Here is a 144,179-nt window from a genome sequence, read left to right as displayed (position 1 = left end):
ATTAACTGATGTTATTCACCCAAAGAAAAATGCCAAAGAGGAAAGTAACTCAAACTTCCACCCTCACCAGGAACCAGCTACTTATATTTTGAGACTCCACACAAAATGAACACTTTAAAAATCTGGCACAAAAAAAAATAATGTTAGGAAGGCCAGCAACAACATAAAACGTTTCTTTCTTCTGTGATCTGTCTTGCTCTCAACTGACCACAATTTTTAAATTTGCTACGTAATATTGTCCTAACAACAACAAAAACAATAAAAATGTAAATTACTGGCGTGCATTTTACTATTTACCATTATATTGTGGAATGCCATCTTTGAATGCAACTATCAGAGCATTGACTTCATATATGGAATCACCTAAATTACACAGTTTATATTTTGTGGTTCATTTAGTAATGGCATCTCAATCTGGCTAGATGAGACCAACATAAACTCGATTTAGAAGGTTTAAAGTGGAAAAGACTCTCTGTGGGAACAAGACAGGCTGAAGGCGTGCTCCCTCGAGCACGGGAACACTTGTGGGGTGAGTGCAGACTCACACAGGAGCCTCAGGGCACTCTCTCACAGACACTCTCATCGGACAAACTTGGACCTGATGGGTGACCCATTGTGTTCCAGCTGGGAGCACAGAATCCAAGCAACTTTTTTTCTTACCGACCCTCTCTGTTCTCACTCTACTGTGGTTGGGAAACCTCATGGATACGGCAACCACCTGACCCAGATTGGCCCCACACCAATGAGGGTAGAAGAAGACAGAGGTTTCTTGGTGGGTGCAGGGGCAGGGATGTGGAGGATAGGCAGGGACATTTAGCCAAATACAGAGGGAAGGGGTGGACAACCCATCCAGGTAGAAGCGGTATGACCATGGTTGAGTTGAAGCTTTAAGACAGTGGAACATGCCCCGTTGTCTCAATGGACATCATCCAGAAAACGCAACGTCAAGATAAAATTAATAATTGTAAGCCAGTGACTGCAGAGCATTAAACCCCAACTATGTAATCCTTCCGGGCCTGTATGACGATACTATTCACATATGTACAAAACCAGACCTGACCTTGGCATGGTGAAATTAGGAGCATGTCAGAAGAAACCAACCATCACTGCAGTTTGTTAAAGAGATGAATATTGAAAGAGGCAACAACCATGCGTAGAGGTGGATTTTGAAAGTGTTATCATTTCTACATTTTTAGAATTGGACACTTTGACATTACATTGGAAGCAATGCTAAATTCAATGAATGTACTTTTTTGTGTGTGCATAGTGCCTGGTTGTTGTACAAGAAATATGAAAACCAAATCAAAGGAAACAAGGTCCAAGATACCCTGTGCAAAGTTTTCTGTAAGATAACATTAGAAATCAAGATATTTATATACAAAACTAGCAAATTTCTAAAAACTCAGATAGTTTTTCATGAGAAAAATTAAAAACAAATATTTTAATAGATTTGCCGACTATAAGTTTGCTATCATTATTGGCCCAGATAATCTCACAAATTCATTTTCATTAAGTTTGAAAATATTTATATTATATATTTAGAAAAAACATATGTACATACACCATTTTCACATAATTTATATTTTTACATAATATTAAATGAAGATCACCTGTGTCATGTAATATTCAGGTAAAGAATGGATAAAACAGGCTTATAATCCTTAGAACACACACACAAACACGTGTATGTGTGTTGATGTGTATGCACTTCAAAAGTCATGTACATATTCTCATCTGTTCCGCCTTCCTATGTAAATTAGCAATGTGCAGAAAAATTCCATCCCCTACTCAGAGCTTTTAATAAATAAGTTACTCGTTCCACTCTTAAGACAGACTTTACTATTTCTTCTTCAGATAAGAAAAATTAAGTCCTAGGAGCTTAATTGAAAAGCCAGAATTGAATCTTAGAAATTCTGACTTTTAATCCAAGGACATTTATTATGTGCCAATAACTATTCATTGTAGAAAATTAAATTCAAATTCTAAAAACACTGGTGTTTTCATAAAAGATTACTTTATAGAAAGAAATATCGTTGGGAGAAAGTATTGTCCAATATTCACCTACCTAAAAGTGAGTCCTCCTTGTTGTATGTAATGGTCTTGAGATTCTGGAGTCATTTTATGAAGATATTTTCATTCCGTGAATATTTGAGCGTCTTCATAAAATAGATATTTCTGAAAAGAAACAAACACGTTAGTGGACTATAACATTTACATCTCATTTAATGTCTTTGAGTGGCAATGAAAGCAGAAGATAAAGAGATTTTATAAACTAAAGGATCGGTTTTGGTGTGTGTAAATTATAAGATAATGCCTACTTTTGGGAACATATCAAATATATACAGAATGCTATCACCATCTGTCCCAGATGACCTCCATCTGCCTGGTTAAATCATTAGTATGTTCTGTAACTGCCAAATGTTAGTGTTTCCCAATACATGGCTGACATATTGGAACGAATTCTAACCTCAAAGAGTACTGCTTTGAAATCCGGGTTTGTCAAGAAAACCAAACCAACAACAACAAAAAAGCCACTTTTCAAGCATTTATTATCAAAATCACATTAATTTAGCTACATGGAAATTTTGTTCCATGAAGTAAATTATTAGTATAGTATATAACTTGATGGAGTGTAGTTATTGGCCTTTGTAAATTATTAGTATAGTATATAAATGGATGGAGTGTAGGTATTTGCCATAGAAAGACCCAATATCATTTACAAAATACTGAGAATGTCCTAGTTCCTTTTTTCTATTAAAACATAATTGTAATGCAGATGAATTAAAAGGCTTAGAAAAATATAATAAAGGAAAATTAAGGGCACATAATATATTGTCAGTTGAATGAAACTTTGCAAACATGATGACATATTCCTTTACATACTGTTTTTCTATGTATATTCAGAAATATTTTCAGATAACTAGGATCATATTAAATAAAATCAATTATTAAAACATCAGGTCTCAGTAGAGGATATTAAAAACTATGGAGAATAAAATGAGATCAATGTACCTATGTGATTAAATGTGTCCTTATTTGGGATAAATTTAGAAGTAGTTCTGTAAGCTTGTGTGTTATCCTAAATTGCACAGAGAAAATACAAGGGGTACATGTGAGTATTCAGAACTATTGATGATTAACCAGGTGTGAATTTTCCAATTTATAGTATAATTTGTGTTATTATTTTTTATTTTTCTTTTTTAATGTTTATAAATAGGACTTCACTGATGTATTTTGTTTTCTAATTTTACGTAAAAATTATGTAATTTGCATGTTATCTAACAAAAATGATGTACATGCATGCTCCTCGTATCCATAGAACATGCAAATTATCACACACCTTTATTAATTCATAGGTATTGTGATTCACATTTACTTTAGTTTCTTTACGTGAATTTCCACTCTCCAGCTCAGGAATCAATAACTCTCAGTGGTCTCGGGTCTCGCCTTGGTGTTGTTTTCCATAGTATGCGAATTTAACTTCCAGTTTGGTTGTGGTTAATCCCATCCCCAATCCTCTTGGAAGCAAGAGCCAAAAAGTATAGTGGATTGTGGCCAGAATCTGCTACAGTCAAATAGGAATTGAGATAAAGACTTTGCTAAATGTTCCAGCCAAACGAGAATTTAGATGAAGACACGCACCGATGTAATTTAGAACAAATATGGATTTGCTTCAAATTGATGGAACAAAGCCAAACCACAGAGAAAACCAATACCATGATCTTTGGTGTTAAAGAGGCGTTAAGTGGAAATAACACGTATTTGTATGTACGGCAGGTGGTAACAATGCACAGTGCTGAACATAACTCAGGCACAGAAACTATTATGTTTTGACATTCCGTGAAATGGTATCTGAGCTCTACCTTCTCATGCAGGCCATTACTTAGGTGGGAATGAAGGTACCATTACAAAAGTCATACCTCCAAGCAATCTGTATACAGCTATGTGACAAGGAATTCATTGCTAATACAGCAGATATGAATAACAGCAGGGCCCGTGTGTGGAGAAAGGAACGCTGAACCCATGGACTCTGCTATCAACAGATTCTGTCTCACCAAACCTCTACCCCGTGTCTGTTATATATGGAGTATAACAGAATCCAAATAGTCTCTAGCATGTCAGAAATATCAAGACTCCCTGAGGGTAGAAAAAGTGCTATTGCTGTATGTATGTATGTATGTATGTATGTATGTATGTATGTATGTATTTATTTATGAAAAAGTCCCGATTTGGATCCAAGTTCTTCCAGGATTTCAGTTATATTAGGTTAAAAGAACCACACAAGTAACCTCGATGATTGGAGTGAACTGGGAGGGTTTTGTGGCTGAGGAAATCCTGTCCCTGCCTGGAAGGGAGGCTGAAGAGTGAAATCTGGACTCTTTTTGTTTTTGTTTTCCCCAATGTTTATTTATTTTGAGAGAGAGAGAGAGAGAGAGAGAGAGGCAGAGAGAGAGGGGCAGAGAAGGAAAGAGAGAATCCCAAGCTGGCTCCATGCTGTCAGCATAGAGTCTGACGCAGGGCTCGATCACGCAAACCGGGAGGTCATGACCTGAGCCGAAATCATGAGTCAGATGCTTAACCAAATGAGCCACCTAGGCGCCCCTGGACTCTTCATTGAAACCTTCCAAAGTTTAAATGTCAAATGTTGGTAGCTTACTGAAATTCTTAAAACACGGCACATGTCTAACAGCAGCTGCCTCTTAACTCCAACTTGATGACTTTCGTTAGAAGTTGACAGAGTTAAAGTATGTATTTGATTACCACAGTCAGAATAGCAACTAAGTTTAGATACAGAGTTTGTATCACTTTTCCATAATTCGAGATCTTGCTTTTCTTGCTTTATTACTTCCGAAGCTTCCTATATTGTGTCATAACCACAGTCTCTGTTTTCCAGCCTTCTTCTACCTACCATGTTCTTATCATTGCCCTGTAACAGAGAGAAGTGGTCTTCGTGGAAGCAATCTTGAGCGAGATTGGATTTAATTCCTGGTTGTGTGCCCCTGATCCTGCCGAAGGGTGATTTCTCTGACTCTCTTGGAGATTCTGTAAGCTACTCCAATATGCTCGCTTGCTCTATCTATGTATCATCTATTTAAATGTTTAATTACTTTTGAGAGAGAGTGCATGAGCGGGGCGAGGTGCAGAGAGAGGAGGTCAGACTCCAAAGCAGGTCCCCTGGTGACAGCGGAGAGACTGACTCCAGGCTCAAATCCATGAACCGTGAGATCATGACCTGAGCTGATGTGAGAGGCTTTACCGATTGAGCCGCCCAGGTGCCCCCTGCCAATAGACTTTGAAATATTCCTTCTCCCCCCCTCTTGAAATAATGGCTTAATAAGCATTATTCCATAACTAAGACTCTTAAACTTTTCCACAGTGTGTGTGTGTTTGTATGCATGCATATATATGCAGTTGCCTTTGTCTTCTTTGCTTATTTTCATACCAAACAATAAGAAGTTAATCTTCTAAGCAATGTTTTTGTATGCCATACATTAAAAATGCTCATGGAATAGTGGAAATTGTGGGCACGGCACACTGCCATAATACAAAAATATAATCTTTGTAAGTTGTGTCCATATATACTTATGAAATATTATAATAAAGCAATATGCAAGCAACGTTTTTCAAATCCTTTCCTAGTGAACTGTCAAAGTCATAGGATGAAAAGTCAATGTCCCTCTAGAAAAGGAAGAATTCTGAAACTTGATGCTATCCAGCTTGTAAATTCTGATTTTTAGATGTTTTTCTTATGCATTATTAGAAAAGCTTCATTCAGTAACTATATTGTATAGACCTCAGCTTATAATGCAATAATAAAATCTCCAGATATAAATTCACTGAAAATTGTACAAAAAGAGAGTCTAATTTTTTCCCCAAATTTAAGGAATTCCTCTACATTTATCTGGTTATTAAGTTACTCTAAAGTATAGGAACCCAAACATTTGGCATATATTTATTGAATATATATTGAACATATAAACTTTGCAGGCACTATGGCAGGGCTGAGCACACAAAATTATACAAAATCTACTGCGTTCTGTGTTTTTTCAAGGAATGAGGAATTAACTGAGGCAACCCTCCAACAATGTTGGCAAGAATGTAAATTGGTGTACCTACTGTGGAAAATAGTATAGAAGTTCCTAAAAATATTAAAAATAGAAATTCCATAGGATTCAATAATTCCACTACTGAGTATTTACCCGAGGAAAACTAAAAACCTAATTCAAAAAGATACATGTACCCCTATGTGTATCGCGGCATGGTTTATAATAGCCAATATATGGAAGCAGCCCAAGTAAACATTGGTAGATGAATAAAGAAGATATATATCTTATTATATATGTGTCAACAATACTCAAAGAGAGAGAGAGAGAGAGAGAGGGAGGTGAAGAAATAGGAATTGAGTGAGAGCAAGAAAGAGAGAAAAAGGGAGAGAGAGAGAGAGTTTGTGTGTGTATCTGTGTGTTTGTCTGATGTCTACCCTTAGGTAAATGTTTGAGGAGCAAATTGGAGTGTGTTAGGAAAAGGGGATTAGAAAATGGAATAGGTGAAATTTATAAAAATTTATTTTTCGAAGTTTTTAATTACAGGAAAACCTTGGATTGCGAATAACTTGTTCTGCCAGACAAGCAAACATTTATAATAAATTTTAAACTGATAAAGGACTGATGTCTTACAATATGGAGTAGTATGTGATGCTGAGTGTCACATGATCACAACCTAGCCAATGGTTCTTCTCTCTCTCTCTCTCTCTCTCTCTACGGGATTATGGGTGATTGTCTCCCATGCTCAGATGCTTTGTCTCAGGCCGCGGTGTTTGACACAAATCAGTGATTTTTCAGAACGCTGGAAGGTACCCACAACTGGAACTAGTGTATTTTTTGTCACTTCCAAGCACCTATGGGCAGTCCTTTGCTTTTCCATTCAAGAGTAAGCTGAGGAATGCTTTGCTTCATGCTAGGTCAGGCTGCCTGCAGATATAGACCCTTTCCTCTGCTGCCTTATTGCCAGTTATATTAATCACATGCAGTATATGACAAGAGTTTATCAATACTGTACTGTAGTCAACATCCGTGTGAGCGTATACAATGGCCCCCCATGCAGGAAAGATTTCACTGAGCCGATAGATAGCAGTGATTCTATCAGTGAGAGTGAAAATTGTCCTACACAATAACTGTCCTTTCTCTGGTCTCCCTCACACCAGCCACGAAGGTTTTCAAAGGGAAGCACAAGTTCATTTGTTTATTTTTCTTTATATTCTGTACTTTATTATTTTGTATTATATTACTGTATTATAATCACTTTTAGATGAATATTTTTGGGTTGTGGAATGAATCATCTGAGTTTCCATTATTTCTTATGGGGAAATTCTCTTTGATATACAAGTTCTTTGGATTAGAAGCGTGTTTCCAGAATGAATTATGCTCGCAGACCAAGCTTTTACTGTATTTTGAGAGAGAGAGAGAGAAAGAGTGTGTTTGTGCGCCAGCAGGAGAGGTGCGGAGGGAGAAAGAGAGAGGGAGAATCCCAAACAGATTCTATGCTGTCAGCCCAGAGCCTGACAGAGGACTTGAACTCATGAAACTGTGAGGTCATGACCTGAGTCAAAATCAAGAGTTGGCCACTTCACCGACTGAGCCACCCAGGTACCCCAATTTATAAAATTTATTACGTTGATCCTGCATGTTCTATGCTAGACTCAGTAATAATTCTTTTAAAGGGCCAGATAGTAAGTCTGAGTTTTTGTTTTAGCGGGCTGCAACTCTTCCTCTGCAACCCCAAAGCAGCTTGAAATAATATGTAGATGACCTCGGCTGTGTCTCCTGTGTAGGCAGCCACTTCCCTCCCCAACTTAGAGCAAGCACTGATATATGTTTTCCATCCTTACAGGTTTATCTTCTGCAGCATGCCAGGTAAGTATGGAGTTTGGGGGTCCAACGATTCATTTCACTAAGACCTGTAAGATTCACATATTGTTATGTGAATAGATCATTTTTTCCTTTAAATTTAGGGTAGCATTCCATTGGCTGAGTGCATCACCTTTTATCCATTCTATGTAGAAATTAATCCTGAGTTTTCAGTTTTTGGTGATAATGATTAAACCACTGCACGCATACACAAGGTTTTGTGTGAATCAGTTTTCCTTTGACTTTAGTAAATACTTGGAAATGAATTTGCTTAGTCAGATGGGAAATAACATGTTTAACTTCAAAATGACGCCTCAAAGTGTTTTACAAAGTAGCTGCATCATTTTGCATTTCCACAAGCAAAAAATGAGAATTTCTGTTGCCCTATTCCTTGTCATTTGCTGTGGTCAGTTTTTCTTTCTTTCTTTCTTTCTTTCTTTCTTTCTTTCTTTCTTTCTTTCTTTCTTTCTTCTTTCTTTCTCTCTTTCTTTTGTGGTCAGTTTCTTTCTTTCTTTCTTTCTTTCTTTCTTTCTTTCTTTCTTTCTTTCTCTTTCCTTCTCTTTCTTTTTCTTTCTCTTTCTTCTTTCTTTCCTTCTTTCTTTCTTCTTTCTTTCCTTCTTTCTCCTCTTTCTTTCTTTCTTTCCTTCTTTCTTCAGCTATTTGAATAAATATGTAGCAGGAGCATGTTGTGGTTTTGATTTGCATTTTCCTCAAGACTAATGATGTTGAGCAACTTTATACATGCTTAATGGCTAACCACTAACCGTTTCCCTTATTTGCCAAAGCGTTTGCTCATGTTTTTTTTGGCCATTTTTAAAACTGAGTCTGTTTTCTAATTGTTGTGCTTTAAAGTTTTAAATTATTAGAAGCTTAAAGATTTGGTGCTTTGATTTATAAAATTACAAGTAGAAGACACAAATAAATCAAGAGATAATTGAGTTTCTGTAAAGTGCTTTACACATATGTTCACTGTATGTTATCTATTGTTATTGATGTTCCATTTAGGGAAACATGATGTGCCCCTTTAGTATGTATCTATCTATCGTTATGCAAAAAAATCTCTTTTTAATAGATGCATGGTAGGAAGAACTATGAAATTTAAGTTTTAAAGAGCCAATCATAAATCATGAGTTTTTCTTAAGGCAAGTAAACTCAATGCATGATAAGTACATGTAGTTTGACCATTCGCTTTTGAACAAAGAGGAAACGATGCTAAAAACATGTTGTTGGAGATTAAATTTCCTAAAATGTGATGTTGATTTTGGAGGACTAGGATTATAATTTTAACTATCAGAAAAGATATATTGAAAATATCCACTTTTGTGGTAGTCAGATATGCATTTTTCTTTTTCATGATCCACCTGGTAGAAGTACAGAATTGCAAGATGGATTTAATTATAAAGGCAACTGTACTTTTACCCTTGAAGAGCTGTTCCCTTAATATATTATTCTCTTTGGCTCAAAACTAAAACTTTTTATAATAAGAGATTTCCATCTGTCCATTTGACTGTATCCTATCAATGGGGAAATGGGCAATTTGTTTTTCATGTGAGTATGATGATCTATCTTTAGTGCCCTGTTTTCTGCCCTGTGGAGATGAAGAAATTTTGTGGCTGAAGAATGATGGAGACTCTTTAAGCAGTGACCGACATTAACACTTGTTTCTCCTGTCTCCCCAACAATGCAGGAATAATAGAGTGGAATTGAATGGCCATACTTAACTCCAGGGTATAAGCTATGGGATTGCCACACAAAGATCTGGGTCATTTATCTTCCTATGGTATTCTCTATCAATCTGTAGTATTTTACGATGAGGATTTTATTCCAGTCTTCAAAAAAAAATGTTTTAGAGATAAAATTGTATGAAATGTTTTGAGTCATTTACATATGGATAGAGGCTATAAAACTTTACTTCCAAATACTTTTAAAAAGGACATAAGAATTCCCAGTAAGAGGGCAATTTAATACAAAGTCTACAAAATTCACTGAAGTTTTAAGTCCTCATTTAAACTGGTAAAATAATGTAGATAAAAACTATTTTGAGAATGCACAGGTGTTCATTTATACTTTACTTCAGTTATGCCTTTTGTATTTTCCTCATTCATTCATGAATCCATGTATTTATTCCAAAATGTTTTTATTCCTTCATCTTAAAGTGCCCATAATGGATGTTTTAAGAGCAATTAATTTTGTAGAAAAGTGAGCAGATTCAATGATCACATAAATGTATTATTTAATTCAGTTAAAAAAAAGGTCCATGGTAACCTGCTTTGCAGTCTATAAAAACTATGTTTTTTGCAGTCTATAATACCTGAAATAAGTTGGGATTTTGCAAAATTACAAATTGTTTTTAGAGTGGAAATAAATTTGATGTATTTGTCTACCCAAATTTTTTTTTCTAAATATGTTTAGGTTTTAAATCAGGTGGTTTCTCAAAGAAAATGTTAGCAACAAAAATACTTTAAACATTCAATACTCACATTTGTGAGAACAAAGAAAAAAACCTAAAGATATTAAATTATATGCCCCAAAAACTATATTAATATATGAAAATCCATGTTCGAACCTGTGTCAACTGGTCTCCAATTAAGTTACTCAGTGAATTCTCATTATTATTAACATGCATTTTAAAAATTTTTCTCATAAACTTAAATTATTTCCTCTTATTTTAGATTATGGATATTCAAATTGTTGTTCATTTAATAACATAAAATATGTGTATTTAAGTTAGAGGTGGGTTTTCATAAGCTTAGTTGACCCTGATATTAAAAATCAATTACCAAATTATTTGAAGGAAAATTTACTCAAAGTAAGAATTTATAAAAGCCTAAAGTACTTAAAATATTACAAAAGATCTGTAACTTGCCTTCATACATTCATTTCCCCCAAGAATTTTCCAAGCTATAAACAATTAAGAAGCAGTTTTTATAGAAAGTTAATTTACCTCATAGGAATTAATATTAATGATTAGCATTTATTTCATCTAAAATTATGTCTAATTAAAAAATTATCTGACTTACTAATGACATGTTAAATATTTTGCTTGAGGTACATCATTAGGTCTTTGAGGCTGCAGAGTCATACAAATAAAATTATCTTTGTAATATTTTGTAAGGAGGGATGTTTCACAAGTTTTATTATCTTTGCTCCATTTTTGACATCAACATCTTAACTGTGATAATTAGACTATAAACATTAACCCCAGGTATGTTTATATGATCATACTCTCAAGGGTCTCAAATGTGATTTATCTGGTCATATTATGAAAACTTTAAAAAGGAACTGTTAAGTATACATCCTGCATAATAGCTCTTGGAAAACATATAGGATCTATGTAGATATACAGAACATATATTTTTATTTACATATTCATATTACATATAAACATACATATATGTACAAATACACATTACATATATACATATAGCAGAATATATATTTGTATACATTTATATGTGTGTTTATACGCACACAAGGGGGAAGAGACAGAGAGAGAGGTTCAGCGACTCTAATGTACTATAGGTTTTTGGTTATGCTTGGCTAAATATGGAACTGATGAGGACCTTAACAGAATTTGCTGCAAGCAAGAGTCGTCATAATCTACACCCCTGCTTTTTCCTATTTGAATTCTGAAGCATTCAAGATAAACATAGAAGTAGGCATAGTGAAATAAGAATGTGAGCTTTTATAGCTCATGGATTTGTTAGCCTTGGTGCTTAGCAACAAGAACTTTTTCCACTGTTTCCCAGCATGCAGCAGCCATACTAAGTCAGTCACATATGGAGCAGGAACTTTATTGCTAAATTTACAACATGGCAGAAGGCAGATCAGGACTCAGGCTCACCTCAGGCTGAGCCATCTTAAAGAGAAAAATGAAAAGGGAGAGGGGGAATGGAAGGACATGAGCTACCCTAATCCATTTCCGTCTTCCAATGTCACCAGTCATGTGAGTCATCCATACCTCCCCTTTAAGGTAAAAGTGAACAGGCGACAGGAGTAATATGCTAATAGATATTTTGATGTTTTTCTATATGGAGTGGGATGCATTCTTGTCAATCTAAATCCAAAGGAAACGCAAGGCAGGATGACTCTCAAAGAAAACTAGACATGTGGAGGTTCCAGAATGTTCAGTTATTATTTTGTGAAGAAATTCCTTGTTCTCAGACACAGGGACTATGAACTAATTAAAAATTATTAAGGAAAAGGATATGAAAAACATGAGTATCGAGCAAGGAAACTGCTCTCATATGACACAGGTGTGAATCTATTATGATAATTGTAAGAATATTTTTATAGATTATGTCTTCCAGATGTTTAGCATCTGAAGCTCCTCTTATGGGCCTCAATTTTGACAAATGACCTCAAGTCATTTTATTTACATTTTCTTCCTCATGGGACACAACTATTTTTTCTTTTGAAAGGAGGAAAACTGATACAATGGCAAGAATAAATTCTCAAAGTTACTAACTAGCAGTAACCAATGAATATTGATTTGAATACTTTGATATAGATAATAATTTAATATGCAAACTAATTATATTAAAGTTAATGTCTTTATGCCCTCATAAATTAACATTCTAAATTTTCTTCTAAGAATCTATTTTATTTCATATATTCTCCAACTTCCGATTTTCCTTAACTTTTCAGAAGACATTAAATTCATCACATTAATAAAGAGAAGCAGGGGCATCTGGGTGGCTCAGTCAATTGAGCATCCAACTTTGGCTCAGGTCACGGTCTTGCAGTTCTTGAGTTCGGGCCCTGCCTCCGGCTCTGTGCTAATAAATAGCTCAGAGCCTGGAGCCTCCTTCAGATTCTGTGTGTGTGTGTCTCTCTCCCACTCCCCTGCTCATGCTCTGCCTCTCTCTGTCTCTCAAAAATAAATAAATGTTAATTTTTTTTTAAATAAAGAGAAGCAAAAATATGTTTTAGCTAATTAAATTAAACATACGTTGGATGAGTAGAGTTTTGTTGAACATCTTTTGATAATGGAACACATTTTAAGGCATAAATGTTCTTATGTAATGTCTTCTGGATAGGGATTTTTTTAAGACAAAATGGAATATTTGGGGTAAATCGTCCCAAGGATACCAATTATTAAAAAGTACACAAGTATGAAATAGTTTTGGTGAGTCACATAATCTGATAACTGTTTTAGGAGGCTTGTGAAAGCAGTTATCAGGATGAGAGGCATTTTGACTGCTGAAGAGACTACAGAAACATTAAAGTACATATCCCACCATCAAAGATTTATGAGTAAGAGATTCATATTAATTTTGTTTTAATTAGAGCAAACAATTTGCCTGTGGGGTATCTACACTTAGAATCAGTTTGACATCACAGCACAGTTTATATTCTCTTAGGAAAAATTAAAGAACACAAAAGGATTTTTTTGTTTTTCTGAGGCTCTGAATCACAAACAAAACAGCCCAATTTACTTTGGATTCTCAGTGGTATATTCATGTTGTCAGGGCCTCCCATACCTCACCATTTCTGCATTCTAAGAAGAAAAGATTAGGGTTCAAAAGTTCACATTTGTACTACTTTTGCAATTTTTCTTTACATCTGTAGGTCTGAAACTCATTGAAAAGAAAAATTTACTAAAAAACAAGTTTACAGTTGCTGCCTGCTGAAATGAACTGCTAAAGGGAACGCACTAAGATGTGGAGCATAATTGCACAAAGTAAAGACTCATCAAACACATCAGATCTTTGCTAAATTTACTTATTAACTGGCTGTCTTGGACAGTGATTTTTGTTTTTAGTTCTTTAAAAACCACAACAGCTTTTGGATATAAGAACATTTACTCCTTCCTACATAAACCAAAAGGAAATTATATACATTATATATTTTTGTGTATAAATATATATAATGTATTTTGTCCATGAATATCATAAATGAACCTATTTGTATTTTTCATATAGTCAATATTGAATTATTTTAGGATAAATAAATCTTTTCTTGAATTTTTAATCTCAGTCATTTATAAGAATGATAAAAGTTGGATGACAGTAATTTCAAAATGAAAGTATTACAGAATAAGATGCATTATAACTTTTGCTCAAACATTGAAAAAAAAAATACCATTGATTATAATCAAAACCATTACCTGTCACTGGCATGTTCTTCTCCAAGGTCATTACCAGATACAAAATGTAGGCATAAGGAACCTAAATGTATCCTGTTTTGTGCCATTGATATGTTCCCTAATTTCACTTAAACAGTTTTTACGGTGAAATTATGTTAGTGTCCCACCAGAGGTAGGATGTCCACTAACATATTTTCCCACGTTTTTGTTTTGGGGTTTTTTTTTGCTTTGTTTTTACTTTTAAACTTACTCTTGAAAACTTTGTGTTTACTCTCAAACTCTTATCTGGTTTTACCTAAGCCTTCTCCAGAGGCCAAGTTAGAGCATGTGGCTTACAGCAGTGTTCACCTAAATTAATTTATCAGAAGATTTATCAGAAAATATCCAAAAATAAATAGTTATATTTACATCTATATGTTTATATATGAGAGAGAGAGTAAAGAATCGACTTGAAAAAAATAAACTTTCACTTAAGAACATGGCAAGGTCTGCAACCTTGCCATTTTTAAATATGTAACCTTGGGCATTCCAGTTATGAAGCTTAGTTTCCTGGTTGACTTATCTGCAAAATGAAGGTGACAATAGTAACTGTCTCATAAATTATTTTTCTGAAGATGTAAAACACTGGAAACATCGCCTGCCATGAGTAAATATGATGTGCATTAGTTTTCATCTATTATTATTTATTCTCATTTTTCTTGCTTTAAATTATTTAATGGTGTCTCATTTTCTTTGTTACGTTATAAAGGTACACATTCGGATATGATCCACAACATATGTTGATGCAAATATCTATACATTCAACCTCTCATTTTATCACTTGGGTTTCTCCATTGTTTTCTCTACTTGAGAGCTTAAGTTAGGTCGCATCTTATTTTATTTGGCTATGGAATAGTCTCCTGCCTTATTTCCTAGATACTATCATTTATTCACTCTCATCTCACCTTCATGATAGTGCCTGCATATTTTGCAAAAGAATAAATTTAACTCGGCAACTTTCTTGCTCAAAATAATTCATTGAATTATCAGGTTAAATTTAAAATTTAGTAATGACATACAGGCTTTCAAAATCTTATCTATAGAATGTTCTTAGATATATCCCCTAGAGCAACGCTGGATTTTTCATCAGAGTGTATTCTACCCCTCAGTCTTTGTTTCTACAGCTCTGTAAATATTTCTTAATTTTTTTTAATGTTTATGTATTTTTGAGATGGAGAGAGAATGTGACAGTTATTTGAGAAGATCAAGAAAATAAACTTCTGGCCAGATTGTTCAGAAAATAGACTTGTGTCACCAATGTGTAGACTTACAGAAATATCCTTGCCACATATTATTCTGAAAGTCAAATGATAATATGGAAATATAAACAATTTTATATCAATAAATTTTAAATTAGAACATGAAAAAAAATCCCTTGAAATACATAACCTATCAAATCCCAGGAAAAAAAAAGGTATAACATGAATAGTCCTATAATTATTAAAAAAAAATAGAATTTTTAAATTAAAAATATCCTACAAGAAATTATAGGCCCATAGAATCTACTAAACCCTTAAGGAAGAAATATTACCAGTTTAAAAAAAAAATCTTTCAAAAAATTTAAGTGGCATTGCTTCCCAACTCAGTATAGGAGGTTACCATTCTTCTGATACTAAAACCAGAAAAAGATGCCTCAAGGAATAAAAAAAAAATATCCCTTATTAATATAGACACACAAAAAAAATCTAAACAAATCTTTAGCAAATAGAATTGAATCACATGAAAAGAATAACATCATAATCAAATGGGGTTTATCCCAGGAATACAAGATTGGAAGATCAATGTAATTCACCAGATTAAAACACTAAAGGAAAAATCACATAATCATCTCTCAAGAAAATAATTGACAAAATTAAATTTTCTGATTCTTAAAAATCTCAGCGAATGAGAAATAGATAGTCTTCAATATACTTAAAGTCTTTGAAAAATCAATAGCCAACATCATGGTTAATGGGGAAAAACTGAATTATTTCCATCTAGGATGAAAAATACGACAAGGACATCTGTTCTCATCACTTCTGTTGAGTATTGTATTAGAAGTTCTAGCCAGCACAATCAGCCAAGAAAAAAAAATAAATTATTTCCCTAGGAAACATTCACATCTCTCATCTGCCCTTCTATTTGAATGTTGAACTTGATCATTTATTCAGTTCTCTTTCATACAACCATGTTCCTGGGAATGACTTGAATTCACTTTCATTTCCAGAGAAGGACTTTTATCTGAAGTAATCCCATGATTCTTGCCTTATTCTTAATTGGTTTATAAGTAGATATGTAACCCACCTTTGGTAAATAGGACACGGTGTGACACTAGCCCAGAAGTTGCTAGAAGGAAAAGGAGACTGTCTTTAGAAAATCTACAGTAAGAGAAACTCTTTTCTTGTTGTGTCTGAACACCTGAAGGTGCCAGAGTCACCCTCTAACAGCTTGAGGACAGAGCCACCACTGACACAGAGATTTACATTGCAATTTTCAGTTGGCAAATCATCCAATTCTGAAGTTTTCTCTTCCTAGGTTACCTATTCTCTCCAATAATATACGTTTTTATATTATAAAGCCAGTTTGAATGCATGCAATGGCTTCTTGCTACTCAATAGTATTCTCATACAGATTTTGGCACCAGAAAATGGGCAACGGTAAGAGATGTTGAAATGTGAAATTCAGAAAGTGGAGACTTAGGCCATGGAAAGTTAAGATGCTATGTTTTCTGTCCAATAACTTGGTGGCACTTGTTTTGCACATACTAGAGTTGGTCCCTAGACACAGAGCAATGGGTGGGTCACTAAAGTTGTGCAGCTCGTCTTTCATATGGCCACAGAAGATAATGACAGTGAAGGAAGACCTTTCCCAGCAGGCTGAACCAATGAGCATGTTGGACAATTTGATACACCAGGTGTTTTGCCCCATTTGTCTTTCTAATATGTTTTTATTGTAATTATTCTCTCTTTATAACTTAAAATATTGTTGGTAGATAAGTGTTTCTAACATGGTCTATCATGTCTTTTGCCCTCTCAACGTCATACTTAGATGATGCCTAGAAATTTAGGTTTCTGTCAATTCCCAGGGTTCTAGCAACATATGAATAAATTCAATACTGATATTAATAGAACAGAGGAAAAATTAAACTGGGTCCAAAGATATAGCTACCCCAAAGGATCAATTGCTCATAATTCCTGCCCCGCCATAAAACTGCTTATGAAAAAACTCACATAATCACGTTTATATTAGATATTGTCTGCAAATTTTCCTGACAATGTTTGATAAACACACATACTAATGGTGATAAAACAAATCACTCTAAACTTTTCTGAAGGCATCTGGCAAAATGTAATAAAAGTCTAAGAATGTCAGAATGTTAAGAAGTCTAAGAATAAATTTTTAGTCTAGAAATCTTTCCTGAGGAAATCATTTCAACTAAAAACAAGTATTTCTGCCAAAATATTCATCACATAATTACTTGTAATAGTGCAAACTTACAAAAATCATAATCACTTACAATAGACTGTTGCTGAAAAGACAGATCCATAAAAATAATGTTTTCTAACTTTAAAAAATGTGTTTAAAAGTTAATTTATTTAGCTTGGGGATATACTTAGAGTGTAGAGTTTAGTAAGAAACATAAGACAAGTAGTTTACACAGATTTATCTGTTATTCTTAATATATAGAAAGATGTGTATAATGCTGATAATTGTTTTTGGATAATGGAATTATAGATATTTTCCATTTTTTTTCAAAATTCTATACTCCTTTTTCACAATGAGAAAATTTTTCATTATGGAAATACAATACACATAGTATTATTATAATGAACTTGACCATGAGTCATAGACAACAAAATTATGGAAATCAGATTTCTCACCATTGTATGTTGAATTACGTTAAGCACGGCATCTTAAGATTCATAAGGTAAATAAATAATGCATTAAAATGTTTTAATTCTATCCCTCACCTCTAATATTTGAATTCTCATTTTATATGAAATATAATTTTACCTGTTGCATGTTATATTAGTTATTCTAATGGATCCCAAGTGAATTTCTGGTTGTGACGAAAAATTGATTGTTATTCATTTGACATATTATCAGAAGTATATGAAAGGTTAAAGGTGAGAAAATGTCTGTGTTTTTTAATATTAGTTATCTTTAGATCTTCAAATAACAGAAAATGCAAAATACGGCTAGTGTATTTATGGTTAAATTACATTCACAGGCACTTTAACAGACCAACATTAAACTTAGGCTATTCAAAATCCCAAGCAGAGTTTGTTTGATTATATTTAAAATTTTATTTTAACTTATAAATTGTATAGCCTAGTCTTCAGTTCCTATGTGGGTCACTCTCCTCGGGCACCCGCCTCACTAACCAAGGTTGGCATCAATTTTTTCACCCAGCCAAGATTTTAGTTTCAAAAGTTGTTTTGATAAACACTTTCCACAGCTCCATTGAATTAAATCACATTAGGGAAACATGGTCCGAGTTAGATTTGGCTTGTCTACGTAGCACTTAAAACCAATCCAAAGGGAATCCAAAGCCCCTGCATATGGCTCAAGTACAATCAAGAACCAAGGCCGCATGTAAATGAGAACGCATAGGTAGCTGGGCCATCTGTCTGCAAAGTCCTTCCTGATTTGCTTGTCGAGAATGTTACAGGTTTAGTTAAAGCAGGCAGTCACCAGGGGGAAAACCGAAGAAGACAGCTGCCTTCTCTCTGTAACAGAACAAGGCAACACTCACTAATAGGAGTTGGGACCTGTCTAACCTAATCACAGAAATCTCAAATGGTTTCTCAGCAGTCTATCCATCTATCACTGACATGGCTGAATCCTTAAAAATTTTGTCTATGCATGAGTAATAACTATTCCTTTTACTCTATTCAAATGAGAGTTTTTGCCTTTTATAGATCACAGACAACTTCCACAATAAATAAATAAATAAATAAATAAATAAATAAATAAATAAATAAATAAAAGAAATCTCAAGTGCGTTTGGCTTTGGATTACAACAGTAAAATATTACACAGCACATGTGGTATAGTTTTTTTTTTAATATAAATATATTAGGGATGTCCTATTTCTATGAGAGATTGAAGTCACTTTAAATTTACTGTAAATAATTAGACTATATATCATGATAAGGTAAATCAGTTTACATCCCGAGATGGTTGAGGAAGTTAATCCATCGCCTCAGCCATGACGACAGGTTATATATGTTATTAATTATGTTAAAAGACTTCCATCATGTTAATGTAAAAAGTCACGCTACCTTTATTTCTTACTCAGGCTATTGAGTATGCTGCCTGTGTGTGAGCTAATTGAGAGATGTTTCTCTCACTGTTGAGCAAGACTTCTGTTAAATGGCAAGCATCCACTCTTTTCTTATTTTTTTTTTACATTTATTTATTTTTGAGACAGAGAGAGACAGAGTATGAACAGGGGAGGGTCAGAGAGAGGGAGACACAGAATCTGAAACAGGCTCCAGGCTGTCAGCACAGAGCCCGATGCAGGGCTCGAACTCACAGACCACAAGATCATGACCTGAGCCGAAGTCGGCCGCTTAACCGACTGAGCCACCCAGGTGCCCTGCATCCACTCTTTTCAATAATCTTTTCATTGGTTATGTCACTTATAAAAGTATAGGTACTTAAACTGGTTCTCTTAATACCAGTTGTCAACCCAAATAAAAGCATTGCACAAATAAAAAGGGCCATCAGCGGGGCGCCTGGGTGGCTTGGTCGGTTAAGCGTCCGACTTCGGCTCAGGTCATGATCTCACGGTCCGTGAGTTCGAGCCCCGCGTCAGGCTCTGTGCTGACAGCTCAGAGCCTGGAGCCTGTTTCAGATTCTGTGTCTCCCTCTCTCTCTGCTCCTCCCCTGTTCATGTTCTGTCTCTCTCTGTCTCAAAAATGAATAAACGTTAAAAAAAATTAAAAAAAAAAAGGGTCATCAACTAATATTGTCTTTAAGGAAAATTACTTAACATAGTATCTCGTCTGTACCATGGGGGAAACAGTACCAATATAGCAGTGTCATTAGTATTAAATAAATGACAGTAAAGTTTCTGGCATATAGGAAGTTGTTGGTAAATGGCATAATCATAAATAAATTTTCATATTCATAAAATAATTCACATATTCATAAAATAAATTTTTGAGTTCCTTCTATGGTATATGTACAGTTACATTCTGAGTGGTTAATATTACTAACAAATAAACATATCCATATATATGAGCTGTTTTCCTAGTATATCAAACAATCAGTTTGCTGAAGAGAAGTCCAAAATATGCCATAGGTAGAACAACGCATTATCATGGATTGTTCAGAGGGCAATGTGTCTAGTATATAAAATGTAGTTGATTGATGTGATCTATGTTAATCCCTGTTAAATTCTATTTTAAGCATAGTAATTTTAAAAATATTATTAAAAACAACTTTATTCTGGGGCGCCTGGGTGGCTCAGTCGGATAAGTTTCCAACTTCGGCTCAGGTCATGATCTCGCGGTCTGTGAGTTTGAGCCCCGCGTCGGGCTCTGTACTGACAGCTCAGAGCCTGGAGCCTGTTTCTGATTCTGTGTCTCCCTCTCTCGACCCTTCCCCGTTCATGCTCTGTCTCTCTCTGTCTCAAAAATAAATAGATGTTAAAAAAATTAAAAAAAAAATTTACTGAAATATGCTTCTGTGTATATGTTTAAATGAAGTAACAATTTATACTTAACTTGAAAACATATGTATTTTACTCAGAGATAAAATACTGGGTTTCCCTCATAGCGTGATGTGAAGGATTCCAGAAAATCTATCCCAAATCAACTCCTATCTGTATTATTATTAGAAAAATTCCTATCTTGATTAATTTGTACACCCATTATACTGTCTTTTTTTAAAGTTTATTTAAGTGAGACAGAGAGAGCGTGAGCAGCAGAGGGGCAAAGGGAGAGGCAGAGAAAGATTCTCAAGCAGACTCTGGACTAACAGTGCTCAATCTCACCGTGAGATTGAGATCTCACCACCGTGAGATCATGACCCAAACTGAAACCAAGAGGCTGATGCTTAACTGAGTGAGCCACTGAGGCACTCCTATTTTACTTTCTTTTTAAAAGAATAAACAACTCTCCTCTGTTAAGTTATTTAGCTGTCCCAGTTTACTCCCTACTTAGTATTTATTTACTGCTTTATTAGTTCCCAGTAAGTTTCTGATTTTGTTCTTTTGTCCACCTTCCAACACAGAAGGTGATCCCCTCTCAGGCTCCAGGAACATACACTGACTGGTCTATGACCATCATGGCACTCTCATATCTATTACCATTTGTAGAATTTGGGGGGGTGGGAAGCATGACTGATTCTGATTAATGAGATATGAGACACAGGTTTCTGTATGCTTTTTCTGAGAAATGTGTCCTTTATCTTATCCTCTGAAACAAATCCAAGAATAAAGAACCCTTCTTCTTTACGTAGATATTGTTTACCCTGAATATAAAATCTGGAAAGACTTCAAGAAATGTATTTTGCTCTAGGTTGAAGATACAATATAAAAGACAACAGAAACAAGCAAGAGGTTGAACCTGAGGATATTTGGAGCTTACCTGATATCTGGGGATCCTATTACTTGAAATAATATAGATCCTTATATTATAAGCAACTTTGAGCACAGTCTTCTTTTATTTACTGCCAAGATCATCCCAACTGCTAATTGTCACCCAAGAGAAAATCAGGTTTATCATTTCCTTTCAAGAATAGGACAGTATTGGCATTGAGGAAATTGAAAACTGAGAAGTGGTAGATTAAAAAGGATATATGGCAGCAGCAAAGAAATATCAAACCACATCCTTCACAATTTCCTGTAACACATGCCTAGGAACCAACACTGAATTTCAAACAGGTTGTTCTCAGAGCTAACATCAAAGCACAGGTATTCCTCTGAACCTTTATCTTAATAGGATTTATAAAGTTAAATCAAAATTTAAAATTTTTCTAACACTAATCTAATAATCTCATTTGCATAGGTCTAAATTTGCATGTGTTAGAATTTAAATGTAGATTTTAAACTTTTACATCTTCTTAAAGACTATCACAGTGTCTTATGGAACATATTGCAGAACAAAATTGCTTATATAAAGTCCTTAAAATCAAGTTATCTACCCTGTTAATGATCAGATTTCTACCCTAAATGTTGGAAGCATTCAGCCCCTGATTTTACATTTATATATGTTTCTTTCATTCCTACAATATCAGGTTTAATATCTGCAATTTCCAGGGGAAAAATATGATTAAAATTAGGTTAGAAACAAAAGTAGAACTCTGTGAAATCATTCTATTTTAAGATTTCAGAGGGTCTACATTAATGTCACTTTTTCACTTAAATTTACAGATTTCCTAAGAACCTTGTAGCAAGCACTGTAGATTGGTTACCCCAAATTGACTCATAACCCCTGCCTCTACTGAAAAGATGGTAATCCTTCCTGTACTCCATGGAGCTTCTTGTTCAATTGCATTAATGCCTAACAATAAAGTATTTAAGGAGTTTATGTTTGGATCTTCTTGAGTATTAAAGACCTAGGGTTTTGACATTTGCCCTTCTCTTTTTTTCTCTCCCTTCTATCTGCTTGGAACATAGACTGAGAGCCTTTGCTAAGGACTAAAGATTTTAAAATTGATTTTTTCCAGCTGCTATAACATATACTTTATACTTCAAAGTAATTTTTTTTTGCATTTTATTATTTTTAAGAGAGAAAGAGAGAGACAGAGTGCAAGTGGGGTAGGGGCAGAGAGTGAAGGAGACACAGAATCCGAAGCAGGCTCCAGGCTCTGAGCTGTCAGCACAGAGCCCAACACAGGGCTGGAACCTATAAGCCATGAGATCATGACCTGAGCCGAAGTCACATGCTCAACCGACTGAGACACCCACGCACCCCTATACTTCAAATTTAATGCATATGTTTTTTTTTTTAATTACACAAGAGTTTCTGACTATAATGTAATTAATTGGCAAACATTTGTTTACAGAAATATAAAAAGATATCCATCCTTAATTAGGATACAGAATGTTTCCTCCCTAATTGTTCCTACCCCATTGCTCACACACACACACACACACACACACACACACACTGATAGCAGGAAAAATGTCAATTTTATTATGATAGGATTGAGATGGGATGATGTATCTCAGTACGGTGTCCACACGGAATTTCTATGTCCAAATGGGATCTCAGAATAAGACTTACTATTTCACTCACACATTCTGCTACTCACAAACAAGATTCCCCTTATGAATGAAGCGTCCAGCCAGGGAAGACAGAAGCCATGATGAAGACAATAAAACTGTTCTCCCTGGGAATGGGTTTGCTCCTAAAAGGGAAGAGGCATGGCGAATCTCCCATGCCCTGTCAGTCTTTCTGGCGGGATTAAATATACCAAGGTCACGAGGCCTTCACTCTCAGACTGGCAGATTGAGCAGGGGGACAGTAAAGTCAGAGGCTACTTAGAGAAAATCTTTTGTATTAGAAACCAGGAAGGTGTTTTATCTTTCATCTATAAAGATAGTATTAATCGTATGTATTTAAATGTTATATATTCTATTTTAAAACGGATTTTAGGGGCGCCTGGGTGGCTCAGTTGGTTAAGTGTCCGACTCTGGCTCAGGTCATGATCTCATTGTCTGTGAGTTCGAGCCCCACATCGGGCTCTGTGCTGACAGCTCGGAGCCTGGAGCCTGCTTAGGATTCTGTGTCTCCCTCTCTCTCTCTGCCCCTGTCCTGCTCAGTCTGTCTCTGTCTCTCAAAAAGTGAATAAACATTTTAAAAAAATTTAAAAAAAACTAATTTTAAACATGAATTTGATGCTCTTTCTTTAAACCATATTTAATTTACAAAAAAAAAAATATTTATTTTGTTCCCTGCTTATACTTAACAAATACATTTCCTCTCTCATTACAAAATGTACACTGGTGAGTAGTAGCTGTGATTACTGATGTTAACTGCCTAACATTCAAATTACAAGAATACTTAAAATATATGACTGCAAGTAAAAAGGCATGCATATGACCCAAACTGAGAAGAATGTGCCCTTTGACAGCAGGACATAGCAATAGAAATGGGACAAATCCCTAAATTCAACATAATTATATAATAATATATAGTGTATATTTTCTTTTTAATTCAAGTTAATTAACATGCAGTGTAGTCTTGGCTTCAGAAATAGAACCCAGTGATGCATCTCTTACATACGGCACCCAGTGCTCATCCCCAAAAGTGCCCTCTCCAATGTCCAACACCCACTTAACCCATCCCCCCACCACTTCCCCTCCAGCACCCCTCAGTTTGTTCTCTATATTTGAGAGTCTCTTAGTGGTTTGCCTCCCTGTTTTTCTATCATTTTTCATTCCCTTCCCCCATGTCACCTGTTGTGTTTCTTAAATTCCACATGAGTGAAATCTTAGATCTTTCTCTGACTGTTTTCACTTAGCATAATACCCTCTAGTTCCACCCATGTCATTGAAAACGGCCATTCTTTTTCATCGCCAAGTAGTATTCCGTTGTGTGTGTGTATGCGTGTGTGTGTGTTTCCATGTCTGTGTGTGTATATATACCACATCCTCTTTATTCATTCATCAGCCAAAGGACAATTGGGAAATTTTCAAAATCTGGCTATTGAATCAGCATCTTTGTATCCTTTGGATAAATACCTAGTAGTGCACATGTGGGGTCATAGGGTAGTTCTATTTTTAATTTTTTGAGGAACTTTTGTACTGTTTTCCAGAATGGCCACACCAGTTTGAATTCCCACCAACAGTGAAAAGTGTTCTGCTTTCTCTGCATCCTCACCAATGTCTGCTGTTCCCTGAGTCTTTATTTCAGCCATTATGAAAAGTGTGAGGTGCTATCTCATTGTGGTTTTGATTTGGATTTCCCTGCTGACGAGTGATGCTGAACATATTTTCAAGTGCCTGTTTGCCACCTGGATGTCTTCTTTGGAAAAACGGCTATTCATGTCTTCTGTCCGTTTTTCAATGGACTGTTTTTTGGATGTTGAGTTTGGCAATTTACTTACAGATTTCGGATACTAACCTTTTATCCTATATGTCATTGGCAATATTTTCTCCTATTCTGTCTCTGGAACCCTCGACTTTTCATGAAACTTGAAAAAATATTTTTGAAGGTCTCATGTAAAGGATATATGCCAAATAACTGAAGTGGTATTTGTTATGATCCACAGAAGACACTTGGCCTCCTAGCCACCTCAATACCTCCTAGTAAGAGTCCGTACATGTCTTATAGGTGTCCTCAGTGGGGGCTGTAACACAGCTCCTTATACGAGTTCCCTGTATGCTCCATCATGGGCTGGGAGCAGCCAGTGAACATCCTGGCTTCCACAAAACCATGTTGATTTCAGAACACAGACCTGACTCAGAACTCTGTGAGGCACATTCTCGTCTCTCACATGTATCAATAAAGAAAAGATATAGCACTGATATATAACTGAAAACATATTAAGAGATAATTTAAGAAATATTTTTTTTTCAAATTAGAATAGGAAGTGTATCTTTAAAGCAGACATGAAAACAAAGGCAAAAAAGTCAATTGATATGTGGACCACACAAAAATGTAAACTTTCATAAAGTCAGAAACAACATTAACCTTCAAGAAAAAGTACATACCAGGGTAAAATAGTTGGGATTTATGTACTATAAAAATATCAATATTTACAATTCATGCAGAATTCCCCAAGTCAATAAGAAATCACAGTATTTCATAAAAATGGGTGAAGTATTAGAATATGAAAATCTAAAGATATTTTTCAGTCATCAGATAGTCTTTTGTGGTAAACCACAGCTTGCCTTGGAACATCTAGAGAAGCCTAAAGTAATTTATTAAAGGCACCAAAAAGCTCTGGATGCAGTCCAGATACACAAACAGGAAGATTTTCCCTCTCAAGATATTTGGAAAATTCTGAAACTGTTGGATGGTTGGTCAGTCACAGAGCTAAGCTAAAACCTCTGAATGGCAGACTAGACGGGCCTCCAGTTTCTCTCCAGCGAGGAGATAAAAACCTGCCAGACTCACTGGCAAGAACAAAGCTGGTTCACTGACACTGGGATCCAGTCCCCTTTCAAAGGGAGAGAGTGAGGACGGAGAGCCTTCATGTTTATTCACATGTTCAGCAATGGCACATGAACCCTTGCTCATGGACATTTGCTTCCAATTTCTGTGGACGAGAATAGTTTATATTGGATAAGTAACAGTCCCCCCCCTCCTTGCTCTCTTCTATCATATTCTTTTGCAGTCTGACAATATCCAACATTTTCCTTGTTGAAAAATGAATTTTCCATTTTATGGTTCATAGACATAATGTAGTATTCTCAAGTGAAAATAAAAAATCAAACAAATCCGTTTGACCCTTTTAAGACTCGTAAGGGTCCTTATTATGAAATATTTAGATAGCGGGAGACAAAATGCCCTTTTATCATTATAAATGGCACTGTGTATTTTTGCATACATCCTTTACGATAGTTCCATAGTTTTCCATGAATTAAAGATAACAACAGTTTGAAATCGTTTTCTTTTTCAGCACTCACGAAAATAAGGTTTTCTAAAAAGTAGAAATGATAAAGTAAAAGAACAATACTAATCCTCTATATATTTTACGACTTTTGCCATATTTGCATGTTTGTTTTTGAGCAATTTTTTGTTTTAGCAATTTTGCAGCCTCTCTACTTTGATCCATAAGGACCGAGCAAACTCTTTTGAGAACTTTATCCCTATTGCTGTTAAGTCATGGAAGAAATAATTTTCACTTTTTTTTTTTTTTCCTCCACCTCTGCTCAGATCCAAACATCAGGGATCAAGAGCAAAATAAGCTCAAGTGAAAGGCATGTGTGCACACACAAATACACACAATGAGAGGTGTTTTATTACCTGGGGACATAAAAGTTTAGAGCCAAGAAGATGGAATGAATGTAAGTCAGTAACTTGAATATCCAGCTTACTGACAAACTCTCAAGGAAGCTGTCGATCCATGATTGATGAGGAAGGATATTTTGGATTCACTAGCTCTCTAAGAAAAATGTCCTTGAGGTATTTTAGTTGAAAGATCCATGATGTCAAATTCCCCACCAAGTAATGACTACATTACTTGAAGGAATTTGCAGCATACTTCAATTTCAAATTCATGCAATGAATGTAGAGAACTTATGATAGTTTGGCTTTTCAGAAAATAATTTTTTATACAGTTTCCTAATTTATGTTATATTAATTGCTACGAGTATTCATTTTCCCTTCCGGAATTTTTCCTGTGTTTTATTTATCTATGACTTCCAATTCACACATGAACTTACCTAAAAACCAGAGATGTTCTTTTTAATAGAATACTGATCAATATTTGCATTCTCATTTGATGGATGGTTATCCTAGAAAACAGGTTAGTCTGATTTACTGAATAAAATGATCATTATGATCATGATGATAAAAGCGACCAACAGCTGTGAAAAACTTGCTCTGTAACTTGGCTTCTCCTAATGTGATTACCCGCTATTGGTTATATAAATTATCTCATAACTTTCATTTTACCAATATGGAAAATAAATCAGTACAAGAATTTAAACAACATAATTGAGATGACATGGCTAATAACAAGCAGCGATGACATTTGACCCAGAAGTCCCATTAGAAAGGCTATGCTTCTGCTATTCTAATACTGTTTCCTAAATTTAAGCTAGCCAAACAACAAATTGAATTATGTAAATATGTATATTACTGTAAGACATCATAAAGGTAAAAATTAGACAAATGAATCCTTCACCCATGTTTTGTAATATTTTCACTGGCATTTGAAGCAGGATCAAGTTCTACAAAAAACACTTATTAAAGAAACTTTTATAATTTTGGAAGAAAACTAATATTTTTTTGGAAAACATTCTATTTTATACAAGGAGTTCATTTAATATTATTTTTCAATTAAATTCTATTTCCTTTCATCTATGTTCTTTTATTTCCAAGTCTAAAAGAAAATTAATAGTTTCAATGCCCATTTGATATCTGCTTCCTGATCCTGGGTCAGTATCTCTACTTGGCTTTATGATTTTCCATATGAGACCCAAATCCCTGGTAGACTAATTTAAGCAGATACATGCAAAATATTAATTAAGTTTACTAGTGAAGGCAAACATGGCAAAGATCCTCTGTTGCAAAAGACCAGCTTTTCTGCTTTGGACAAGTCTTTGCTTTCTTGTAATATGGTCTCTTCATCATAGTTTTCTTAACCCCCAAAGAGAAATTAATTATTCCTAGGCTTCCTCAACATATTTCCTCTTTACCTGATTAAGACTAATTATTACCTAGACACTGATCTGCTTACAGAAAATTATTCTTTAGAGAACTGGAAATTCAGGTAGGAAGCTTTATAAAGAGTGCTGCCATATAAAATACTACACTTGAATAAATAAAGAATACTAAAGGGTCTATCCATACCCATAAAAAGCAAACAAAAAATATGCTGTTTTTGTACAGGCACCTTTTTCATAGTCAACTGATGATATAGAAGCAACAATTACTTGAATTTTAATATAATAATAAATTATAACTTTTGTAATGAAAGATGAGTGACACATTTTAAACTTAAAGTGTCTTATATGTTCTTTTATATTTTATGGTTAGGACTTGACTTGCTATATCAAATTCTTATAGCATTCTTGGTTTTAACTGTAGTTTTTTAAATGTATATTTTGTGACCTATGGATTATTACCAGATGATTCTCTTTCTTAGCGGAATAGGGTTTCTTTCTTGCTTTCTTTCCTTCTGCCATTTAAAAAATCTTCATCCATCATTTCTCCTTTCTTTTTCTTACTTTCTTCCCTCCTCCCTCCCTTTCATTTTTTTCTTACTTTACTTTTTTTTTCTTTTGCATTCTTTTTTTATTAATTTAGCTTGATAATGAATAAATCTTAAAATTCTATACTAAATATAATTTAATATGACAAATCAGATGAAAGAATGTGATTTGTCATATTAGAATATGAAAGAAGAATATGAAAGAAGAAGTTAATGTATGTTACAATCTTAAGACATGAAAATATTACTCTGTCCACATAAGAAAAACAATATGAAATCATTCTATCCTTAGAAATGCTCATATGTGTATTACATTTTAAAAATACCTTAAAAATGCTACAAAATTCTGAAATTATAATAAAATAATCATATTATTTATTCTTACAAATAACCTTAAACTTTAATTTGGTTTAGAACTTTATGTATTTTATTTTCCTTGAGAAAGTGTTTTTCCTTTGTGCCATTTTGAGCTTATATTTTTATTAATACTATTTTTAAAAAGCTTAGTATGATTTCACTTGAAAATACCTCTAGAACCATGGCTGAATTGTTTTACAGAATTTTTTTCTTCATTGTATTAGATGTACTAGCCAAAGTTGGAACTACAATGACTTACTTTTAATGAGAAAAATATTATTAACCACTCCAAAATAAATAGCATGAAGAAAAAAGAATGAGTCATATCTATAAATGCAAGTCAATCAGAATCAATGTTTATATTGGGGCACCCCAGTGGCTCAATCTGTTAAGCATCCAACTTCGACTCAGGTCATGATCTCACATTTCATGAGTTTGAGTCTCCCATCGGCTCTGTGCTGACAGCTCAGAGACTGGAGGTTACTTCAGATTCTTGTCCTCTCTCTCTGCCCTTCCCCCACTCACACCCTGTCTCTCAAAAATAAATAAACATTAAAAAAAATAAACAATGCTTATAGTGAAAGGAAAAAAATGAAGATATAAGGAGTTTAAATGAGTTCTATTCTTTAAAATATGAATTTTTCCACATCAGTGATATTTCTTGAATCATTCCAATAATGGCTAATTTTTAACTTGTTAAACTTACTATTATTTTCTATAAGAATGAAACACAAAACAAGAATTCACATAAACACTTGCCTTAAACATTGCCATAATAATGCCATATTACCACACAGTTCCAAGGTCAAATTTTCTTCTTTTAAATTCATATGTTCTTTAAATTTTAATTGAAGTTTGGTTGGCCTACAATATTATAATAGTTTCAGGTGTACACCATCATGATTTGCTAATCTATGCATTATGCAATTTTCATCATAAGTATGGAGTTGCCATCTGTAACTCTACATTATTATAATATTATTCACTATATTCCTTATGTTGTACTTAATTCATACTTTCTTATATATGAGAATCAAGTTGTGCTTAATGTTTTTGTCCTCCATAAATTCATATGTTGAAATTCTAATGCCTAATGAGCTGTTATCGATAGGTGGATTTTTGGGAAAGAAATACGGTCATGAGAGGGGAGTCATCATGAGCAAGATTAATGCCCTTATAAAGGAGACCCACACAATTTCCTAACCTCTTCCACCATGTGAGGATAGAGGGAGAAGGTGCTGGGTATGAAAAAAAAAAAAAAAAAAAAGCCCTCTGCAGAATGGGACTGTGCTGGCATAGTCTTCGACTTTCCAGCTTCCAAAACCTTAAGAAATCAGTTTCTGTTGTTTATAAGTTACCCAGTTGTGATCTGAATGGCCTAATACAACAGGAAAGAACAGTGTCTGTTTTGCACCACCAGAGTGAAAAACATCTCATCTTTCATGAAGCATTGGGTAGAAAACTAAGAGGAGCCATGTTTGTTTGTTTTTTAATCGGGGGGAAAAGCAACCCTAGAGCAAATGTGGCTCTAGCCTTGCCTAAAAAGCAAACAAACAAACAAAATCAAAACAAACAAGCAAAAAACCCTTAAAAATATGACTCAAAAAGATCAGTTTCCAAATAGCTCAGTTGTGTCCCAGAACTAAGCTCAAAACAATTCACTTGCAAAAATAACCAAGATCCAACAGGAAGGGTTTAAAATACGTGCTATCTAATAAAACTTACCATTCATTAAAAGAAGAGAACACAATCCACCTGCCCTTCCCCCCCTCACACTCTGCCCTTAGTCCAGGCTTAATCCAGGAGGGTGGCTCATCCAGACTTGTGGTGTGAAAGCTTGCCTAGAGATCCACCGGCAGCAGAGGAAGGAAAGAGTAGCCACTGAAAAATCCACCCAGACCTTTCTTTTATAGTCTGGAGGAGCAAATGCTTCAAGACCCCAGCCCGAGGGCCCTGAAGCCTTCAGATGAAATGCAGCTCTGGGGTCACCTTGGTTTTAGCCAATGAAATGCATGTCAGCTTTCTGACCTCTAGAATGACACACGATAAACTGTATTGTTCTATGCCACTGGATTTGCGGTAACTTATTATAGCAACAATAGCAAACAAATACAGCTGCCATCCTAATATTTTATACAAACCTCTTGAAAACATTCACTATCAACCCTTGTAGGAAAGTTTGATCATGTCTCAATGTTTTCAATTTCTTACTGACAAGATTCACCACTAATACTAATATTCATCTCTGTAAAACCTTTCTCAGTCTCTTTGTAATTCTCTTCCTTACCCTGTCTCGCTATTTTTCTTTCTCTTACACAATAGCAAAATGTACTTTTTTGATCCCAAGATTAAGCTCAGTTTCCACCTTCTATTTCTTGTTAACTGAGTAGCTCTGTTTAATCTTCTATAGCATATATCACTTGTACTTTAAAATTCATTGTGTCATATGTTAATCAAACTGCCATTTTTTCGTTCATCTCTGTTTATCTTACATTTTTAGGGACATTAGAATTCGTCTGTGATATAACTGCAATTCTCAGTGTGTTATTTGTCTTTTGAATTTATTTTTCTGGATAAATTTTGTTTTGGTAGTTCCATTTTGACCTGAGTTATTTCTTTTTATTTAATTTTAACAACAGCTATTAAAAAAAAAAAAAGCATGGAGCTGCATCTTTAATAATTATACACAAAGTTGTCTCAGTCAAATCTCACAAGAGAATCTCTAAGTTCAGTTGTATAAAGAGAATAGATTGACTGTATCATGATGGTTAGTTCTTTACCTTACTGCTATGATTAAGGGGTACTAATAAATTGTTGATAAAATATAGAATTAGAAAGGCTAGGGTTAGTAAAATCACATATGGCAATAATAACGGTATGATCAATGCCCAGAGAAAAGATTGGGTCAGGGAGGTGGGTTAAGATCAAAAAAAAAAAAAAAACAAAAAAAAAAAACAAAAAACAAACAGGCCAGAAGTTAATCTAATCAACACATTCAACAAAATCAGAAGAGAGGAAAATAGAGTTTTATGGCAATAAAAATGGGCAGTTTGGGGGGCAACTCGGTTGCTCAGTCAGTAGACTGTACGACTTTCGCTCAGGTCATGATGTCACGGTTCATGAGTTCAAAGCCCCACATTGGGGGTGTCAGCCGATCAGGGAGAGCCACTTGGGATCCTTTGTCCTCCTCTCTCTGCCCCTCCCCTGCTTGCACTCTCCCAAAAATTAAGTTAAAAAAATAAATAAAAGAAATGGGCAGTTTTGTATTAACAGACAGGAAGAGTGAAAGGGTGACCAAGCTGTAAATACAGTTTAAGGCACCCTGTTGTGTTAGGTCTCATAACCACAAACTACTATTACCTGAACTTACCAGAGTCACAAAGCAAAGGTCACTTCTTTTTCAGGTACCTAGTGTCCCAAAAGACCTCATCTTAGGTCTTGTGGGTGATAGCAAGAAATAAAAATATTCAAGCTTAATTTTATAGGTACAGCTTAGAAGATTGAAGAACAGAACTTTGATAACTTTTAGAATATCTTCAAAATTGTCAAACTGCTAGTTGTTTAATGAAAAAATAAAAGCATTTCCTTATGGTTGGTAAGTCTATCTATGTATCTATGTATCTATCACCTATTTATTATCTATATATCTACCTATCACTTATCCATCTAAATATAAAAGTTAATTGAGTTTACCTTGAGAACATTTATCATTGTGTGTCAATATCAATTGCATTTGTGAAAAGAGGAGTATTAAAATGAAATGAGTCTGTGAGATTATGGGGAGAGGACCCCCAATAATGGAAAACTGTGAAGGAGACAGCAGTTTAGTCAGGTTTCCATCAGGCTAAACACTAATTTCATGGAAGGTGAGTCTTTCTGTGTTTTTGGTTGTTTGTTACATTAAATAGGTATTGTTCAGAGATCCGGTCTCTTGGTTCATTTATCATCATCATCTCAAGTAGATTATGGCTAATGATGGGTAAATATGCACTGGTGATTTGGATTTGTGAGGATGTTTATTTGTCTGTTGAACATGAAGTTTTGTTAATACAGTCATTTTTCAATCTCCCCCAAGTTGCAGTGATTTATATCCATGTAGATTTAAAAAAGTGGAAATTAATTTCATGCCATCAATTTACTTTTCCACTGAGTAATTTGGGATACAAGATGTTAGTTTAAAATGGAAGAAGAAAATTAACTCCTAGCAAAGTAATTTAGCCATGCAGTTGGACTTTATTTTTCCATTAAAGAAAGAACTTTTGAGTGTACATAAATTTTTAATTTTTCACTGAAAACAATATCAACACCCAGCTATAACAATTACTTCCAATCTATATGTATCTGTAATTATTAAATATATATCATGTCTTATTTTGTTACTCATACCAGTGGATTTTCTTTTAGAGATGATTTTGTCACCAAGTACATTTGTATAGCCACATACTATATATCAGGGTAGATTTTTAAAAAGCCCTTTTAAAAATTACTGGTTCAAAATAACAGAATTCTGGTTTTAGTGTAACACTAATTTTTCATTACCCAAAGATATACAAAGGAGTTTTGATATCCATCTATTCTTCAATTAGCTATACAAGGTCATCAGAAAACAGAACATTGATGTTCATTTAGCCTTGTTCTATTAGTAATGGGAATTTTCTCTAAAAAAGTTATTTAAATTAATGTTTTTCATTTATATATGCTCTATTTTATCTGTATTACCCAAATATAGAAGAAACTTAACAAAATATGCCTGTTAAAGGAAAAACGAGACATCAGACCCATGGAAAAGGAGAAGAAACATGATTATATAACCTCTTCTGTAAGGATATTGTATATTATTATTTCCATTTTACCAGTGAAGTGTTTCAGGTTCCTGGAAAATGAGAAAATTATCAAAGATTGACTAAATAGTTGTCTAAGCAAATATGGTGCTCTTTTAGATCACGTCTGGAGTCTCTATATGTGCTTACTGCCATAACTGTTTATTGCAAACATACATAAAATACATCAGTTTTAAGGTCTTCACTGATATATTGGAGGCTTAAAATTTATCTTAGGACAACTACGTATATAGTGTATATGGAGGTTTTCCAAGAAGGGAATGGTTACATTTACAAACTGCTCTCCTCTTACAGAGCACTAACTCTAGACTTTAAAGAAAGTGGTGAGGTTATATTGCATAATCTAACTTTCAGTGAAACAAGTCACAGTACCTTCCTCTTTCAGCTACTTGATAAGGATTTTCAATAACGGAGAAGCCCATTATCACAGTTTCAGTACCACTAGGCTACGCATTATATCCCGTTTCCAATAACTTCATACTCATTACTATTCTGGTTACCTTTTTCAGGTTGAATTCTAAGTGATTCAAAGGTATTGCTTAGCACTTACATGGATAAACAACACTATCATTTTTTTTTTAAGTTGTAGACACTAAGCCTTTATGAATATAACCAGAAATCTCATCACCTTCTTCTACAGTCGTGATCCTGTCAATTACTGGATCTATCTCTTTGAATCATAAATCTGGCACCGAATATATCCACTACTCCTATCATATAATTTCACATTTCATTTCCCTAAGTACTCTGTATAGGACATTCCCCTTTGCTGCGTGCCTGCCGTGTCTATAAAAGAGTAAATCACATTCTGTGCTCTTATCACTTTTAGAAGAGTCCCAAACCCTCTGTATGGAGCTTCTTAAAGTAATTTTGAGACCTGGTGAATAAAAGAACTGGCTATTGCCATATGGAAAGGAAGAAACATAGGAAGCCATAGGATCAAATATGAATCTCAGGAAATACTCATTTTTGGAATTGCACAAATTAACTTGGGAAAAGAAAGTATCATTTGGGAACTCAGTGGAGCTAGGAAAAAAATATTAAAAAGTATCTCCAGGTAGAAACTCAAAAGCAAGTGGATATCAATAATAAGAAGACTTACACTCCCTCCCCAAATATAAGGTGTCATTTGCTATGAAAATTGTTTTAATGTGGCAACTGATGAAAACAATCTTGAACTAAGAAACCAAATAAGCATCTCTTATTCCTTCGCCCCCTATGATGGCCTCATAATCCTGTGAAAACAAATAATCATGAATAGAACAAAGTAAATAAAACAGAAAAACATCAAAACAAAACCTCATGTTCATTCAAAGTTACTGAAATAACATAGAAAGATCAAAAACCTTCAGCAAATCAAAGTACTCTAACACAATCTAAATAGAAGAAAAATCTAACACAGCATTGCAATATGAATTAGCTATAACTGAACTACTGCATAAGTTGGGGAGGGAACCTGAAATTCAAAAACTAAAACCAAAAATAAATCTACAGGAAAACTGTAAGAAAGATATGGGCAATTATATTATTATATGCAGAGCCCTTGAGGGGAGGTAGAGACAGGGGTTTGAGGTTATCCTTCCCAACTTCACAGACATCTGGTTTGAACTTCTGGCTTGGTGTGGAAAATTAATTGTGAGCACAACTTATATTGCCATCTTCAAGAAGAAATGTTAAGAGCTAAAATATACGCTTCCACGTTCCATTTTGTCCCACGCTTTAGTGACTAGTCATGCGTCAACCAGAGATTGTCCTGATACTCTTGGCTCTGGACTGGAAGCAGATTTTGCAGAGTTGACCCTGAATAGGTTTGAAGGCACAAAAGGACAACTTAGCACCTGTTTCCATAACTCTGCTACCTCTCCATACACACTGGTGACCTCTTGAGGTGTTTCTCAAGGAGGTGATGGAAAGGAAAATGCAAACCAGGTTTGAAGGTGAATCTGTACCATATGCTACAAGTGAAAAGTTGCTTCACTAAAGCCCACTTAGATAAGGCCATGAAGGACTGGTGGTGAAAACTTGTCTCAGTGAGAAGAAATTCAGATGATAAAATTAAACACACGCACACACACACGTGAGCACACGCAATTTCCTCTTTCCAGAGGTACATGATGAGAGCCAGATGAGACATTACCCACCAACGCCAGTTTGGAGGAACTGGTCTGAGGTGGGAACTCCAAAATTATTAATCTGAATGGTTCTCTAAGAAAGGAACAGATGTTTCCCTCCCTTTCTGAGAAATGGATAGAAAAATCTTAACACCTTCTACTTGGGAAGGATTCTGGGTTCTTACATTGGGAACATAAAAAAAATGACTCCAGCAAAGACAAAACTAGGGACTTCAAGCTCTACATCCCAGACAAGCGTCCACGGTCCTGGTTCACATACCTCCTTAAAGTGTAGACATATAGCTTTGGAGAGGAAACTGTCTCAAGATTTCTTTCACTATAGTCAGTCATAATTTAGCTTCTGAGAGGTGTTCTTTTGTAAATATTTTCTCTTCCGTCACACATTCCCTTCCTGAGGACATTAACAGGCAGAGAGTATATCAATGAGCTGTCCTGCGTCTGATGTTTGTTTGGATGCTATAAACACACAGCTCCCACAGAAGCTGGAGAGGGACTAGACTGAGCTCAGAATGTTTACAAATCCTGTTCCATCTTTCTAAGATCAGTTTGGCCTGTTAATATCCCTTAGCTGAAAGTCAAAGTTTCTCTAAATGCAGATCTTTCTGCATAAACGAACTGTCCCTTCCAGTTTCCAGTAACCTCTCCTTCACCTTATGTATTTGGAATGAGAGGTGATAAATTTCCCTTCTATTAACCCCACCTTAGTGCTTTCTCTATACCTTGTAGTTTTCCTATGTACATGGATACACCTTTTTAAAAAAATCTTTAAAAAAAACAACCCTCATAATATCTTTGAATGTGCCATTTCCTTCCTTATGTGACTCATCTCATTCTGTCTTATTTTTAAAATCATCTTTATTTATATATTTTCCAACTGACCAAAGGGTACCTAAGATATCCACATCGGGTTTTTCATCATTTATAAAAGTTTTTTAAAAATATTTATTTATTTTTGAGACAGAGAGCATGAGAGAGGAGGGGCAGAGAGAGAGGAAGACACAGAATCCAAAGTAGCCTTCAGGCTCTGAGCTGTCAGCACAGAGCCCAAGTGGGGCTCGAACCCACGAACCATGAGATCATGACCTGAGCCGAAGTCCGATGCTTAACTGACTGAGCCCCCCAGGCACTCCAGGTTTACATCATTTTTTAAAATGTTTATTTTTGAGAGTGAGAGAGAGAATGTGCCTGTGTAAGTGAGCAGAGGAGGGGCAGAGAGAGAGGGACACAGAGGATCTGAAGCTGGTTCAGTGCTGACAGCAGAGAACAGGATGCAACTCACGAACTGCAAGATCATGACCTGAGCTGAAGGTGAACGCTTGAGCCACTCAGGTGCTCCTCATCGTTTTTTGTTTTTTTTTTTTTCTCTTCACACTAACATTCCTTTTTTTCTTTAGTGCTGTATCATAATAACTTCACGTAAACTTTCCCACATTTGCAAGTGATCATATCTGCCTTGATTTCCTATCTGTTTTGAAGAAATGTAGCTGAATATTCCTTAACACTCCCTACCTCACCTGGCTTCAGTTTCCTCCCTTGTCTTAAATTTTACTTGGAACACACGTTGGTCTGCTCTTGCTGCCACACACAATGCCACAGACCGTGGATCTTAGCCAAGAGAAATGTATTTTCTCACAGTCCTGGAGGCTGGAAGGTCCAGCTCAAGATGAGGACCGATTCAATTCCTGATAAGCGCTCTCTCCCTGGCTGCCACATGGCTACCCCTTCACTGCATTCTCACCTGAACTTTGCTCAGTGCCTATGCCCACAGAAGGGCTTTCCGATGCCTCCGATAAGGACGCTAATCCCATGCGCGCCTGGGTGGTTCAGTCGGTTAAGCATCTGACCCTCGATTTCAGCTCAGGTTATGATCTCACAGTATATGAGATGGAGCCCTGTGTCAGGTCCTGTGTTGCTTGGGATTCTCTCTCTCTCTCTCTCTCTCTCCCTCCCCTGCATGCATGCTCTTTCTCTCAAATAAATAAATACAACTTAAAAAAGACACTAATCCTATCAGATCTGGACCCCACTCTTATGACCTTATTTAACCTTAATTACTTCCTTAGAGGTCCCACCTCCAAACACAGCCGCAACAGGGGTAGTGGTTTTGACGTACGACATATGATTTTGAGAATACACCAACATGCAGGTCATAGAAAACAACTTGGTAGTGCTTCAGACTACTAGTCTCTGAATGTTGGATCATTTAGGACATTGGGGGACAAAAGCATAGTATCTTGGGCTTTTCTCTCTGTTCTGAGACCCCAAGTCAGGGTCTACTCCACTAATCCAGGAAGTTATTTCACTCTTACGCATTTCAACTTGTATGTTCCTCTTATCTTCATATGATTAAGAACATATGTTATGCAATCCAGAGTGTATTTTTCAGAAATATTTGTAAACATCCTCAATTAATAGTACTAGAAGAGGAGAACTTTCTGGGGCCCGTGGGTGGCTCAGTCAGTCAAGTGTCTGACTTCGGTCCAGGTCATGATCTCACAGTTCGTGGGTTCAAGCCCCTCATCGGACTCTGTGCTGACAGTTCAGAGCCTGGAGCCTGGAGCCTGCTTCCGATTCTGTGTCTCCCTCTCTCTGCCCCTCCCCTGCTCATGCTCTGTCTCTGTCTCTCATAAACAAACAAACATACATTTAAAAAAATGAAAAAAAGTAAAAGAGACCTTCCTAATGTATCTAAATTACAGGATGGTTTATTTTTTTAATTTTTTTTAATATTTATTTATTTTTGAGAGGCAGAGTGAGACAAATTGAGAGTGGGGGAGGGGCAGAGAGAGAGGGAGACACAGGATTGGAAACAGGCTCCAGGCTCTGAGCTGTCAGCCCAGAGCCTGATGCGGGGCTCGAACCCACAGACTGTGAGATCATGACCTGAGCTGAAATCGGACGCTCAGCCGGCTGAGCCACCCAGGCGCCCCGTGGATTGTTTATTTTTTAAATTACTACTAGTGTAGCAGAAGATCTTGTGCCAAATATTTGATTAAGATGTACCATTTGGAGAATCTTCTTCACAGTCTTAAAAGGTAATATATTTTTTAATGGTGGTAACTGTTGAATTTAACAATCAAAATCTTTCATAAGCAACTAAAATTTAAAAACAAAATAACAAGAAAATTAACATCACTGCATTTTACCATCTGCTTACATTTATGTTTAATGTGCCAAATCATAATTTGCAGACAAAAATTGTTTCTCAAGCTACATAATTAAACTTTAAAACAAAAATTCCTCACTTATAAAATACTAATGTTGACTTAGATATTAGAAGTGCAATTTTGGATGTTGAGAGGAGGGTTAGAAGAGTATGGAAGCGAACAGATCACAAATAGGCATCTAAGCAAGGGCTATACAATTTTTTAAACCTGAAAATAAGGCACCATTTTTTCATCCCAATGCCAATTTCTCAACTGTTCTTAATATTTTTTATGAGCATCAAGTAATATTTTATGGAAATTATTAGATGAAATATAATAAGATAGTTTACTTGTAATTGAAAGGATTAATCCAAATTTTCTGTGTATTTTCAAAGAGTAGATGTGTATTAATGGAAAACACATATAAAAAATCATTGAGTCAAAGATAAATGGAAGACGCATGACCACAGCCCTCACCCATTCTGTGTTACTTTTGAATATCTTAAGAATAGTTATTTTGTGCTTGCTTTTAAATTTTATCCCAGGAACTCCTCTCCTAGGATGCATTTATCTGTTTGTTTATTTTTTAGTTTGGATAGCCTATTCTGGATTACACTCAGAGAAAATGTGTGATGTGGGAGGAAGAAATCTTTAAGCATAGAGGTCAATGGCTATGTTGAAGTCAGCTAGAACATCCTGGCTCACAGTAATATAGCTCTATTTCATGGAACATTTATTATTACAACAACTAAGTATGGCACAGCTTCAGCTTGGCAAAAGTGATAGAATGCCTCCTGTAAATATTAATAACTTCACTGTCTTCATTTTGCACATACGTTCCCTTGACACCTTTGAATATATCAAAACTATTTTTAGAATTAGTCCCTCACAGTGGAAAGCATATATTTAATGTGGATTCTGAGTCAAATTACTACAAAAGCATTTTCAGATCCCTAAACGTTTCATAAGAGATATCCCAAGACACCACATATCATTCGGAGTGTCTACAAAGTAGAAACTGTAAATATCTGAACTTGAGGATGCTTTCCTACATGTGCATTTGCATTGATGAGTGCATGACAAAGACTTTATTTATGTTTATTTTATTTTATCACTCTCTACTGGAGAAAAGAAAAAGCAGGGTACTGATTTCTACAAATCCATGCAAATTTACACACAGCACATATGCTGTTTCTGTAGATAAAAATAATGAAACTGAAGTCTCTTTGGATTATTTTCCAATACATTTTGCACGTCTCTTCTTATGCAGAGAATTATCAATTTCTTCAAGTCTGTGTGTGTGTGTGTGTGTGTGTGTGTGTGTGTGTGTGTGTGTGTTTTAAATCTGGATGCATTTACTGCCTATTTGCAGATACATGCAGATACACACACACACACACACACACACACACACACACACACACACCCTACCTGGCATACATCTAAATATAGATGACAGATCTAGGTATAGATTACAGGAATAAAAGTATTTGTGTTATTTCATACTCTGAAACCAAGAAGTAGGACAGGAAGAACATATGTTTAAAACTATTATTGTTTAAACATTGTTATTATTTAACACATGACTTATTTACAAATTATGTGATATTATAAGCAGAAAATATCTCATGTACTTTTTATTTTTAAAGTGAATTGAGATGATTTTAATACATTTATCTAAAACATGTCATAAGTGTTTGAAATGACTGTATTTTATTTAATATATCAAATATGTTTGCTAATTCATATATTCTATTTAATATTATTTTAATTTTGTTTTTTGACTACTTTGTTATTTTCTTTAATATATGTAGTAGTAGTTTTATATTATTATGCAACTTTATAAATTTCATGATATCTTTCTAAAAATATTTACTTTCTAATTATTGCTTGTGTTATTAAGTATCAACTAATCCATAGCTATTGTAGTTTCCAGAGTATAATTTCATTAAAATATTTTTTCCTGATTTGTTTGTATGTCTGAAAATTTTCTATTCTCTCATTATTGGCCATGGCTTTGACTGAATATCTGTTTAAAATTACTACTTGGTAACTTTCCGTTATAAATGTATATATTGGGACATATTGAAAAATTTGTGCTGGAGAAAGTCAATAAAGAATATATTAAATTTGAAAATCAATTCATCAATCAATCTACAATATTGGCAGAGAAGGACCTAGGAAAAAACTCTTTCATAAAAGCAAGTAGGACACTGACAAGAACTGTCAGAATCAACACTGTTCTTACTCTGGAAATTAAGCAAACATTGTAGCCATCTAGGGAATGTTTATTCAAGAAAAGGATGAATCTTGTGGAAAAAAAAAAAAGTCAGTCTTTTCCTGTCTCATAGTTCTCTGGTAGCCCTTACTTCCAAAGTTGTCTTTATTCATTCTGATGTAGAGCTAACTCAGTGTGAAAAGCTTTTTATTCAGGCGCACTAAAAAAGAAAAAAAAAAAAAAAAAACCAGTTATATGCCATGTTGTTTTCCTGAAGCAGTAGACAAGAGTTGGGGCAAACAATGGATGAACCAAAAAGCTTAAAAAATTGAGGAATGAAATGACTATAGAGAAGTATGAAAATATCTAATATTTTTGGAGAATCTAGGTCTTGTGAATGCACAGTGTTGTTCTCATGCCTAGGGTTGCAAGGATATTCAAAAAAGATCTGGGAAGTCCCTGTACTCTCACCTCCATCTAATCTTGAGAGTCTATACAAGCGGGAGGTAAAGGCCAAGGCAGAGCTGTAATCTGCCAAGCTGAGTGTTAAAGACATCCTACAACATGCACACTTTGACCCTTAGCACACACTGTGAGACTTATTGGTCCCAGGTATTGAAAGAATTTCTGTCCTATCAGTAGCTGACCACTAAGCTAACTCCAGAGAGATTTCAGTGGTCACAAATGGCAAAGAAAACAGAATTTACAGAATTGTTTCAGAAAAGCACTACACAAACAAGCAAAACCATCAGCAGCAAATAGCACCAGAATAAAACAGCACCAAAAGAAAACAAAATAAAATTCCATCTGGGGATGGAGTAGAATCTGATTTCCAGAATCATCACGTATTATTATTTAAAATATCATTTTTCAATAAAAATAACATATATGGAACCTGCAAAGAGCAATAAAGTATGGTCCTGGGGGAAATGTCTAAACAAGCCATCCCTGGAAAGACCAGAGATTAGGATTCATACTGATATATGATACAATATGGATAAACCTTGAGAACATTATGAAAAGTGAAAAATGAGATGAAAAAAGGCCACAAATTGTATGATTCAATTAAAATAAGAAAATCTATAGAAACAGGAAGTAGATTATTGGTGGCAAAAGGCTGGGGGTGGAAATGGGAACAGCTGGCAATAGATACAAGGATTTTCAAGAGTGAAAAAACATGTCAATACGGCAACAACTTCTAAACTTCACCAGGGTCAAAGACCTAAAGTATTTAAAGAGCTAGCATCCTTTACACTGTTGGTGGGAATGTAAACTGGAAAACAGTATGGAGATTTCTCAAACAGTTAAAAATAGAATTACCCTCCCATGTAGCAATTGCACTACTAGGTATTTACACAAAGGGTACAAAAATACTGATTCAAAAGGATACATGCACCCCGATGTTTATAGCAGCATTATCATCCATAGCCAAATTATGGGAAGAACCCAAATGTCCATTGACTGATGAATGGATAAAGAAGATGTGTTTTATACACACACATGGAATATTACTAAGCCATCAAAAATAATTAAATCTCGCCACTTGCGACAACATGGATAGAGCTAGAGACTATTACACTAAGCAAAATAAGTCAGAGAAAGACAAATACCATATGATTTCACTCATACGTGGAATTTGAGAAACAAAACAAATGAACTGGGGCCAGGGGAAGAGAGGCAAACCAAGAGACAGACTCTTGACAGTGAAAAACAATCTAGTGGTTTCTGGAGGGGAGGTGAGGGGGTTGGTTGGATGGGTGATGGGTATTAGGAGGACACTTGTGACTGGCAGGAAGCGTTGTATGTAAAGGATGAGTCACTGAATTCTACCCCTGAAGCCATTATTGCACTGTATGTTGACTAGCTAAAATATAAATAAAAACTTGGAGGAAAAAAAAAAGAATAAAACAATGTATAAAATCTTAATACCCCCTATGTGGTTGTTACAACTATTACATCTTTCTTTTTTTGTTCCTTTATTTTGTTTCCATGCCATTAATTTCTAGAAATAACTGGGTTAGATTTGATGAATTATCACTATCTTTCTATCTATCTATCTAGTCTATGTATATGTGGGTGATCCCTACTGATGTTACTTAACATTTGCCTCTATTCCATGTGTGTCCTGTAAATTGGAAGCCATAGCTACATAGTGATTATACCCAGGTCCAAATCATTTTGGTCAGACTGCCATAAAAGATGCACAATACATTTCATGCTGTATTGTGTGAACATAAACACAATATCTTTATGAATTTGATCCCTTTTAGTCAGGTTGAGACCGATCAGTGGTGACAACATAGTCTTCCAATTACAAATTCCCCACTCACATTTTTCTATATATATTTAGCATTCACCTACGCTTGATTTACCCCATACTACAATCCAAACAGGACAAGTGAAATAATTGCTTACCTTTTTCCCATTAGATCAATTTTTTTTTATGAAAAAGAAACTTTTTTCTTTTAATCTTTCTTTTACATGAAAATAGATTGGATAAATAGATGTCACTGTTAAGTAAAAAAAAAAAAAAAAAAAAAACTTAAATGAAACAGAATCGGTATTTATGACCTTGAGAAAATATCCATCATTTGGTTGTTATTTTAAGACCAAGAAGGGTCCAAAAATGAGATCCCCTTTTCCTTTTATTTCTATGGCAGGAAGCAAGAGCCAATGACATTCTGAGGTGAAGCAGCTAATAACCAATTTTAATTACCAAATACTGTAATATAAAGAATTTGTCCCCAGTAAGCCAGCTGTCAACCTCTTTAGAGGGGATAAAAACATTGAAAGTTGCAGGATCACATGACTGCTCCTGATAGTTGTACACAATCCAGAGTGACAAAAATGTCAATTCACACCTTTACATTCTAATCTTAAACATAGAATAAAACTTAGGGCCGTTATCTAAATAAAATACTTTCTAAGCTATTATCCCTCGACTTTTAAAAGCCCAGTTCGGAAGACAACTTTACAAATCACTGAATTAAAACACTATTTGAATTAACAATAATTATAAAAAGTTGTTAAATTTAGGAAGAAAATATAAAATCATGAAAACTGGAATACAAATTTGTCAGAGTTGTTGGATGTTCTAGAGAACACTGAAGCACAAATCCTGTCTGATCTGCTCCCCACTAAAATTTTCTTCCTAGAAGAAATTAGTATTCGCCCTTCCTCTCCCTAATTGTGAACTCACAAAGCCTAGCATTTCAACTTAGAATTGCTCTAAGGATATTCAGGATGAATATTAGTTATAAAACCAATATGGCCACAAGAAATACCAGAAATTTGTGAGTTTAAAACATTTGTAATGTTTATTTGTTTTTGAGAGAGAGAGAAACAGAGCAGAGCAGGGGAGGGGCAGAGAGAGAGGGAGACACAGAAGCAGCTCGAGGCTCCAGGCTCCCAGCTGTCAGCACAGAGCCTGATGTGGGGCTCGAACTCACCAACCATGAGATCATGACCTGAGCCGAAATTAGACACTCAACCAACTGAGCCACCCAGGCGCCCCAGAAATCTGTGCGTTCATACTAAAAAGTGTAAATTTCATGAATAAAAATTTTTGGAGTGTTGACTAAGGCAAACTAGACAAAATTTTGGTTGCCAGCAACCATTAGAAACATAGCATTGGTTACATCTAGAGTAGCTGATAGATTCTGACAGTTCAGATAATGTGAATGTGGGCTAAATAATTACCATCTCTGAAATGACATTTATAGAAAAGAGAACTTTTGGTAAAATTTCAAGGCAAAAAACAAATTGATACGGTAAATAAGTAAGAGTGCATATATGGGGCAAATTTAAATCTTCTTAACAAGTTTTACTGATTATGATAAAAAGCTTAAAAAACATTTTATTGGAAAGTAAATGCAAACATATCAAGGAAAAATCATCAAAATAGAAAAAAAAGAAAACATTATTTGTGATTAAAGAAAAACTCAGGATGAAGAATAAACCTTACAACAACAACAAAAAATTCTGCTGAATGCACTAATACAGATTTAGAAGATAAAGTTATTGAAAATGACTTTTAAGACAAAGGAGTAATTAAATATAAGCTTTTTGAAATTGTAAAATCCAATAAATATAAACAAAATATAAAACAAGAAAATATAATGCAAAAAACAAGGACATGGGAATTGTCTGTGTGATTATATTGTTATCAAATTAAAATATTTTAAAGCTAAAATATTAGAAAATATTAGAAACAATAAGGAGAGTTTAACAAGGTGGTTGAATATGAAACCAATATAAACAAGTTCCGGTTTGACATATACAGAGTTTGGAAATGCGCTTCCTCACAGCAATTGAAAACCTGAACACACTACAAATGAAACAATACTTCTTGGATCTATAGGAAGAGGGGGGACACAGAAAAAAATCACTGCCCCCAAGATCAGAGAGACAGGCCAATACTGGGGGACACAGCTTACCTGAGCAGAGACTCCTGAGCAGAAGTCACCTGGGGACCAATGTTGTGGTAGGAGAACCTGCCCTCTAATTTAGAAATTCCCGAAGGCTCAGTGTGGACAACTCTCAGAGTTATAATACTGTGAAATTTAAGTCCAGGCGCTTGTCCAGCTTCCCATAGTAAATATCAGAGAAACATCTTCGGGCTTCTGGCAAGGCATGGGGAATAGAGAACATTTTGAAACATCCCAGAGTACTCTGTTCGTAACAAAGCCTGAAACGAATTAATCAGAGCCTTACCTCCTGGGGTATTATCAGCGTCTATCTTGCTTGGGGAAGGGAAATGCCCAACTCCTATCTGTTCTCATTTTCCAATGGGAGAGGGGAAGTAGTCCACTCCAGCCCACTCTAGCTATCCTATCCCACATGAGCAAAAAGAAAAAAGAATAGCGATACTTGTGAAGTTTAGAGTTCAGAGATATAGACTCACTAAAGACTGAGGATGAATCATGGGCATATAGAATGCTCTCCCAACGACCCATACATCACTACATTACTAAGGCCTATTTACTTCTTTACTATTTACTATTTACTTTATTTATTTCTCTTTACCCAGTACATTCTATTTGGCTATCAAGAAAGACGTACCACAAGACAATTAATTAATTAATTAGCCCAGTTTGAAGAGACAGAGCAAACATCAGAACCAAATAAAACAATGATATTGGAATTATCAGTCTGGGGATTTAAAATAACTAAGACAATATCCTAAGGGCTCTAATGGATTAAGGAAAAGAGCATGCAAAAACAGATGGACAATGTCAACAGAGACGTGGGAATCCTAAGAAAGAATCAAAGAGAAATACTAGAGATCAAAACCACTGCAACAGAAATGAATAATGTATTTGATGAGTTAATTAGTTGACTGGATGCAAAAAACATGACCTAATTATATGTTGTCTACAAGAAGCCCACTTTAAATATAGACACATACAGATTAAAAATTAGATAATGGAGGAAAATATATCACACCAACATTAATCAAAAGAAAGCAGAAGTTATGATTAATTTCAGACAACAGATATCAAAGTAAAGGAAATTATAAGGGACAAAAGGAGCATCCTAAATGATAAGGATATCAATTATTAGGGTGCCGACTGAGTAGCTCAGTCGGTTAAGCGTCAGACTTTGGCTCAGGTCATAATCTCAGTATTTGTGGGTTTGAGCTCTGTGTCAGGGCTCTGTCCTGACAGCTCGGAGCCTGAAGCCCACTTTGGATTCTGTGTCTCCCTCTCTTCCTGCTCCTCAACCCCCTCAAAGATAAATAAACATTGAAAACATTTTTAAAAAGATGTCAATTACCCAAGAAGACATAACAATTCTTATTGTATATGCACCTAACAACAGAGCATCTAACTATGTGTGGCCCAAACTGATAGAAATGCAAGAGAAAGAGACAACTCCACTGTCAGAGCTGGAGATCTCAGTACCCCACTTTCAGAAATGGACAGATACAGAAGGCAAAAAGTTAATGATATGATTGAATTCAACGACACCATCAACCAACTGTATAGAATTGATATCTATAGATGATTTCATCCAACAACACCAAAGTACACACTCTTCCAAAATTCACATGGAGCATTCACCCAAGATAGACCACATTCTGGGCCATAAAACAAATGTCAACAAATTTGAAAAATTAAAAATCACACAATATCTGTCCTCAAACCATAGTGGAATTAAACTACAAATTGAAAATGAATATATAATTGGAAAACCCCAAAATACATGGAGATTAAAAAATCAGACTTCTAATTGTACATAGTTTAAAGAAGAAATTTCAAGAGAAATTTTAAAAATATTTTTAATTAAATGAAAAGGAGAACACAACATCAAACTATGTAGGATGCAACGAAAGAAAGTAGGCTTAGAGGGAAATTTATAGGATTGAATGCATGTATTAGAAAAGAAAAAAAGATCTAAACTCAATAATCTATATTTCCACCTTAGGAAACAAAACAAAACAAAAAAGATAAAAAGGAAGAAAAAGAAAAAGGGCAAATTAAAACCGAACTAAGTGGAAGAAAAAAAAAATAGGAGTTAGAGAAGAAATCAATGATATCAAAACAGGAAATCAATAGGGAAAATTAACAAAATGAAGAGCTGCCTCGTTCAAAAGATTAATAATATTGAAAAACTGGTGATACTTTATTTAAAATACGAGCAAAAAAACCCCACATCAAATATTTGATACATTAATCATCAGGAAAATGCAAATCAAAGCAACTTTTTCTTTTTTATTGTTGTATAATCAACATCGAGCTTCTTCTGCCTTCTACCATTCTTTTCCAGAAACATAACACTTGTCCTTCCATTTTATTTTATTTTTTTTCTATCTAAATCAATATTTTTATTTTTATTTTTTTATTTTTTATTTTTTAATAGATGAAATTTACTGTCAAATTGGTTTCCATACAACACCCAGTGCTCATCCCAAAAGGTGCCCTCCTCAATACTCATCACCCACCCTGCCCTCCCTCCCACCCCCCATCAACCCTCAGTTTGTTCTCAGTTTTTAACAGTCTCTAATGCTTTGGCTCTCTCCCACTCTAACCTCTTTTTTTTTTTTTCCTTCCCCTCCCCCGTGGGTTTCTGTTACGTTTCTCAGGATCCACATAAGGGTGAAACCATATGGTATCTGTCTTTCTCTGTATGGCTTATTTCACTTAGCATCACACTCTCCAGTTCCATCCACGTTGCTACAAAAGGCCATATTTCATTTTTTCTCATTGCCACGTAGTATTCCATTGTGTATATAAACCACAATTTCTTTATCCATTCATCAGTTGATGGACATTTAGGCTCTTTCCATAATTTGGCTATTGTTGAGAGTGCTGCTATAAACATTGGGGTACAAGTGCCCCTATGCATCAGTACTCCTGTATCCCTTGGATAAATTCCTAGCAGTGCTATTGCTGGGTCATAGGGTAGGTCTATTTTTAATTTTCTGAGGAACCTCCACACTGCTTTCCAGAGCGGCTGCACCAATTTGCATTCCCACCAACAGTGCAAGAGGGTTCCCGTTTCTCCACATCCTCTCCAGCATCTATAGTCTCCTGATTTCTTCATTTTGGCCACTCTGACTGGCGTGAGGTGGTATCTGAGTGTGGTTTTGATTTGTATTTCCCTGATAAGGAGCGACGTTGAACATCTTTTCATGTGCCTGTTGGCCATCCGGATGTCTTCTTTAGAGAAGTGTCTATTCATGTTTTCTGCCCATTTCTTCACTGGGTTATTTGTTTTTCGGGCGTGGAGTTTGGTGAGCTCTTTATAGATTTTGGATACTAGCCCTTTGTCCGATATGTCATTTGCAAATATCTTTTCCCATTCCGTTGGTTGCCTTTTAGTTTTGTTGGTTGTTTCCTTTGCTGTGCAGAAGCTTTTTATCTTCATAAGGTCCCAGTAATTCATTTTTGCTTTTAATTCCCTTGCCTTTGGGGATGTGTCGAGTAAGAGATTGCTACGGCTGAGGTCAGAGAGGTCTTTTCCTGCTTTCTCCTCTAAGGTTTTGATGGTTTCCTGTCTCACATTCAGGTCCTTTATCCATTTTGAGTTTATTTTTGTGAATGGTGTGAGAAAGTGGTCTAGTTTCAACCTTCTGCATGTTGCTGTCCAGTTCTCCCAGCACCATTTGTTAAAGAGACTGTCTTTTTTCCATTGGATGTTCTTTCCTGCTTTGTCAAAGATGAGTTGGCCATACGTTTGTGGGTCTAGTTCTGGGGTTTCTATTCTATTCCATTGGTCTATGTGTCTGTTTTTATGCCAATACCATGCTGTCTTGATGATGACAGCTTTGTAGTAGAGGCTAAAGTCTGGGATTGTGATGCCTCCTGCTTTGGTCTTCTTCTTCAAAATTACTTTGGCTATTTGGGGCCTTTTGTGGTTCCATATGAATTTTAGGATTGCTTGTTCTAGTTTCGAGAAGAATGCTGGTGCAATTTTGATTGGGATTGCATTGAATGTGTAGATAGCTTTGGGTAGTATTGACATTTTGACAATATTTATTCTTCCAATCCATGAGCAGGGAATGTCTTTCCATTTCTTTATATCTTCTTCAATTACCTGCATAAGCTTTCTATAGTTTTCAGCATACAGATCTTTTACATCTTTGGTTAGATTTATTCCTAGGTATTTTATGCTTCTTGGTGCAATTGTGAATGGGATCAGTTTCTTTGTCTTTCTGTTGCTTCATTGTTAGTGTATAAGAATGCAACTGATTTCTGTACATTGATTTTGTATCCTGCAACTTTGCTGAATTCACGTATCAGTTCTAGCAGACTTTTGGTGGAGTCTATCGGATTTTCCATGTATAATATCATGTCATCTGCAAAAAGCGAAAGCTTGACTTCATCTTTGCCAATTTTGATGCCTTTGATGTCCTTTTGTTGTCTGATTGCTGATGCCAGAACTTCCAGCACTATGTTAAACAACAGCGGTGAGAGTGGGCATCCCTGTCGTGTTCCTGATCTCAGGGAAAAAGCTCTCAGTTTTTCCCTGTTGAGGATGATGTTAGCTGTGGGCTTTTCATAAATGGCTTTTATGATCTTTAAGTATGTTCCTTCTATCCCGACTTTCTCAAGGGTTTTTATTAAGAAAGGGTGCTGGATTTTGTCAAAGGCCTTTTCTGCATCGATTGACAGGATCATATGGTTCTTCTCTTTTTTTTTGTTAATGTGATGTATCACGTTGATCGATTTGCGAATGTTGAACCAGCCCTGCATCCCAGGAATGAATCCCACTTGATCATGGTGAATAATTCTTTTTATATGCTGTTGAATTCGATTTGCTAGTATCTTATTGAGAATTTTTGCATCCATATTCATCAGAGATATTGGCCTGTAGTTCTTTTTTTTTAACTGGGTCTCTATCTGGTTTAGGAATCAAAGTAATAGTGGATTCATAGAATGAGTCTGGAAGTTTTCCTTCCCTTTCTATTTCTTGGAATAGCTTGAGAAGATAGGTATTATCTCTGCTTTAAACGTCTGGTAGAACTCCCCTGGGAAGCCATCTGGTCCTGGACTCTTATTTGTTGGGAGATTTTTGATAACCGATTCAATTTCTTCGCTGGTTATGGGTCTGTTCAAGCTTTCTATTTCCTCCTGATTGAGTTTTGGAAGAGTGTGGGTGTTTAGGAACTTGTCCATTTCTTCCAGGTTGTCCAGTTTGTGGGCATATAATTTTTCATAGTATTCCCTGATAATTGTTTGTATCTCTGAGGGATTGGTTGTAATCATTCCATTTTCATTCATGATTTTATCTATTTGGGTCATCTCCCTTTTCTTTTTGAGAAGCCTGGCTAGAGGTTTGTCCTTCCATTTTAAAAGACAAGAACACTAGCAAGCTATTGAAGTAATTTTCAAGTATCTTGAATGTTTCAACACAATCAACTTTCTCTGGATTGCTCTTTGTTATAACAACATCAGTTTTCACCTCAGATCCATCTGAATATTACATTGATTTAAAAATTCCCTCTACAAAGTTCTGCTTGGCTTACATCTTTGTCTCTCCACACTTTCTGATTGCCTGAAGTAGGAGAGAGCTGAGCTGTTCCTAAATTTGTTACTCCTTAACACCTTTTCATCTAGGTCTCAACCAGCTCCATCTGGACTGGCACTGACTACTCAGAGGTATGTTTTGGAAAAATTGATCTAATCTTTAGCCCAGACTTTAACATACTATTAATTCTCAAAATACAACTGTTGTTTACTAGTATAACTGTAACTATTTCAGACATGTTCCCCAGCCTCTAGAGCATATGCAACCCTGCATTTCTAGAACAACCTTTGCATGGCTCTAACTTCATGATTTCATTCCCCTCTTGAGTATGTCTGATGTCTGATAGTTGTAAGCAATCTGAAAGCACAGATCATATTTTATTCATTTGAACTAAAGAGATAAATATTGTAGGAAAATGTCTTCTAGACAGATGGAATATTACAAAGGCCCTGAGATATAAAAATATTTCGCAATCTAAAAAGTGAAAATGTCTGGTTGCATTGATGCAAATTAAGTAAGAAGATGTATTTGGAAAGCTGAAGTTAGACAAGCATTCTTGCAGGGTACGCTCGACAGAATGGGTTTTTTATTCTAACTCTAATTAGGAACGATTGAAAATATTTAACCAAGAGTGTCCCCACTTGAAGTTTTACACTTTAATTAATTTATTTTTAATTTTTTAACATTTTTCATTTATTTTTGAGAGGTACAGAGAGAGCACAAACAGGGGCAGAGAGAGAGGGAGACAGAATCTGACACAGGCTCCAGATTCCAGCTGTCAGCACAGAGACTGACCTGGGGCTTGAACCTATGAACTGCCAGATCATGACCTCAGCCGAAGTGAGACTCTTAACTGACTGAGCCACCCAGGTGCCCCTGAAGTTTTATACTTTTGTTTTTCAATGTTTATTTTTGAGAGATAGAGCGAGCCAGTGCATGAGCAGGGAAGGGGCAGAGAGAGAGGGAGACAGAGAATCCAAAGCAGTCTCCATGCTGTCAGCTCAGGGCCCAATGTGGGGCTCGAACTCACGAATTGTGAGATCATGACCTGACTGGAAATCAAGAGTTGGATGCTTAACCGACTGAGCCACCCAGGTGCCCCTGAAGTTTTATACTTTTAAAAGAGAAATTTTGAACAAAATAAGGAATGAACATGGGTATGTGCAAAGACAGACATTACAGTCTTCAGTGGAATGATGCTTATGACCTGAATTAACACATGGCAATATAGATGACCATAAATGGACAAATCAACACTAAATTATTAAGTTATAACTGGCAAAACCAATAAATTGGGTATAGTCTAAATGAAAGAAATAAACCAAGTTAACCATTATTTCTATTTTAAGGATCAAAGGAACATGGTGGCAAATTTCCTGAAACAGTGACTGAGGGCTGGGGGAGGTGCAGGTTTAGAGAATAAAACAAAAGTTCACTTTTTTTTTTTTTTTCAAATGTGACTTCAAGGAAATGGATGTCCTCAGAAGACAGCCAATTTTTCCCTTTGCTAAGAGTGGAATTAAATCATTCAATTACATTTAAATGTTTCTTAAATTTAGGGAGTCAAAACATAACAATATTCCAATTCCCAAGATTGAATACCTTGATGATAATACCTTGCATAAATTCTGTTCAAGATAGATGGCTTGTGTGCCAGAAAGTTAATTAGGGGAGTTGTGATAAGAAATTTAACTGCCAGTAGGACTGAATATACACTTGCTGGGGTCAGCATGTGTTCTCCCTAAAGAAAACACCAAATGATATGCCAAATTATAATCCACAGATTTCATGGTAAACTGGGAATCCAGGGGTAATTAAAATGTAATCCAACCAAAATAGGAATATAACTGCCGCTTGTCTTTGAAAGACCTAGTCCTTAAGTAAATTGAAAAGTAGCTGAATAGAAGAAAAAGCAGGAAGTAAGGATGGCAGTTATTATATTTTCTTTATTACTTTAAATATCAACTTAAATACTGTTATATTTTAGCCCTGTTATTTCCAAATGAATGTTATGTTACCTATTGGCCATTCGTCATTTCATGAAGCAAAAATTAAAAGAAAAACTATTGCCTGGAGCTTTGATTCATCATAATAAGCATCCAAGCCTGCTGTACATTTTTTCTAATCTGAAAGATAAGCGTGGGTTCTTTTTCAGAGTCACATTATAATTCTACTTGGTCTAATAGTATGTGAATAATGAGGGCTTCTCTCTTTGAGTGGAAACTGATTAATTGGTAGAAAATACAGGAACAAAGTTGAACAGTCTTTGAGAACTTAATGATTACATGGTTTCTTTTCAGTAATGAAACCTTTATTTTCTCAGAGAGAATAAAATGTTATATAAACAGAAGCCTGAAGATCCATATGAACAATCAGAACAAGATGGTACATAGAAGTAAAATATTAATTACTGTGATTCCAGTTCTAATGGAAGAGACTCAGATTCTTTTTTTTATCATTATTTTATTTTATTTTATTTTATTTTATTTTATTTTATTTTTAAATATATGACATTTATTGTCAAATTGGTTTCCATACAACACCCAGTGCTCATCCCAAAAGGTGCCCTCCTCAATACCCATCACCCACCCTCCCCTCCCTCCCACCCCCCATCAACCCTCAGTTTGTTCTCAGTTTTTAAGTCTCTTATGCTTTGGCTCTCTCCCACTCTAACCTCTTTTTTTTTTTTTCTCCTCCCCTCCCCCCTGGGTTTCTGTTAAGTTTCTCAGGATCAAGACTCAGATTCTTGAAAACAGTAGGAAGAAGCTACTATAAAGACCTATTTTACTAAACATCATAATATAGAGAGAAGGTGATCTGACTTATGGGCTTTCAAGTTTACAGTGGAGCAAGAGTAATTTGAATTTGGTAGAAACCATACTTTGAATTTTCAGTTTTGATCTTTTACCAGTGGGTCCAATGCTATCTCATGATGCAGCAGTCCGCCATGATATCATGCAGATCAAAATCCGATACACTGACAACCATTCTGTTCCCATACAGCCATTTTTTCACTGTTTTCACTTTCAGTACTGTATTCAATAAATTACAAGATGGTCAACATTTTATTATAAAATGGGCTTCGTGTTAGATGATTTTGCCCAACCATAGGCTAATGGAAGTGTTCTGAGCATGTTTAAGCTAGGCAAGACTGAGCTATGATGGTACATAGGTTAGGTATGTTAAATGCATTTTCGACTTACGATGTGTTTGTTGTGATGTAACCCCAGTGTAAGTTCAAGAAGATCTGTAATTACATGTGTACCCTTTTTGTTCACTTGCTATTTTTTGTTTTGTTTTGTCCACACAGGGTTTATATTAGTGCATGAGATAAACAAAAAGTAAAGCTGCATCCTAGACCTAAAAATTGGGTCCACATTTATCACATAAATTCATACTGTTTTTCATTATTTGTTAATTATCTCCTGTGCATTAGTCATCCCTCTTTAATTAAATTGTAACATTATTGAGAATAGGAACTAAATCTAATGCTTCTTTTTTAATCTCTTCAGTAGCCAGCTTGTGTAGAAATCCAAGTAACAACTTGTTTCTCTGCTAGTCAAAGTAGATTTATGTGTAAATCTTCCAAGGTGCTAAAATATTACTTAATAGAAATATCTGATATTCCTCTTTTATGGTCGGCTGTCTCTAATCCACTTCATGAATTTATTTTTACAAAAAAAATTGGTTTATACTTTAGTGTGCAATCTTTCCTCGGTTATATTTCCATTTTAACAACCCTAATTGTAATATAAAAGTTCTGTTCCCCACCAAGCAATTGCAGGTGTAAAGTAGGTGATAAATACATGAGGAATACAAGATCTTGTCTTTTAAAAATTTGAAATCAGTATGTGTCTTTCCATAAACAAAAGCTTTTGCACTGCAAAGGAAACAATCAACAAAACTAAAAGTCAACCAATAGAATGGGAAAAGATATTTGCAAATGACATATTGGATAAAGGGTTAGTATCCAAAATCCATAAAGGACTTACCAAACTCAACACCCAAAAAAGAAATAATCCAGTGAAGAAATGGGCAGAAGACATGAATAGACACTTTTCCAAAGAAGACATCCAGATGGCCAAGAGACACATGAAAAGATGCTCAATGTCACTCATCGTCGGGGAAACTCAAATCAAAGCCACACGGAGATACCACCTCACACTGGTCAGAGTGGCTAAAATGAACAACTCAGGAAACAACAGATGCTGGAGAGGATATGGAGAAACAGGAACCCTCTTGCACTGTTGGTGAGTATGCAAACTGGTGCAGACACTCTGGAAAACAGTGTGGAGGTTCCTCAAAAAATTAAAAATAGAACTACCCTGTGACCCAGCAATAGCACTACTAGGACTTTATCCAAAGCATACAGGAGTGCTGAGTCATAGGGGCACATGTACCCTGATGTTTATAGCAGTGCTTTCCCCAGTAGCAAAATTATGGAAACAGCCCAAATGTCCACCAACTGATGAATGGATAAAGAAGATGTGGTTTATATATACAATGGAATACTACTTGACAATGAGAAAAAATGAAATCATGCCATTTGCAGCAACATGGATGGAACTGGAAGGTATTGCGCTAAGTGAAATAAGTCAGTCAGGGAGGGAGGCTAAACTTAAGAGACTCTTAAATACAGAGAACAAGCTGAGGGTTGATGGGGGGGGTGGGATTTAGAGGAAAATGGGTGATGGGCATTGGAGGGCACTTGTTGGGATGAGCACTGGGTATCGTATGTAAGTGATGAACCATGGGAATCTATCCCCAAAACCAAGAGCATACTGTATACACTATATGTTAGCCAATTTGACAATAAATTATATTAAAAAATAAATAAAATAAAATGAAATTTATCTGCATCCAAACACATACTTGAACTAATAATTTAAAAATGAACTAAACATACATTTAAAAACATCAGATGAAAATAAATACACCTTCCCCACCCCACATTTTAAGACAATTGTCCCCAAGTTTCCTGATTGTCCACATAGCTGTATTTGTTGTTTTCCTTTACTTATTTAGCTGTAGTCTATGCACAGGGGACTCAACACAAAACTTAACAGCCATTCCTTAAATAAGTCAGGTCGAAAGTTAAGTTTAATTTGCAAAGGAAGATTGCAATCGGAGTTTAAAGATTTTTTTTTTCTAAAACATAAAATGAGTTGGTGAAGATTTGCATCTGCTAAGTTGGCAAAAGCAAAAGATTTGTTTTTATAAGGGCCAGAACATTTGTCTTTGCCCTTATGTGTAAATGACTCGTGACGGCTACCACGTAGGAGAAAAGGAACTATGGTTTTATGTGCTGCATTTGGAGCCATGGACCGCCAGCCTCCACAAACCTCATCTGGATGGCAAGTTTCTTTCTCATGCTTGAAACCACTTTCAGAGGTATCGTACCAAAACGTTTCTCTCCATACTCGTTGTTTTAGTTTTCTATTCTTGCTGCAACTGATTACCCTATATGCAGCAGTTTAAAATAACATCTATTTATTTTCCCACAGTTGTGTGGGTCAGAAATCTGGTGTCAGCCATGCTGGGCACTTATTTGGGGTCTCTGGAGGGGAGGGCAATCCACTTCTAGTTTCACTGAAGCAGCTGGCAGAAATTCAGTTTGAGGGATTGTTGGATGCAGGTCCCCATTTCTTTGTTAGCCTTTGGAAAGGAATCATTCTTAACTTCTAGATGCCACGTGCATTCTTAGCCATGGCTGGTTGACATTCAACAGCATCAGTGACCTATCCGTTCCATCTTATGCTTTCTATGGCTCTGGCTGACTTTTCTGTTTTTCCTTAAACAGAAAATTAGTTTATTTTTGAGAGAGAGTTTATTTTGAGAGAGGGCTTTTATGGGCCCCTGGGTCGTCTTTGGGCCCATCCAGATAATCCAGGAAAGTCTTCCTTTTCTAATGTCATCTAATTAGGAAAGTTAATCCCATCTTTTCATCTTCAAAGTCCCTTCACAGTGGCTGTATGTAGAGTTGTGTGTGATTGAATACCTAAGAGTTAAGAATCTTGGGGCATCTTTAGAATTAAGCCTCCTCACCACACACAAAAACCTCACATTTAAAGACAAAGTGTTCTCGGGGCATCATGGTGGCTCAGTTGGTTAAGTGTCCAACTTTGGCTCAGGTCATGATCTCAGGGTCAAGCCCCACATCAGGCTCTGTGCTGACAGACTGGAACCAGGAGCCTGCTTTGCATTCTGTGTCTTCCTCGCTCTATGTCCCTCCCCCACCTGCGTGCATTCTCCCTCCCTCTCTCTCTCTCTCAAAAATAAACATTAAAAATAATAATAAAGGCAAAGTGTTCTCACATGCCTTACTATTTGTTCTTGCTTGAAATCTGAGAAACAGATATCAACATTTACCCGCTTCATACTTTCACCCAAGTAAGACATAACTACTTTGGACTAAATAAAGAACTAATCCATTGGAGAATAAGGATATACCACTCTATTGGTGATAATTAAGAAGCCCCCATTGACGTGCAGAGTCAGCCATTTCCAGCAGAAGTGAACCAATCATGTTCATTTCTTCTGAAATCCGTATCCCCTGACATCACTTTTGAAGCTGCAAATCAGCCTTCGTAGGAGTATTTACAACTTTGCAGACATGTGCTGCCAGCATATCAATGTAAATTGTAATATATAATCGTTATGTAGTCCCAGGTATGCCCTTTACTAGTTTAGAGATGTTAAATACTCCCACCTGGAGATGCTATCAGACAGACTAGAGGTGCGTCTCTCAACACACACATGCTGGCTAAGTGACCTTGAGCAATTGAGTTAACCTCTTTGTGCTTCAACCTTCAAATCTGTAAAATCATCTCATGGGTTTTTGTTTATTCATGGAAATACTTAATAAGTATTTCCATGTCTTATGTGAAACTACACAACCATGTAACATAAGAAAGTGGGGATCTGGGAATTATATGGTGAAGACTGCATATTTGTATCCATCCAAAAAGTGTTTCATATTCATGGTACAGAAATTGGAGCTGAAAAACAAATACAAGTTATTGATATGGATGTTGTGTTTTTGAGCCTCTTTAACAACTAAAGAAGCTTGAGAAAACTTTCTTGAGAGAAACACTTGTATTCATATACATAAAGCTTCATATATCATGGACTTACCTTTATCCATGTAACCCACATTAAAATTTTGAAATCTTACTGGGAAAAGGTGGAAACAAGATAACTCTTCATTTTCAAAGGCATAGTGGGGAGAACTAATAAGGACTATACTAAGAAGAAAATGCGTTTGGTATGACTGAGTCACAGATATGAACACGTAGACACGGACAAAAGCACAATATAAGAAATAATCAGTAAATCAAAGTAATGTCATCTATGGCTTTGTGTATTAAAGTGGAGACTTCAGTGTACTAAGTTCACTTTCAGATTCAAAATGTTTAAATTGTTTTGTCCTGTGTGTAGTATTATAAGAAAGACCTGGAACTTTCTTTCATTTCAGAAGGAATTTGCCATATGAAGGCCTAGGGAACGAATAGTATATATTTCTCTAAACCTTAGGGAGGAAGATTTCTTTCTTCCATTAAAGTTATTTCCCTTGTGTTGATTTTTTGCTACTCATATATTCCAACAACTGCTAAGTTCTAAAGAGAAATTCATGTGGTATTAGAGCTATGTTAACTGAGAGTCTTCAAAATATTTAAATGATGCATTTTTAGTGGCCTGCAGCTTCCAAACTCTTAAATCTTTCCTTAAAAAACAGCAGAGTTTTTCATTGCTTTTTACCAGCCTGGAGCATAAAAACTTAAACTTAATTTTAAAATTGGTTTTGGAACTCTAAAGATAAATAGACAACAGATTTTTTTATAATAAAGGAAAATCAAGAATTTATCCTTAGGCAAATTAATAGTCAAATAAATTCCTCATTTTCAGTTTCTTTAGCATGAATATTTGAAAACCCAATATTGTTCCATTAATATAAACAAGATCAATTTTCTCAATATCAATTTAATTTTGCAAAGAAAAAATTCTAATATCAAAGGCATATTTTAATTTGCATTTTTTTGAGAATAAGTTTAATTATTTTGAAATAAAAATCAGTCATCCTAATATATTAAATATGCCTTTGTGATTCATTTACATATTTGCTCTCCAGTTTAATAAATGTATTATGAAACTATACTATGTTTCTCTTAAGTATTCTTTTCATTTATTCATTAATAGTTTTATTTATTATTTAATTGTAATATATATTTTTAAAATTATTATATTCTGTGAAATTAAAGATAAATAGACAAAAACTATAAGTGTGACTATCAGGGAATAACAACATCTACTGTTATGAGGCTCTTTGTTCTAGTCTCTTAGCATTTACACAAAAAATGGTTTTGATGGGGCACCTGGGTGGCCCAGTCAGTTAAGTGGCCAACTAAGGCTCAAGTCATGATCTCTTGTTTCATGAGTTTGAGCCCCACATCGACTCAGTGCTGACAGCTCAGAGCCTGGAGCCTGCTTCAGAGTCTGTGTCTCCCTCTCTCTTTGCCCCTCCCCTGCTTGTGCTCTGTCTCTCTCACTCTCAAAAATAAATAATAAAACATTTTAAAAAGTTGTTTTAATGGCATTTATTTAAGCTATATAATTCCATTCCTAAGCTCTATTCATATTAGCAAGAAAATGCAATTACAAAATTTGAATGACATAATAGAGAATAGCATAATCTTCATAAAAATTGGTCAAAATGTAGGTATCATAAAATAGCAAAACATCCATAGAGTATACTCATTTTACTAATTTATTTTATAAATGTTTATTTATTTATTTTGAGAGAGAGAAAGAGTGCGTGTATGAGTAGGGGAGGGGCAAAGAGAGAGGGAAAGGGAGAATCCCAAGTAGGCTCCGTGCTGACAGCATGGATCCAGACACAGGGCTCTATCTCATGGACCATGAGATCATGACTTGAGCCAAAATCAAGAGTGGGATGCTTAACTGACTGTGTCACCCAGGTGGCCTGAAAATACTCATTTTAAAAAGCAAATTATAAGTAAGTTTTTCAATATTCATCTTCAAATTAGAGAGGGGGGGCAGCTATATCATTGATTGCTCAAGAGATTGATTTAAATAGGATAAAACCAAGCTCTTCTTTGGTCCTGTAGTCTACACATACTTTCTGTAGAGTTACAGCTTTTGAGTCAATAATGTTTTTATGAGGCAGTAAACCGTAATTTCAAAATTTAACTATAATCAAAGAGGGAGGGAATGAATATATTTTTCAGATTGGGGAGGCATGAATTATTGGGTGTCAGATTGGATGAGGATACTCTGGCTAACTTCCTTAAATACATTCTCCAATATTAGATCTGTGAGATTAAAAAGACAAATTATCTGCCCCATTCACACCCAACCTACAATGATAGGAAATGCATACTTAACTGCTATAGAAATTCTAGTTCAAAAATGGACAAGATATTTTTATAGACTTTCCATGGAAATTCTGAAATATACCTAGGCAAATGTTAAACATTCCTTAAGTTTTAACCTGGAAATATTTCTTTTCCTTTAAATTCCCCAACTTGACCTAAAGACTTAGTACAATTTCAATCATAATCTCAGAAGGCTTTTTCTTGTATAAATTGACAAGCTGATTCTAAGATGTATGTGGAATACACAAGAGCAGTAACAGCATAACAATCTTTTAAAGGAAGTGCACATATAGAAGGCTTACAGTATGTTTTAAGACATTACAAAGACTGTGTGAAATTTAAGTGAAGTTTGATAACATATCAATGGAACACATCAGAGAGTCCAGGAATAGAACTATATTACAAGGTTAACACACACACACACACACACACACACACACACACACACACACGTCCTCTCTGTTGAGGTAGCATCAAGAATAAAGATGCTGGCGGGGCGCCTGGGTGGTTTGGTCGGTTAAGCGTCCGACTTCGGCTCAGGTCATGATCTCACGGTCCGTGAGTTCGAGCTCCGCATCGGGCTCAGTGCTGACAGCTCAGAGCCTGGAGCCTGTTTCAGATTCTGTGTCTCCCTCTCTGTCTGCTCCTCCCCTGTTCATGCTCTGTCTCTCTCTGTCTCAAAAATAAATAACGTTAAAAAAAATTAAAAAAAATAAAAATAAAAATAAAGATGCTGGAGAGGATGTGGAGAAACAGGAACCCTCTTGCATTGTTGGCGGGAATGCAAACTGGTGCAGCCACTCTGGAAAACAGTGTGGAGGTTCCTCAAAAATTAAAAATATACTACCCTATGACCCAGCAATAGCACTGCTAGGAATTTGCCCAAGGGATACATGAGTGCTGATGCATAGGGGCACTTGTACCCCAATGTTTATAGCAGCACTTTCAACAATAGCCAAATTATGGAAAGAGCCGAAATGTCCATCAAATGATGAATGGATAAAGAAATTGTGGTTTATATACACAATGGAGTACTACTTGGCAATGAGAAAGAATGAAATATGGCCTTTTGTAGCAACGTGGATGGAACTGGAGAGTGTTATGCTAAGTGAAATAAGTCATCCAGAGAAAGACAGATACCATATGTTTTCACTCTTATGTGGATCCTGAGAAACTTAACAGAAGACCATGGGGGAAGGGAAGGAAAAAAAATTAGAGAGGGAGGGAGCCAAACCATAAGAGACTCTTAAAAACTGAGAATAAACTGAGGGTTGATGGGGGGTGGGAGGGAGGCGAAAGTGGGTGATGGGCATTGAGGAGGGCACCTGTTGGGATGAGCACTGGGTGTTGTATGGAAACCAATTTGACAATAAATTTCATATTAAAAAAAAAAAAGAATAAAGCTCCTGAATCAACTGAATATTCTGCTGATTGTTTTAGTAGCTTCAGTATGGCAGATCTAAATTGTTTTTCCTATAAACATCTTTTCTGATGAAGTTACTCATACCCCAACATGATACATAATTCATATATAATTAACTAGTGAATACTTCAACAAAATAAGGGAGTAAGAAAAAGAAAAAGAAAGAAAGAAAGAGAAGAAAGAAAAGCATTGAATCCACAAAGTAGGGATCCAGCCAAAAAGAAAGTTAGTAGATCATGAAATGTATCAAAAGTCACTGCATGCAAAGTTATGATTAGATTAAGTTGGAGGAAGGCTCTGAGAAGGTTGCCTCATTGAAACAGATAAAAATTATGGTTGGCCATTTAGAAAGCAGAATTAAGGAAAGATGTAGAGACGTAGTGGAGGAATGGAAAAAGTAACTATAGGTTTCAATACACCAAAGCAAATGGAAATACAGAGCAAATATCAATTAAAAAAAATAAAAATATAAAAAAATAAAAAAACTAAAAGAACATTTTTAATTAAAAGAAATATAATTATAGTCGCATTATTTGACTCAACAATAGATGCTATTACATGTTCATGTTAATTAAAACTCAATTTAGATATAGATATGTATTTTTAAATATCAAACTTTTATAATAAAAGATAAGTTCTAAATTCTAAACAACTATGATCCTGAAAAAAATCTCATCTTTGTCTTTCACTACTCTCTATATCTTTTATATTACTTTATTACTTCACAGTGCTTCTGACTTTGTGATATCATATTGTATGTTGCATTGATTGCCACATTTGATGATAAATCTAAAAGAGATCATTCAGAGGGGCGCCTAGGTGGCTCAATCAGTTAAGCATCCAATTCTTGATTTCAGCTCAGGTCATGGTCTCTGGTGGTGAGATCAAGCCCCATGTCCTCATGTGGGTTCCACGCTGAGAATGGAGATTGCTTTAGATATTCTCTCCTCCCTTCTCTCTCCACCTCTCCCTCCCTCCCCCTTTTTTTCAAAATAAATAAATAAACATTAGAAAAAAGAGAGAAAATCAATCAGGGACTCCCCAAGAATCCCAAAGTGTTTCTTTGATCTATTCTTTCTTCCACGCCTTACCATGACAATATTAATTCTTCTCCACTCTCCTCAAATATTATTAGAATCCCCCCTTTCTAACACCACCATGAAACACATATTCACTCAACAAATATTTCAGAAAAATTCAGCAATTTAATATTTTGATAGCTACATATTTCAATTACTAAGCTTAAAGCCAAACATTTTTAACTACCCTTACCTTTGTTACAACAGGGCACCTGTCTCTCATATGCCTTAAATACAGATTATTTCATCTGTATTTCAATCTCAAATTTACATTCTCAAATATACCTTTTTTCCTTTGGGTCAACTTAACTTTTCCTATTTCCATCAAATTTAAAAAACAATTTCATCCATTAAAAAGAAAGCAATTTTGGGACTCCTGGGTGGCTCAGTTCGTTGAGCGTTCTACTTAGCCTCAAGTCATGATCTCCCAGTTGGTGAATTGGAGCTCCACATCGGGCTCCCTACTGTCAGACCTTGAGCACAGAGCCCACTTCAGATCCTCTGTCTCCCTCTTTCTGCCCCTTCCCTGGTTGCACTCCCCCAAAAATAAATAACAAAAGAAGCAAAGGAATTTCTAGGACCCTATTTTCCTTTCCAAGATACTGCTTCATATATTACTTGGTTATATTTCCATCATCAAACTTATTGAAAGTGTTTTTAAGCCTATTGTGTTCATTTTCTCCCTTCTCATTTGCTACTCTCCAAATTAGCTTTGACTTCATTCTGCTGGAAAGATTCTCTCTACAGCTATTCCACCAAAACCATGTCATACATCATCACCATCAACAACAAACATGGGTTCCTATTTTCCTGGCCCTCTCATCAGCATTTAGCACTCGTAATTACACCTTCTTGAAACCTTTTCTCTCTTGGACTTTTGTAATTCAAACAATTTGTTTGTTTGTTTCTACTACTTCTCCATACTTTTTCTCTTTCCCCATTGAAGTTCTTCAATACTTGTCCTAGACCCTACTATCTTGTCAAGTTATTTTCTCTCCCACAGAATTTCCTCTGTACTCAAACATTCAATTATCACATATTCAGATGAATCTCCAGTAGGATTCTTAAAATCAGAAACCCAGTGAACTTCAGATCCATATATTTCTGGGCTTCACCTCATTCTTATTTATAGAATACTTTATGCAATGCTTAATCGAATCTAAACTTACAGTCTTCTACAAATGTGGTCAATTTCTGATATTTTCTTTTTCAGTGAGTGATGTTGACATCTATCTTACTTTTGAAGCCAACAACCTAGAACTAATCCTTGACTCTTGTTTTAATTTTTCCCAAATATTTACATTTAGTCAGTTACCCTCAAATGGGATTCCTAAAATCTCTCTTAAAATACTCACTTCTTTAGAGGAAACTTTAGTAAATATGACAATACAACAAATATAAATTCTCTCCCTGTTATAAATTCTCTTCCTGTATCTAGCTCTCAACACAATTATAGTTTGAAATTGGGAAAATTCTGTGTTGATGATTTCATGTGAGACTTGATGCTCCCTGTATCTCCCTTTGGTGTATGCCATTCCAAGAAAATTGCCTAAAAAAGTAGAATGATGTGAATATATGAATAAGGAACTTCGAGTAGCCACCTAACTTATAAATTAAAATATCACAATGAGTGATCATTAAGTACTTTAATATTGTCATAGGGACTATATACCTCCCAAATCCAGTAGAAATCCAATCAACTTGGTTAACAAATTTTCCATCTTTCTCTTGAGTCTTATAATTGAAATTTAAGAAAATTATTCCACACTTGACCTATGTCCTTTATAAAGCCCTCATGTTCTCAGTCATAGGCTCAATTCATATGTCTAATAAGAATTATAAATAGTGGAATGAGGTGACTTCACATATCCTTTAATCCATTTCAATTTAGAAATAATGCTAACCTATAATCTACTTAGTTATATAATCTACGTGAGCAAATTTTGAGGATTTATGTTACAATACATATGCATCTTTATTTTATGTTTTTCAATCTGAAACGTATGAACTGAAAAAATATGTACAGATACAGTCACAGCAGTAAATTAGGGAAGAAATGCAATGGAAGGTCGTATTTCTCAGTAAGTCATTGAGCAAAATACTTGAGTCATGCCGAGAACAAAATCTTTTGTTAAGGCTGATTAGGTTGCAGATTATAAAATGCCCTAATAGTGCCAATAAATTAGAGCCATTTTCTCAGAAGAAAGTGACTAACAATATTTTGTTGTTGAGTTAAATAAAATAAATGTCTCAGAACTTGGCCAGAGGCTGAGATTTTAATTAGTTATTAAGGTGTTCAGGTTAATGTAAATCAGATTTGCCTTTTCTAGCTGAAGAATCCAGATTGACAGTGGCATTAAATCTTGACTAAACACTAATCTGCCAACACTTGCAAAAGCCTGACCTGAAGTAAAAGAAAAAAAATTGTTAATAAAGATCGTATTTTTATTAATTACCAAGCTTTTTCTTTGTATAATGTTAATCAGAGATGCACCTGTTCAAAATAGATATGTAAATGTTGATCATTAAATGAAATACTTTTAAAACTGCTTGTCGAAGCTAAGTGATTACTCTTGCCTTTTCTTTTTTTTAAATTTCCCTACATAATGACCAAAAACAAGTTTCTTGATGTATTCCTCCTCACAAATTAAAATGTATAGCGATTCTTTGATTAAGGAAAACAATCTAATTTACCTTTCTAGCATTTCTAATTAAGGTGTTTAATTTTCAGTATACCTACCTACCTTCCTACCTTATAAATATATGCATGTAGAAGTTAAAATTTAAAAACATCTGCTGTTGAATGGATCTGAAAAGAAGATGTTTTCTTTTCCTTCTTTTGTTTTTCCTTAACACTTTCTTTCCCCTTACATCGTCAATCTATAAATACTAAGACATCCCATCTACTAACTCATCTATTCCCCTCATAATAGTGTAGTAGCAGTGGTGACATGTGACAGGGAAATGAAGGGACAGCGTCATTTCATAAGTTGCCCAAGGACACGAATTTATCATTGGGAATTATAGCTTTTTAAGTTGATTGCATAATGGATCATTGTTCGCAGAATCGGAAAACTGGGTCTAATCAGCTCTAATAATTTTTGTGGCAATCAAATAAGATAATACATATCAATACTTAAATCAGTGCCATTCATGTATTGACTGTTTAATATATGTAAGTGATCATATTCATCACTTGGCTCTACTATTTTGGTTGTTTAAATTACACTTCCACGTCATAATGATTTTTTGTGTTCCTATATAAAGTTATTGGAAATACATTTACATTTTAGAATGGATTAGGTGTTCTTCATATTTGAATATGAATTTTAAACATTAGGATCAAAATAATTCCTGGCTATTTAAAGGAGTAGCTGCACAAGTATTCCTTTTCTCATAAATAAATTATGAAATATATGAGTATTAAAATGTCCTTGTCTTGCTTGCTGATGTTAAAAAATAAGAAGGGGGTGGGGCCCCAGGGTGGCTCAGCCAGTTAAGTGTCCGACTTCTGCTCAGGTCTTACCTCAGGGTTCATGAGTTCCAACCCCGCTTTGGGCTCTGTGCTGACAGTTCAGAGCCTGGAGACTGCTTCAGATTCTAACTGTGCCTCTCTCTCTCTGCCCCGCCCCTGCTCATGCTCTGTCTCTCTCTCTCTCAGAAATAAATAAATATTTAAAAAAAACATTTTTTAAATAAGAAGGAGAAAGTAAAATTTCAAAGCTTTGTATATTCCACTACATATTCCCTTATCAGAACATATCCTGAAGGGAATTTTATGGAGGGTGAGGGGGGAAGATTAGGGGGAAAGTGACCACCTGAAGAGAAACTTGAGGGGGTTCAAATACTGGGAGAATAAGATTCCAAGTGAGTTTTCTGAATATGACAGAACTCATCAGAAGCCTTTCCTTATTTCAAAATATTATTTATCGTAATAATTAATTCCTTTCTGATTGTAGAAGATTGTGTAGTGGTCTGAGGTTTGTACTGACTAGTCATCAATATTTGAAGGGAAGAAATGTTGAAATGAAGAAAATACATGTATATATAAAATCAAATACAAACTTTGGTTTATAAAGACCATGCTATTGGTCTACAAGTAATGGTACATGTGTTTTCTTAGTGAGATGGGGAATTACAGAGCCTAAGAGGTACCTATTGTCATGTGTGTTTGAAAAAGTTGACCATGGCTCCTGGATTGAACATGGAATTGGCAGAATCAGAGGAAGGAAAACTGATAAGCATGCTGTTGACAGGTTAGAAACAGTGGTGGTGACAAAAACTGGTCATATTGTGGGTATGTTTTGAAGATAGAGCTCATTGGGTTTCCTGTTGCGTTGAACACATGATGTGGGAGAAACAGGAGTTGAGGAAAATTCAAGACTTTGGGTCCATACCAATAGAATGACAGAGGTTCTTTGTACATGTTTTTATGTGACTGTTCTTATAAAAGAGGGAAGACTGCAATAAAAGTAGATTTTGAAGGGGTGGTTGGAGTATGAAAAGGCCAACAGTGCAAACTGAAGCATGTTAATTTGAGATTGTGTATTCTCCATTCTAGTAGAAATGCTGAATAGCTAGTCAAATATATGAACCTGGAAATTCAGAGAGTGGTCTGGACTGGTGCTATAGTTTTAGGGTCTTTAGCATTTACATGATACTGAAAGTCATGGGACAAGCTTTAGTAACCATGGGATAGATATATAGATATATCTATCGATCTATAGATATAGTATATAGATCTATAGATATATATATATATTTATCTGTAATTCCTCTATCTATCTATATATCTATATCTATATCTATATCTATATCTATATCTAGTCATGGGACTATATCTAAGCCATGGGACAAGCTTCAGTAACCATGGGATAGATATATAGATCTATCTATAGATCTATAGATATAGTATATAGATCTATAGATCTATAGATATAGTATATAGATATATCTATAGATAGATATATCTCTCTATATATTTATCTAGTTCCTCTATATCTATCTATCTATCTATCTATCTATCTATATCTATATCTATATCTAGTCATGGGACTATATCTAAGTCATGGGACAAGCTTTAGTAACCATGGGATAGATATATCTATATATCTATATCTCTATATCTATATCTATATCTATATCTATCTATCTATATATTTATCTGTAATTCCTATATCTATATCTATCTATATATCCCATGGTTACTAAAGCTTGTCCCATGACTTAGATATAGTCCCATGACTATAGATAGATAGATAGATAGATAGATATAGATAGAGGAATTACAGATAGATATATACAGATAGATAGATCCCACGGTTACTAAAGCTTGTCCCAACACTTTCAGTATCATGTATATACATATATACATGTAGGTATGTGTATATATACATATATATGCTCCTACCAAAAATATTGTGTCCTATATAAACCCTTCGTTAACTTCTCCAGAAATGGATCCCTCAATCAATTTTCTCTGATTTGTGTTTGCATTTGCCCACCCCCACCAGAATGGTGTCTTCTCCAAAGTAAGTCCTAGATCTTATCCCACTCCTTTATTCCATTTTCTTTATGTGTTTCCGAGGCATATGTTAGTTATTCCATTTTTTTTTTTAAAGCAAAGTGATAGAATGATTACATAAATGTTTTAGGTTACATAAGAAAAGGATAATTACCAGAAAATGTATTTGAGGAAACTTCAAAATAAATGTTTCCAAAAAAAAAATAAAGTATGGTATTTTCATAACTGCCTTTGTATACAGAGTTGCATGCCAAGAAAAAGGGAAGTGGGACTTGGTAAATACGTAAGGTTTGGCTTTGAAGTTGGAGCCGTAGTTTTTAGTTAACTTTTCTTTTTTTTTTTTTTCCATAAACATACAGGTCTTGCTGATTATTCCTGTTGTTCAGAGCAGAAGGCAGATGTGAATCAATGAGAACAGAGACCATTCTTAAAATAGTTTTTGCATTACGTAACTGGGAACTGAACTTGAATCTTAGCCACAGAAGTCATAAAGCCTTTCATTTTCACCTTGCCAAAGTGATAGCGAGAGAGCTAATAGCCTTTAATAGGCTTTTGAAGAGCGGGATGTTTCATTTATGCAGCGTTGAAGGCAAAAAGTTTAAGAAAACATGGTGTTTAGACTGTCATATCCATATCTTTTTCTTCATTTGAAAAGCAGATGCAACTTGTCAAGTTGACATAACTGAAAGGTGTTTCCCTGGGGATGCCCTGATTTTCTATCTCCTGGGTCACATATTAGAAGATGAAAATGTTTTCTCTTTGAAATGCCTTTGTGGTTTAAATTCAAGTGACATCAACTGCAAATAGCCTGAAGCAAAGCTAGCTTTGATTGTTCCTTTGCCTTGAATGATCTAGTCACTTTGGAAAAGACAACTCACATCAAGGAGAAAATGTTTAAAAATGAAATACAAAAGGAAAAGTAATACTTTAAACACAGATTTAGTTGCTGGAATAATGATCAAACTACTAACTTCCCTGGAATCAGTATTTCATTATGACTTCTAAATTATGTTTTATATTGAAACCCATTACCGTGTAACTGGGACGCACGGGTGCAAGAGCACCTGGCTCCAGTGTCCCAAACATACCAGGTTCGGGCACTTGCCACTGACAAAATCCAAAGGCAGAGAGATGAGTCATGGTGAAACAAGACAGGAACTTATTTCAGCGAGGCCAAAACCAAGAAGACAATGGACCAGGTCTCAAAGACTGTCCCCAAAAAGCTGCTTTATATGAGGAAAATGAGGGCCAAAAATTGGTGGGTATTGGCCAATGAGCAGTAAAGATCAGGTCAATCATTACCTTGAAGTCAGTCATGTGTGATCTTGCTGTCATCAGGCAGTCCTATTGTTTGAGGGGGGTAGTTTCCATTCTCCTCTGGGGATGCTTTGCCCGCAGGGTCTCTTGCCCCAGTTAAGAGATGAGCTGGAAAGAATTTAATCAACTAAAAAGCACAGACTGAGGTCAAAATGGAGGCAGTTGTAGTCCTCTTTCAATTATTGTCCTTATCATTATTATTTGATGAAGTCTAAGGTTACAGAACATAAAGTCACTGTCTCTGGAATGCAACATTCTTACAGAGGGGGAAACTAACAACTGGCAGACTAATACTCCCCCCTGCCGTGTCCTTTATGAGTCATGGACTTCAGAAAACTTTTTCTTACTTCATGATGCTAGAGGTAGAATTTACATTTTGCCCGTTCTTATTGAGAAGACAACTTTTGGGGCTTCTCATTAATGTTGATGTTTTATAGCATCTCCCTACACACTTTATGGTTGCATGCAGAACACAAATTGGATCAGCTCATTTGTATGTCTTTTATTAAGTATTTGCCTGGAGAAAGGGCTCCACTTGCCTTGCTCTGTGACAAACAGATGAATCCTTTACTTGATCTTAGATAAGTCATATTCACTTTCATAATCGGCCTCACTTGCTACTGTCCAGTCATCTAAGCTACTCATCAGGAGTTCTAACTCCTCGTAAATACCAATTTTATATTACTTACACCTCTGTCATACTATAGAAATTAATATACCATTAAAATGACTTTAATTCAAATTAAATTTGTTTTGGGCTTAATGCGTATTAATGCAAATCAAAACAGGTATTATGCAATATCTTATTCAAAAACGTACACATATTACTTATATCACTTGGACGAGGAAATTGCAAACATTTGTGTACTACCCTCTTAAATTCAAATGATGTTATTAAAGCTAAGGCTAAAATGGGTTCTGAGAGATTAATGGTTTGATTACATCATTTGAATCTTACTGCCTAATGGAGGAGACAAATAAGAAAATTGCAACATACTGTGATATAAACTAAAAAAAAAAAAAACATTTAAAGAATACAATATTAGGAAAGCACAAAAGAAACACACATCAGCTGTGTAGAACAAAACGTGGGAACTTTCCTGAAGCTGTAGGAATGAGGGAAGGGAGAAGACACACTTTAACTGCTGAAAGATCAATCAGGCTTAGTCTGATAAAAGCCCTTTACTATCAAGTGGAGCTTATTCAAAGTTCAGAGATTAGAAACAATTTGCCAAGTTTGCTTAGGGAACAAGGAATTGAGTGTGAATGGATGAAAGTAGGAGGCGGTTGTTGGAGAGGTGGCTGGAGAGGTGGTGAAAAGTCGGATTATCAGTTACCCATATTGTTAGGCCAAAGAGTTTGGGTCTATTATGAAGTATTGGAAATGAATATGTTGCTAAAGCACAGTGGGACCTGTTTGGTAAGCAGTTGAGCATAAAGATCTGGGTCTCAAGAAAAAGATCTAGGCACATGATAGATTTTCAGGGACCATCAGTATATGGATGAAATGGAGCCTTTGGTACATAAAAAGATAAAAGGACTGGAAGAACATTTGCAGTCCCTAAGAAAAGTAGGCAGAAAGAGCCAAAAGATTTAAGAGAACTATGAATGGGGATTGTTGGGGAATGGAAGGAAAGAAGGTTTTTCCAAAGTACTGTGACAAATAGTCCTCACCACATCATCATGCTTCCTTATTAACCAAACCTGCCATATGTTCCAGTATCAAAATAGCAGCAGATTCTTAAATGTCTCTCCCCATTCTAAGGGATAATCTGAATTTACTGGATTTCAACCAGTATTAGTTGATCCAGTTTGTGACAAATTATATGGCGGTAAGCCACTAAAACTGATGTGAATTCTGCTGGGTTCTAGTTACTACAAAATAACTGTCTTTATGAAAGTAAAGAGCCTCTATATGTTGCTGATTCCTGTCTTCCTATTTCATTTATGATTTTATAAGGCTTCTCTTTTTTAAGTTTATTTATTTAGTTTCATAGAGAGTATGTATGAGTAGGAGAGGAGCAGAGAGGGGGAAAGGGAGAATCCCAAGCAGGATCCTTGCTATTGGCACAGAGACTGACACGAGGCTCCATCTCATGAACTGTGAGATCATGACCTGAGTGGAAATCAAGCGGTGGACACTTAACTGACTGAACCACCCAAGCAACTCCCCACCCTTCCCACCTCCTGGTCTTCCTATTTTGTTAAGAAGTGATGTGTGGAGCATTAGCGTATTATTACAACCAATAGATGCACAAAGAAGTATGCTTAGTGTCCAGACTTTGACGAATACTAAAGTGAAGTCTGGAGGAGCCTTCTTTGATATTCATTTTTATATATGACAATTAAGTACCTTTGCTGTGTAAGCCATTGTCAACATGTGTGTGTGTGTGTGTGTGTGTGCATGTGTGTGTATAAGAGAGAGGGAGAGGAAGGAGAGAGAGTGAGAAGGGAGGGGAGAGAGAGAAAAAGCAGCATGACTAGCGTACATCCAAATAACTCTATGAGATATTGATAAAATTGTCAGAGTACAAACATGGTAAAGGAGTAAAGTGATGGCTGAAATATAACCACAAAATACAATTGCATAATGAATGCTGGGAAAATACAATTAAAAAGAAATTCTTCTCCCCACCTGGAAAACCTCTCCACCAAAATAGCAGAGAAAGAAAGCAGTTTTATTACTGAATAAGCATTACACCAGAATGTGACTCATATCACAGACAATACTCTAAGAAATTGCAAAGAAAGAAATAAATGTCACCCTCTTATGTAACCACGTAGATATTACATACAAGTTTACAAGATGCACAATAGTCTTCAATTAAGATTACTTAACAGTATAATTTGTCACACATAATTCATCCCAAACTCACCTGGTAATTGATCATCTACGTTAATTAATTGCTTTTATACAATGGAAAAATAAATAACCTCATCATGGCTACCCCTTTAAAAATTCAAGATGGTAGAAAGATCTGCACTCTGGGATATTTTTAAACTATCATTTGCCCTTTTTATTTATGAGCTTGAAATCATAGAGGAAAGAGAAGCAGGTTCCACTTTTTAAAAAGATATTTAAAATTGCAGCCACTGTGCATCTTTTCTTCCTATTAGGATGATGTTTCTATTATCTTCACTATGTTATTACCTGACTTAAAGCTGACATTTAGTGTGGCTCTAAATTCACTGCCATGATAAGATACTTTATCAAATAAAAGTTGTTATACAGTTTTAAAATCTTTGGAAGTGAAAGATTTATCTTCAATATTAAGACTATTCCAAAAAATTTTGAATGTAAATTAGTGTTATAACCCAACTTCCTGGCTAAGATTGTTATGTAAAAGTCCTGGCCTTACTAATAAATTCCAGTTAACTCTGAGCCTAATTGGAGACCATTCATTAGCTTTCTTTTCCAGCTACTATATTCACTTCTTTTTTATTCAAGGGGTATTTTTATTCATGCTCTGCTCTGGAGAAAAGGTGATGTTTTTCTCCTCCAAAGATAAAGAAAGTAACTATATCATAATAAAAGGGTCTATCCCACAAGAACATCTAATAATCATAAATTCTTATTTCCCCAAATTAGAAGCACCCAAGTATGTAAATCAATTAATAAAAATATAAAGAAACTCATTAATAACAATACAATAATAGTAGGGGACTTTAACATCCCACTTAAAGCAATGGACAGATCATCTAAGCAGAAAATCAACAAGGAAACAATGACTTTGAAAGACACACTGGACCAGGTGAACTTAAGACATATTCAGGACATTTCCTCCTGAAGCAAGAGAATACATATTCTTATTGTGTGTGCACGGAACATTCTCCAGAGTAGATCATGTATTGGGTCACAAATCAGGCCTCAACAAGTACAAAAAATTGAGATCATACCAAGTATATTTCCAGATCACAATGCTATGAAACTTGAAGTCAACCACAAGAAAAAATTTGGAAAGTCCTCAAATACGTGGAGGTTAAAGAACATCCTACTAAAGAACGAATGTGTTAACCAGGACATTAAAGAATAAATTTTTAAAAAATACATAAAAGCAAATAAAAATGAAAACACAATAGTACAAAACCTCTGGGATGCAGCAAAGGCACTTCTAAGCATAAAATATATGGCAATACTGACCTATCTCAGGAAGCAAGAAAAGTCTTAATACACGCCCTAACCTTACAAAGGAGCTAGAAAAGAAATAACAGATAAAGCCTAAAGCCAGCAGAAGAAGAGAAATAATAAAAATTAGAGTATAAATAAATGATATAGAAAGTTAAAAAAAAATCCAGTAGAACAGATCAACAAAACTAAGAGCTGATTCTTTGAAAGAATTGATAAAGTTGATAAACCCCTAGCCAGACTTATCAAAAAGAAAAGAGAGAGGACCCAAATAAATAAAATCACTAATAAAAGAGGAGAGATCACAAGCAACATCACAGAAATGCAAATAATTACAAGAGAAAATTATGAAAAATTATGTGCAAACAAACTGGGCAATCTGGAAGAAATGGATAAATTCCTAGAAACATAGAAACTACCAAAACTGAAACAGGAAGAAATAGAAAATTTGAACAAATCCATAAGCAGCAAAGAAATTAAATCAGTAATCAAAAGTCTCCCAGCAAACAGAAGGCCCAGATGACTTCTCAGGGGAACTCTATTAGACATTTAAAGAAGCATTAATACCTATTCTCTTCGAACTATTCCAAAAAATAGAAATGGAAAGAAAGCTTCCAAACTCATTCTACAAGGTCAGTGTTACCTTGATTCCAAAACCAAACAAAGATCCCACTAAAAAGGAGAATTACAGGTCAGTATTTCTGAAGAACATGGGTGCAAAAATTCTCAACAATATACTAGCAAATCAAATCCAATAGTACATTAAAAGAATTATTCACCACAATCAAGTGGGCTTCAGGGATGGTTCAATATTTGCAAATCAATCAACATGATACATCATACTCATAAAAGAAAGGATAACAACCATATGTTCCTCTTAATAGATGGAACGAAAAAAACCATTTGACAAAATATTGCATCCATTCTTGATAAAAACCCTCAACAAAGTAGGGATAGAAGGAACACACCTCAACACCATAAGGCCAAGTAAGAAAGACTCAGAGATAGTATCATCCTCAGTGGGGAAAAATTGAGAGCTTTTCCTCTACACTGAGGAACAAGACAGGGATGTCCACTCTCCTCATTGTTATTTAACATAGCCAGACAACAAAAAGAAACAAAGGCATACAAATCTGCAAAAACCAAGTCAAACTTTCACTATTTGCAAAGGACAAAATACCCTACATAAAGAAACTGAAATACTCCACCAAAAATTTACTAGAACTGACACACAAATTCAGCATAGTTGCAGGATATAAACTCAATGTACAGAAATCTGTCGCATTTCTATACACCAATGATGATACCTAGGAATGAATCTAACCAAAGAGGTAAAAGATCTGTACTCTGAAAACAATAGAACACTTATGAGAGGTAATGAAGATGACACAAAGAAATGGTAAAACATTCCATGATCATGGATTAGAAAAACAAATATTGTTAAAATGTCTATACTACCCAAAGTAATCTACACATTTAATGTAACCCCTATCAAAATACCACCAGCATTTTTCACAAAGCTAGAACAATCGTACAATTAATATGGAACCACAAAGTCCCTGAATAGCCAAAGCAGTCTTGAGAGAGAAAAGCAAAGTTGGATGCAGCATAATTCTGGACCTCATGCTATATTATAAAGTTATAATCACCAAGACAGTATTGTACTGGCACAAAAACAGACACATAGATCAGTGGAACAGAATAGAAAACCCAGAAATGGACCCACAACTATATGATCAACTAATCTTAAACAAAGCAAGAAAGAATATCCGATGGAAAAAGGACAGTCTCTTCAACAAATGGTGTTGGGAAAACTGAATGGCAACATGCAGAAGAATGAAACTGGACCACTTTCTCACTCCATACACAGAAATAAAATCAAAATGAAATAAAGATCTAAATTTGACACAGGAAACCAACAAAATACTAAAGAAGATCACAAGCAACAACCTCTTTACTTGATCTGTCTCTGGAGGCAAGGGAAACAAAAGCACAAATGAAATATTGGGACTACATGAAAATAAAAAGCTTCTGCATGGTGAAGGAAACAATCAACTAAACTAAAAGACAGCCTACAGAATGGGAGAAGATATCTGCAAATGACATATCTGATAAAGGGTTAGTATCCAAAATCTATAAAGAACTTATCAAACTCAACTCCCAAAAAAATAAATAATCCAGTTAAGAAATGGGCAGAAGACATGAACAGATCTTTCCAAAGAAGACATATACATGGCCAACAGACACATGAAAAGATGCTCAACATGATTCCTCACCAGGGAAATGCAAATCAAAACCACAATGAGATACCACCTCACACCTGTCAGAACGGCTAAAATTAACAAAACAAGAAACAACAGATGTGGGCAAGGATGCAGAGAGAGGGGATCTTTCTTCCACTGTTGGTGGGAATGCAAACTTGTGCAGCCATTCCGGAAAACAGTTTGGAGGTTCCTCAAAAAGTTAAAATTAGAACTACCTTATGATTCAACAATTTTACTACTAGGTATTTATCTAAAGGATTGTGGGGGGCCGGGCCCCGGTGCCAGGCTGAGACCGGGTCGAGCAACGTTCCCTGTTGGCTCAAGCCAACCCGGTGGTTCCCCCTCCCATTCCCCCACTCTCAAGGGCATACGAAAGCCTTGTCAAGGCTGAGAAAGTTAATTCCTGAAGCCTGTGGTCTGCAGGTGTTGGCAGTAATGCTACCTCCCTTTTTCTACCCCGAGTCAGATAGAAACAAACATGGGAATTGTGTTTTGCTAGCAATCTTATCAACAAGGTCTTGTGACCTGTCTAGAAAATGCACAAGAAACACAGAACTAAATGTTTTGGTGGGCAGTGATTATGTGAAACCTGTTTATTCTTAGAATGACCTAACCCATAAGAGTCTGGTTATAAAAGATTGTGTACAGCAACAATAAAGCCATCACTTGGGCCATCAGCCCAGGGGACCTTCCTGTCCCCAAACTTTCTCTTCTCTCTTTTTTTCTTGCATTCCCCTACCCTCAGGACCCTGACCTCGGTGTTTGTCGCGCCGGCCGCGACAAAGGATACAAACATATTGATTTGAAGGGGCACATGCACCCTGATGTTTATAGCACTATTATCAACTTTAGTCAACTTATGGAAAGAGTCCAAATACCCATCAACTGATGAATGGATAAAGATGTGGTGTGCATATATACATATATATGTACATATATATATTAAGCAAAATTAATCATTCAGAGAAAGGCAATACCATGTTATTTCACTCATATATGGAATTTAGAATCAAAACAGATAAACATAGGGGAAGGAAAAAAAGAAGAGATGGAAACAAACCATAAGAAGCCCAACTATGGAAGGTCAGTGGGGGATGGTCTAAATGGGTGTTGGGTGTGAAGGAGGGCACTTGTGGTGATGAGCAGTGGGTGTTATGTGCAAGTAATGAATCACTAAATTCTACACCTGGTACTAATTTACCATATGGTTTAACTAACTAGAATTTAAATAACCTGAATTTTTTTTTTAAAAGTGAAGGACAGCTGTACTAGACCTATACTCATGAGTGGCCTTAAAGACAGTGGTGAGAGACAATCTACTCTATTAGCAGAACTGGGAGCACTTTGTATATAAAGATATGGCCTGATATTAACATATATACAGATTCATAGGTAGTGGAGAACAACCTGGCCAGTTGGTGCAGAACATGTGAGGCAGAGGGGAGGAGCCAAGATGGCGGAACAGCATGGAAGCTTTTTGTGTGTGTCGCGTCCATGAAATGCAGCCAGACCAACACTAAACCATCCTACACACCTAGAAAACCGATTGGGGGATTAACACAACAATCCACACAACCTGAACCACAGAATTCAGCAGGCACACAACACGAAGAGCCGAACTTGGGGAGCAAGAAGCCCCAAAAGGTAGGCAACCCCTTTTGTGGGCGGAGAGAGGACAGAGACTGGGGAGGGGGGGAGCGTACGGGAAAAGCACCTCTCCCCAAAAGCAGCTGGAGAGAAAGTGGAAAACTGGAAACAGCCGCAGGGACTAAACTAAAAAGGGAGAAAGGAGAGGGTTTAAATTCCATTAAGACTGTAAACAAAGGGAGCGCAAAGGCTGCAACTCCGCAGCTCCTTACCTGGCGGTGCTCTCGTGGGAAGGGCGAATCCCCAGGAGCAGAGTGGGGTCCGGGAGGGTCTCGGGCCACACGGGGAAAAGCGGTTCCCCTGCTGGAAGGACAGTTCCCCTGCTTGAAGAGACTGTTGAAGCCACCAGGTCCCGGCAGACCCCGGAAGGCGGCCACATTCTCTGGTGCTGGGGGAAGGTTGCCGAGGGTGAAGCCTGGTGCCAGATGTGTGTTGTGATTTTCCGTGGTCCCTGAAACGCTGAGGCTACACTGTCTCGTGAATTTTTGGAGGGCGGGCTGGCACCTGGCCGCAGTCTCGGGGCACCGGCAACAACAGGGTCCAGCAGGCGTTCCTGGGTGCAGCCGACATGCTGCCACTGCTCATTCGGCCATTGCTCAATGAGACCCTCCCGCAGAGTCGCGGAGCAGGTCAAGCCTCAGTCCTTCTGAAGTAAGGGGCCTGGGAAAACAGCCACGTCTGGGACAAAACTTGGATGAGAGGTACTGCCTGGTGCCTGGTCACGGAGAATGGAAAAGCAGGGAGTGGACGAGAGCTGAAGACGGAGCATGGGTGTGCGATTGCTGATCCGGGAGAACAGACTGGGTGGCTGGGTGGCGCCATTTTTCACCATTCCCGCGCATGCGCACCGAAGAGCAAGGCAAGAATCCACCCCAGTAGGCTAGCCGCGCCATCTAGTGGAGAGCGGAGCTGTTACACCGAGCCCTGCCCAGCTGGGCCAACTTCGCTCTTCAAGAACACAAACCTCACCGCTGGCTTAATTATGGACTATAAAGAGCTACATGGACTGACCTCTAGGGGAAAACGAAGCAATTTCGGCCCTACTTCAATCTGTCAGCAGGTTCATCTGTTCATTTTTTTTTTCTCTCTTTTTCCTTTTTCTCTTTTATAATTATTTTTCTTGAATACAGGAAGAGAAAAAACTCATTTTTATTTTTGATTTTTATTAAAAATATCTGTCTTTAATTTTTATTACTATATTTTTTACTTTTGTGTATTTTTTTCAATTTCTACTTTACTTCCATCATTTTATTTTAGTCTACTTCAGTGTACTCACCTTTTAAATTACCAAACAATTCCCTGTTTTTTCTTTCTTTTTCTTTTTTCTCTTTTTCCTTTCTTTTCTTTGAATGCAGAAAGAGAAAAAAAACTCATTTTTACTTTCAATTTCTTTTAAAATATTTTTATTTAATTTTTATTACTATATTTTTTGCTTTTATGTAAATCTTTTCAAAATCTAACTTACTCCCATCATTTTATTTCTGTCTACTACAGTAGACTGTTTCAAATTTTCAAACGTTTTCTTTTTTTTGCCTTTTCTTTTTTCTTTTTTTATCTTTTTTCTCGTTTTCATTTCTTTTCTTTTTTCTTAAATACAGAAAATGAAAAAATTGATTTCTTTTTAATTTTTATTAAAAATATGTTTCTATAATTTTTCTACTATATTCTCTCCTTTTGTGTATTTTAGTCTACTTTAGTGTATTCATTTTTTCAAAATCTCAAACGATTTCCTTTTTGTCATTTGCTTGTTTGTTTCTCTAATATGTCAAACCACTTTCTACACCCAGACCAAAACACACCTAGGATCTAGCATCATCTATTCGATTTGTGTGTGTGTGTGTGTGTGTGTGTGTGTGTGTGTGTTTAATTTTTATTTTAATTTTTTTTAATTTACCTCATTAATTCCTTTTCTCCCTTCAAAATGACAAAACAAAGGAATTCACCCCAAAATAAAGAGCACAAAGAAATGACAGCCAGGGATTTAACCAACACAGACACAAGCAAGATGTCTCAACCAGAATTTAGAATCAGGATAATAAGAATACAAGCTGGAGTTGAAAATAGATTAGAATCCCTTTCTACATACATAAAAGAAGTAATAATTAGCCAGAATGAAATTAAAAATGCTATAACTGAGTTGCAATCATGGACGGATGCAGCGGCGGCAAGGATGGATGAGGCAGAACAGAGAATCAGCGATATAGAGGACAAACTTAATGAAGCAGAAAAAAAAGAGGGAGATGAAGGCAAAAGAGCACGATTTAAAAATTAGAGAAATCAGTGACTTATTAAAAAGGAACAACATCAGAATCATAGGGGTCCCAGAGGAGGAAGAGAGAGAAATAGGGGTAGAAGGGTTATGTGAGCAAATCATAGTGGAAAAGTTTCCTAACCTGGGGAAAGACACAGACATCAAAATCCAGGAAGCTCAGGGGCGCCTGGGTGGCGCAGTCGGTTAAGCGTCCGACTTCAGCCAGGTCACGATCTCGCGGTTGGTGAGTTCGAGCCCCGCGTCAGGCTCTGGGCTGATGGCTCAGAGCCTGGAGTCTGTTTCCGATTCTGTGTCTCCCTCTCTCTCTGCCCCTCCCCCCTTCATGCTCTGTCTCTCTCTGTTCCAAAAATAAATACACGTTGAAAAAAAAAATAAATAAATTAAAATAAAAAAAAAAAAATCCAGGAAGCTCAGAGGACTCCCATTAGATTCAACAAAAAACGACCATCAAGAAGGCATATCATAGTCAATTCACAAAATACTCAGGCAAGGAGAGAATCATGAAAATAGCAAGGGAAAAAAAGTCCCTAACCTACAAGGGAAGACAGATCAGGTTTGCCACAGACCTATCCACAAAAACTTGGCAGGCCAGAAGAGTGGTGGGATATATTCAGTGTGCTGAATCAGAAAAACATGCAGCCAAGAATTCTTTATCAAGCAAGGCTGTCATTCAAAATAGAAGGGGAGATAAAAAGTTTCCCAGACAAACAAAAATTAAAGGAGTTTGTGACCACTAAACCAGCCCTGCAAGAAATTTTAAGGGGGACTCTCTGAGGGGAGAAAAAAAAAACATATATATATATATATATATATATATATATATATATATATATATATATATATATGATTAGAAAGGACCAGAGAACACCACGGGAACTCCAACTCTACAAGCATCATAATGGCAATAAATTCATATCTTTCAGTACTCACTCTAAACGTCAATGGACTCAATGCTCCAATCAAAAGACATAGGATGGATAAGAAGACAGAATGGATAAGAAAACAAGACCTATCTATATGCTGTTTACAAGAAACCCACTTTAGACCTAAAGACACCTACAGATTGAAAATAAGAGGATGGAGAACCATCTATCATGCTAATGGTCAACAAAAGAAAGCCGGAGTAGGCATACATATATCAGACAATCTAGACTTTAAAATAAAGACTGTATCGAGATTCAGAAGGGCATTATATCATAATCCAGGGGTCTATAGACCAAGAAGACCTAACAATTGTAAACATTTATGCACCAAATGCGAGAGCACCCAAATATATAAACCAATTAATCACAGACATAAAGAAACTCATTGATAGTAATACCATAATAGTAGGAGATTTCAACACCCCACTCACAGCAATGGACAGATCATCTAATCAAGAAATCAACAAGGAAACAATGGTTTTGAATGACATATTGGACCAGATAGACTTAACAGATACATTCAGAACATTTCATCCTAAAGCAGGAGAATATACATTCTTCTCCAGCGCACGTGGAACGTTCTCCAGAATAGACCATATACTGGGACACAAATCAGCCCTAAGTAGGTACAAAAAGATCAAGATCATACCATGCATATTTTCAGACCACAGTGCTATGAAATTCGAAATCAACCACAAGAAAAAATTTGGAAAGGTAACAAATACTTGGAGACTGAATAACATCCTACTAAAGAATGAATGGGCTAACCAAGCAGTTAAAGAAGAAATTAAAAAGTATATGTAAGTCAATGAAAATGATAGCACCACAATCCAAAACCTCTGGGATGCAGCAAAGGTGGTCATAAGAGGAAAGTACATAACAATCCAGGCCTTCCTAAAGAAGGAAGAAAGATCTCAGATACACAACCTAACCTTACGCCTTAAGGAGCTGGAAAAAGCCAGCAAATAAAACCCAAAACTAGCAGAAGACAGGAAATGAGAAAGATTAGAGCAGAAATTAATGCTATTGGAACCAAAAAAACAATGGAACAAATCAATTAAATCAGAAGCTGGTTCTTCAAAAGAATTAACAAAATTGATAAACCACTAGCCAGTTTGATCAAGAATAAAAAGGAGAGGACCCAAATAAGTAAAATCAAGAATGAAAGAGGAGAAATCACAACCAACACAACAGAAATAAAAACAATAATAAGACAATATTATGAGCAATTATATGCCATTAAGATGGGCAATCTGGAAGAAATGGACAAATTCCTAGAAACATATACACTACCAAAACTGAAACAGGAAGAAATAGAAAATTTGAACAGACCCATAACCAGTAAGGAAATCGAATTAGTAATCAAAAATCTGCCAAAAAACAAGAGTCCAGGGCCAGATGGCTTTCCAGGGGAATACTACCAAACATTTAAGGAAGAGTTAACACCTATTCTCTTGAAGCTGTTCCAAAAAATAGAAATGGAAGGAAACTTCCAAACTCTTTCTATGAAGCCAGCATTACCCTGATTCCAAAACCAGACAGAGACCCCACTAAAAAGGAGAACTGTAGACCAATTTCCCTGATGAACATGGATGCAAAAATCCTCAACAAGATATTAGCCAACCGGATCCAACCATACATTAAAAAATTATTCACCATGACCAAGTGGGATTTATACCTGGGATGCAGGGCTGGTTCAATATCCACAAAACAATTAGCGTGATTCATCACATCAATAAAAGGAAGGACAAGAACCATATGATCCACTCAATAGATGCAGAGAAAGCATTTGACAAAATACAGCATCCTTTCCTGATAAAAACCCTCAAGAAAATAGGGATAGAAGTATCATACCTCGAGATGATAAAAGCCATATATGAGCGACCCAAGGCTAATATCATCCTCAATGGGGAAAAAACTGAGAACTTTCCCCCTAAGGTCAGGAACTAGACAGGGGTGTCCACTCTCGCCACTGTGATTCAACATAGATTTGGAAGTCTTAGCCTCTGCAATCAGACAATGCAAAGAAATAAAAGGCATCCAAATCAGCCAGGAGGAGGTCAAACTTTCACTCTTTGCAGATGACATGATACTCTATATGGAAACCCAAAAAGATTCCACCAAAAAACTTCTAGAACTGATTCATGAATTCAGCAAAGTGGCAGGATATAAAATCAATGCACAGAAATCGGTTGCATTCCTATACACCAACAATGAAGTTACAGATAGAGAAATCAAGGAATCAATCCTATTTACAGTTGCACCAAAAACCATAAAATACCTAGGAATAAATCTAACCAAAGAGGTGAAAAATCTATACACTGAATACTATAGAAAGTTTATGAAAGAAATTGAAGAAGACACAAAGAAATGGAAAAAGATTCCATGCTCCTGGATAGAAAGAACAAATATTGTTAAAATGTCGATATTACCAAAGCAATCTACATATTCAATGCAATCCCTATCAAAATAACACCAGCATTCTTCACAGAGCTAGAACAAATAATCCTAACATTTGTATGGAACGAGAAAAGACCCCGAATAGCCAAAGCAATCTTGAAAAAGAAAACCAAAGCATGAGGCATCACAATCCCAGACTTCAAGCTATACTACAAAGTTGTAATCATCAAGACAGTATGGTAATGGCACAGGAGCAGACACTCAGATCAACGGAATAGAATAGAGAACCCAGAAATGGACCCACAAACATATGGGCAAATAATCTTTCACAAAGCAGGAAAGAATATCCAATGGAATAAAGACAGTCTCCTCAGCAAGTGGTGCTGGGAAAACTGGACAGCGACATGCAGAAGAATGAACCTGGACCACTTTTTTACACCATACACAAAAATAAACTCAAAGTCGATGAAAAACCTCAATGTAAGACAGGAAGCCATCAAAATCCTCAAGGAGAAAGCAGGCAAAAACCTCTTTCATCTTGCCCGCAGCAATTTCCTACTCAACACTTCTCCGGAGGCAAGGAAAACAAAAGTATAAATGAACTACTGGGACATCATCAAAATAAAAATCTTCTGCACAGCAAAGGAAACAATCAGTAAAACTAAAAGGCAACTGACAGAATGGGAGAAGATATTTGCAAATGGCATATCAGATAAAGGGTTAGTATCCAAAATCTACAAAGAACTTATCAAACTCAACACCCAAAAAACAAATAATCCAGTGAAGAAATGGGCAAAAGACATGAATAGACACTTCTCCAAAGAAGACATCCAGATGGCCAACCGACACATGAAAAAATGCTCTATATCACTCATCATCAGGGAAATACAAATCAAAACCACAATGAGATACCACCTTAAGCCTGTCAGAATGGCTAACATTGACAACTCTGGCAACAACAGATGTTGGCAAGAGGATCTCTTTTGCATTGTTGGTGGGAATGCAAGCTGGTGCAGCCACTCTGGAAAACGGTATGGAGGTTCCTCAAAAAACTAAAAATAGAACTACCCTACGACCCAGCAATTGCACTACTAGGCGTTTATCTAAGGGATACAGATGTGCTGTTTCAAAGGGACACATGCACTCCCATGTTTATAGCAGCACTATCAACAATAGTCAAAGTATGGAAAGAGCCCATATGTCCATCGATGGATGAATGGATAAAGAAAATGTATATATATACAATGGAGTATTACTCGACAATCAAAAAGAATGAAATCTTGCTATTTGCAACCACATGGATGGAACTGGAGGGTATTATGCTAAGTGAAATTAGTCAATCAGAGAAAGACAAAAATCATATGACTCCACTCATATGAGAACTTTAAGAGACAAAACAGATGAACATAAAGGAAGGGAAACAAAAAGAATATAAAAACAGGGAGGGGGACAAAACAAAAGAGACTCATAAATATGGAGAACAAACTGAGCGTTGCTGGAGGGGTTGTGGGAGGGGGGATGGGCTAAATGGGTAAGGGGCATTAAGGAATCTACTCCTGAAATCATTGCTTCACTATATACTAACTAATTTGGATGTAAATTTTAAAGAATAAAAAATAAATTTAAATTATAAAAAAAATAACATGTGAGGCATAAAACTGAAAGATAGGGAACAAAGGTAATATGAGTTAGAGGCATATGGATAAATATGAGGGAGTGGGAAAAAAAAAAGTCTGAAGATCTCTGCATCACATGTTAACATCCCCAGAGAGAACCACAAGGCAGAGGTTCCAAAAATAAATAAATCAAGTGAATAAATTGTCCCATCCAGTTATATCAGCCAGCCCAGTGCTGTCACATTGGACTGATGAACATGGTTGCAAATATGAAGGCTAGATAAGGGCTCCAAAACTCTGATGCTCAGTTATGAAGGATGATGGAAGTTCTACCATTTTTAGTGGTTCATTCTGCCAGTGATCAAGTCAGAAACAGTCCACAAGATGCAGACATTTCTCTAGTAGATAAACTGCCCATTTGATGCTGAGTTAACTAAATTGGGTTACTTCCAGTGTAGAAGGGCCAGCAGTTTATTTATAATGTTCGACATACATCCTTAGTATGATGTTACCATTCTTACCTGCAGGTAATAAAATTTAAAGATAATTTTCACCAGAACAATGAGGTTTCATGGAAGCCACGAGAGGCTAACTAATATTTACATGGTTGGGTTTAACTCTCTCATTTTGTATTTGTTTTCTACTTATCCCTCCCTTTGAGTTCTATTCTTCTGTAGAAGATAAATTCCTTCTCATAATACAATTTTCCACGGATTAAAGCAGTCTTGGTCTCTTAAATTCCATGAAAGTGTTGTCATTTTTTGAAAGTTCATTTAGATTGTATTTTAGTTTTCTGAGATTTTTTAAACTGTAATTTTTAGCCTATTCCATGCATATATTTTGGTTGTTCGAATGAGAGCAATGGTCCCTTGTGAATTTTCTATCTTTGAACCAGAAATGGAACTGACATATGCTTACTGAACTTCTAAGAATTCAAGTACCCCAACCAGATGCACTTTGTATAATAGATAATCTTCTTAAAATTTATCTTGTTGATAAGACCAATTGATATATGTCTTTATTGTATTTTTATTGATAATGGTTTATAATCTATGTTAGTAGTTCAACATTTTTTAAAGCTGAAGTCAGTTGGGGAAAGAGACAACTTAATGAATGACTCATTTCCATCTTAAGAATCATACACTGTTAGGAGCACCTGGGTGACACAGTTGGTTAAGCAACCAATTCTTGGTTTTGGCCCAGGTCATGATCTCATGGTTCATGAGTTTGAGCCCTACATCAGGTTCTGTGCTGACAGCATGGATTCTCCTTGGGATTTTCTCTCTCCCCCTCTTTCTGCCTCCCCCACCCCACTCAATTTCTACTTTTTCTCTCTGTCTCTCTCTTTCTCTCTCTCTCTCTCTCAATAAATAAATAAATACATAATTAAACTTAAAAAATATATACACTGTTAAATTCAGGGCTAGACTAGATTAGTGGTTTCCCCTTATATATGTTAGCAGTGTTAATATGTTAGTTTTTGTCACCATGACAATGCTTAAAAAACACAAGTTTAAAGCTCCCCCACAAGCTCAGATGTATTTACTAAGTATGTGGGATTTGGTCGGGTGATTTCATCTTGGCTTGTTCATTCATGTGCTGAAGGGTTGGCTGTGCTTGGACTGATATAGTGTTATCTTGGCTGGTATTTAATCCACCTCCATATTCAGATTTTGTCAACTGTTCCAAAAGTATCCTTGTAGCTATTTACTTTTCCCAAGTTACGTATTCGTTGGGGTCATGCATTGTATGTAGTTGGCATATCTCTGTAGTATTCTTTAATTTGCAAAGCTTTCTCAACTTTGCTTTTCTTCACTTTGACATTTTTAGCACCAGCGTGTGGAGGAGTACTGGACATCATTCTGCAGAATGTGTCTAAATATTTGAGTTTTTTAAAAATTTATTTTAGCCATGAGCAGATTTAGCTTCTGCAACTTTGACAGGAACACCCCAGGAATTATGTTTTCCTTTTGGTGTGTTACAACAGGGGGTACACGATATCACTTCATGCCAACAATGGAGGTGACCGTGCTGATTACTGACATACAGTGTGTGCACCAGTAAATCTCTCTCCAAGTAAATCTACTCTTCTGCCCTGTGTCATTAACTAGTGAGTTGTAGGGAAATGCTTTGAGATCATGTAAATAATTTATTCCAATGGAACTCTTTTCAAACCAAAGGTATCAAACAAATCTATCCAAAGACATAAAGACAGAAAAAAACAAATAGTGGGTCTAATATTGAAGATTTTGCTCTAGGTAATAGAAGCAGATGCTACTGCGAATTGTTAAAAGCCTAAGAAATTTTGTTGACGTTATTAGTCCAAAGGTTGGAAGATTAGAATATTTATCTTTGTTCATACACCAAACTGGTTGAGAGGTACCCTCAATAGTGTTAATTTGGGGCGGTGGCTCCTGTGGCCTGAGCAAGTACGGAGAAGACCCCGGAGCAGAAAGAAAGAAAATCGAGGCGGGTACGTAAGCATGATGCTAACAGCATATCCAGATGCAGCTGAACTCAGCCATGGGCCAAGGAGACAAGACACATGAATCAAAAGCTTCCGCCACAAAGCTGGTTTGTTTGTTGTGGAAAACAACACCACATCTCTCTCAGCATCATCCTATTTCTTAGGGACATCATAGCACTTTTTTACTGCATAGTTTTGGAAAAGTCAGAGATTAAGCTGTTTGACAAGAGTCCATGTAACTCATGGGAAAGGGAAGAAGTTCTTATCACCTATTTTGAAGATCAGTGTTAGAGGAGACTTTTCATTTTCAGTTTATATCAAGATATAAAGGTATTGTCTCTGACTACCACACACACTGTGCACATTGTGTGCACTTACTCATTCTGCGTTAGAACACGATGCTAATTTTATCTCTAGGATAATTACATATTTCCTTTGAAAGTGGGAAAGCATCCTTAACTCCAAACATATGAGAATCCACAAGTAGCATTAAGGCCCATTTGTATTAGTGATTATGATGCATGACCTGTCTCAGCTGTTTACTCCAGCCACATTGAGACTCATGGGTATGGAGGTACAGAATTTGAGTAGTTGAATTCACTACAATTTGACATTGGCCAAGAAAGGAGGTCTCTGATCAGAAACGACAAAGAGTTATAAAAAAAAAAAGTACAAAAAGAAAGTGCTAGATACTGTTAGTATGAGAATGACACTCTATAGGGTCTAATATGGAGGGCAGATAGGACGAGAGTAGAATGGTGATCCCCGGAAACTGGGGAGGGGGGTGCGGAATGGGGAGATGTTGGTGAAAACATATGATATTTCAGTTATGGAAGATGAGGAAGTTCTGGATATCTAGAGTCACAAAAATCTAACAGTAATTAACACTACTGAATTGTATATTTGAAATTTGCTAAAAGGGAAGATTTTAACTATTCTTATCCCCACCCCCACCCGAAAAAGCAAATTTTAACTATGTAAAGTGATGCATATGTTAATTATCTTGATACTGGTGATTATTTTATATTGTGTATATATATATATATATATATACATATATATATATATATATACACACACACATATATATATACTATATATATACACACAAATATATACATGTATGTATCAAACTTGTGCACATTAAATATATACTTTTTATTTTTCAATTATACCTCAATAAAACTAGATTAAAAAAAAAACTTTGTGTAACATGTCATCTGAAAGACTAAACTGGTATAGAAGAAATCACACCATTCTCATCTCAAAAGAAATTAGTTTGTTTCTTGATTCTGTCTAGAATCCGTAATGATCCGTTAGCTATCCCCTTAAACTCTTTGAGACTTAATTTGTAGTCTAAAATATAAATGACTTATCCAACAGAATCAGCGTCATTTCAAAGCAGTCATTAATAATTTCATGAAACTTTGTGTTTTCGATCAAACAGCTGGTAGCTGCTGTAATAAACTCTGGTAAAGCAAACAGTCCCTAACATTCCAGAACTTACCTGATGCTTAGAGGTGCTTAGAGGTAGGGCTTAGTATTTTTACAAACTGGTTTGATGCTCACATCTAGACCATGCTATCCTGTTGAACATAAACAATCTCATTGTTTATGAGAACAGAACATTATCAAGTCAACTTTGGGTGAATGATGAAGTCAGACAAAACAAGGTCACTGTAACTCATGAAATCTCAAGCTTCCCTTTCTGCTAAAATAAATGACAGCTGCTTCTTTACCTAGTTTGCGTTTCTTATAACTTATATTTACTGAGATATTCAAACTTAAAATGATCCTTTTACCTGACAATGTCCAATCATGAGCAAAGTCTACTTTCTTAGGACCTTCCCAAGAATTACCCAATGAAAGTTCAAATCATATGATAGGCTTCTCTAACACCCTCTTACTGAAAAGGCCCATGGTTCTCTATGCTGCTTATTTTCTTTTTTTGAAAACAGTAACAAATCCAACTGTAGAGTGTTCCTGGTGGCCTTTGGCAGGAAGTCTTTGGCAATTGATATTTGTCCAGTTTAAACAACCACAATGCTTTGCAATGAATGCTATTTGAAATCAAAATTAGTGGTTATATAAATTCTTTTCCAGCATTCTTTTTCTTTGCAAAATTAATGACATCCTGAAATATTAATAATATTCTGCATTTATAGACATAAATATTTCTCCTTAAATATTTGATTTATGGTGTTTCATGTAAAATGGATGTTTTGATAGTATATTTATGTAAGAGTTACTGTATACTTTAAATCATGTCACAATTGGGTCTTCTTCCATAGGCCACATTGATTATGTTAATAAATCATCTAGACTATATCAACTTATTTCAGAAAATAATTTGATTTAATAGTTTACCTATCTTAAAATTACAGATGTAATTGTATCGATCCTGAAATATTTAAAACATATATATTTTTTCTTTTTCTTCTTTATGAAATTATTCTAAATAGGAAATTACATCGTTTGAATTCTAAATTAACTATTGGAAAGCTACATCAGTTCCTAAACAGTGAAAAGTGTTATTTTTGTGGTTGCATTATTTCATTCTGGAAAATTAGCTGACTGTATCAGGTGGTTTCTAGCTGATATGCTTCGGTGGGTCTCAGTCTAATTATTTAGTTTGAGTTATGTAAGAGGTTTTGTGTTCATATTGACAAAATTAAATTTGACCAATTTTATCTTAGCTCATGGCTGACTGAAGATATTTCAAAGATAATTTAGTGCATCTTCAGTAGAGATCATTAAAGCATCTTTAAAATTTCATCTTTAATCCATATGAGAATATTTTGAGACTTGAATTTCCTTAAATAATTAGTTTCACAATTCTTGCATTACAGAAATCATAAGTTTTTTCTAGAAATGATTGGGTAGAGATTAGAGAACATTAGTTCTATAAACAAAGCACATGAATAAGATATATGTACCATATCTGGTCATATTAATTTTCTTTTGGCATGAAACTCATCAACTTTTCCTAGAGTGATTATTTTAAGGAAACATAAAACAAAACAAAACAGTGACAAGCAAATGGCCTTCCAAAAGCTTAAAAAGTAACACAAATGTCACTCAGCTAGTAACTGACACGTTTGAAACTAGAAATGAAATGTGTAATTATATATATACAAATTTATTATTTATATTATTATTATTAATATATATGTAAATATATATATATTTATATATATTACAGAATAATTATTTGACAGTAACAGATTGAGCGGTGGGGGAGAAAAGTCAAGGCAAAGTTCAGATGAAAGCCCACGTATGAGCACACTAGACAACTTTCATATCTTGGACATAAACCAAAGAACTTAAAACACAGGTGTGAGTCACTCTGTGTTTGATGCAGGGGAAAAAGGCCCAGTTGAATGAATGACATACATTTCCATTTAGTGCTTAAGAGCCGGAATAACATCATCTACCTTCTTTGACCATTGAATTAAATATAAATATAAAATATATACATATATATGTATATATTTTATTCAATGTTCAAAGAAGATGGATCATATCATTCTGACTTGTACATTAAATGTTTTATTCATTTAATTCATATATATGTGTATACAAATTATATACAATATTTATGATATATGGAGAATAATGTTGCAACTAAATCATCTACAAATCTAAATGACCAGTCAAGGAATGATGAAAAGTTTTTCACTCAAAATTGAAATTTTCCTGTTGCAACTTTCTATAACCAGCTTAAAGAAATATGTTCTTACATATCTTTAGTGCATTCTAGAGCTCATATGACTTTGAAAATAAAAGTAATAAAATATATACTATATTAATAGAATAATATTATGTATGGCATCTAAATATTTAGGATTTAAATGCTTACCTTTATTTTGTAAACTAAATATTTCCTGCTTTCTCAGTTATATTTTATTTCCTTCATGTCCTTTGTCTAAACCACTTATCATACCCAGGATAAATAGTAATCACATGAAACATCATGTTACACCCTCACTGGAAGTATTTCAATGTACTTAACTATCCAATTTAGTTGCATTTTAGTGTGTTTGAAGTGTTTTGATTCATCATATATTACCTAATATAGATGTTTGTCTTAAGGACTGACACCTAGAAAGAGATTTGAGTACTAAGGTAATATTATTTAAGATTAATGTGTTAAATGATGAGAATCCATCAAGTTAAAAAAAATTATTGGGACTCCTTGGTGGCTCAGTCGGTTAAGTATCTGACTCTTGATTTTGGCTCAGGTCAGGATCTCACAATTTGTGCTGTCAGCACAGAACCTGCTTTGGATTCTCTCTCTTCCTTTTCTCTGCCGCTTCCTCTCTCTTTCTCTCTCTCTCTTTCTCTCTCGCTCTCTCTCTCACTGGCCTCACAGTAAATAAACACTAAAAATTATTTTAAAAAGGGATACTTAGAAAAAAGAAACAAAAGTTAATTTATGAGAAGTACCCTGGGCCCTTGTCTAACAAATTCTAAAAGGCTAGTTTTGCTTCTAGAGTTTTCTTTCCCTCTCACATACCATGGTTGCTAGATATGATTCTTTCTCTTTGTATGTTCCTTTCTTCTTTGTTCAGAACACATACCTCTGGAGAACAATTAAAATTTCTGTGTTTTTGTTTTCATCTTTGGCTTTCTATACCAGATTTATTTTCTTCCTACTCCTGAATCCACCACTGTCCCATCTTGTGATTTCATCCTTGTGACTCTAAATTCAAATTATTGAGGAAGAAAAGTCAATTGGTTCCTTCCAGAATATAGATTGGTAAGGTCTCCATTAACCAAAAACAAAAAACAAACAACAACAACAGCAACAAAAAACTTTTTTGGACCCATTATCTTCAATAGGAACATAGTTGTACATAACTATTCTAATAAGATTCAGGGTCTGGGCAAGAATAAACCCACACTGTGGTTATTATATAATACATTCGCCAAGGCCAAAGTCATAGATGGAACTACTACTTCTCTGCATCTTTGCCCACATTGAGTTTTACCAAATAAAACTCACTTTTAAAAAAATGTTTAATACTGAATTAGTTCAATAGTATGTATTTTTTGTGATTCATATTCTACTTCTTTACAAATTATTGGCTAACATTATTTTCCATTTTCTGGAAGTAATTTTTATTTATTTTTTCACCCACAAATTTCCACATTTTTTTTCTTTATAGCTGCAGTTTAGAATCCTGTTTAACTTTTATTTTTTAAGCATTTGGTCTAGAATTATTTTTAATAGATATGGAAACAGGTCTATTTATATTATTTTATACTAAGTATATGCTATTCTAAAGATATTTTCCTAGGGTTATTTATCTCCTGATCATTTCAACACAGAAAATTTTAAGAAAGAGCATTATGTATTGTTGCATAACGGATTGGAACAAATTTAGTGGCTTAAAACAATGCATATTTATTTTCTCTCAGTCTCATGGCATAGCTGGGTTCTCTGCATTAAGATCTGTCACAAGGCTGAAATTGAGGGGCCAACCGAGACTGAGCTCTCATCTGAAGACTTTACTGGAGTCTTCTGAGTCACATCATTTTTGCCAGAATTCAACCCATCAAACATCATTGATCCAAAGTTTGCTTTTCCTTTATTTCCCTACCAAATGGTTCCCTCCAAAATGGCAGTTTATTTTATCAAAGCATACAAACTGAAAGAACAGTAGAAAGAACGTTATTGCAAGACAAAAGTTACAATCTTTTGTAACCCAATCATGGAAGCAATATCTAATTATACTGGCTATAGTCTATTAGTTAAAAGCAAGTCACTAGGCTGTCCCGAATTCAAAGAGATGGCATTACTCAAGAGTGCAGCAACAAGGGATCATTGGAGAGGCCATCTTACTCAACTCTCTGTGTTAGACACTGTTCATTAACAATGCCAATTTATACATGATATTGTATACGTTGAAAGCTGAGAGAAATATTTCTCTGTTAATTTAAGTGTCTTGATAGTAGCAAATAGTTTCAATATTCTCAAAGTATAGATATAGATATACTTTAAATATATATATATATATATATATATATATATATATATATATATATGTTTAAAACTTGTTGGTAATCAAAACCTTATATGCCCATGGAAGAAATATTTGCAAATCACATATCTGATAAGGGATTAATATCCAGAATATATAAGGAATTCCTACAATTCAACAACAACAAAAAACCAACAACCTAAATAAAAAAAAAAATGGAGAAGACTTTAAAAGACATCTCTCCAAAGAAGATATAAAAATGGCTATATTTCATTCTTTCTCATTGTCACGTAGTACTCCATTGTGTATATAAACCACAATTTCTTTATCCATTCATCAGTTGATGGACATGTAGGCTCTCTCCATAATTTGGCTATTGTTGAGAGTGCTGCTATAAACATCGGGGTCCAAGTGCCCCTATGCATCAGTACTCCTGTATCCCTTGGGTAAATTCCTAGCAGTGCTATTGCTGGGTAGTAGGGTAGGTCTATTTTTAATTTTTTGAGGAACCTCCACACTGTTTTCCAGAGTGGCTGCACCAATTTGCATTCCCACCAACAGTGCAAGAGGGCTCCCGTTTCTCCACATCCTCTCCAGCATCTATAGTCTCCTGATTTGTTCATTTTGGCCACTCTGACTGGCGTGAGGTGATATCTGTATGTGGCAATGAGAAAGAATGAATATGGCCCTTTGTAGCAACATGGATGGAACTGGAGAGTGTTATGCTAAGTGAAATAACCCATACAGAGAAAGACAGATACCATATGTTTTAACTCTTATGTGGATCCTGAGAAACGTAACAGAAACCCATGGGGGAGGGGAAGGAAAAAAAAGGAGATTAGAGTGGGAGAGAGCCAAAGCATAAGAGACTCTTAAAAACTGAGAACTGAGGGTTGATGGGGGGTGGGAGGGAGGGGAGGGTGGGTGATGGGTATTGAGGAGGGCACTTTTGGGATGAGCACTGGGTGTTGTATGGAAACCAATTTGACAATAAACTTCATATATTGAAAAAAAATGGCTGATTAAATAAGACTTAAAAAAATTTTTTAATGTTTATTTATTTTTGAGAGAGACAGAGACAGAATGAGAGTGAGTTAGGGGCAGAGACAGAGGGAGACACAGAATCCAAAGTGGGCTCCAGGCTCCAAGCTGTCAGCACAGAGCCTGACTTGGGGCTCGAACTCAGGAGCTGTGAGATCATGACCTGAGCTGAAGTCAGACGCTCAACCAAGTCACCCAGGCATTCCTGTCTAAATAATATTTTAAAGGGTATAATTTGATTTTTTTTCAGTTTACTTGAGGTAAAATTGACAAATAAAAACTATATGTATTTAAGGTGAACTATTTGATGTTTTGATATATGGATACATTGTAAAATCATCACCACAATTAAGCTAATTAGTATATCTATCAGCTCACAGAGTTAACATTTTGGCAAACTGTCTATGCAAATTTTATGACTTTAGAGAGTCCATGGATAATATAATTTTCTTTGCCACCAAAGTGTTTATTCATAAAATCATATAATTTCCCTAGAAAATTTGGCATAAAGGCTGCTACATACATTTTCAAAAGATATTTCAGATGCTTAGAGGAATGATAAAATTGAAGTTCTTAAGGTGAAAAGGAATGTTGATAGTGCCTTGTTCGAACATACTCTGCTTTTAAGAATGTTTGGCAATAGTAGCTAGAGTATTATAAATCTTTGCAAATTGTACCATAATTATTTCTTATAAATACTGGTCTTGATTATTAAATTGAAGATACTTTAGTTCATAGTCACCTTTGAAGCCTCATTCCCAAGCAAAGAGCCTGCCACGTTAGGTAACCAAAAACTACTTACTTACGTAAATCAGGTTAGTCTTACCCTGTCGAGCTATTGAATATTACCTTTTCTGTCTTTCAATTATTACAAAAAATATTTTCTTCTTTCTGGATTTATTTAGCATTCAAAACCCCTACTGAATGTCTTCCTAGACATGGAATAAGCACTGAATATACAGAAAAGACCAAGAAATATACGATCCCTGGCATGTGACCATTTTTTGTTGTTGTTAGATAAATTTGACACGTAACATTGCATAAATTTAGGGTGTACAGGGTGTTACTTTAATGCATTTATATTTTAATATGATTGGCATTGTAGTGACATGTATCACATAACATAATTAAAATACAATAATATTGTCTATGTTCATTATACTATGCATTAGATCTCTGTGGTTCATATACTGTATATTACACATGCACTGTATTGTCCTTAGGTAAGTGTATCATGAACTCTTAATTCTAAAGCACTCTTTATTGAATTTGGTTCAAATCAACTTTACGTATTTATGAAAACGACCACTTGCATGCACACTGTGTGCAAAACATCCTCTTTCTTCAAAACACTAAAGTAAAAAGAAAAGCTTGACTTTGTTAGATTTGGGGAAATGTGTTACACCGTATGTGTATACATCATTCTATAAAAGTCTTCACACGATGATTGGTATAAGAAGAAAATAACTGTGAGAAATCCGATATAATTAAATTCACATGTAAATTGAAAAAGAAATGGTTAATAAAGATAAACAATCCATGGGTCATTAAACTTTTAGTTAAATAGAAATTAGTCAAATAGAAATGAATGGTTAACATTAAATACATCAGTAACCATATATAAAAATAAAACTATACAAGAAAGTGTCCTTGTTGCTTCCACATTTGTTGACGTCTATCGGCTAACGTTAGAATGGCAAACATATAGGACAATTGGGAACCTAAACATGAAGATGTAAAATGGAAGTTGTTATTATACGAGGCTATAATTAGTATAGTAATTGTTTTTGCTAGAAGCATTTTTTCCAATCATAACATTTTTGACAAAGTACTAATAACAGTCATTCAATTAGCTACACAAAGTGTAACTCAGTGCATTTATGTTGTGGAAATGTGTTACATAAAGTGCAGAGATAGTTCAGGAAGATACTAACTGAATTTTGAGATGTAATTGGCTGGTGCTTAAACTGTTCAGTGAAGTGGTCTTCCATGCTCTGGAGCAGAGCCATCGTAGAACATTCCAACTATTACTTTCAATTTAGACCATCAGCTTCGGTCCATTTACCGGGTGGTGAAATCAGAGCGATTGATTCTTCTGAATCTCTGCCAGTTATACCCCATATAGTTCATCCAAAGCATGTGCATTCAGCTGAGTGTTATTTTTGGACTTCAACAAGAATCACTCTACCATCCACCGAATAGGCACAGATTTAGAACGAGGTTCATAATTTGAAGGACTGAAATTGCTGACCCGGGTAACAAGTGACCCTTCATTAAATTACAGATAGAATCCTAATCTAATAAAGGCCATTAGGGTATGTACCACCTCATAACAAGGTCATTTTCTAGTCTTGTGTCGCCTCTCATACAAGCATTATTTGTGGGTGTGGATGGCATGCTTTCAGTAACAAATATTTGCACAAGAACTTATCAACTTATGATCTATTTAATAACTGCTGTATTGTATATATAGGACAAGTACACACTAAGTTTATTATAATCTTTGTATCTTGTTAAGTGATAATAATAATCTGTGGGTTGGTTTACAAAGGCAACTCATATATATGATCTCTATTATAATTTAAAATATATATACCATAGTCATTATTTTTCTCTTTGAGAGCTAGATGGGTGTTACTAAAAATTTTACAGGGGCGCCTGGGTGGCTCAGTTGGTTAAGCGTCCGACTTCGGCTCAGGTCATGATCTCGCGGTCCGTGGGTTCGAGCCCCGTGTCGGGCTCTGTGCTGACAGCTCAGACCCTGGAGCCTGTTTCAGATTCTGTGTCTCCCTCTTTCTCTGACCCTCCCCTGTTCATGCTCTCTCTCTGTCTCAAAAATAAATAAACATTAAAAAAAATTAAAAATTTTACACCAGTTTTAGAGGAATTTCAGTTGTTTTAAACATTTGTATTCTAATGATCTGATAGTTTACTCGGTATAACATATATGTGCATTAGAAACACACACACAGATATATACATTTAGTATACACTTGCATATATATGTGCATTTATTAAACACATAGAAGATCAGAGGAGAGGTAAGAATGCCATACTAAAGCAAACTTATTTATGGTCTACCCACTACTGGTCACCGGTTTAATATTCTATTTATTTGTAGGATATTTTCATACCTTAATTAGTATAATTTTGCATATGTTTGAGAATGTAGAAAACATGTGTAAATATGCTAAGTGCTATCATTTCTTTAAATGCAGGTGAAGGGTACATGGAGCCAATTCTAAGGAATCCTAAGCAAAACTGATACTGCTTACTTCCAAAAACTTTTATTGGGCCCTTACAAAGCCCCAGGGCAGGTTCTCAGAACCAGGTGTATTACCATGAATTAGACAGAATGGCACTTCCCCAAGAACTGACAAGTAACAAGATAGAATTTATTTATTTATTTATTTATTTACTTACTTACTTACTTTTAACTTGTTGTAGTTGTCTTTTGGTAAGATCACTAACCATGAGATCTATGCTTTTAACAAATTTTTAAGTGGACAATACAGTACTGATAAACATAAGCAGTAAGTGGTACAACCCCTCTAGAATGTGTTCACATTGTATAACTGAAATTTTATACCCATTGAAGACAACTCATTTCCCTCTGCCCCAGCCCTTGGCATCCACCACTGCACTCTCGGTTTGACTATTTTAGATATTTCATATGAGTGGATTCATGCAGTGTTTATCCTTCTGTGACTATCTGATTTTACTTAGCGTTATATCCTCAGGTTCATCCATGGTGTCATATATGGTAGCATTTCTTTCTATTTTGAGGTGGAATAAAATTGAATAGTTTATGTATATCATGTGTTTTTTTTTTTTTTTTTAATCCATTCATCCGCTGATGGGCATTTAGGTTGCTTCCATGTATTTTAGTATGTTAATTTTATAGCCTAATGCATCTATGAAAACAATAAAACTCTTTCTTTGCGTGGATGACAACAACAACAACAACAACAACAAAAGATAGAAATCACCCGAATTCCTAAAACAATCCTCTTGTGGCTCCTTAACCTCTGCCACAAGATCCTTTGCCTCAGAAGTCCTGGAATTCTTCTTCTCTGTTAACTACATATTTCACGTGGTGCCATGGCATCCGTTTCTCCTCCTTGGTCACTTTTGTACCCTTTCCCTCCCCATTTACCATTTCAGGGGAGCGACTCTTACCAGGTTCAGGTCTGAAGGCCACTTCCTAGCAGTGCGGGCTGGACACTAACATCAGCAGCTCCAATCTGAGTCCAGGTTTCAGATTTGACTTGTGCCTTTCCTGCTTCCTGTCTTTCAGGGAAAAGCCAGGTCTCCCTTGTTCACGGAGGGCTTGGGAGGGAATTTGAAATCCCCGGACACATTGCTGACTATTATATTTCAGAAGGAGTTTACTTGTCATTGGCTCAAATACTTTTTATATCAAAGATAGGACTAATTTAATTAAGTACTCCAAATCATGTCCTCTTTTGAGATAATCCCTAAAGAAATAATAATAATAATAATAATGGTAGCAATAATAATAGTAATGATATTAGCTAATATTTATTAAACATTACTATGTGCCATGCACTGCACCACATTTAAAGATCTATTAACTCATCTCCCCAATGAAGTAATTGAGGAACAGAGGTTTTCTTTATTTCCCAATGTGACAGGGCTAGTAAATTTTGGAACTGGGGCACATTTAGAACCTCCTGACTCTAAAGCCAGATCTCCTAAGTGCACTATGTTCATCCTTCCTGCTTTAATGTATGCTGTCAGGTTAAAGAAGTATTCATTAATTCTCATGTGTCAATGGGTATCGAATTTTGACAAAGTACAGGGATGATCATATTACTGATTGCATTTTTTGTTTTTTTAATGTTTATTTTTTTATTTTGAGAGAGAAAGAGAGAGAGAGAGAGCACAAGCAGGAGAGGGGCAGAGTGAGAAGGAGAGCGAGAATCCCAAGCAAACTCTCCAGCGTCAGCACAGAGCCCAATACGAGTCTCAAGCTCGTGTACCGTGAGATCATGACCCGAGCCAAAGTCAAGAATTGTCTGCTTAACCGAGTGAGCCTCGCAAGTGTCTTTATTTATTTATTTATTTATTTATTTATTTATTTATTTATTTATATCTTTAAATATGGTGAGTAACGGTAATGGAAAAGAGGAGAGAGAGAGAAAGAAGGCGGGGGCGGGGGGGGGGGACAGAGACAGAAAGAGACAGAAACAAAGGGAGAAGGAGAGAATGAATGTAAAGAAAGATCTTTTATGCCGGATTGATTCTCAATAAATATAGGAGAAATGATAGAACAGGAAGTAGCAATTTGGAATTTTCAATGAAGTCATTTATTCTGAGAAGGATCCTTACTTCATGCTGAAATAATTGGTGGATATTTGTTGGGGAAGAGGAACTAGCAGTCTGGAGGTCCAAAGAATTCATACCAATTGGCACTTCTTATTTATGAAAGAAAACAAGTACTTTTAAAACACAAAGTCTTCGCAGAAACCACCTAAATCCAGTGACGCAGTTGAGAAAAATGACAATCTTTAGCCATTGATTCATACAATGGAAATGAAACAACAGAAACTCTACAACCACACTCACTTCTACCCAAAAAAACTGAAGCTGAGTAAAATTGAGTGGAAGCAATTAGATAAATCAATAGCGGAAGAAAGCAATAAACAAATAGTCCAGGTTATTCAAATATGTTGAAGATCTGAAACACAACACAAAGAGAGAAAATTAATATTACCATAGCAATGATAAAATCATTGGTATATAATAATGGCATCATGGTTATGAAGGGTAATGCTGAGGTGCCTGGGTGGCTCACTAAGTTAAGCATTCTTGACCTCGGCTCAGGTCACGAACTCACAAACCATGAGATGGCTCGGGTCATGATCTCACAGTTCGTGAGTTTGAGCCCTGCATTGGACTCTGCACTGACAGCACAGAGCCTGCTTGGGATTCTCTCTCTTTCCTCTCTCTCTGCCCCTTCCCCTCCCCAGCTCACTTTCTGTTTTCTCTCTCTCAAAATAAATGAGTAAGCTTTAAGTAAAAGGATAATGCCATTGTTAGTAGAAATTTCATGTTGAACTATTTGGGGGTAAGAGGTGACAATGATTGCTGCTTATTTTTAAATCATTTCGAGTATAAAACCTTCATCTTTAAATGTGTGGACAGAGAGAGAGGGCAGATGAGGAAATAGATGAATAACAGGTGAACAATATGTTGGAATGTGTTGTATAATTGTTTCAAATTTTCTGTGTGTTTAAATTTGCTCACGATACATAGAAAAAAATTATACATATATAAAAGCATTCACCATTCAACACTGAATATTCTGCAGACACTTCATGGTCAGGCTAACTTGAAAAGGACAAGTAGTGTCACTAAGGAACAACAAAGGAAAAAAAATCAATCACTGAAGGTCTCTCCCTTTTAGATGTGATAATATTTTAATAAATATTCAATAAATGTTGTGTGAAACTATACGTTTAGATCAATGTTTAAAATTATCCTAACATTTTGCTTTTCTTTTTTCTCCCCTTTATTTACCTCCAGAATGTTTTTTTTTTCTTTCTCCTTTGCTGAAATGTTTTTTTTTTTCCTTCTCTTTTTCAAATCCTCAAACAAATTCAAATTCAGGTTCTTTTTTTTTTTTTTTTCCAAAAACGTTTTAGTAACTTGATTTGTTGCTACATGCAAACATGTGTTAAATTAAAGTTCATAGAAAACATTTCCTGCTTTACAATGGTTTTAATGAAGCTCTAAAAGAGGTTTATTTTTGGTCCTCTTTACTTGAATAGAATGTTGGCTTTCTAACACACTTCAATAACTTTCAAAGTGGGCAGTATTTCATTAGAAGTCAGGCTACAGAAGAAAGCCCCATAGAATTTGAGTTCATGCAAACTCATTTTATATATTATTATGTTCAAAGAACGTGTTAATATGAAGATGCATATATATATATATATATATATATATATATATACACATATATATACACCATAAAATCTACCTTTTAAGAACATACAATGAACATTTTTAGCTCCATATCTGTTATTATGCACTTTTACATGGAAAGCAGACTGTGTCTCAGAGGGACTTTAACTTCTAAAATTAATGAGTTGGCAGACATTTTATGTTTAAATGTGTTACCTGTCATCTGGGTAATTAGAAAAATGATTTCTTATGGAAAAACTATTTTTGATCACCATATAAAGATTAAGATGGGGGAATTTAATATTTACAAAGAATAGCTCATATAAGAAGCATTGAATTGAGTAGAATACAAGCTATGTAGAGTTGTATATCAGTTTTCTATTGCTGACGAGCAAATTGCCACAAACTTAGAAGCTTAAAACAATATACATTTATTAGTAGGGTATCTAAGAGGAAAGATTCCAGGCACTGGGTAGCTGGATCCTCTCTTTAAGTCTCACCAAAATTAAATCAAGGCATCAGATGAGGGTAGGAATCCTATATGAAAAGTCTCAAGACCTTTCAAAGTTTCTGTGGCTGTTTGTAGAAGTTGTCTCCTTTCATGCAATTGTGACATGTCTAGCTGTGTCTTTAAGCCTGGAAGCAGTCTGGTAAAGTCTTATCCTGTTTAAGTGCTTACCTGATAGGTCAGGTCCACCTGGACAGCCCCCATTTTGATTAGCTTAAACTCAACTCTCCAGTAACCTAATCACAAGGAAGATATCCCATGATATTCACCAGTGGGGAGGACAAGCACATCAGGAGGAGGAGTCTTTGGGGATAGTTTTGGAATCCTGCCTAGCCATCTGATATTAGAAAACCCGAACTCAACTAGTGACTATACCACCAGTATTTGACCTTGGGAAAGAAACTCCCTAAACTGCTTGAATGAATTAGTTATAACATGAACAAGAAGATATGCTCTCAATATTTCAGTTTCCTGTGAAAACTGTATGATGCATTTGAAAGTTCAAGGACTTGAGTGTTCTTCTGGGAGATGTTTAAGTGAAACAGAGACATGGTGACCATATACAGTGTGTTGACAATTTGGAAAAGCATTTTCTTTATTATGAAGATTTTATAACATAGAACTATTCAATATCAGTCATGATACCTGCACGCACACAAACATGTTCTTCTCTATATCAACTTTAAGAGACTCCAGGCAAAATGACAGTCTAAAAATCATAAAGTGCAACAACCACTCATGGAAACAGGGATTATCTAATTTATGTTTAATTTCATATATAAGGGTTGAGGTAAATATCACAAAGCTGTTTAGTGGTAGAACAAGGGGGAAAACATCAGGCCATGTCTTAGAGAGATATGGTTGAGAATTTCTCCAAAGAGTAAATGGTTAAGAAATTAACTAGAACATGGGTAAATTGAACACATATGAAGCATAAAGGCAATGATTTGAATATCACCCAAAATCAAATACATAAAAAAAAAATTTAAGGGGCGCCTGGTTGGCTCAGTCGGTTGGGTGTCCGACTTCGGCTCAGGTCATGATCTCATGGTCCGTGAGTTCAAGCCCTGCGCCAGGCTCTGGGCTGACAGTTCAGATCCTGGAGCCTGCTGTGGATTCTGTGTCTCCCTCTGTCTCTTCCCCTTCCCTGCTCACAGTCTCACTCTCTTGAAAAATAAATATTAAAAGACATTTTTTTTTGAAATAAAAACAATTTAAATGTGCTATCTGTAATGTCATCTTTCCAAGGGCTTTGGACAAAAACATGAAATTGTCTTTGACTCCTCTTTTTCCCTATTCCATCTACTCAGAACATTTTGCCCACTTTCCCTTCAAAATGCATCCAGCCAGTATGACCTATGTCTCATTATCTCCACTTTTAGCACTCATATTAATCATCAGTATCCTTGCCTTGACTAGAAAATTAACCTCCGAACTTGTCTTGTTTTTTCTCTTCATTTTTTTTTTCTGAACCATTACATATAAGTCCAACTGTCGCACTTGTTTGCTCAAAGCCTTCCAGAGAATTTCCACCTCATTGTGAGTAAAAGCCTCCACTGTACAATAGTTTCTGTTACCATTTGAACTCATTTATCCCTCATTTCCAAACTCATTACATTTTTGCTACATCAGCTGGCTACCCTGATGTTCCTATGAAGGATGATCTCTGGCCTGGGGGAGTCCACATTTCCTATTCGTTTTCTGGAATGTCCATTCTCCAGATATCAACATGACTCGCTCTCTGAACAAGAGGAAATAGTCAAATACATTAAGATAGTTACATAAAGAAATTTATATAGCCACTAAAATTGTGTTTAAAAGACACAATGTGTCTGTAATGCCATGAGAAAGCAAAGAAAATCACAATGATAGAACATTTTAGAAAACAAAAATACCCAGGGGTGCCTGGGTGGTTCAGTTGGTTAAGCATCTGACTTCAGCTCAGGTCATGATCTCATGGTTCGTAGGTTTGTAATGTACAAACGGTTTGTAAGGTAAGGTACGGCTCTGTGCTGACAACTTAGAGTCTTGAGCCTGCTTCGGATTCTGTGTCTCCCTCTCTCTCTGCCCCTCCCCTGCTCTTGTTCTGTCTCTCTCAGTCTCTCAAAAATAAATAAACGTTAAAAAATTTTAAAGAAAAAAAGAAAAAAAAATCCAAATTCCATAATCAACATGGAAACAACATTTTTCCCCCAAATACTTGTTGAAAAGAATTGCAAATTTCTCAAGTTTAGCATTAGATGATTATTTTATTAGTGAATCTACAGTGAGTATATTTTTTCTTTAGAATGTTAAAATCATAATAGTTTTGTGGAGGAACACAGATAAAGTTAGCTCTTAATTAAAGTAAAAATAGAGATCCATGCTATCCAGGTCAAAATTAAAAAAAAAAAAAAAAAAAAGTAAAACGGCATCCAAGTGAACAACATAAAATTAGAAGGCACATTTCCAGAACACCTCAGAATATTATGAACCGGCAAAATTTTCTTGATAATCATGTTTTTGAGGGGTGCCTGGGTGGTTTACTCTGTTAAGCGCCTGACTCTTGATGTTGGCTCAGGTCATGATTCACAGTTTGTGAGTTCAAGCCCTACATCAGGCTCTGTACTGGTGGCAATGGTGTGGAGCCTGCTTGGGATTCTGTCTCTCCTTCTCTCTGCCCCTCCCCTGCTGTGCACTCTCTAAATAAATAAATAAATAAATAAATAAATAAATAAATAAAATTAATCATGTTTTTGAAAACATGGATATAGTCTCCCAGCAACATTCATCTTTTTTACATGGTCAAAGATCTTGATAGGGGCTCCTGAGTGGCTCAGTCGGTTAAGCATCTAACTTCATCTCAGGTCATGATCTCATGGTTCATGAGTTCAAGCCCCACATCGGGCTCTGCTGACATATCAGAGCCTGGAGTTTGCTTCTGGTTCTGTGTCTCCCTCTCTCTGTCTCTCTCTCTCTCTCTCTCTCTCTCTCTCTGTGCCTCTCCCCTGTTCATACTCTGTCTCTTTTTGTCTCTCAAAAATAAATAAACATTTTTTTTTAAAAAGATCTTGATACATTAAACAAGGTACAGAGTTGTGGTTTCAACTTACGTGATTATGTCTCACAAATAGAAATTCCTTACTGAAGTTGAAGGGGTGCAAACGGGATAAAAGGATACTAGTAGGTAGAAAACTGAAACAAAACAAAGCAAAACAACAACACAGCAAAATAACAAAATAGTAAGTAGGCAAACAAGCTACAAGTAAATAAGACGTGTAGCTCAGATACAGGAATCGAAACCTGAATGGCAGAAGGAAAATGTCTCTGTTACATGAAGAACCCCAAGCCAGCTCTATCCTTGGTTTCGCCAGTGGGTATATTGTCTAGAAGGCAGGGAATAGAACAGCTTAAAAAAATAATAATAATTATGTCAAAAGGGATCGAGACTTTGCAGTCGGGTCCACACCTAATTATCAATAAGGTGTGTGTCTTGCCGACCTTAACAGGAAAAGAGAGAGAGAGAGAGAGAGAGAGAGAGAGAGAGAGAGAGAGAGAGAGGCGCACTAGTAATTTTACCAGCAAATAGGTTTATTTGGGAATAACAGAGAATTGCAATTTGGGACAAGGAAACTATGGCAAACCATGGGCAAGTCTAGAACAGAGAAGAGGGGCTTGCTATTTTGCTTTTTTTTTGGAGGAAAGGAAGAAATTGCAAGAGGTCGTTTCAAGGAGTTCGGATGGTGATGGCTTTACACCGGCTGAGCGTAGTGGTTTCTCATTGGCTGAGCTGTTGATGGACAGGGAGAACTTCTCCCTTCTTCCCACTGAGCTGTGTAAACTACTAGTCTTACTGTTTGGTGTCTGAGGGGTCGTGCCTGCGTGAGAGCTCCTACTTCAGAGCTTCCCAGCTCCATTTTTAATGAGGTTTCCTTTACTTCCAGTTTTACTTTTTGATTAAGATCTTTCCTCAAAAACATCATTGATCAAGAGTCAGGTTTTTGTTTTGTTTTGTTTTGTTTTTTGTTTTGGTATTAGGTGGTTATATATACTAAAGTGGTTATATCCCTTGGGGCCAGGAAGGACCTTTCTTGGTTGTCATCTCGCACATGGGAGGGAAACTATACAGGCTGGAAACCATGGAGGTCACATTTGAGTAAGAAGGAAGGGTCCAAAATCAAGATATCAGAATGACTGCGCTCTCCCCAAAGGTACTAGGGGAGATCTGTTCCTTGTTTCGTGCATCTCTAGGTGGCTTCAGGAGTTCCTTAGCTTGTGGTTCTGTCACTCCCATCTCTGCCTCTGGGATCACATCGCCTTCTCTTCTCTGTCTTTCCCTCATGTGTCTCTTATAAGGACAACTGCTTTGGGATTTAGGGTCTACTTGGATAACCCAGGATGGTCACCTTTTCTCAAGATACTTAACTTACACCTGCAAACAACCAAATACGGTAATATTCACAGGTTCCAGGAATTAGAATATGGGGACATTTTTTTTGGAGGCTGCTATTCAGCTAACTGCAACTCAAAATTTTCACCAACCAGATACAGTTCCACAGGGTGGTGTTAAATATCCCTATCTGAAACAGCAAGTCTAATACTCAGCTCGCATGCTTTGGTATGGACATCCTGGTCAACAATCTTCAGCATCTCTATGGTTGGCATTTATTCTGACTTGCTCAGTCCCTGCTGCATCTTTTAACATGTTGAATTGGAGTGCTATGACATTACACATAAAAAAATATTTTGTATTTTTTGATTGACCCTCTCAATTCACTCTTTACTTTATTCATCTACTTTTTGCCCTAGGAATCTGAAAAATGTATGAACAATATCACTGCGTTCTCTAGTCATCTGAATCCCTTTTAAATTCGGCCAACAGAAAGTTGTAACAAGAGACAAGAGAAAGGAAAGGGATTTGTTCCCTTCATTTTGGAGGTTAGTGCTCTGCCTCTCTCTCTGTCTCTCTGTCTCTCTCTCTCTCTCTCTCTCTGTCTCTCTCTGTCTCTCTGTCTTTCTCAGTCTCTCTCTGTCTTTGAAGTGCACTGGACTGACTCTATTCTTTGACTGACAGCTGTGGCTTCTTCAGTTGGCCTGTGCCTCAAAGCTCTTGTGCTCTCTAGGTTTCCATAATACAGGGGTGTTCACAGAGTTCACGTCACTGGAGTACCAGAGGAACTCTTGTGGTTACCTGATATCCGACTCTCACCTTTGGGGAGAGACCTTGTTTCCAACTCTCCTCATATTACCACATTCAAGTATGATATTTGTTTCCTGGAGGCATCTAACTGAAATAGAATATTGCCCTGCCATAAAGTTTCATAGAAATGGGAAAGAAGGCCTTCTCTCTAAAAAGAGAAGAATATAAGGGCACCTGGGTGGCTCAGTCACTTAAGCATCCAACTCTTGATTTTGGCTCAGGTCATGATCTCATGGTTCGTGAGATCAAGTCCCGCTTCGGGCTCTGGACTGATAACACAGAGCCTGCTTAGGATTCTCTCTAACTCTCTCCAGCTTGTTCTCTCTCTCTCTCTTTCTCTCAAAATAAATAAATAAACATTGTTTTAAAGAGCAGAATTTCGTGAAAAACATAAAATGCTCCTTACATGTGAATCAGAATCCTTTAAAAATCATAGTAGATATTGGGGAAACATAACATTTCTTTTATGAGTCAAAAGTAAGTTTGAAGAATTGTAAGAGGCTCAGTAACAAGGAACACCAGGCAGAGTAGAACAATGGGACCCAGGTCCTGAAATAAGGTCTACATAGGAATTATTTGAACCTCCAAATTTAGTCTCTGTATTTAGGTGTCAGAAATTCTTGGAAATAATAGATTCCTATTTTTGAGTGTTTCTGCTACTTATCCACCTTTACAAAGCAGAAGCCTAGAGAAGTTTTCTATAGAGAATCTGGGAAATTCCAGAAAAAATTTTATATACTTACCTTGGCATTAAAAAAAATTTTGTGTGCCTGGGTGGCTCAGTCCATTAAGCATCTGACTCTTGATTTTGGCTCAGGTCATGATCTCACCATTGGTGACATCGAATCCCACCTCAGGCTCTGCACTGACAGCACAGAGTCTGCTTGGGATTCTCTCTCTCTCTCCCTCTGCCCCTGCTTGCCTTCAAAATAAGTATATATGTTTTTTAGATCCTGCATTCCATATAGTTGGTCACTCTTCAGTGAAGTACACACACACACACACACACACACACACACACACACACACACACACTTGTCAATTGACGTTTTATTACTTGAATTTAAGAGTATAAAGTCAGGGAGGTCATATGTTTGAGGAAAGGCTTTAATATTAGAAGAACCAAAACAGATAACCAAGCAAAAAAGGCTTGGTTTAAAAAAAAACTTTTAAAGCGAAAACAAGTACTATTCCTCAGAGAGCTAAGAGAAAATATTCTAGCCATACAACTAGAACAATACGTTGCATAAAAGGAAATAAGAAAGATCTCAAAATATTTATTTAAACATTCTTTATGATATGGAGGATGGATTTAGGAAATTTCTCAGAACATATAGTAAAAATAAATAAATAGAACATACCAAAAAAAAATATAAGACAAAATAAGGGATGTGCCATAATGTTCAATATGCAAACAGTGGAAATTGCAAAGTGGGAAACAGAACATACAATGTGAAGATTTTCAGAGACAGAATATAAGACAAATTCAATATTGAAAAGCTGACTTTTATAGATTAAAAGTGCCTGCTATGTACCAAGCACAATGAATGAAAGGATGGTTAGTTAAAAATGTGTTACTAATATTCCTGAATGAAAAAAGATAGAGGCCCTCGATCTTGTGTGTGGGTGGAGGACAGGAATGGGTCAAATATAAAGGATCAAAAATTAAAGCGGAATCAGACACATAAACAGGAAAGCAGAAGTCGAGGGGAAAAAATAAGTGATACCTACATGGGGCAACTGGGTGGCTGAGTCAATTAAGTGTCCAACTCTTGATTTCAGCTCAGGTCATGATCTCACGGTTTGTGGGATACAGCCCCATGTTGGGTTCTGGGCTGACAGGGCTGAGCCTGCTTACGATTCTCTCTCTCCCCCTCCCCCATTTATATGTGCATGCTCTTTCTCTCTCTCAAAATAAATAAATAAACTTTAAAAAATGAGCCATACCTTCAAACTTCTAAGAAAAAGTGATTTCCAATCTAGAATTCTATATCCAAACTATCCATCCAATAGAAGTTTAGGAAACAAGTTATTTTCCCACATACAGTTTCTCAAAAATTTGCCTTCTTTTCCTTCTAAGGAATCTCCTGGAAGAAGGGATAAAATGAAAAACATGAGTTTCAGGAAATAGAAAATAAATACCTTCAGAAATGGAAGTAATGGGAAGTCCTTATGTGATCATTTTACAACAGGCCTGATGGAAAATTAGTCCAGGAGTTAGAACTGTATGAAAATAAATGGAACTAATGGAATATCTAGGCAGTTTAAGCACTTAGGAAAGCATCTTGGTAAGTGTCTCTATATCTGTTGAAATATTTAAGGGAGTTTAAAAATAGGAATATAATAGAATAACTATAAGAAAAGCATATTATAAACTTCAAGAAAAGTATTTCTTTAAAGGACAGTTTTGTAAGTCGGCTGAGAAAAGAAATTTTCTGGATCAGCTATGAACATTCCCAATAGTTGAATCATTGATTATTAGTTTAATCAAAGACAATAGCATAATAATGCTAGAGGAATAGTGGAAAAGAATGGGAAAAATATTACATAGTTACTTTTTCATTTACTATTGGTAAGCCAATTGTTAAGTAATTGCCCCCAGTCAATAAATTATGAAATGGTCATAGAGCATACATTTAGAAAAATGGGGTGAAAACCAAAAGAAAAAGCTAAAGTATGTGTGGAAGTCACCACCTCAGAGAAGCGGGGCCACAAACTAGAATGTGGTCAGTTGAGACCTGGCTGTTTTTGTAACACCTTAATACCATTAATGCTTGTGGTGTGTTCATTTAGTAATTTGATTAAAAATTAGGAAACAGCACTATATTTAGGATAAATATTGGCAATGAAAGTTATTTTTAAAAAGCTACTAGTTAACATTTTAAGTAGCATAAATCTCTTCACCACAACCAATTACTGAAATGTTATGTTTGTCATCACGCTAAGCTTTGTAAATAGAAGGATAAAGAAGTCAAACAATGAGTTAGATTTCTGTGAGTCCCAATGGTAATCTTTTTCTTGAGTGTGGTTTGCTCATTTTCTATCCATCTGCTGTTTTTCTTACTGGAATCTGTCGCCCTCCACTCAGAGACAATATTTATCTCCAAACAATGCGAAATTCACACAGAAAGAGGAACAATCATCACCTTGTCTGCAACATAATAGTTTCCTAGATTCGAAAGGATGTAGATTTTAATTAGTTCAGGAACCTGATTTTAAAGAGAAAATCTGAGGTTAAGACAACTGAAGTGGCAAGATTAAGGATATATAGCCAGTACTGAGAACACTTTTAAGCATATAGTGGAAAGATTTGTATTTACTTAGTATGAATAAATAATTCTTGCTAGAACCATATAAACATGATGAGTGAATGTGCTTGTAATTACGATATCAAAACAGCCTCTACACTTAAAATGAGATCATTTTAAAAATTTGTTTAATGTTTATTTATTATTCTGAGGGAGACAGAGAGTAAGAGAGAGAGAGTGTGTGTGTGAGCGGGGGAGAGGCAGAGAGCGAAGGAGACAGAATCTGAAGCAGGCTCCAGGCTCTAAGCTGTCAGCACAGAGCCCGATCCATGCAGGGATCGAACCGCAGACGGTGAGGTCATGACCCGTCCTGAAGCTGGAGCTTAACCGACTGAGCCACCCAGGCTTCCCCGAGATCATTTTTAATATGCAGAAATAGTCTACTTAAGGTAGATGCAATATATTCAGAATCCATATTGGTCATAGTAACGCTGTGAAACATTGATTATCACATTCCGTTGTTCTAAGAAATTTATATGATCTAATTTGTAACATTCATACATAGCAAAGACTTAGGAAAAACTCATCAACACTTCCTGTGGACGTTGTAGAGTGGATTTCAGGTGCTATGATCACAAAAACAAACAAACAAAAAAACAGTCATTATGTGAAGAAAAGATACGTTAATTAGCTTGAGTGTAGGTAGTAACCATTTGCCTCTGTATATTTGTATCAAATCACCATGCTCTACAACTTAAACACTGACGATTTTTATTTAGAAATAAAAGCTAATTTAAGTTTTTGAATTATTGAAAGGAACAATTGGATAGAAGATATTATTTTATAACACTATTAGTAGGAAAGGACTAATAATTGGTTTCCATGCTCTAATCTTGTAACACTCTAATTCCATAAAATTGTGAAGATAGAATTTGATCCATAGTTGTTAAAATCGTATAAATTATTATCCCTATCCCCAGTAGAATCTATTGCATGTTTAACCAGGTATCAGTCTTAGACTCCACCTATGTCTGAGAAATTAGTCTGATGGACGTTAGTGTACTTTATTAGTTTTTCTTCCCCTTCCTGCTTTGTTTATTTATACTTTCCCTATAGTCTCCTAATTAAAACTCTCAAGCTTTTATGAATACTTATCTTTATATTAATGAATTCTAAGCCACACCCCTATAGACTCCTAATTAAAACTCTCAAGCTTTTATGAATACTTATCTTTATATTAATGAATTCTAAGCCACACCCCAAACACATTTAAAATGTGAGGCTAAAATCAGAAGTAAATGTTTGTTCACAAACACGTTCTGTGCGTCCCAAACTGCACATATTACATACACTACCACACACACGTTATTTAGAATAAACGTGACTATGGCAATATTCCAAAAAAATCACGATAGCAAATTCCGAATTCATTCTCTTCCTCATTCATTCTTTCAGAAGAGAAAATGCCCCCCCCCCCACTGACCATATTTCCCCCAAAGAAGAATATTTTAGGTACCAGTGATCTGTGTACCAGTGATGAACATCACCAGTGAAGAACATCTGTGTACCAATGATGAACTAGACCTCTTTCAATTGGTTCTGATTTTTAAATTGCCACCATTAGCGCTTCTTCTTGATGCCACCACAGGTCCCTGATTTCCTCTATGGTGTCCCATTGGGCATTGCTGTGCTATCTCAAGCCTCCTGCATTAACTGAGCATTCCACTCTCTTTTTGCCAAGCTTTTTCGCCACGGCTACTTCCTTCCGTACTTGTGTGACACCTCCACTTGAATATAGTGGGTTGCAATTTCCTACCTGCCAAGTAAAAGTCCACTTTGAGAGATAATATGAAGAAGGAGCCAGATGGCTGAGTCCGGGAAGTCAGAAGTTTGAGAGTCTTTGTTGTTTATCTTCACGGTGGTTCGTGTGCACTCAAACGGGCTGCATTGCCACTGGCTCTCCTGGTTTCATTGTGCTCTCTCTTCCTCTGTAGCCTTGATCCTCATGCCAGCATACCCGAGTTATAATTCACATAAACCAATGAAAAGAGATTGGAGACAGGTCTGAGGTAATTAATCGTACCTGCAGAGAGGCTAACTCTCCTTGAGTCTATGATGTCATTTCTTGAAATTTGTGTCTTATATATTGAAGTCCAGGTACTCAATTATTGTATACCCAAATACACCAAAAATATGTGTTCACTCCATTAATGAAGGAAGAACCAACATGTGGAATAAATTCCACTCTTCCAGAGTGCTTAATCTTCTCAAAGCAAGCGACGGGGAGATAAGCGAATGAAACTGGGTTCCTCTAATTGCTGAGAGATAAAACATAATGCTGCATTTCTGTCTGTCCAAATACTGCTGATCTTATAAGATAATGTTTACATTATACTCATTCCACAATCCTTTTCTAGAGTCACCAGTGAAAAATGCTACTTTCTTTCCTCCCGCCCATTAACCAAATTATATTATAGCAATTATATGGGATCACAATAATCAACTTAATCAACTTGCAAATGATTATAATGGGACTTACGCATTTGGCAGAAAGGGATACCTTCATAATTGAGGACTCTAAAATTGCCTTTTCACTGAGTTACACTACTTTCTAAATGCACTCTTTTCCATTCCAATTTATTCTATAGTCACAAGACTAACATTAGGAAAAAATAAATACCACCATTTCAGAGATCTATTTAAACACTCCCAAACCTCCTCATTTCTTTAAAGACCAAAATCGAAGTTCTCTTTTTGGCATGTGAGGCACCTAAAAATAGTGTGTAATTATTCCTTAGAGCCCCTGCCTATAGCAAGCTAGATACTTTTCATGACAAGAAGTGATGAAGGCAGGGGAGCCACAAGGAAGACAGAGTGGCCTTTACATTTCCACTTATAACTCTGTGTGCCTGTCTCTAAAATAATAGCCCTCGTGCCATTCAAAAATTAGCTTGAACATAACCTTTAACATGGGTGATCCCCACCCTCAATCTACCTCCTGACAATACCTGATAATTGCAGAAACTCCAACTCATAGGTTAGAATAACTACATGAATCTGAGGTGCCATTTCTCGGTTTTAAAGCTAGCTTTGGGTCAAATGCATTTAATAGCTTCACCTTTCAAAGAAGACTTCTTTTTTTCTTTCATAGACTAAGTAACAGGGCTGACCTTATTCATATAATAAAATGTCATCCTGTCACAGAAGCTTGCAAACATTCCAAAACAAGCTCATTAGCAAATAATGATGCCAAAAGAGTAACTTTTTTAATGTCAGTAAATACATTTTACAGCCTTCGTATAATTTGTGAAAAGCACTGTAATTATCAGAGTTCTACCTTTCTCTGTAGAGAAAGAAAAAAATCTGTAAAAACTTTAAAAGTTATATTTAAAACATAAAGCGAATCAATGATTCTTCTTTCTCCCAGTATGAAAGATTTCCTAATGAGATTCTAAACCTTAAGTGACCGATTTACATGACTCTGCCTGTTGATATATAATGAGAATGAAAAGGTGATAAAAATTTCAGTAATATAACCTCCGATTAAAATCCTGAGCGTGTCTCCAGATTACCTTGGAGATATTGCTCCGTAACCAAATCTACACACACACACACACACACACACACACACACACACACACACACCAAAACAAAACAAGCAACAGGAATGTTGAATGATAAAAATTACCATTGTCCAATTACCATTTTCTGTACTGTCTATACAGAATAAATACCACTGGCATCTATTCTGTGTAGTGTTGGCTCTAAAATGTGTCTTGGCCACATTGATGCGAAAGTGCTGAAATGTATTGGAGCAACAGTCCAGTTTAACAAGTTTCCTGAATACCCACTTTTGGTATCCAGTTTAAGTTGCGGGTAAGTAGAAATTGACATTTTAAAGAGACTGTCTTTATTAAGGTAGACAGGTAAATATAATCGTAAAATAAAATGATGCAATACCTATTTGAAGCAGTGCTTTAGCAATATTTGAGAATTATTTGCTATGAATTAACTAGAGATAAAGACTGGAGAAAACAATTCCATAAATAGAAACTGCACGATATAGGCAAGAAGGCATGGAACAACATAGTACCTTCAAGGGAGAAAAAAAATGACCTTTTTTAAAATGTTGATTTGTTTTTGTGAGAGAGAGAGAGAGAGAGAGAGAGAGACAGGATGTGAGTGGGGTGGGGCGGAGAGAGAGGAAGACACAGAATCTGAAGCAGGCTCCAGGCTCTGAGCTGTCAGCACAGAGCCAGATGTGGAACTTGAACTGTGAACCATGAGATCATGACCTGAGCTGAAGTCCGACGCTTAACTGACTGAGCCACCTAGACGCCCTGAAAAAAATGATTTTTTAAGGTCATATATTTGAAGGATTTTTATCAATCTACTTAGATTATGTAATATGGCCATTATTTCATTTCATATGTTTTAGGGGTTAATACAATTTTTCTTCAGTTTGTGAAGAGTGAAAAATAAAAGCCCATACCAGAGAGAGTAATTTTTATAAAGATAATAGGGAACATTGAGTATATCTGCCAAATAATACACCATTTGGTCCTTCATCTTTTTTTTCCTAATACACAGTGCTATAAGCCCCTTTGAAATACATCATATATTTGGATGCATGCTAGACGGTATATTTGGCATTATTTTAACTTTATAACAGATTTCCCTAGGACATAATAAAAATAGATGAACTGCATAAAGTTTCTAGGTTAAAATGTGATAGGATTAGAAAAAAAAAACCCTTATATAATAATAGTTTTAGTGTGCTTTAACAGCCACAGTGGCCCTAAGCAGAGGTAGATGATTATGACTTACTGAAAATTTCTAAGTGGCTCAACTCTCTCTCCCACTTTCTGACAACTTCCCTGTACCCTGTGGTCTAAGATTCTAGACATTCTAAAATCTCCTAAGGGAACTAAAAGAAGAGAAAATATTAACAAATGATAATTACTTGTTATTTTCACTGAATGAAACGAAAATCAAAACAGAATCTGTGAAATCTAATGTGGCGTGTCTTATGGAAGATATAGATTATGAAGATTTGTTTTCACATTTGTAACTTTTCAAGGAGAAATAGTATAAATATAGATGGCTGCTAAACAATCAGCTTAAGATAACTATACTAAAAACCTGTAGTCATCAAAACAGTATGTCACTGGCACAAAAATAGACACACAGATCAATGGAACAGAGTCAAGAGCTCAGAAAAAAAACCTCACATGAACATTAATATTTGAGCCAAGAATACTTAATGACAAAAAGAAAGTCTCCTCAATGAAAGGCACTAAGAAAACTGCATAATCACATATAGAAGAATGGAATTGGATCCCTATTATAAACCACTAATGAAAATTAACTTGAAATGGACTAACAACTTAAACATAAGACACGAAACCATAAAACTCCTAGAGGAATAAATAGGGGAAATTTCCTTGACATTGGTCTTGGCAATAATTTTTTGAATATGAAACAAAGAGCAAAGGCACCAAAAGCAAAACTAAATAAGTGACTACATTAAACTAAAAAGCATCATCTGCACAGCAAAAGAGACAACAAAATGAAAAGACAACCTACAGAATGGGAGAAAATACGTGCAAATCATATGTCTGATAATAGGCTAATAATATCCAAAATATAAAATAAAGTACCACAACTCAATAGCAAACAGCTAACATTCAGATTTAAAAATGAGCAGAATAACTGAAAAGACATTTCTCAATAGAAGACAGAAAATGACTAACAGGTACATGAAAAGATGCTCAGCATCACTGCAGGAAAATCCAAATCAAAACCACAGTGAGATATCTAGCACCTCATACCTGTTAAAATGACTATCACCAAAAAAAAAAAAAAAAAAAAAAAAAAAAGGAGAGACAAGCGTTGGTGATGATAAGGAATACAGGAAAACCTTGTGCACTGTTGGAAGGAATGCAAACTAGTCAGTCATTATGGAAAACAGTATGGAGATTCCTCAAAAAATTAAAAATGTTATTATTAGTAATTCCACCATTGGGTATATATTCAAAGGAAATTAAGTCAGGATGTTGAAGACATATCTACATTCCCATGTTTACTGCAGCATTTTTCACAATAGCCAACAGAGGGAAACACCCTGAGTGATTATCTATGGATGCACAGATAGAGAACATATACACGATGGAATATTATTTATCAACGAGAAAGAAGGAAATCTTGCCATTTGCGACAACAGAGATGGACTTTGATGGCATTATCCGAAGTGAAAGGACTCAGACAGAGAAAGGCAAATACTGTATAATATTACTTATATGTGGAATCTGTAAAAGCCACAGTCCTAGAAAGAGAGTAGAATGATGGGTGCCAGGGTCTAACTGGTGGAGTAAAATGAGACAATGTTGGTCAAGGGAAGCAAACTTCTTGTTGTAAGAGGAATAAGTTCTGGGGATCTAGTGCACAAGGGGGTGATTATAGTTAACAATATTGTATTATGTATTTGAAAGTGGCTAAGAGCAAGCCCTAAATGTTCCCATCACGAAAAATAAATAATTATGTCAGGTAATCAAGGTGTTAAGTAACCTACTGTAGTAGTCATTTCACAATACATAAATGTATCTTTTCAACACACGGTACCCAACAAAGAACACAGCATTTTGTATCAATTACATCTCCATAAAGCTATAAGGAATTTTATAAAATTCTCTCATCATCTCACCATTTTACTAAACTTAACAATTACCCCCATATTAGTGGATATTGATAGGCATCCCATATTGCCATTTTTGTTATTATTTTCTAATAGGATTGAGCCAAATGTAAAGTGTATGTTAGGTTCTCCCTGTGCAAAAGTACCTCACCATTGTAAACATAAAATTAGATCTTTATCTAACTAACTTGGCTACAAAATTGACTTTTCTTCAAGTTACTGAGTGTAAGAGATGTGTTAATCCACAACTGCACTAGTATAATTTTAAGGCCTATTTGCTAATGCAAAAAATCAGATCTTGTTAAGAGAAAGAAATATTTGCATAAAGAAAGAAATCAATTTTCCAATAAAGAAGTTAAGATCCCCCAAAAATATAGAGAAAACCATAAAATTTCTTGTCAATAAAACTCTGGTGCTCTCTGTATCTTGTTGTTTGCACCAATGTCTCAACATCAGTTTGTGCTGGCTCATGATATATACGTGACAATGTAACAGGGTGCTAAGTACAGACTGACCATTATTCTTCACCAATGGAGAAAAGATAGTAAATAAGGTGAAATATAAAGAACATGTACTAGGGATACTCTGGATAATTCATTTTTCAAACATGTATTATTTTGTTTGTTACAAACACAAATTTCCCTTTACCTATAGATGTTCTTATTCAATTTCTGTTGTCTTTTTTTTAACTTACATTTTAAGAAATTTAATCCTGGAACTTGATTTTATATCATCATTGGAATTTCAATGAATACTGTTTTCTATGCTTTACTGTCCAGTAATTCTATGATGTAACTCAAACTGATAATCAACGTGTTTATTTTTAATTACATATCCAAATAATGAGAAAATGTCCCCTTAGGTGTTACTGAGCGTAAATATTTTTTTTAATTATTACCTAAAAGATACTCAAAAGGGATATTATTCTTAAACATTGAGATCTTAACTGTACAGCCAAATTTATTTTCTGTAAAATTATGAAAAATCTATTCATGCTATAGATTCTATCCTGCCATAAAATTGTCTTTCCTTGATATTCAAATTGTGATAGCAAAGAAGTCTAGTAATCAACATTTTAAGAGTTAATTCACCCAGTAAACACCTGGTCCATGGAGAAAAGTAGAATAGAATTAGTTAGATTCTCAAATTATGAGCAAATTAAAGTCAGGCCTGAACCTTCTACATTTTTTCATGGTCCAGAAAAGGCACCTCAAGCTGGAGAACAGAGATTTCTATGGCTTAAGAGGAGGCTATGGATCAATGAGTTATACAATAATCTCAAAAGACAGTGATAAATCTATGCTCTTTGCAGCAATTGGTTTTACTTTGAAATTAAAAGCATAGTTAAATTTTGTATAAAGAAATTGTATATAAAGGAAAAGCTTATCATGAAGATATACTTGTTGCAAGCATAAATTATCAAAAAGTTTAGAAGGCACGTTGTGAAAACCAACTAGCGTGTTTCCATCCCACTGCACCTTCGAGTGTTTCTTGAGAACTGGGTGGTGTGAATACATACACCGTTATGACAGGCAAGACACGACCTAACCTGGGTTACCTCAAAATACCACAGACCTTTGACAGAAACTTGTTTCCTCACAGCTCTGAAGGCTAGATGAACTATATCAAGTTTCCAAAATGGTTATTTCTGGTAAGGCCTCTCTTTCAGGTTTGTAGATAGCTGCTTTCTCACCATGTTCTCATATGGCAGGGAGAGAGGGAAAATGGGGGTGGGACAGAAAGAGAGAGAATGAGAGACAAGAGAGAGAGAAAGAGAGAGCGCGAGCTCTGGTGTCTCTTCTTATAAAGCACTAATCCCATCATGAAGATCTTGCTCTCACGACCCTATCTAAACCTACTTCTATTTCAAAAGCCCCGTCTCCAAATGTTATCGTATGAGGTTTAGGGCCTTGACGTAGCAATTTGGGTGGGGGGACAGGTAAATCTATTAAAGTTAAACAAATTAGCTTTCTTAATTTTCACAGTAATCCAAAATGTGGGGAAAATTATTTTTCCAACTTTATAGGTCAAAAGAGTGAGGTAGAGAAGTGTTCAAATGGGCAGTCACAGAAAGTAGGAAAGTTGTATGAGAACTCAGGAAGTCATGTTTCAAGGGTCTGTGCTCACACAACATCACCATATTACCATTTAAATGGCCCACACACTATGGGGCGCCTGGGTGGCTTGGTCAGTTAAGCCTCCGACTTTGGCTCAGGTCATGATCTCATGGTTTGTGGGTTCAAGCCCTGCGCCTGGCTCTGTGCTGACAACTCAGAGACTGGAGCCTGCTTCAGATTCTGTGTCTCCCTCTCTCTGCCCCTCCCTAGTTTGTGCTCTCTGTCTGTCAAAAATAAATGTTTAAAAAAAAAATTAAACGGCCCACACACTATTAACATAGAATTAAAACAGCACATATTGTGAAACTTATAAAGTTTATGTATTAATTCTGACGCTATGTTCCTAAATATGGGTCTGTAATTGAAACACCAAGTTAAGAAGTTGCTTTTAACTCTACATTTTGGACTAAATGTATAATTTTGATGGATATAAGTACAAGTAAGCTTTGCAAACCACCTATATCAGTATCTTTTAGATTGAACATATTAAGAGCTACAGTTAGTAAAGATTCGATTTTAAAATAATTAAATACAAAATAAATTCATTTAATAATCCAGGGTAAATAAAAATATTTAAACCATCTGAACTGGTTTCACTTCCAGGTGCATACGGTACCTGATCAGTGCTTCTGTCTATAAATTTGTAAAACAAAACAAAATGGATGAAATAAAATAAATTATCTGTATGAAAGCTAGAGAGTCCTGCTGAAGCAGAAAGAGACTTGACTCATTCAAAGATGACAAAGACTTTCAAAGATGTGAGCTCGGCTCTGTAACCACTTTTTCCTGGGGACATTTGCTAATTTTGAGTGCAAGCATGAGGTTGAACACACTGTTACCCACTACAGAGGACTGCCTTGAGAATGAGGGCACCATTAGAGAACCCAAAATAGCTTCTGATAGACCCCTGGGGCCTCAAACACATTGCCCCTCAGGAAGTTTGCTTACCATTGGATCCATGTGCAGCAGGAAACTAAAAATGAATATGCAAAGGCTAGGGGAAAAAAATGTGGGTTTTTACAGTCTTGTGAAATAAAAGACTAGAGTTTAAGACGCCACAACATAGAGAAACCCTGCAGTTGTATATTAGGCTCTTAGATGAAACAGAGAAGTACTAATGGTGAATAAGAGCCAACCCTCATTAAGGCTATAACTCAGTCTCCATCCAACACAATCCCTGATTGTCTTTGTCTGCTTAAGCTGTAATAAAAAAAAATACCACAGATTAGATGACTTAAATTTAATTTCTCATGATTTTTGGACCCACACAGTGCAAGTTTTCATAGGACTCAGTTTTTGGTGAGATCTCACTTCCTAGTTTGCAATAGCTGCTTTCTCCCTGTGCCCTTACTTGGGAGAGAGGGAAGAGAAAGACAGACAGATAGTCAGGCAAACACACACACACACACCCACATGCACACAGAAAGAGAAAATATCAAGAGGAGGAGGAGAAGATCTCTGCTGTCTTCTTATTTATTTATTTTTTTTAATTTTTTTATGTTTATTTTTTTTTTTTTGAGAGAGACAGAACATGAGTGGGGGAAGAGCAGAGACAGAGAGAGAGAGAGAGCAAGAGAGAGAGAGAGAGAGAGAGAGAGAGAGAATCTGAAGCACACTCCAGGCTCTGAACTGTCAGCACAGAGCCCGATGTGGGGCTCGAACCCACGAACTGTGCGATCATGAACTGAGCTGAAGTCGGAGGCTCAACCGACAGAGCCACCCAGCTGCCCCATGTCTTCTTTTTTAATAAAGACACTGGTTCTATGGGATAGAGCTCCCTTATTAACACTTCATTTAATATTGACCATCTCCTTGTATCTCTAGCTTTGGTGAATCACATGGGAAGTTAGGGCTTCAACATATGAATTTTGTGAGGACGCAATTCACGCTATAGCGCCGACTGCCTTAAAATGATCTCAGAATAATTAATTCTATTATAACATCATCATTTTTAGCCCAATACTATTTTTCTTTCAAATAGATATATATGTTGACTAGTTTTCAATCCACACTTACTATGCAGATTAGAAAACATAATAACATGGCCGAAGATGAAGGAGGGGGATAAAAACCTGATCATGAAAAGAAACCCCCACACACTCCAGATATAAGAGTTAGCTAAAACAAACTTTGTGGGACGCAACATTCCAAGATGGTTCCCAATGTCCCTGCCCCTGGTTTATACAACCTTCTCCCACTTACTCATTGAAACACCAACCTAGGTACAGTTGCAAAGAGATTCTGCAGATGTAACTAATGAAGATATTGAGATTATTCTTGCTGAGACTGATTCAATCAAGCGAGGCCTCGCACAAGGTTCCTTATGCAAAATGGCTTTGAAGGATGACAGAGATTCTCTGTGTGAGGTAAATTCTCTGTGGCTGACTTAGAAGATAGAGGGAGCCATGTAGCAAGAAATTTGAGCAGGTGCCTAAGTTATCATGATTAAATATTGGGGTGGAATGAAATATATATGTGGAATGAAATATATAAAATGAAATATGTAATGAATATAATATATTATATATGATGAAGTATTATTGAACATAAAAAAGGAGGAAATCTTGCTATTTGCAACATATGCATAAACATGGAGGACGTTACACTCCATGAAATAAGCAAGACACAGGAACACAAATACCACCTGATTCACTTATATGTGGACTCTAAAACACTCAATGCATAGATGCAGAGAGTAGAATGATGGTTTCCAGGGGCAGTGAGAGGGGGAAACGGATAGATATCAGTCAGAGGGTATCAAAGTTCAGTTACGCAAGATGAATAAGATCTAGAGATTTAATGTACTGCAACATTACTAGAGTTAACAATCCCATATCATGTGCTTGAAATTTGCTAAGGGGGTAGATTTTGAGTGTTCTTGCCATGTAAAGAAAAAAGAAAGAAAATAGTAACTATGTGAAGTGAGGCTTATATTAATCAGCCTGATTGTGGTGATCATTTCTTAACGCATACATGTATCAAAACGTCAAGGTGTACATGTAAATATGCACAATCCCTATTTGTGGATCATACATCAAGAAAACTGAAAAAGTTGCCGGTATAAATATTCAAATTGAGATATTCTCTCTATCAGTCTGTTTGTTTTGGCTTTTCCTAATAACAACAACAAATATGCCACTAAAACTGCATGTAGATATTTGGGATTTTATCCTACTGCAAAATAAAATAATACGCTATAATGAGGAATTTGTTAAACAAGGTAATAAAAACAATGAGACAGAAGCAAGCTAAAATTTCTAATTAAGTTTTTAATGTTTATTTATTTATTTTGAGAGAGAGAGTGAGTGGAGGAGAGAGAGGGAGAGAGAGAATACCAAGCAGGTTCCACACAGTCAGTGTGGAGGCCAATGCAAGGCTTGAACTCACAAATGGTGAGATGACGACCGGAGCCAAAATCAAGAGGTAGACGCTTAACCAGCTGAGCCACCCAGGCCCCCTATAATTAATTTAATTACCCATTAAGAACTAAAAGTTTAGTAGCCTAAATAAGATATTTAACATGTAAATATGTGACTATACAGGTGGAAAGAAGATGCAGAGATTAATATGTCATAATTACAAAACAAAATAGCATACTGGCAATTACATTTAATCTGTCACAAGAAATATCAGACATAAGAAAGGACGTAGGTTCTATCTGGAGTATATAGATGCTATCATCATGAAGGTGACAAAAATATTCCATATATATATAGACAACTATAGAGATGTAACCTTAGTTTTTATATTTGATGTCACTGAATTTTCATTTCTCCCTATCAAGGTCTAAATCATATTTGTAAGAAAGACACATTATTTGGAAGCAATACTAAGTTTATTGGAAACAAAACCAAAGATTTATATCTTCTCATATTGAAGGAAAAAGGCAATTTTACATATCTCATCAACTTTTTGGGTTTGGATGGCCTTTGCCTTTATCTCTTAAAAGTGTTTTGAGATACTTATATGTTTATAAGATGAGATATATACAATAAAGTTATTGGTCAAAATGGTAAATTCCTGATGGAGAAAATAATTGAGATTCTGGTGTGCATTACTATTCCTTCTCACAATCAGTTGAAATGTTTAATTTATTAAGAGGGTGTGTATGAAAAAAAATGATATTAAAATGCCTTTGGATATAAACTAAAAGTTCTTGAAAGGATATGTGTCCATGTTGTTATGTTGGGTGAGCTTTGAACCTCTTTATTAAAAACTTCACATCTCACAAACAAAAGAAAATATAAAAACAGAGATAAGACCAACATGATGGGCAAACATAGTAATTAGCAAATTATCAAGGCCACACCTGTCATAGTGTTGTATGTGCTTATGTATTAAACAACACATAGCATTATGATGTATGAACAATATGAGAGTTTACTAAACCATTAAGTTTAGTAAACGAATTTATGGTTTCATAACTTTTTATTAGTTTTGTCTCCATTGTAAATATTTAGACAACTTCGATACATTTGTACATCTCTTTTGAATATGGAACATAGAAAATTGATTTATTTGACCAATATTTAATTGATAATGCATTTACTAGATGTAGAAAATATTTAACTGCTTACTAACACTACCTGTATAAGGAAATAGGTGCAGAGAAATTAACAAGTGAGTAAATAGAAGACTCTTTTTAAAGAGTTATTTTCACAGGAAATATCACATTTGAAGAAAAATTAAAACCAGATTTTAACACCCAACTGTTGTCACTAGACGACAAAAAAGCACAAAAAGCAATGATTGTGCATGCCAAGACATACGACTTCCTAAGATATAATTCTCTCCTGAGAATAGAATTTGATGAATTCTTAATTTATTTCGGAAAACCCCTTTAAGTTTGAGATATTGAACAATTAGAAAATTTAGTTCCTCAAGTAATGTTCTTTACTAGGTGGGCTAGAGAGCTCGCAAGAGAAAATAGGGGAAGACTTACAAAATGTACTTACAAAGATTCCTGAGAGGAAAGAGTTCATGAAGTACGAAAAGTTTGACATCTCGCTCACAAGATAAACTGAGGAGCATAAAACATTTTAAGAGTTTGAGCAAACAACCATTCTAACTGAGCAGCGCCAAGCCTGAAGGGGTTAAGAATGCTTCGCTGAAAAAAGCCAGGGAATCTATACAGGTTTCTCCCGCTATTGGCAAGGAGAGCATTCCTGTGAAAGTTTTCAGACACTGAAATGGCATAAAGCAAAAACACAATTACCTTTCATTCACAGGGAAAATATTTTGAGCATTTCCATACCCAAAAACTAACCTCTTTTAGGCTTTTCTTGCCAATGGATGCACAAAATACATCTAGATTTTAAAGCCCAGGGGCCCACGAGCACAGTTCAAAACTCTGGCAGCTTGAACGGGAATGTTGAATGTGGTTCCCGGAGACGGCGCTGGGGGGCGCCACTCGCACTGCTCAGGCTGTACCCTGGCTCTATAAGGCCTCGGGGCAAGACCAACCCTGGGCACCATTTCTGCTTTTTTGCCTCTTTGAAGAAAAGCAAAAATCCCTGTTTGAATTTCTTTCAGTGAGCGACAAGTCACTCATATAGGCCTTCTGTGAAAGTGAAGTGGCTTAACACGAACTTCTGAATGAGGGGGGTACTTGCATACAGAAAGGGCAGAGGCTGATAAATTATTTATTGCTTACAGCTTAAAACCTAGTTGGCTTTTTTTGTGATCAGCTGTCTTGAGCCCTTTGATTTTCTAACCTTGAGGCATTTACAATCTTAGGATTTTGGCTAGCTTACAGAGACCATCATGGCATTACAGCTACATCAGTCTAATGACCTCCTTGTTTAATTAGTTGCTAATAAAAAAATACAATACATTTAAATAGATTCCCTGAAAACATGAATAAAAAATTATATCAGAGAGACCCCACATAGATATTTCAAGAAAACTCATTTTGAAAAATAATTAACTCAGTTGGAGAAAACATTTTGAAAAGCCAATAGGTATGAGACTAAATATATCTTATTTTGCTAATGAGGTATATTTGCTCATTAAGTCCCAAGAATTAAATTTATATATACATTCTGGTTTAAGATTTATTCTTTCCCATCAGGGCCTCTTTTGGTCCTCAAGTGTGTGTCTTAGATTATTTAGAAGATATACATAAAATAAAGACTGTGGTACATGTGATTTATACACAAATTGCCTCAATGTTGACAGCTAATTTTTCATGCTGGATTTTTGTCTCATATTTATTATTAATTTTTGTTTTTCTCTCAAAGGGCAGAGATTATTCTTAATAAGACACAAAATAATATTTTTTTAAAAAATATAAGCCTTTAAGTTTGTGCTATGTATATGTCTCTTTAGAGTATTTGGAAATGGTCAGGACATTTAACTACTAACCATATAAAATAGCACTTGGAAATATTGTAAATAAGCACTTAATATTGTATTTTCTACCTAAAATTTTCTACACACTTATCTTACAAAAGTTACAAAACTATATAATTACAGAAATATGCCTATTACATTTTACGGTAAGGGAAACTTAGATTTAAAGTTTAAATTTAAAAAAGTTTAAAAAAGTTTAAAAAAAATTTTTTTTAAAAAGTTAACACTGCTGCTACAACAAATGAATAGGACCATTTGTAAATATGCATGTATGTTTAAAAACATGTGTTTCAGTCACATCAGAAAAGTGCAGAAGCATAAAGTATGGGGTGAAGTAAATCTCCAGGAAATGCAATTTTAAGATAAAATATACATGTCTCTCAGTGTTTTTTTTTCGTTAGTCTAGGCATGGCTGATCACCTGTCATAAACAGGTGAAGATATCACTGGTGTCCAAATTTCACATGGCAACTTTTTTTTGAATTTTTTTTAATGTTTATTTATTTATGAGAGAGAAAGAGAGACAGAGTGTGAGCAGGGGCAGGGGAGTGGCAGAGAGAGGGAGACACAGAACTTGAACTGGGGTCCGGGCTCTGCATCGTCAGCACCGAGCCTGACACGAGGCTAGAACTCATGAGCCGTGAGATCATGACCTGAGGATCGTGACCTGAGGTGAAGTAGGGTGCTTAACCAACTGAGCTACCCAGGCGCCCCTGGATATGGCAAAATTTTAAAGCAAGGGAAACGAAAGGCAGAGAGAGCTATCACTCTAGAATACGTGTTGGAAACTAGACCAAAAACTTAATCTAAAAATGAGTGAAATCTCCCATAGTCATTGAGTGCTTAGTAAACTGTCACTGCATTAAGCATGTTGTCGTTCTCTCCAGTGAAACGGCTACAGAGTTTGCAAACCATCTGATACAGTCAGCTAGAAAACTTGGCTGGTGGGGCATCTGGGTGGCTCAGTCGGTTAAGCGTCTGACTTTGGCTTAGGTCATGATCTCACCGTTCATGAGTTTGAGCCCTGAGTAAGGCTCTGTGCTGACAGTCTGCATCGGATTCTGTCTACATCTCTGTTTGCCCATCCCCCACTTGCACTCTGTCTCTCTCTCTCAAATATAAATAAACATTTTTAAAAAATTTAAAAGAAGGTAAAGAAAACTTGGCTGAAAACTATAAAACGCCAACTAAATTGGCGTATTTTCAGAACTAAAAAGATAGATGTGCAACAGCATCTCCATTAAAGCTTAATGAGAGAGAGACCTTATCAACAAGTGCAAAGGAAAATTAAAACTCAATTTCTGGTTGAATTAAAATTACCAGCTCTTCACCCTTCTAACCAATGGGAAATACTTCTGGTAGAATGTGACATCATCAGGAGACAGCTATCGTTCTTTTATAACCATATCTGACATAGATAAAAATATTGTATGTGCAAAGAAGATAGAAAATGTGACCAATATCAAGAGAAAAGCTATGTAACATATCACCCACATATAATACAAATCTTGGAATTAGTAGACAAAAATTATTAGATTTTTTAGCAGTTCAAAATATGGAAAATGGGTTTTGTAGAAGTAATCATTAAGAATTTCAATAGAGAAATGAAATCTACAAAACTGAATTGAGGACTAAAACATAAAACTTAACTTCAGACAAAGTTAAGAATCAGGGTATGGCTTTAATAGCCATACCCTAGAACACAAAATGATGGGCCTTAAAGATAGGTTAATAGGAAATATCCAAAGTGAAGCACAGATAGAAAGACAAAAGAGAAGAAAAATGGAAACAGAGCAGGGTAAGAAGTATCTTTGGCATGTTAAGAAGTCTTAGCATACATATAAATGGCATCCCAGAAGTAGCAGGACCCAGTACATGGGCAAGCGTAAGAGTCAAAAGAGTAACAATTGAGAATTTTACAAAAGTGAAGAAAAACAGTAATCCACAAACACAAGAAACGCAGCAGATGAATACAACAGGAAAACTCCAACCAAGATAAATATAAATAGAACCATACCTCTGCACATAAAATAAAACCAAATCAAACAAAACCAACACTAGTCACTACCAAAGGCAAAGGGAAAAGAAAACCCTAAAAGTAAGCAGACTGACAACTCCTGTTTCAACTTAGAAAGAAATAAGAGAATTTTGCTCCGGATTTAACAACGAGAAAAGCAGGATAACCTAGAAAGCACAGCACTTAAACGCCATATTGGGCCTTCAGATGCAGAGAATCCTAGACAAATTCAAGTCCAGAAAGTTAAAAAAAGGAATGGAAAGGCATATGCTTGCTTTCATTTTTGGCTAAACAGCCGGTGGAAGAGAGAGAAGCCAGAGACTGAAGAAAAGCTGGCTAACTTCCTGTACAATTATAATGGTCAAGAGTGTTCTGGCAGGAAGTTTCAGAATCCTAAGAATCCTTAGATGTAAATAAAATGTATGCCAGTTTCCAGCTCACAGGCTCACCACGTGCTCTGGTGGAAGTTTGTGGCAAGGCCTGCAGAACTGACGGGGTAGGGCTGAGGCTGGGCCTGCACATCCTTCTGAAGATTGCACGGAACCGAAGAATCGAGAGACACTTGCAGAAAGAGCCAGCGGCCGGAGGAGTCACGAAAGAAGAGCCACAGCCGGGCACAGGCAGAGGGGGCGTGAAGAGGGCTGAAGGAAAAAGGGGAGCGAAGGAAAACCCCTGTGAGACGCTCCGGATGCAGTTCTCCGAGGCTGACGGAAGGGAATCGGAGCCGAGAGACATCTTGAGGAGCTGAACCCTGAGGGCCCGATGGAAAAGCAAAGAGAAGTCCCAGATGATACCGAAAGGTGACAGCCAGGCTGTCAACTTCTTTGCCTCACGGATGCTGGCCTTCACATTTCAGTTGCCTTAGGACCCCTGAACTTTGATCTCTGCTTCCTCCCCACCTCTTTGTTCACAAGTTCTATGTGTCTCACCAACACTTCAGAAAATGGCGCCCAAGGAAGAATCCATTTTGAAAGAGGTGCTCAATAGGAGTGCTTCCCTCCTCTCAGGGACTGCAGCCCTGTACTGTTAACTGTTGAATACAGATCAATTTTTCAGATTCATAGCTGTGGATAGTGGGAGGGTATGTGCAGAATCGGCTTCTCTAGCATGGTCACAATTGGAAAACTCCATTTGTTTTAAAGTATATTTATAAAATACACGTGTGTTATTTCTTCTGTTTACTGGGATTTTTATTTCATTTTGTATATTCTCGAAATTGAAGTTTAAATCACTGATTTTAAGCCATTTTTTTCTTTTTTTGGTTGCTTCTAACATATGCATTTAAGGTTATTTATTGCCCAGTAAGCATTATTTTGTTTTTGTCTTTCAAGGTTTGTATGTCATAGCCTCATTGTTCTTTGCCAACTATTTTATGACTTCCATTTGATTAATTATTTAACCCATGCATAGCTTAAAATTATATGTTTAAATTTCCATGCAAGCATTTTAAAAGTATTTGTTGTGTTTGTAGATAAATGATATAGATAGATAGACGATAGATATAGATAGATGACAGATATAGATATAGATAGATATAGATGTATCATACACACACATATACTCATCTCTAGCTTTCACATTATGATCAGAGAACATTGTCTTAGGAACTTCATCCTTTTTTAATTTTTTTTTTTCAACGTTTTTTATTTATTTTTGGGACAGAGAGAGACAGAGCATGAACGGGGGAGGGGCAGAGAGAGAGGGAGACACAGAATTGGAAGCAGGCTGCAGGCTCCAGGCTCTGAGCTGTCAGCACAGAACCCGACCCGGGGCTCGAACTCACAGACCGCGAGATCATGACCCGGGCTGAAGTCGGGCGCTTAACCGACTGCGCCACCCAGGCGCCCCAGGAACTTCAGCCTTTTAAAATCTATTAATCAGCAAACTAAAATAGAGGAACATTTCTTCAACTTGAAAGGATTTCCCTAAAGAAACAAACAAATATAACATCCCACTCATCATCACACTTTATGTTGAGAAACACAATATCTTCCCCTAATGGAAATAGAGAAAAGCAAGAATAGCTACTTTCATGGTTTGAATTCATTATTGTGCTAATAATAGGAGGTCTTACACAATACAGTAGGGCATACAAATAAAGGTCATAACAATTAAAGATGGATGACACTACATTGCCTTTGTATACACTATATATTTTGCATCATTGCATGCACAGATATTTCTAAGGAACATAAAAGAAAATTGAAAGAATTTGAAGGCAAATTTAGCAAAATTACATAGTATAAGAGCAATATAAAAACCTGCTGTACTTTGTCAAAGATTAATTAATAATATAGTTGTGAGTTCATTTCTGAGTTTCCTATTCTGCTCCTTTGATCTATGTGTCCATTTTTGTGCCAGTACCATACTGGTTAGATCACTACAGCTTTGTAAAATAACTTGGAACTGTGATGCTTCCACCTTTTTTTTTTTACTTGTTTTGTTTCGTTTTTTGTTTTTTGTTTGTTTGTTTTTTAAGGTTGCTTTGGTTACTCGGGATCTTTTGTGATTCCATACAAATTTTAGGATTGTTGGTTCTAGCTTTGTGAAAAATGCCGGTGGTATTTTGATAGGGATTTCATTAAATGTGTACAATGCTTTGGGTAGTATAGACATTTTAACAAATATTTGTTCTTCTGATCCATGATGACGTGGTTGAAGCTAGAGAATATTATGCTAGGCAAAATAAGTCAGTCAGAGAAAGACAAATACCATATGATTTCACACATATGTGGAACTTAAGAAACAAATAAAGGGAGGGTGGGGAAGAGAGGCAAACCAAGAAACGGACTCATAACTATAGAGAACAAGTTGATGGTTACCAGAGGGGAGGGGGATGGGGGAAGGGTTAAATAAATGATGGTGAGTATGGAGTGCACTTGTGATAAGCACCAGGTGTTTTATGGAAGTATTGAATCACTAAATTGTCCACTTGAAACAAATATAACACTTTGTTAACAGGATTTAAATAATATTTTTTAACTGGGGAGTATTTTTATAAGCAAGGTGCATCTCAATAGCATAAAAATTGACCAAAAATTACTAAACAGGTGACACAATTGGATAATATATTTACACCATATATAGTTAGCAAAGGGATTGTATCTTGAATGTGTCTTGATCTGGATGTGTACACACATAATTCATTAAACTGTATGCTTATAATTTTACATTTTGCTTTGTGTATATTTGGATGTTGTTTCAATAAAATAATAGGAATATAAACACACTGCAGAAAATTGACAAAGTCAAATGTGAATCTTTGAAAGATTAATAAAATATATTAATCATTAGAGAAAACAGATCATTAATTTAAAAAAGTAGGTACCAATATTGGTAATTATTAATAAAAAAAAAAGTGGTCATCACTACATATTTTACAGACAGCCAAAACAAAAAAGAACAAAAAAAAAAAAAGAGGGGGGATGTTATGCTCAACTTTACATAAATAAATTAAAAATTTGAGCAAAGAGAGCACAGTCCCCCCATATTACAATGTACCCATTTTATAGAAAAATAAACAGGCAATGTGAAACGTTAATACTTATGCAAAAAAGTAAAATTCATTACTAAAAAGCTACTAATAAAGAAATCTCAAGGCAAAGATTGATTCTCATGTGAAGTCTTTCAAATATTTAAGGAATAAAATATACTAATTGTGCACAGATTCTTCTAAAGAAAAAAAATTCTGACTTTTCATGAGGCTGTCTTTTTAAAAACTCCTTGTAAGTGCATTCAAGACAGTAAAAATTAGACAAATATTTTCTCTTTTTATAAAATAAGATGAAATGTAGTCAAAACATAAGTAGATATTCAAGTACATAAAAATATAACATGATTGATATTTATACTATTTTTTTATTAAAATTTCATTCTATTTTTACTTAGCAAACAATCAGCATATTCACTACTTTTCAAATATGGTAAGACCATAATAAACTTAAGCAAGTCACATGAACAGAGAAGCCAATCACAACAAAAACATTTACCAAAGGACATTTTACCTTGACTATGTCTTGATCTGGATGAATACACATGTAAAAATCCACATGATCACCTTTATAAATGTGAGGGCAAGGCATCAAATTGAAAAAGTCCCACAAATTCATGATTTAAAAGGTTTTTTAAAACATACCCTTTACAATGAATGAATAAATAGATAAATGAATAATCTATCACAAATATCATTAAAGTGAACTGTCAATAGTTTCAGCCTGGTATTTTACAAAAATTTCTTTTTGTTTTTTATTTTATATTTGAGAGAGACAGAGACAGAATCTAAAGTAGGCTCCAGGCTCAGAGCTGTCATCACAGAGCCCGACACGGGCTCGAACCCACGAACCAACCATGACATCATGACCTGAGCTGAAGTCAGAGGCTTAATCAACTGAACCACCCAGGCTTCCCGTACAGCCTGATGTTTGGAAGAAGTCAAAGCAAGTATAGAAAATAAAAGATCATAGGAATGTTAAGAGAAAATAAATTTATTATCACTGCAGATGAAATAATTATGTACCTATCATTGCATTTTGGTTAATCTGTTTAAGCAAGATTCCGGTATCCAAGGTCAAGATCCAAGTTTTATTATACTCTGCCAACAACAAACAAATAGAAATTGAAATGTAAAAATATGTAGATATACACTTGTCACAACATTAAGAAGACAACAAAAACATAAAATAATCAGAATTAAAATTTCAGTATATTATTGAAAAAGAAGACCAAAACAGATAGAAAGATATGGCTTATTCATGAATTGACTTTCTCAAAAATATATCAATTCTCCATTATCTTATCTACAAATTTAATACAAACCCGAAACCATTCCACTGAAAATTAATAATTTTTTATAAATACATAAAAATTTCAAAAAAAATCTCAAGGTAATCTGTAGCATAAATTTAGAGCACTTACACTATCAGATTTCCTATTATAAATATAGACCATTACTCAAGTGAGATATCCATGCAATTATATAATGACCCATCCAATGGAAAAGTCCACAAAGTAAACAAAACTATAAGATCACCTGATTTATGACAAAGTCAGTCCTGAAACAGCATAGTAAAAGTATATTCTTTCTAATAAATGCTGCTGGTTTAATTGAAACCCAAATGGGGAAAAAGGTATCTGCACAGTTTTCCTCCAACTATACACAATAAATAAATTCCAGGCAGATGAATATTTAAATTTAAAAAGTAAAGCAATAAAGTTTTGTCGTTGTTCTTCTTCTTCGAGTAATCATTATTCACACCCGTGTTAAAAAAGTAAAATACAGGTTACTAGGCAAGTCTCCTAGCTGTGAACTATGTGGTAACCAGTGAAGTAAGATTTAATACTAGAGAGATTTAATACAGCCCAAAGAGGAGAGCTTAAATCCTAACGGAAGAAGAGACTCCCATGCTTTGCAATTGGCAAGATTTTTAGACTTTGGGCCTGGGAGGCATTCTCTTTATCCCCCCAGGGTTTTCCTCCACCTTAGCAACAAAATTTTAAAGGAGTCTTTGAATAGTTTTGTTATCCATATATGAAGTATATCTTAAATAAGGTAATTTTTTTTTTTACCATTACAAAAAAATTGGTAAAATAGGCTCTCTTAAAATTAAGGGTATCTACTCAACAAAAGATACTACAAAGAAAGGGAAAAGGCATATTACAGACCTTTAAAATTTTTTATTGCCGAATTCCCAAAACACTTTAAGAATTTCTACAAATCTGTAAGGGAGTGGCAGCTGTCTTAGCATGAAGAGAGGTAAAACACTCCAAATGACCCTCTACAAAGGCAGTTACTCATGGCTAATAAATACCTCAAAAGATGATCAGCTTCATTAGTCATCGAATGAAACCCGACATAATGCGCCACACATATCCACTTGTACGGCTAAAATTACATACAAAATAAATTGAAGGGCACTGGATTTTGGCAAGATTTTAGAGCAAATAGAACACTCGTACACACTTAACGGGTTGAATTGGTACAGTAACTCTGGAGAATTATTGGACTCTGTCTACTACATCTGAACCCATGCACATTCTATAATTCAGTGACTCAATGTTTCTTAACTGGAGCAACTTGCCCACCAGGGAACATCTGGCAATCTCTGGAGAAAAATTTTGCTGTCATACCTAAAGAGAGAAGTGCTACGAGAATCCAGTGGGTAGAGGTCACACGTGCTGCTGAACATTCTACGGAATGATGGACACTCTCCACAATAAAGCCTTATCTAGCCCCAAAGTATCAACGGTGCCAAGGTTGAGAAATCTTGAAATAATGTCACTTCTAGAAATATAACAAATACTAATATGTACTAAAATCTGAGAAACATTTTTGTTTTAAAAAAGCCCCAAATTGGATACTTCCTCAATTGCCCACCAATACTAAAATGATAAATTATGGTATTTCTATACAGGGAAACATTCCTGAGTCCAGATCAATAAGAAGAAATCCCATAACTACATGCTACAATATGTATGAATCTCAAAAATGTCATTGAACGATAAAAGTACATCTTGCAAAGATTTCACTTACAGAGAATGAAGTTTGGTCCTAGCTAAATATAACGTTAGGTGAAACTGGTCTATCTTGTCAGAGATGATCACAGTGGGGTGGATTTAGTGACTGGGATTAAGAATAAGGGGCTTTGGGGGCTACTGGGTAGCTCAGTTGCTTAAGTGTCCGACTTCAGCTCAAGTCATGATCTCACAGTTTGTGGTTCGAGCCCCACGTCAGGCTCTCTGCTGACAGCTCAGAGCCTGGAGACTACTTCAGATTCTGTGTCTTCCTCTCTCTCCGCCTTTCCCCCACTCGTACTCTGTCTCTAAATAAATAAATAAATAAATAAACGAATGAATAAATAAAAATAAAATAAAATATTTTTAAAAAAGAATCAGGGAGTTTCTCAGGTTTGTTAATCACCAGTTTCTTGATTTAGTTTCAAGTTACAAAGCATATTCAGTTTTTGAAAATACTTGTCATATGTGTACTTTTCTATATGTATATTATATATGAGCACAAAGTTATACAGCATAGTTCAATAGACTCCCATTACATGCAGGGGTTCTGAGAGCCCAAGTGGATGCCTGAAACCATAGATTGAATGAAACACCATATACACTACATTTTTCCTGTACTTACCTATAATAAAGTTTAATTTATAAATTAGTGCACCATAAGAGATTAACAACAATTTTACTCATAACTACAAATCAAATAAAACAACTACAATAAGATGCTGTAATAAAATTTATGTAAATATGGTCCTTCTCTCAAAGTGTCTGACTGCAGGGTATTCACTTTTCTTCTTGTGATGATGAGAGGCTAAGATGCCTCTGTAATGAGATGAAGTGAGGTGAATGACACAGGCCCTGTGACATAGCTTTAGGCTACCTTTGACCTTCTTACGATAGGTCAGAAGGAGAATCATCTGTTTCTGGACTGCCGTTGACTGCGGGTAAACTGAAACCATAAAAAACGGAACTGTAGATAAGGGGACACTATTGTGTCTATTAGGCAGAAAGAATCCGAAGTGGTAGGGTCTTAGGTATTAAAGAACAGGGCAAAGAAATACATTTCCCTAATGTAGAAAATCTTTACAAACATCCTAAAAACCATGTGCAATTTAGCAATGTAATCCAGTAATATATACTACCATGAATATGAAGAATGTTTTCCTTTACTTCAGGTCTCAATTTACATTATTGAGCGATAGTAAATATATTGCTAGGCCTCAAAGATCTTCTGACAATTATTTACATTATTCTAGGTCCTAGAGGGAAGTTAATGTACAAGAACATCAAGAGAAAATGGTAATTAATAACAGGCTGGAATTAAGGGTTCAAATCCAAATGGAAAATTTTAGTAAACTAAATTGAAGTATCTGGAAGTCTTCCTAAATTTCTCAAAAATTAATCATCTAGGAAATTACAATACAGGTAGCTACAAAAACACTGCCAGCATTTTCATTTGTTAGGCACTATTCTAAGCATTTGATAAGCTTTAACCCATTCAGACATTACAGCAGCTTTGTGAAGAGGGTAGTCTTACCACATCCATTTTTGGAGGCAAGAAATATGGAGCACAGAAAGTCACAGTGCAATCGAGTTCTGGAGCCAGGATTCCAATTCGGTTCATATGACTTCAGAATCCATGCTGTAAGTCCTTCCACTGGATGACCTCTTTTCTCCTCCATGGACAAAGTTACGTCTGGGATCTCAGGATTCTAATTTGAATAAAAACTGTTTTCCTTCCATACTAACCGGAAGAATAAAGCAAAACTCTTTTTGTTTCAAAACCAAGTTGGGTCTAGACAAAGCCACTTGGTGTGACATTTGGAGGCAGAGAACACTTACAGAAAACTTCAGCCTATGGCTATTAATTTAGGTAAAACAAGGACACTCCAAAGAAACAATGCATGTGTATGTTATCAGCAAGAGTGTTTGCATCATTTTTTTTTTGGATATTGATATGAGCACTTCATATCAATAATTCTCCTCAGAAATGAGCTGCACGAGAGGGGGATGAAAAAGGAGGAATTGTCATTATAGTCCTAGAAGAAGCAAGCAAAATTCATCTATAGAGCTCCTGACATATTTATACAATATGGTTTTAAGATTTTTTTCTCTCTGTTAGATCATTATTTATGCATGACAACCTCTTCTTGGAATAACATTTTTCTATAATAATTTCTACTTTTCTTGAAGAACTGCATGATGACAAAAAAAGAGAAAACCTTCAGATTTTCTTCTGAAAGCACAAAGAGGAATCCAATCCCTAGTTAGAGTGAGCTCAAGCACCCCAAGATAGAAATTTACCCCAAAGGTACATTACTATTTACTTTTTAGTTGAAATATTCTATTGAAACTACCAAAGCCTCTTAGCTTAGATTGAAAGAAGACATTTTGGAAAAGGTGAGTATAAGCATTTTGAATACAGTTTCTGAAATAGTACTTTCTTCTTCTTTTTCCTTATGAGCATTGTCCAGTGTGACTTAATTCTCAGACTTCTCTAACTTTAGGGATAAATAGAGGTAATCCTGGTCTATAATGCTGAGTAAATTCAACAGTAAGCAATGTACTACCTAGAATCAGCATCAAATTTCTCACATTTTGAAATGACTAGGAGGTTCCAAAAACATCCTGTACTTTTATATATAGTTACTTTTTAATTCATAAATCAATAAGTTCAGTATTTTAGTGTTTTATTACTCTCTTCTCTCTCTCTCTCTCTCTCTCTCTCTCTCTCTCTCTCTATATATATATATATATATATATATATATATATATATATATATATATATATTTATCTCCTCTCTCTCTCTATATATATATAGACTGAGCAGTGTGCTAAAAGAGGTAGTCATCAAATAATGTTAGAAATAACAGGGGACTAGGAGAGTTTGGCATTTTTGATAAAGTATCAGTTAAATCATTTTTGGAGAACTATTTTCCTTAATTATGACATTTTACATTTAAAACTGTAATCATTTTTAACATATAACCCTGAAATTAATCTATTTAGTAGGTCTATTATTTACAGGAGCTAAATTAGTTTAAGAAGATGACCCTTGAGCTAAATAGATGACAATGTAAATGGCTCTACAGGCAATAAATATGATATAATTTAGCAGTTACAAATTAATTACATTACAAAATACATTTTGATAGAGTTGCCTGAAACCTATATGAAAATAATTAGGCATAGTAGCCTAAGGTATCTCTCCACCCATGGGTTTTCTGGTTCTCTCTCTTCCTCTCTCTCTCTGTTTCTATCTGTCTGTCTCTCTCTCTCTCTCACACACACACACAATCAAATAATTTGTTTAGCAACTGCAACACTTTAAAGGAAATCCCCACTAAAGCAATTTTACAGTCACCTGTGAACCTCATGTAGAAATCAAGCAAATAAATTCAACAATGCAATGAAAGTTTACAAGCTCTAGTCACTTATACAATATAATCTATAATTATATGCTAAAAAGCATTATTAAACTGACGCTCAGAGACCCAGTTGCTTTTGAAAAGTTTGAAAATAAACGAATGCTTCAAAGTTGGAAATTTGATGCTTTTTGTCAGTACCTAAAAATATTCCTTTACACATAGAAAGCAAATGATAAATATTTGTGGAAAAACTATTTCAGTAAATAAATGAGCACACGCAATATTGAATAAAAACATACAAAGATAGATCAAGCTTGAAATTTTAACCAGCAATATTTTACCTGTAATAGTTTTTGGACACATTTATGAAAGCGAAATATATAGAAATAGATTTGAATAAAAATACATAAAATATGTGCAGTGCTTTTTAATAACCATCTTGTTGCATTAAATCTTGCTACAGAGAATCACTTCCCTTACTTCTTGATCAATTTATTGTATATTTTAGAATTCTTTCCTTATTTCTCTATCTTTGTATGGATTATATTTTAGGGGCTAATTGGATGTATCTTACTAAAAAAAATAACTTGTAATTATGTCATCTTTCATTTACTGCCTTTATCCTAGTAACCTATAAGCCTACAATGGGAAAAATGTTTGATTACAATACATATCTAAAAAAAGTTTTTTTCAAAAGAAGTTGGGGACACCTGGATGGCTCAGTTGGTTAAGCATCCAACTATTGATCTCAGCTCAGGTCTCAGGGTCGAGACTTCAAGCCCTGCATTTTGCTCCATGCTGGTCATGGAGCCTACTTGATGAAAGGAAAGGAAAGGAAAGGAAAGGAAAGGAAAGGAAAGGAAAGGAAAGGAAAGGAAAGGAAAGGAAAGGAAAGGAAAGGAAAGGAAAGGAAAGGAAAGGAAAGAAAAGGAGAGGAGAGGAGAGGAGAGGAGAGGAGAGGAGAGGAGAGGAGAGGAGAGGAGAGGCAAGGCGAGGAAAGGAAAGGAAAGGAAAGGAAGAGAAAAAGAAGAGAAGGGAAAGGAAAGGAAGAGAAAAAAGAAAAGAAAAGAGACATTTGGTAATGTGAGTGATTTCCTACCTGGATAATGATAGAAGTACAGAGAAAATGTGTAATGTAATAAATTTCTTTACGGTCAGAATATAATTGCACAGCATCACACAGTGACTTTTTAAAAATATTAACCAGCATGACACTTTTCTAATGCTAAAAAGTAAAACAAAAAGCCAAGTAGGCCTTGGTCCTAAATGTCTTAGATTTGTCCCTCAGATCCAGTTCCTGTCTTTCTTTGTCCTGAGTACTATGAATAGACTACATTAATAGATTCCCTCTCTTTACTTCAAAGGCATTCCATCATCACTTGTTGATTTCCAGAACCTATTCATGCTCTTGAAAACAGCAATTCATTAATTAATAGCAAATTGCCCAATTAAAGTATGAATTGAATGTTTCCTGGTAGATCTCTAACTGATAAGATATCTTTCAGTTTCATGGAAGGTAAGATTTGTCTTACTCTAAAAATGGCCTGATGGAGACTACATGACTTTCATGAGCTAATTCCACAGTTAAATAACTTATTCTAATTATACCAGTATAATTTTTATAAAATATTCAGTGTATGGTCCTTTATGACTTACCAAACATTCAAGACATTGATGATTGTTGTAATATTTGGCATTGTTTTACAAATTCAATGGAGATGACTCAAGTAGCTTTCTTTATGAAATGTTTGTTGTTGACAAGAATAGAATTGCCTTTATGTATGCCAGACTTGAAGAAGAAATCAAAAGAGAAAATAGCACATATATTTAGACAAGTAAAAATGAAAATATAGCATACCAAAACTTACGGGGAATGGCAATATTTATGAAGAACAAGTTCTAAGCAGGAAGTTTATAGTGTTGTGTCTTCAAAAACAAGAAAGATCACAAATAGCCTCAATTGACACTCAAGGACCTAGAAAAAGAGGAAAAAGTGAAGTCCAATGTCAGCACAAGAAAGGGAATAATAAAGAGTAGAGAAGAAATAAAAGAAATAGAGAATATAAAAGAAATATAAAAAATAGCACAAAGAACCCAAGAGGCGTTTTCTTGAAAAGATCAACAAAATTGACAAAATTTTAATGAGACTAATTAAGAAAAAAAGAAGACGTGACTCAAACAGAATCAGAAAGAGATGGTAATACAACTGATGCTATACAAATACAAAGGATTGTAAGACACTACTATGGACAACTATATGCCAACAAATTGGGTAACCTAGAAGAAATGGAGACATTTTTAGAAAACTGCAACCTACAAAAGCTGAATCATGAGGAAATCTGAACAGACCAATGACAAGGAATGAAATAGGATTAATAATCATAAACTTCCCCCTAAAAAAGCCTAAGGCCAGACCTATAAATATAAAGTATAATATACAAAGGTATAATATCCAATTACTAAGGTATAATATCCAAAACATAAAAATTTCTACAACTCAAGAGCAAAAAAAAAAAAAAAAAAAAAAAAAAAAAAAAAAAGAAAGAAAGAAAGAAAAGAAAACCCAATTAACCCATTTAAAAATTGGGTAAAGCACTTAAATAGACATTTCTCTAAAGAAGACATACAAATGGCCCACAGGTATATGACTAGGTCCTCAAAATCTGTAATCATCATGGAAAAATGCAAATCAAAACCACAGTGACATACCACCTCAGACCTGATAGGATGGCTGTATACATGTAGTAAGTAAATACACACACACACACACACACACACACACACACACACACAAACATCCATATTAAATTCAAAGAAACACATAATTTAAAGTAAAGTTGGGGCGCCTGGGTGTCTTGGTTGGTTGGGCGTCCGACTTCGGCTCAGGTCATGACCTCATGGTCCCTGAGTTCGAGCCCCGCGACGGGCTCTGTGCTGACCGCTCAGAGCCTGGAGCCTGTTTCGGATTCTGTGTCTCCCTCTCTCTCTGACCCTCCCCCGTTCATGCTCTGTCTCTCTCTGTCTCAAAAATAAATAAACGTTAAAAAAAATTTAAAAAAAAATTAAAAAAATAAATAAATAAAGTAAAGTAATGATGTAGGTAATGTAAAGAGTAAACATATTAGCAGACATTAAGATTAGACAAAACACACTTCAAGTTGAAGAATATTCTTTGAAACCAAAGAGATATTTCACAATAACAAAAGTGGCAATGCATAAGGAGGAATACCCAAACCATGAGCAAAAGCTGACAGTGTTAAAAGGAGAAAAATACAATTCAACAATAATAGAATATTTTAATACCACATTCTGAATAATTGATAGCATTTCTAAATGGAAAATTCAGAAATTTATAAAAATTTAAGCAACACTATTAATCAAATCAACCTAAATGAAATCTATAGAACACTCTATCCAAAGATTATAGAATACACGACCTTAGGAAGTACACCTGAAAATATTTTAGAATAGACCATATTCTACACTACACAAGTCTCAGGAAGTTTAAAAGGATTGAAAAAAAATACATATTTGACCACAATAAAATTAGAAACCAACAAGGAAATCTGGAAAATCTCAAGATACTTGGAAATTAGACCTGCATAATTCTATATAATTGCACAATGAGGTATCAATACACATCGACCTAAAAGCTACGATAAAAAGCACAGATAATAGCAAATGTTGGCAAAGACATAAAAAAAAAACCCTGAAATACTCCAGTTTTGCTGATGGTGAATAAAAACGATATAGCCCATCTGGAAAATAGTAGTTTCTTTAAAAGTTAAACGTAAACTGACCATAAACCAATAATTCTATTCTTAGAGACAAATGAAAACAAGACAAATGAAAACATGTTCACAAAAAAGAATTGGATACAAATATTTATAACAGTATTTTTCATAATAATCCTGAACTGGAAACCCTCCAAAAGTCCACCATCTTGTGAATTGATCAACACAAGAGGTATATTCAAACAATAGAAGGCATTGCAACATTATAAAGGAACAAAGGACACGCTACAATATGGGAGAACCTCATACATGTTATGCTAAGTGAGAAAAAAATACAAAAAACCACATACCATATAATTCTATTTATATGAAATGTCCTTAAAATGCAAAATTTTAAAGATGGAAAGCAGATTGCAGCTGCCTACATCTGGAGGAGTGAACAGAGAGTAATGGCAAAGAAGCATGACAGAACTTTTAGTGTTTGTGCAAAAATGTTCTAAAACTGGATGTGGTGACGGCTGCGCAATTCTACAAATATAGAAAACTACATACACTTTTATAAATTTACAAAAATGAATTGGATGCATCAAATGGGTGAATTTTATGGTAAGTAAATTGTATTTCAATAAAACTGTGAAAATACGATGGGTAAAATTTAATTGATAAAAAAAATCCTGCCAAAAGCAGAATTTCATCTCAAGTTTCAGGAAGGAAGTTATATTTGCTTCTTTTAAAAAAATTAGACTTTGATATTGAGGAATCTGTGGTGTTTATTTGATATGATTAGTCCTCCTACAATGACCTCTTATATGTGGCAAATGTTCTTCTGATAGCTTGGACACTTAATGGTTAAAAACAAGAAAAACTGATGAAATCGTAAAAGAAGACCATATTCTGTAGTTCAATCCACCAGGACAATCGCAGATAAACTGCTATTACTTTTTTTTTTAATATATTTTGAATAACTATAAATGGCAAATACCAAAATTTCTTAAAAACACCCTTTGTGTGCACATGTTATTTTCAACGTATGAAATTGAAAAAAAAATAGCGTGACTTTATTTGGACATATAGCAATTTATACCTAAAGAACTATTTAATTAACCAATGTTCAAAAACTGAAACTAATGAAAAGAGGCATGTCATTTCCAATTATACATAAGGAAATGTTATATACATGGAAGTACCAAAATAAGATGATAAAAGCACAAGAAATTTTTTTTTCCACTTTAAACGACAGGAATTAAGAGCATAATTTTCTTTAACAGCCATTCTGGAATTAATGCTTCCAGATCATTGGAACAGAATGAAGACAGCAAAAATAAAGGTATATTCTGCTTCAAAGGAAACCCCATTCAATCAGGACTATATTTCAATACAGAGAGAGAGAGAGAGAGAGTGCCAATTAAAGAGAATTTCCAGGGGCACCTGGGTGGCTCAGTCAGTTAAGTGTCCAACTCAGTTTCAGCTCAGGTCATGATCTCAAGTTTTGTGGGAGTAAGCCCCGTGTTGCGAGCAGCGCAGAGCCTGATTGGGATTCTCTCTCTCCTTCTCTCTCTGCCCCTCCCCACATCTCTCTCAAAATAAATAAATAAACTTTTAAAAATATTAAACAAAATAAAAATAAAAAATAAAAAATAAATTAAAGATAGAATTTCCAAATGTGAGTTCTTCTCTAGAATGGCTTCTGGCTTGGTTTGAATTGATAAATGAAGAATGATAACTCATAACATTCCCAATATATGTGAAATTTTCTTTTTTGGTGCACATCTAAATCGGCAAGCTTTTAAGTTGGAGCCCATAAATAAGAAAAACATGGTTAAAGTAAGAAATTGTCAGGGCCCTTATTCCCCTTACTGTTTCTTTGTTTTAAACTCAGGAAAATATAGAAGAAAAGATTCTGAGCATTGTAAGTTTCTCTAAAGCAAAAATGGTGAATATGATGAAATTAAGGCTAGACTTTGAGTCATCTTAGATGCATGGCATTTCAAGAATCTGTGCTTAGTTCTCAAAATGGGGGTGGGAATAAAAAAGAAACAAGCAACGAGGCCAAATATCTATGGGAATTCATGGAATGGTCAAAACTATCCCTAATCAATAACTCAAGTGTGCATTACAACACAGGTATAACTTCTGGTGTGACACCTCTGGGGGAAAAAAAGGGAATTTTCACCGTTTTATCCCTCAGTAATTTCAGAAACACAAGACATACAAGGAAGAATAATTTTTAAATTATATTACCTTTTAACTTTGTAATATTTTTGTTGTCTTTTGCTCAACAAAGCCCTATATTAAACGTTTACTTAACAATTCTGAATTTTATTTTTCTTCAACACACTACATTTATCTAAATGTTTATTTATTTTTGCGAGAGAGGATGTTTATTTATTTTTGAGAGAGAGACAGAGTGCAAGCAAGGAAGGGCATAGAGAGAGGGAGACACAGAATCCAAAGCAGGCTTGAGGCTCTGAGCTGTCAGCAGAGACGCTAACATGGGGCTCGAACCCACGAACTGTGAGACCATGACCTGAG

This window comes from Panthera pardus, unplaced genomic scaffold, assembly GCF_024362965.1.
Source record: "Panthera pardus isolate Hobbes unplaced genomic scaffold, ASM2436296v1 HiC_scaffold_2, whole genome shotgun sequence".
Classification (NCBI taxonomy): Eukaryota; Metazoa; Chordata; class Mammalia; order Carnivora; family Felidae; genus Panthera; species Panthera pardus.
This window is presented reverse-complemented; position numbering follows the sequence as displayed.